Source organism: Momordica charantia, assembly GCF_013281855.1.
Source record: "Momordica charantia cultivar OHB3-1 chromosome 10 unlocalized genomic scaffold, Mcharantia_2.0 BLBB01000010.1, whole genome shotgun sequence".
NCBI lineage: Eukaryota > Viridiplantae > Streptophyta > Magnoliopsida > Cucurbitales > Cucurbitaceae > Momordica > Momordica charantia.
The window spans coordinates 21551730-21662663 of NW_028275158.1; the positions used below are offsets into that span (position 1 = coordinate 21551730).

A 110934-nucleotide genomic window follows, 5' to 3' on the forward strand; every position below is an offset into this window, starting at 1 on the left:
CAGTAAATTTTTATTTCTTTTTTCTAATCTTTTTCTAAAAAGAATTTGGTCCAAGTTAAAATGTTGCATATATGTTATATATTTCTAGCCTAGTAAAATAAAAGTAGAGCATCCAAACCGAGCATAGCTCAAGTGATTAAGACACCTATCTCTGATCATACATTAATTTGAAGGGAAAAGAAAATAAACAATAAGAAAATTGCCTATTCTTTATACCTGTCCGATGTGGGACAACTTCTAATATTTGGTGAACACACTCTCTTCGTATATCTGATGTGGGACAAACTTCAATTATAATATTTTGCTAAAACCCAATCGCGTAAACTACATGAAATAAGGTCTTACATTTATTTATATTTGAAATGCAAAATGCCAAAGTTTTTCTATGGTTCAATCTTACTTCATCATCTAGACTTTGATACATATTCCATTTTAATTAATCACTAACGAAAGTTCTGTTTTGGTAATTTTGTGTTATATTTAATATAAATCTTAAACCACTTCCAAATTGAGTCGCAGATGGTTTAATGGCAATACATATTGATATTAATTGAGTTCAATTCCTCCGTCATATCTCTAAATTTTCTATGTTATTCTACTTTGCTTCTTAAACTTCTAATTTTTTATGTTAATCCTCAGAACTTTTTAGATACTATCATTAATTTTCCATCGTTTTAAAAAAATTTGACTGGTTTTCATTACCAATAGAGTTTAAATATCTGTCGACGAAGGAATAAACAAATGACATATGTTCTCAAATTTTTTAATAAATTATTTAGAATATATTTAGGATAGAGACTAAAATAGTTTCTTATATTAACATCAAAAATAAAAATTTAAGATGAATATAGAATAAATATATCATACTAATTGGAAAAGTTGGAGAACTAAAATAAGGTTTATATGAATTAAATTAGAAGGATATGAGACCAAACCCAACTAAAATTATTCCCTTAAAATATTGAGAGAAAGCAGATTAATTTTCACAGTGGCTGATGTCGTCATTGGAAACTGCTATAGAGGGTGAAAACCAATTATCATATAATATATATTTTTTGGGAATATGAAACTCATTTGATTCCAAATTTAAAGAAAAAGAAACAGAAAAAAGAATAATACCTTTCACAACTTTCAATAATTTATAATAAAGCTCTCTAATTTTATTATTATAATCATAATTTTACATTTTCCAATCTTATTGACAGACAATGACTATAGCAAGTATCAGTGTTAAATTTCCATCAGCATGCCGACTTTTTTATTGATATTTCCATGTCTATAAACTTAGACACTAATATGAGAGGTAAATGATATTTTCATAATATCGAAAAAAATTGACAAATAAATATATATATAATAACAAAATATCAGCCATGTGTTAATTTAAATATTTGTTGTGCATTTTAAATTTTTTTCCTAGAAATATCAATCAGGATCAACATTTTATCAATATTTTTATAAAATTGAAACCTCTGCATTTCTATTCACATTGGCTGTTTAAAATCTTGATTATGCTATATATAGTTCGGTGTAATAAATAAAACATGTTACATTAATCAAAAATTTTTGTTATCATGGATTATAATTATAGCTTCTTAATGGGTTAATGACAGCCCCAAATTTTCTTTTGGGGCAATGTTATATATATAAATGGAAAAAAATTACAAAATTTGATAACCTGCCGTAGAAATAAACAATAATGTTGAAAGCCAAATTTCAAAATTTAAGAAATTGGATGGCAGAAAACAGAAACTAGAGAGACAACCTTTTTGGTTTAAATTTTAAATATAAAATTACCCAATTTATTTTTTTTCTTTTTTTTAGAGCAAAGCCCAATACTAAGAAAAAGAAGGAAAAAAAATAAAACAAAAAACAAAAAACAATCATCAGCAACCATTCATGAAATGTCCAGCGGCCCTGCCTCGACCCAAACCCGATTGAGGAAAAAACAGGATGAGCCAGTTGACGAACAACACTATTACCCTCAAGATGGGTAAAACTAAAAAAATTTTTCCTCATTTTAAATATTAAAAAGTGAGCAGATTAAGAGTTTCGAGGTGTTGTAACGTATATGTGGATTTATGTTTCAAACATGAAGCTCCCTTATGATATTTGCAAGTATTGTGAGTTAATAATGCTCGAGAACCATATGCTTTTTAGTAAAATAGATAATTAGTGAAGATGAAAATTCAAACCTTCGATTTATAGAAAAAGTTGGAGTCAAGTTAGCCCCGAACTAGTTAATTAAGCACAAAATGACATGTAATAATAATGAATATATTTGACAAATATAGTCGTATCGCATATAATTGTTTTACGATAAGAAAACTACTAGAAAAATTCATTTAGTACGCACATAAAGTACCATTTTTACATTCTAGTCCTCATTTCAAATACTGTTTCTACAGGTCTAATAGCGAGAAAGATGACGAGAATATATGATGGATGTGACCATAGTCGGTCGAGAGTTACCTGCATTTTTTATTTAATATTGCGTGTCAAACTGGATACTTTATTTGTTTTTAAATAGTTGAATATATTTTTAAAAACTTCAAGATGTCATGTTTCTAAAAGCATATACCAACAATGACCTCACTAATAGACAGATAAGGAAAAATAAAATAGGTGGCATGGCATTCCTTAGCTGTGAAATTTAGACAAAGATTATAAAATCAAACGTTGAATGAATACTAACTTTCTCCAGCCTTTCAGCAGTACAAAAGAGAGCATCTTTCAGTCAAATTAGAAAGAAACTTCAAAGTTCTTGAAGGGAGAAAAAATGGGATTTGGCCCATTTTAATGCCTCTATTTGGCATACTCTTCTACCCACTCTTTTTGTGTTTGTAATTCAGTTCTATGGGCTAACTTAACCTTAACTTCGATCAGGAGTTGAGGAAAAATCGAGATTTCATTTAGAGAGATGCAAAAAAGAAAAAATATACAAGGGCAAACAAAAACCTAACCCTACAAAGAGACCCACCTAAAGAAAGAGACTCCAATCCAAAAGGATAAGACCTAAATGATAATTACGAAAAAAAATTAGAAACTGACCCTACGAAGAAGTATTGATTAATAAGATCCCAACCCCACAGGGAAGTATTAAATCAGAGGCTCTCAAACATACTCCTTATATATCTCTACCCCTAAAGATTCTATTATTTTTCTCGATCTAGATCCCCTAATCAGTAGATTTTAAATGCCAACATGAGCTTAGAGTTCGGCAGTAATTGGCACCTGTCTTTGACCAGCAAGAGGCCGTGAGTTTGAATCCCCAACCCCCACTTGTAAAAAAAAAAAAAGAAGGAAGAAAGAAAAAAATAGATTTTAAATTTCATGGTTTGACTAAAAAAAGAAAAAAGAAACAATCTCCACAAATCAATTTGGAAGTTCACAAATAATAAACTCTCCCCAAATGCATCTATTCAAGAACTCAAATGGTGCTATAATAAATAACAAGAACTTCACTGAATTGGCCACTAATGCAAATTGTCATAGTTGACAGTGGCAAACCTTTCCCTCTTATTCCTTTTGAAACTATTTTTAGGATTTTGTATCATTGGAGAGAATTTCAGAAACATAATTTTCACAGAATCTCCAATTTCTTCGTGATAAATTCCGAAGTAATTGAACAAGCGAGCACAATATACATCTCTTGTCCTATTTTCCTCTTATTTTTCATTGCTCCCTTGAGAATGATCTCTTACAATTACAAGAGAGGGTTCAGTACCACCTAACAGAATGTTAATCAGATCGACCCGACTTCATGACCTTTCCAAACAAGAATGGTAAAGAAAGCCACAAGGGGTTAAAACTAATGGTGTGCCCACTGCCCAGGCCGGCCAGACGCTAAAAAAAAGGTTAAAACTTGGTACTGACTACGGTTTAGACGATGCATCACAAGATGCATTTGATGATTAGATTGTCCTTAATCCATGAGACAAAGAGATTGAAGATTCCCCTCTACAATAATGACATTCGAATTGATATGATTTACCAATCTTAAGAAGTTCCACATTCATGGAGAAATGTTAAAAGTAGACAATTTTAACTGACTAGAAATAAAGCTAACCAGCAGGAGCAGCTAAACGATCAATAAAGATTCTAATCTAGAAAAGTTATGATGAGGCTTCAACAATGGATGTTAGGGACAGAATCCAGAACTAACCTCTATACATCGGGATGCAAAACACTAACCACTTTGACCCCAATGTGCTACACTGTTAAGTTGGTAAAAGCATCTTCATTATTGATTTCGACTACCCCATAATTGGTACATCTGCATATTATGAATTGGTTGATTGGCATTGGTGTACATTCCAGGTCCCCGGCTTAAAGGGCTACCGCCATTGTCATCTGATGAATTATTTGAGGCACCTTCAGAGGGACAGGCTGCTGCCGCAGGTGCACTAAAGTTTAACATATTAGGTGATGTAGAAGATGGACCAGATTTCTGTATACTTGAGCCCAGTTTTTTCCCATCCACAAGGAAGCTACCCACTATAACCTGATTGGTGCAACAAAGACATGGTTTGAGGCACAAAATCCAACTTGTTTCTTCTTCACTGGTATTGTCAAATTTATATTAGAAGATAAGTTAAGCAACCAAAAAGACAGCATTCAATCCATCTAACAGAAGAAATATTACATAATATCAAGCTAACCGACATCCTGATTTGCACACAGTAGGCCATAGTACCTGAACTGTAGATGCTGCTGTTAGCATATTGGTAACTCCACCAAGAACTTGTCCATCTGCACTTGCTAGGGATACGCTTAAACCACCAGTTCGACTTCGATTACCATTACTGTCAGAAATCAAGAAGGAACCTGATAGAGAGATGATTTCGTATCGGCCCTGCATTAGATTTAAAAGCAATAGAATTGATGACACCTTGTGTACAAAGGAAAGAATATAGCTACAATAGGTTTTCATTCCTTTGCTTTTCAGGATTAACGAGTCAAGACGACCAATAGACAATTTTTTAAGGTTTTGGTTATGCACAAGAAATGTGGATTGTTAGGTATCATTTGACAGAAACAAATGCTCGCATTAATTAAAAAGAAAACAAAAAATAATTTTAGAGAAAAACAAATTGGGTTGTTAGTTTTGTGTGTGCTCTTGTTTTTTTTTTCCCTTCTCAAACATATTTCATTGATAAACAAAATGTACAAAAAGTTAAAGCCCTCACAATCAAGCCAACAGAATACAAAAAGCTTACCAATTGGCAATAATAAATAGAATAATTACAAAAAAGGTTAACGAAAATATACCAAGAACTCAAGAAGAAGCAACAAACATATCGGAGTCCCAATGCTCATCCATAGGCATCGCAATCCCATGGAACATTCTTCTGTTCCATTCATGCAGATATTCTAAAGCATATCACTAATACCATTCAACCAAAGCACCTTGGTTTTCCTTTTAAAATAATGACCGAGCATTAGTTGGACAATGCATTCTTTAATGCTGCTTATGGAAGATGCATACATTATTTTGTTCAAGTCAAGGAGAATGGTAAACAGAGTATTCTAATTCCTTCGGATAGCCCAACCAAAACTTCTTTTGTCAAACCCAAGTTAAAACATTCAGGTGATGGTATCAGTTCAGCATACGGTAACACGGTAAGAGCATCTCTGCAGCTCAATAGTTGCATTACCAATTTTCAGCGATCACTCTGACATGCAATAATCAGTTGAATCAGATTATTTGGAGGAATACAATACAATGGTGCCAACCTTATGGGAGATTTGAAAAGGATGAAGATTTTTTTAATATAGAATTTTTTTAAAAAAATAATAGTTCTGTGGCCTCTCTTCAGACCTCAGTCTAAAAGGAGCTCAGTAATATCCATTATTATTTTTGACATAGCATTTTTGTAATGCCTAGTTTCTGTCTAAGATTTAATAAGAGAACTTCTGTAGTGCCTAATTTCTGTTTCTGTCTAAAGATTTAATAAGAGAGCATTTTTGTAATGCCTAGTTTCTGTTTCTGTCTATGATTTGGTATCTAAACAAATAAACACTCTCCAAAAGAAGAAACTTGAATAACCGAGAAAGAAATTGCAGAGTAGACCTCTCTCATGGATCTCATTAGTGACCCTTGCCCTAATTCGTATATGGCTCTAAGACTCTACTGGTATAAATTCACGGGTAATCTCCTTAAAGATTTGCAAAGAATATCCATTTCCAAGTGGATTTTGAATGGCACTTGTCCTAAGAAGGTCAAGATCTCCATGACTTCATCTAAATGCTTTTCCTTGAGTAGCATACACACGACCAAGTGCAAAGAAAGATCCTCAAGAGTTACCTTTCAGATGGCATGTCTGTTTGTCCCAGTAATACCACTAACCTTTTCGACATTTGCATCAGTGGACAATCCTTTAAAGCTGAAGCTAAGTTATGATTAATATAAAGAGCTTTTGAATGGACCTTTTTTGTTAGTGAGAAATCAGACTTCTTTTTGGAGAAGTGAGTCCTTTCAAGTTTCGAGTTATGGAAGCATACATTGTGGCTTTGTTTTGGTGCAAACTTCCTAAACCATTTTTCCGAAATTGTGGGTAGCCTATTCTTTGTGCTCATTGGGAAGTTTTCTTTTCTTTCTTTTTCTTTTGTAACTTCGATAACCCCAGTTGAGACAGCCCTTCTCCCCCTCCTTTTGCAAATAGGAAAAACAGACACTCTAATAGCTAGAATAAAACATTTTGATAGTTAAAAAATTAAGGAAGGTGCGAAAGATAACAAATGAATCCCATACCTCTCTAATTACCTTCTCCTATTAACTAAAATCCTATGAGCTGATATAGGTCTTTAAGAGCCAATAATTTTCTCCACAATCGGGTTGCAGATTCCAGATCACCAAATCTTGGAAATTCTGCTCTCCTCTTGCAGCTCCATTTTCAGATCTCTCACCAAGAATTAACCTTCTCTGAATAAAGTTAAACAGTTTCAGTTAGCCATACACAGTCCTTAGAAGATCAAAGTCTTTGCTCGTTCATTCAATTAAATTACAGAATCTTTAACTATTATCAGCCTAGCTTGAAAATAATGAAGGAATCTTTAACTATTATCAGCCCCTAGTCAATGCTGTGTGCTATGCGAGAATGAGAGTGAAAATAATCATTTGTTCTTTCTCTTCCTTGCCCCAGCTTTGTAACATAGCTTGACATCTACCTTCAACCTCTCCTGGTGTGCTCCCAAAAACCTAGGGGATTTCTCAGTGCAACTACCTTTTGAAGGCTTGGAAAGAAACAGATGAAATATTTTAAAGTACATACTTAAAAACAGAAGTAATTAACACAGCCTCCTTGTAGATAAGCCGGAACTGCTGGGTCAGTGATCACCAACTCCATGCATTTACTATTACTAGAACAAACTACGTCACAGTTTTCTTATTAACAAGCTATAGTTATGCTCTATTCCCCACTTGGAAAGAATAAACTCAAAAATAAAAATTCAGGATGGGAACTGTTTAGGAGAAACATGCCTCTTCTTTGTATAGTTCATGGAAACAGCAATGTCTGTAAAAGGCAAGAGCTTTACTTATCAAGTTATCATCACCACTATACAGCGCAATCAATGGGTGACCAACTATGTTGAAATGTAAAAACAAATCTTGATTTTTAGTAAATAAAAATAAGGGTAAATTGCAGAAACCCCTAAAGTATGGTAGTTGTTACAATTACATCCCTCAAACTTTCTATTGTAAAAATTAAACCTTCAAACTTTCATAAGTAAAATAATTTGACCCCTAAATATTCAATAGAACAATTAAATGACCCTCAAACTCGAAAATAGTAAAAATAAAACCCTTAAACTTTAAAAAATTATATCTATTTACTTTATTTCTCTCCACGTTTCCTCATTTTTCTACTCTCCCTCCCTTCATCATTACGAATAATTGTATTAAAGATTTGTGGTGAGACCCTCGAGAGAAATAGAGATGGAATCAGTTGTTCCGAACAATGATCATTGATTCGTCTATCACGAACTGGTAATTCAAATAATTGGTATTCGCTTTGATTTTTGAGGTTTTCGAACAATGACCAGGAGAAGGAAGTCTTGGAGAGGGAGTCTATTATTCCCCTCATCAAAACCAGGCTTATCAGCACCTTGTCCAGCTATGGTCATTGACGTAGTAATGGAAGCAAGAAGCTACCATGTAAACCCAAAATCCATGGGCAGGCATTGTCCGGAATAACCAACTCCCGTATTTCTCTCAACTGCTACCAAAAATCTCCCCAAAAATATTCCATACAATTTTTGGTAATGTGAAGGGAAGGAGAGAGACAGTAGAGAAAGGAGAAAATGTGGAGAAAAATAGAATAAAATAAATCAAATTTTTAAAGTTTGAGGGTTTAATTTTCACAATTGAAAGTTTAAAGGTGTAATTGTAACAACTATTCTACTTCGAGGTGATTTGTACAATTTACCCTAAAAATAATAAAGAAAAAATACGATAAAATATCGAGAAGGTTAAGAGAGCAAGATAGCTAGCCTGAGTAATATTACAATCTACAAGTGTTAAAGTGGTCTCACGCTCCCAAAAAAAACAACTTCAAAGACTAAAGAGTATACGAGGGAGTACAACATCAATAAAAAAAAATATGACGTGAAGTTATACATACGCTTATGCAACACTCACATATGGATCTTTCTACGCTTTGGAAGTTGATGATTTGGCATGTACAGTTTATCAAAATCATGCCCAACATAACTCGATGGCTACAATTCTTCAAAAGTCAATAAGAGAAATTAAAAACTTGCCTCATATGTTACACTACTAGCTGTCATTGCTGGTTGGTGAAGAGTAACATTGCAGACAGCACCGTGGGCAGAGAGAATACAAACAGTTCGTGGCCCAGTCTGTGAGAATGCCATAACTTTTGATGCAATGTCCTGCACATCAATAAAAAATCATCTTAGATTGCACCCCTTTAAACCAGATATCTTCTTAATACAAGTACCAAATCCTCTACAGAAAACAATTGGTATTCATATTCAGGAAGAAGGGCGGGTGGTGTATGCAAAACACATAAGAGCAGAAAACACCAGAAAGATGATAATAATTGCTTTAAAGTGCTAAATTCATTTTTGGGAGGAAAAAAAAAGGAACTAACTAACTTGAAATAAGATTTCATCGAGAAAGCTATATTTATGACTGGTCCAATCAGTCTTAACAACAAAAAAAAACGCCATCTTATTTCATTTGATCTGTTCTTGACCGCCACTTGATAGTACATAGAATTCTTTTAAGAGGAAACCTCAAATATCATTCGTATCAGAAAAAAAAGGTACAACAAGGTAAAGGGAATAAGGAATCAGCTAATATATCGACCTTTTTTTTCTTATGAGAAACCACTATTTCATTGAGAAGAATGAAAAGAACAAGAAGGGCATACAAAAAACAGCCCAAAAAGAGGATGTCCATTAAAGAAAATGGCTCCAATCCAAAAGAACACCCTAACTGATAATTACAAAAGGCCTTAGAGATTGAACCCCACGAAGAAGTATTAAACCTTACAAGATCCCAAACCGAATCCACGGGATTTACCACCCCCCCTAAAAATTCTAATGTTCTTCTCCAACCGAATACCCCACAAAGTAGCAAGAAAGTCGGCCAGCCATAAGAAACGACCCTTATCATGGAAAGGAGGGAACAAAAGTACCTCCTCCAACATCGCTCTACAATCCCTACTAAGGGCAAACGCCACTTCAAAACACCCAAAGAAATGACGCCAAAGATTCTGAGCAAAACTGAGAAGACCACATCAAATGCTCGAGGTCTTCCGAGGCTCCTCTAACTTTGATATTGAAATAAAATATTGTTAATATTTTGAAACGTTTGAAATAGATAGATTGTTCACATAAAAGAGCACATTTTTCCAAATACCATAACTATAATGCCAAACCATATGTATGATGGATCTTTATGCTTAACAAGCTACATAGGTAACAATCATGGAGCTGCTTAAGGAAAACATGATCGACGGCTATAGCTTTCTTGCCATCCTAAAGAGAGCAATGTTTATACAGGTTTACATCTGAATTGCCTCTATAAGGAAATTTTGAATCAACCAGAAGAGTACACCAGAAGAAACTCGAATTCTAATTTTTTTTTTTCAAATGTCCTCCCAGTTTTCACTGCTATCTTAAAAAATTCTGTTTCTCCACAACTAAATCTTCAAAAGAAGAGCTTTTGTTGCACAAAATCACAATATTTTGGCTTTCTTTCTAAAAATGACACCCCTAAAGAATTTTCTCCGAGGAGTCTGCCCCCAATTCAACTAAAAGGATTTAAGAAACTTTTCCCTACATTGCATCCAAAAACCAAATGGTTAACATTCTCAGATGCATCCCATCACAAAAACAGACAAATTAGGGACAAGACAAGCGAAAGACTTTTTCAGAATTTTATCCATATTGCTTAACCCATCAAGAGTCAGAGACCATATAAAAACTTTCACTTTCTCGGGTATTTTGAATTCCAGATAGCTATTTGTATGTCCCTGGGAAGAACAGATCTCTCTGGGTAAAATGTTGGAAAAACAATTTGATGGTGGAAAACTAGATTTAATAAGAGACAAAGAAATAGAATCCAAACCAGACCGAACTAAAACGTTTCTCAAAAAGCTTTTCTTCAAGGATAATCACTCTTATATTTCCTGACTGGTCAAAATTCTCCTCCAACTAATAGAACGGCCTCCCCCACACTACACCTTCACTTCTAGTTGTAGACTTCTTCAATGTTGATAAGTCTTGCAAACACAAATTTAAGAGGCTGTTTAATAACAAAGAGTCTTCCTAAAAGCAGATTCCATCACCTTAGCCTACTTTCAACTGAAAAAGATCTCACATCAACATTCTACAGTTAATAAAAAAAGCTCCAGGCTCTCAGAATCAAGGTTTAGCAAGGTCTTTTGACTTTTTTTTCTTTTTTTTTTTTTTTATAACTACAAGTCAGAGCTTTGCTCCCCTATACCAAGGGGCATCCGCGCTCTTTTGACTATTAACATTAAAATATATACATTAGAGCTAAAAATGACAAGAAATCACAATAATGAACATTACATTTCCTCAATCCACTTCAATGCAGAACCAAAAATAGGAACATGAACTATCATTTGAAATGAGTAAAACAACAGATCTTCAAAAGAAAAAAAAAAATTCCCATCTATCTTCCGTTTCTTCCATTGGGATTCCTTCACAAAAAAAACTGCTGTTATTGTAAGAAAGGCTAGATCTAAATTGGAATCTAATGTATCAGATTCAGAAGTGAGAAAAATTTCATCTCATTTCCATTTTCTGAGACAAGTCAGTTCCCGCATAGCTATATGTATAGTTACCTAGGACCATAGAATAAGGTAAAATAACTAAGATTCTTACCTTCCTATCCAAAAAAACTAAGATTCTACCTTGGATTCAGCTTAAACCAATTTTGATCAATTATGCAAAAATAACAGTTGTAAGAATCACAGCTCACACTTTGCTAGTTACTTGGATCAATTAGCACTGAAACTCACTAGAACAATTATTTTTGTTGGATGGAGAAAACATTCAAATGTGGGCAGCTTTCATACAATTCTCCACTTAGACATGAAACAATATGTCAAATTGCAGACCGCAAACTCCAGTTGGGTTTTTTTTTTTTTTTAATGGGAAACAAGAGACATCCTCCTAAATTATGTGAAATACAAAATAAAAAGCACAAAAAAGAGTTTGAATTTGCAACAATTTTATATGAGCGTTTTCAGCATCAGAGCCCTGAAAACTATTAGTGATCAGGTCCATATATTAGTCTCATTTTCTCCTACCTTCGCTTCATTGATAGAGTTGTACATCTAAACTTAAAATTGAAGTATTCTTAGGCCTCAGAATCCAGGAAGCTTTATACTCTCAAAAGTAAGCGGAAATGTAAACCAGCAAAAAATTAAAAAAAATCGGTCTCATACCATACATGTCATCAACAAAATTAGACGAGAAGAGTAAACCAAGGAAATTACCTGTATCTGTTTTTCACAAAAGAGGTCCATAACCCTTTATGTTGTGATGTATCTTTATTATAAACCACACTCCATTGTTAGTTTTTCCTCCTATTTTTCTTTTTGTTTTCAAAAACTTACATTATGAAAGTTATACATACATTTCCTCACACATCCGCATCCACAAGGAAAAAATTTATGGTGCATCAGCCAATGTGACTGTAGAATCTTGATTTTAAATCTTAAACCATCGAGCCCCCAACTCACTTCATTTAATGAATTAATATTATTTTCAGCAAAAGAAGTTCAAAAAATTTATAAAGGAAAAAACAAGAATTAAATACCATTAACTATGAAATTAAAAAAAAGAAAGAAAGAAAAAGATTACACCAAATCAAATTCAACAGCAAAATATTTAAAAAAGAAAAAAGGGAACTTCTTGCTTTACCTCCCCTGGTTTCACCAGAATGACATGAGGAGTAAAGCCAACACCGCCGGTACCTGCCCACCGGAAAAATAACTCAAGTCACAAAAAACAAGCGTAAAGAAAAGAAACGAAGCAGCAGGTAAGGAAAGCAAAGATTACCCAGAGCATCCATCTGCTTCTTCCCAGTGCCAGGCGGCCTTCCCCTGTTCTTCTTGGGGCGAGGCTCCGGCGAATGCATGCCGCCGGAATCGCCCGGAACGGCAGAAGAAGCCATGGGAGTGGGCGCTAAGCCCAAAGCGATGTTCCCATCTGGGGAATACTTCCTGGGGCGGCCTCTCTTCTTCTTCCCGGAATCAATGTTAAAGCCACCAGTCCTCAATTCAGACTGCGATCCATCATAAGAACCCGCATTCGGCGACTCGGACGGCTTGGACGCAGACGGCATCATAGAGTTGAAAGGGAATCGCGATGCGGAGGACATCATCTGGGCAGCAGCCGAATTGGGATTCATCAATGGCGAAGAATTGTTGGCGTTGGGTAAATTCGAGGAATACGAAGCGTTGGGCATCATCCTGTTGGGGGGCGTGGATTGTGGCTGGGGTTGATGTACAGAAGGAAGCGGCCTCTCCCGTGAATCCATTGTCGCAAAATCAGATGGGGATTGAGGAAGAACAGAAACGAAACGACTCTTCGTTGGGATTGTGGAGGAACAAGGAAATGCAAAATCTTTAATGTCGATTCACTGAATCGTGTTCCTAATTTCGCTTTGCTTCTTCGATCACTGATGAGTGACGAGTGAACAGACACGGGAAGCGAGCGAAGAGAACCGCGAAATGGGTTTTATTTTTTTAGGGTTTTAGTTCTTTTTTCTTTTTCTTTTTTTTCCCCTCATTTTGTTCATCTATATTTATATTATTATGCTCAAAAATATTTTGTTCAACTATCAAATTAATTTTTTATATATAGGCTAAATTAATTTTTTATATATAGTCTAAATTCATGTTTTAGAAGTTTGTATTTTTTTTCTTTAATTTAGGTTTTTTATATTTTCATTTTTTTAATTCTACTTTTACTGTGAGTTAATATTAAAGTTGGTTGAACTTATATGTGATGATAATTGGTATATTTTCATTTAAGGACAGTTTGTTTTAAAAATCTTGATGTCCGAAAATTTGTATGTAAGAAAATATAAATGTTTGATATTTTTAGATATGCATGTTTGTTTGGAAGGATTTTGTATATGGGATATGATAGTCTCCAAATTTTGATCAAACATATTACCTCGAGCCTTGGCTTTTAGATTTATATTATGTATTAGACATTATTTTTTACCAACAATATAATATCGGATCTCGGAATTTTTTTTTAATAGCAATTTAAATTTTACTACTCAATTTTGACAAGTTGTATTAATTTTTACCATAAATTTTGAATTTAATCAAGTTCAACCTTAAACTTTGATATTCATTTTATTCTTTATATTAAATTTAATTAAATGTTATCATTTTTACCTTATGATAGACTTCCATAAGTTTTTCATTTTAAAATTTGTTAGTTTTGAGAGGTTTATTTAATAGTCTATATTGAGCATGAATTATGCCAAAATAATATAATAATAATAAAATTAATTTAACTAAATTAAAAATTTGGAGTAAAAATTGACACACATGTCAAGTGCTACGAGAGATACGAGAGTAAAATTTGATAAGGCTCTTATTATTTTTCTTTCTTTTTTCTTTAGCAACGTAACATGTAAAACATGGATTCATATTGACTTTTTGGTCGAGAGTATATGGCTTGACCCGTTCAAATGGACTTGTATACTAATCTTTATTATTACTAATAATTGCTTATAGTAATTATTACGTCTTTGACACTTTGTGGACATCAATATATTGAATTATACATTTGGAAAAGTCCCACACCTTAGAAACTATTATTTGAGAGGAAAGAAAAAAGTTTGACATTCAAAATTATCTCTATGTTTAACATTCTGATAACAAAATGTCAACGTAGATTCTATTTTGTAGATATATTTTTAAGTATTGCTTTACTTCTGATGTTGATATCGAATTAATGGACATAAATATCAATATGTCAATAAAAATTTAATACTCCGAGAGAGACTATGCCCCACAAGGACTATACCCTACCTTATTTTAAATTATTGAGACAGGAACATAGAATTTTTTTTTATATTTTAATTCTAGGTCAGATGGAGACGGGAAATACATTCCTCTCCTACTCATCCCATAATCCTTAATTCATGTTATGTACATTTATATTTGGCCAAAAAAAAAAAATAAAGAAAGATTCAACTAGCAAAAGTACTTCAAAACTAAACGAGGAAAGGGCACCCTCGACTCTCATGACTTTCTTGTGTGGAATTCGTACCTTCTCCATCTTATCATACTTACAAGGAATCGAAATAGAGAGGATCAAAATGAAAATAAATTCGAATATGAATGTTAGGAATCAGAATCCTTTAGGATGTTTTTTACTAAAATATCTTTTCAAGTAAAGTTTGAAAATAAATGTAAGCATCGACAAGATCTAAATGAACAATATCGTATAAATTAATATACAACCAGCCAACTAAAATCATTATCATTATGTCAAAACGAGCATAGCTCAACGATAATTAATATATATATTTCCAATCAAGAGATTGTGAGTTCAATCCCCCACACTCATGTACTAAAAATAAAAAAAAAATCATTATCATTATAGTTTGTTAGTTAAATTTTGCTCTAAATAAACTTGAAATGTTTTAATAGGTATCATAGCTTGTTGAGAAGTTTGAGTTGTATTTTTTTGATTTAATTTTCCAATTAAAGTCTATAATGTATCAAAGTAACTCTCGATTTGGTGGTTTGATCTTTTTGAAATTCTTAAATTCGCGCTTAATGTATTGAAAAATCAATCTCTATTAAATTCTTTTATTGTCGATAAAAAAAACTTGTATCATATCCAATATGTTTACTAGCATTTTTCTAATAGTCCCACAAAGTTCAAATTTTACCTTACCCTAAATGTTTCAGAAACTTGTAAATGTTTTGAATGACATATATTGTTTAATGAAATTTATATTATTATCCAAACAATTTGATTATTTGAACTTTTTAAATTTAGCAATGAATTTTGAGGTTGATTCAAAGTTGTGTGGAAATTCAGATTTGCAAATAAGGAAAATTAAAATGAAAAAAATTAAAAATTAAAACATTTAAAACGAAATAATTAAAATAAAAACAATAAAAATAATAAAAAAATGACGAAATAACATTTTCGTTGCAAAGCCAAAAGGCGACCAACATGCTATTTCGTCGCTAATAAAAATATGCGACGAAATCTATTTTCGTCGCAAAAATTGGACGAAAACGCGCGGTTGTCGCCAAAAGCCTTCAACGACTCACTTTCAGCGACAAAATTTGCTACGAAAGACTTTTCGTTGCTGATAACCTTACGACGCATTTTTCTTTTCAGCGACGAAAATATTTCGTCTCTGAAAGTCCTATTTTTTGTAGTGCCTAAGACGATCAAAGAAGAGTGGGAACCTCTTGCTGGTTTTTGGACATCAATATTTAATTATATGTTTGGGAGTGGAAAGAAAAAAAGTTTGAAATTCTCTCTTTTTTTCAATATGGATAAGCATCTCGACCCCGTCTCCGATATATATATCGAATTTTAACAAAATATTAGAAGTGAAGTTTGTCCCACATCGGAAAGATATAATAAGAGGGTGTGCTCCAACTACAATAAAACAGCTCATGACCTTAATTTTATTTATCTCAAAATACTTTAACCTTAGTATACCAACTTAGTTAACCGAGTCACTTTGTTTTGAGAGAATATTTTGTATAATTGAGGTCGGGAAGAGAAATCTATATGATTGTAATAATTTTCGAATAGTAGATTTTTCTTTGTGGGTCAATGTTTTTTTTTCTCCAATCTGGAGCTTTCCATGTTAATTCTCATGGTTTTTTTATTCTATTGATTTTTTTTAATTTTTTAGTTATTTTCTACCTATTCCTCCCATAGAAGTATGCAGTTTTTCCATCAATATACGACCGATCGGCAAATGATTCACAAACCCAAATAAACTAGATTTTTTTGTAACCTAATCGAGACAGTATAGAAACACACATTATATATAGATTTCTAGAGTAAACATAAGTGAAAAGGAAGAAAATGATTCTCCTGGACGACAAATATTTCCCCCTGGTCCTCCAAAGGTGAAGCAATAGAACATGTCACTGCGGCCACATTCCATATCATTACGGTCCAAATTATAACAGCCGCACCTACTCACATATTTCACTGTGTTTCTCCAATCGGGTGATACTTTTTCCAATCCTTGTGCTATGAATTTTATGTTTCTGAAGTATGAAGCTTTGTCGATTTTACCATTTGGCATGTGGCCGTTTCCCAATGGAGGGCTCACTCCTGTTGGTGAAGGCTTTGCGATGCCTCCCTATGCCACTTGATCTGCCCCATTCGTTAGATGTGGAAACAACTCGTTTGGCCAATATGCTATTGTTTTATTTACTTTCTCACTCACTTGAAGGAACCAATTCCTTAGATTGTGGATCCTACAACACATATATAATACCAACCATGTTAACTAATGGTGTAATATGAATACCGGAGATTATCCATTCACTTCAAAACCAATTAGCAATGAAAGAAGTGGGTCATTAATTAGCTCATTTGATCTTTTGATCTTTTTGACGTGTGGGATCTTTAACCTGTCCCTCACTACAGAAAAAAGACTTTTTCCAACGCGAAAAAAATCACTTCGACGCACTTAAAAGGTTGGGAAAAGTCAAATTAGCCTCGAAGTTTTATAAAAATCGTTGGAAAAAGTCAATTTATCGCAACGTTTAAAACCGTCGGAAAAAGACATTTTTGTGCAAAATCGTTGGGATCGCAATCTGGCGGAGATCAGACCTAGAACCCAACAACGAGATCTGACGACGGTCATTATTTTGACTTCTCCGATGAAGAAAGGCCAAAGATTTTTCTGACGAGAAAATTTTCATTCGGAGAAATCATTCTCGACGTTTTATGGACTTTAACTGACGTTTTTTGGTGTTGGGAAAAAACTTTTTTCTTTTAATAAGATAATGGATCCCATTTTTGGATTGGATGTTTTTTTTTGAGCTTGTTGGATTCTCATACGACCATATCTAATATTCATGGAGTTTCGTCTCAAAACTAATTTGTAATGAGATGATGGAGTAAATCAGGATTGTTAAGTTCCTTGACTTTTTCGACGTGAGATCCTTAATAGAAATGATTCAATTGATTAACAAAATTATTACCTGACGAACAGAGAACTGATAGTCAATATTGTAGTCCTTGATAGGTGGAGGCTGGGTAAAGAGGAAAGTCTGGAGTAATCGTTGGATCTAATTGTACAAAGCCCTGACAAAGTAGATTGTAACATCCTGTAGTAGCACCTCCATCAGACACTTCAAATATTAAGATCAAGTCAATTTTGTAGAAGATTGATAATAAAAACGACAAAAATTAACGGTTGTGTTAAAACATAAATAAATGATTAAATTTACCTTAATCCACCCGCTTAAATTATTGGGTTGATTGGTGATTTAATATGTTTAAAATGGTATTGGAGCACGTTTTAGGTTAATTGGTGATTTAACATGTTAAAAGGCGGTAAAGAAAAGGAAAAGTTTTAGTTCTCTTACCGTCCAATACACGAAGAATCTAGTGCCACTGTCACCATCCGTTGGATTCACCTAATAAACCAAGCAATATATCCAAAAAATTCAATAATCTAAAGTCCAAGTGTTGAAGAGTTATATAAGAAATTAAGTATCACTTAATATACAAATGCTCACAAGAATAATATAGTAAAGAAAAAACAAAAATGAAAAATAATCTTAAAAAATAGTTAGCCCCAACGTACTAATTTCACTAAATTTTTTTCTTTAAAAAGATCAATATACTTTCTTTGAAATTTTAAATATTCTAAACAAGTAGCTTGTAATGGTTAATGTAATTGTACAACAAATTGTGGGCTTTGAAGAATATCCAATAGAACATATTAAGAAAAAACAGAGTAGACCCTACTTTAAAACAATAGTTTATAAAATTATAAAATTAGATTCACTAACATTTTAACAAATAAGCCATAATATATAGTTCAAAAATGATAAACGTAACTTGATACTATGAGAAATATAGTTTTTCTTTTACCAGCTACCAGCTTGCCGGTATTACATTAAGAGTGTTAGCTGGGCCCCCAGTTATCCATATGTTAGTAGAAGACGATTGATCATTAACCACCGCCACGCTCAAATTGTATAAGCTGCATATGTATCAACTCCATAATATTTCATGGTTCTCTACATAGAAAGAGAAACCACCTAATCTCCAACGAAAACAACATATAAAAAAAAAAAAGGTTAGGAACTATGAAAGTCGTACGTCTTTTCTTTCGTTAAAAAATTATTTCATGCAAGAAATTAAGAGAGACTTACATTTTGATCGTAAGGGAAGGTGACACCACCCATCGTAACATTTCTTATATATTCATTTGTTTGCTTATTCGACATCGATGATAGAGATCTTAACCTAATCAGATCTTCCTTTAGAGTTCTTCGAATGGGAACAAATCCATGAGGACATGGTTCTCTATCGTTATTACTTATGAGCGAGTCATGTTTTGATTGAGATGAATCTTCTAGCGCATCAAATAGAGATCTACTCGGCCGAGTCTATAAGATAAAGGAAGAAGAAACGGGAAAAAAGGAATATTATATATATGAATGAAAATTAGATATAGTCAAACAAATTTCTAGTTTATGAATTTTAAAAATTAAATTTATTATTAGCGGTGAATAATTTTTGTGAATCAATATCTTATTTGTATGTTTATACTTTTTTATTTCCCAATGATTTAAAGCGTCCATCAAAATAACATACTTTAAGATTTATGTATAGGTATTGTTATATTTTTAAATATGTAGGGACTAAATCATTGTCAAAACAAATCAAAATGTATTATTGAAGATAATATTTGAAAAAATAGATGAGATCATAGATTATGAACTTTATGATTTTCCAATAAAGGATGATCAAGGGGCGGTTGTTTGTTGATGTCGACACAATCAATGATATCTCCCTCCTTTGTCTGAATCCACAAAATATTATATTCAATAAAGTTGCTACCTTACTCTACACCATGTATTAAAAGGAAATAAAAAGTGCAATTTTTTTTCCTTTTAAAAGACATATAATGTGATAGGAGATCTAATTTGAATCTCAAATAACATGGTTCAAATCACTGATTTTTATTTTTATTTTTATTTTGGTTAAAACCATCGATTCATTTAACTCATGCAAATTTAGGTAAATAAACAACAATTTTAAACTTCAAATACAAATTTAAAAGTGTTTAACAAGATTAGTGCTCTAATCTTCTCATGAGATAAAGTTTCTAATCTCCTCCAAAATTTTTTTTTGCAAATCTAAATAAGACTGTTGTTGGGCCATCCTGAACTTGAATGGAACCAGAAAGTATGTAGGAACCATGTAATTAAAAATTTTAACGCCTAGATCTAAAAATAAAACGAATATCTTAAATCTGAAAAATAAATATATGTAAATTTGGACCTAAAATAAACAATATAATATAAATCAATGATATATGACTAGCCAACTAAAATCGATAGTTTAATCGTTAAACTTTACTCGAAAAAAACCTGATATGTTTTGATAGAGGGCTTGTTTGAGAAGTTTGAGTTGTCTTTCTAACTCCAATTATTCTTCTCTGGAGAGGTTTGAATCAGAAGTTTGATTGCATTTGCATTTGCAATTGAAGCAAACAAATAGCACAATCATCCACCATATTGCTTTTGGGAGCCATCAAAAATTGATTTGCTTCTTCAACAAAATCAATTCATCTTTTTATATCCTTTTCTATGCAAATTGCTGGAATTTAAACTCCACAAAAATCTTAACTTATAATAATAAATACTAAATTTGTGCTTATAAGTAAGAAATATTTTCCTTATTAAAAATGCGTGACGATTTTTTTCGAAGCTACCTAATCCAGAACTTTATGTTAAGAGCGACAAATTTGTATAAAGATAATTGGTCCCTAATTTTTTAGGCATTTCTCAATTTGGTTCTTAACATTTTAACCTTCTCAATTTTATTCTTAATATATTTAAAATTTCTCAATTAAGTCTTACCAAAGAATCTATTAAAATTTGTCAATAAAAAACTATTATGTCATTATTTAGACATATGTGGGCATACCACTTAGATTGACATACCACTTTAATAGTACAATATGTACTCACAACTTTTTAGACATATGGATCTTAACCTGAGTTATATTCATGTTAGTATTATTATCCTCTTATAAATTAACTAAATAACTTACTTTTATTAAGAAAAATAATAACAACATTAGAGTCAATAAAAATTTAAGAAAAATATATACATAAATTACAAAAAGGGAAAACAGAGAACAATAATAGCTATTGCAAAACAGCCCCTTTTTTCAGTTATAAAAGCCAGCACAAAGTATCTGTATTGAACAAATATTTGGCTTTTGCCAGCCAAAGACTAATATACTAAAATTGTTTAGAGTTGAATGCAAGATTTAAACTTAAAAAAAATATACTAAAATTGGTGGGATGAAATTAGACCTTATTCACAAATTAAACCTCATAAAATATACTAGGGGATGAGAATATTAGCAATACTCTTCCAACAAAAAAAATACTCAAAGTTATGTATATTTCGTTGTTAGAAAAATTTCTTTGTTTTTTTTTTTTGGTCCACAAGGGATAGTTTGGGTGGCTTGAGGTTTCAAGAAATATTCTTGAACGTAACTCTACCAAGCAATAATCCCTTGCGTATATCGGATATGGGAACAGTGCGCATACCCCAAGTATAGGGGCACAAAGGCGATAGGACAACCGACTCTTGGGTTATCAAAAAAATCCAAAAAAGAAAAAAAGATTCCGTGGCTTTTTAGGTCTTTTAGAATTTCAAATTTGATATAATAATATATGAAGTTTATCTATTCAAAATTAATTAAAAAACATAAATAACTATTTACAAATATAGCAATAAAACACGTATGCCAGTGATCATATTTAATTAATATATAGTATAAATTATTACAATCTCACTGTGCGGATGACGCAGCTGAGGCCTATTACTAACAATTAGGTTTTAGATATCAAGTCACTAAATGTTGTAATACCCGCACCTCTGATGTTTCAAGAGAGGTTTTAAATGTCAATATTGATGGAAATATACATGAAAATATCAACAAAATATCAACAAAATAACGATGTTGATGAGTATTTCTGAAAAATTATAAAAATAGAAATCATGACAAATATTCATTAACTAATAAATATTTCACCGTTTTTAAATAATTTAAAATTTATTAATATTATGTCTACACTACCGATATTTTGTTGATTTTTTTGCGATTAGAAATGTCTATATATATACTCATATACTCAGGGTCAGGTGACAACAATACTCCAAGTACCTCAAGTATCTCTTTAATGGTACGATATTGTCTGCTTTGAGCTAATCCTCACGGTTTACTTTTGATTTCACTAAAAAGATCTCATATCATAATTGTTTTCATCTCTATACCATTAATCAATTCATTCTGTGAAACTTTGTTTACAGTCGTTGCAACCTTAATAATAGTGTAAATACTTTTAAAATAATGTAAATATCTCGATGGAAGACATTTTGAGCCAACATGAACTTAGTTCAGTGGTAATTGACACCTGTTTCTAACCAAGAGATCTAGAGTTTGAATCTTCTTAGCCCCCACCGAGAACTCTGACAGTTCAACCCGACCACTGCGTATTCCGGCTCGAACCCATCGCTTCTCGACTCTAGATTTCCTAAATGTATCAGAGCTCGACTTCTGTAAATCCTGTAAATCCTAAGGATTAGGATTCGACTTCTATAAATAAGAGGTGAACCAAATCCTAGAGATACGCCAAAATACACTACTCTTCATACTCGACTACTCCGATTATGACTTAAGCATCGAAGTCTGTGTGGCAAGATCCACATCGATCTTCAGTGCTCTTCTGTTTTGCAAGTCTTATCGATCCCATTAATTATAGAAGATTGGTGCGAATTTGACAAGATTCACAGAGACCAAATTTCTACCTTAATAGTATATATAATAAATTTTAAATGAATAAAAAATTATAGTTAATAATAATAATACAAATAAATAAATAAAAGAGGGTAGAAAATTGATTATTTTATTTTCAATAAAAAAGAAAGTTGATTTTTTAAAATATATATATATAAAGCGAAATCTAGAAAGTTGATTATTTTTTCTTTTTTTGGCTTTTTAATTTTATAATGAATTATGCTTTGTAAATAAATAAAATAATAATAATAATAAGTAAAAAATTAATTAACCACCAAAAAAAAATTAAAAAGTTAATTAATAAAAAAAAGAAGCCTCATGCTGACTCAAACCCGATTGTGTGCCCGAGCATGTAAAGAACACAGTGGACTGAAAATCCATCACACCAACGGACACTTTGTTAATCAATTGCTACGGTAAATGTTAATAATTACTTTAATTTCATTTTAAAAATCTACGTAGCACTTATACAAGTGGGTCGTCTCTTCAAGAAACAACCTACTTACGTACGTGCGTGCTTTGATGGTCGTCAGACCACAATGTAAAACTTTTTAAAAAACTTAGACATGGTGCTCCGTCATTGGATCGTCTCTTGTGCTCATGTGTTTCTTCATAATAGTTTGACTAATGATATATTTTTGGAATAAGTTTTGAAAAAAACATTATTAAAAAAAAGTCCGAGACAAACAGAGTATAGCACATCAATTACAAGAAATAAATATGTATATTTTAAATCAATTACAAATTAATTTTGTATTAAACTTGTAATTAATATTGTATCTCCCACCATTTCTTTAAATTAAATTGGAGTGCTTTCGTTTAGTTTTTCTTTTTTCTTTTTCCGTATTTTTCACATACATTTTGAATGAATGATAATTGTTGTTAAAAAAAAAAAGAAAAAATAGTAAACTAATTGGAAAAAATACAAGAAGAGAACTTATTTTAATTATTATTCTTACTATTTTGTTTTTTCCTTGAATTATTATTATCTTTACATTTCAATGTGAAACTTTTCTATTTAGGAAGATATTAGAAAGTACTTCTTGGTATGGATGTTTTTATTTTCTATGGAACTCATTTTTAATGAAATATTTAGATTTTTTTGAAATTAATTCTTTTTTACTTTTGTAATTTTTACAGTAAATATATAGTTAATTGAAGTTCATGATTCAAATTAATTATATATTTATTGCTAGAATATGTATTAATTTTTTCCATATGTAATTTTTTCTTGAAATTGATTCTTCTTTTCTCGTGCACATGTATGACAGAATAAATATAATTATGTTGTAAGTTTAATTCCTCTATTTAAAATTTGTGTAGAATAGATTTATAAACTTTAAAAAGTATCGAATAAAATCTTAAACTTTCAATCACGTGTAATAAGTCAATGACAATTTACAACAAATTAGACTAAACTCTTGCTTTGATTCCTTAATTAATGAGAGATTCTCAAAGATGATGTTACATAAATTTAAGTTTTAAAAAGTGGGAGGTGCCACTGTGGATTAAAGCAGGATGACCAATGAGAAATTGGAACTTTTTACTTAAACTAGAAACAATAAGATTAAACTCAATTTATTTTTTATGTGTAAATAATGTTGCACAAATATATTTCACAATTTTATGTATAAAAATCATCTTGTCATTTGTAAATAATCTTAGGGGACAAATTTGAAAGAAGATTATACAAGACGTTGAAAAAGAAGACATTTTTTCTCTTCAAATAAATATGGTAAATAAATAAACAACCAGTTGTGAATGTGTATCATTATTAAGAGGTAAAAATATTAAAATTTCTGAGATTTATCAGTTCACTGATAACATTTTCTCGTCTCATGAAAATAGAAAAAAGTACTTTTTTTTTTCTTTTCTGATCATCAATACTCAAATAAATATAACTTATTCTTTTGAAAATGAGACAAATAATTATAGAAAAAAAAAATTAGAGGCATATTAATTATATATAAATTACAAGCGGAGAATTAAGAAGTTAAATCGAAACAACTCATTAATTAACACCCACTTTGCATTTTCCGTAAAAGTGCATACTACTAAAACTGTCAATATATTTTTCTTGATTTACAGTGTTTACGGTTTTGATTTTGATTCTCCTACCCCAAAAATTGTACTCTAAGAATAATGATAGGAAATCAGAATGAGAAATGGAAAATCCATTGTGAAGGAGACATGATTATGTTAATAAACTCATATTGTTTACTGATAATTCGTCCTCACGGGATAGTTTGGGTGGCTTGGGGTCTCAAGAAATATCCTTGAAGTTTTGGTAGGTACGAAGCCTCAAAAAGCAAAAACGTGAGGACTAGGGCTATACCCAAAGCGACAATCCTGGAGATACGAGGAAACAGTGAGATTAAACACCACCACAATTTATTTACAGAAGAATCAAATAAATTAATGAGATTATTGGACTTTTCTTAACCCAAACAATATCAAAATTCCAAAATTGGGAAGCCTAACCTATTTATGGGGTTTCTTGATTTACTGTACAAGAAGGGTGTGATGCCCTAATTAGAATCAAACCCTAATTTTCAACCTTTGAACAGAAAAGAATAATTTCCAAGAAAATCTCATGGTTCCACATATTGATATATTTTAATTAATTATGACATCATATATAAAAAAATAAAAAAGACAATTAATATTTCTAAACTATTATAAAAACGACACAAATATTGTAAATGTTACATTATTAGCTCTCTCTCTTCTCTTCTTTCTCTTCTCTCTCTTCTCTCCCGCAGTAAGCAGCTGTTTGGATTCGATAAGAATTAAGGTAGTTTTCCCTCCCCTGCAATTTTTAATATTTGGGTCTACTTTGAAACATTTAATTCTTGAATTTTATTATTATTATTTTGATTTATTCTTGAATTTATCGACACTGCGTTTACTTCTAAAATGTGATTAATTAAACATTGGTAAGCATGATTAGATTGAAGATCATCAACATCACATCATGGCCATGGAAGCCACTACTAATTCCTCCATTCAACCTCAAGGTACCAACTTCTATTTTCACAGTCTGTTTAGAACTATGATCTTCCTAACAAAAATTAAAAGCAAATTGCTCAAAATTGGTGTATATTTTTCATTTTTAAAACCATGATTTGGATAGTAGTAGATCTTTGTAAAATGACTAAATAAAGTTTAATAGTAGTGTGATTGTGACATTTATTATTTTAGAAATTTTATAACAAAGTATAAACATATTTGTTTGTTGTTATAAGATCAAAGTTGATGGAATCATAAACATTTTATTTAACATCTTTTCTGTTGAGTTTGAAAGGTGATTGCAAACAAAGTCCCACGTTGGCTAGGGAAGGGACTGGATCATGGTATATAAAAGAGGACAATTATCTCTATTGGTATGAGGCGCAAAGTTGTGAGGGCTATGCCAAAAGCAGGAAGAACCAAATTCGAATTCCGCATGGATATCTCTTGCAGTGGGTGTTTCTTCGTTTTTCTATGGATATGTTTTGGTTTCTGTCTATGCAAACGGAGAGAAGAGTTGCTGAACCTCACAACATAGAGTTGCAACGACTGTAGAAGCCATTATAAAGTGTGGAAACTTCTATATTTATGAACATATAATTACAGAGTATCTCAAAACATGGATGTAAATTTTATCTTATGGAACTAATTTTTAGTGAAATATTGAGATTTTCTTGAAATTTAATTTATTTTTCACTTTGTATACTTTCATGAAATTTGAAAAAAGATAATGTAACTTTTGATTTTGAATAATAGTTATCTTGAAAGTATATAATATACAATATACTATAGCTTTTATTGTTTACCTTGTATGATCATAATACAAATAGCTTTTATTTTTAGTTCACACCCTTATTAAAAATTTGTTTCATAGTTGTTGAGAATAGACAATAGGTTGAAATATAAATCATTCGTAGAATTTTAAGGTGGGGCATTTTAATTATTTAATCTTTACCCTTTAATTCTTTAACAAAAAATTTGACTGGGCTCGTTATAAAACCATCTTATCTCCTTGAAAATCTTAAATCTGAAATCTTAATTACTTCTTGCCGTCTTCAATTCTCCTAAAAAAAAGAAAAAAAAAGTAAAACTTATCTTCGTTTTGTTCTATGGCTTCTCCATTAACTGTATGGTTCTGCTTTAATAATTCTATTATGCAACATGAGAATTAGGCTTACCCTTCATATATATATATAATTCATGGCAATAAGACTTGTTAATAATAATAATGGATATATTCTCTTACTTGTGGATGAGAACCAGGATTGTACTTGGATTTTTATATTCTAATTTTCATAGTAATTAACATTTGTAGTTTTTTTTCTTGTTTTTGTGGTATTTAATTTTCTTTATGTTTTAAACAAGGAATGATTGTAAAGTTGATCATTTAAATACAACCAATAATATCTAAAATCAAACCTAGTCTACCTCGTGTGCTTTTTTTTCTTTTTCTTTTTTAATATGCATGTTAAATATTTTCAAATGTTGATATTGTTTTTGTTTGTAGATTAAAAAAAAGTATACACAAAATGGGAGTACAATATGTTTGATTTTAGATATTACTGTTTTTATTTAAATGATTAACTTTATAATCATTCTTTTGGACAAAAGTTGTTTCTTAAACTTTTTAAATTTATATGAATATATTTTCTTTGTATAAAAAGTTTAGTTATTAAATTTTTAAATAGAGGGGATAAAGATGAGTCATAAGAAAGATATATCAATATAATGGTGATAGGATAATTAATTATAGGTTTAATTATAAATTTGGTACTTTGGTTGATTATAAATTTTATTCCTATCCATTTTAAGGATTCCGTGCTCTCTACTGGGTTATCTTGGTTTGTTCTCTCAATTTCGATGAAAGTCTATTATGCAAAGATCTTTCTAGCAAATACTATATGTACCACAATTTCTCCACTCACGTCGCTGCCATATTAGCTTCCGCAAAATCATTGATGGATATTGACAAGGACGAACACTCCATCCTAGGATCAATTCAAGAAATTAGTAAAAATTGTGTGGGTTGAAATCTCAATTGACTAAATTGTCTCGCTAGAGTCGTTATGCGGTGGTGGATGAGAGCGATTTGGTGGATGAGAAGAGGATGAGAGGGATTGGGACGAGTAGGATATGAATGGTTGGTTGGTGGGTTAATTCTTGACCAGTGTTAAAAATTAAAAAAAATAACAACTTATTTCTATTGTTTTTCTTTTTATTCTATATTTTTCAAAATTAAAAATATTATAATTTTATATATTATAATTTTATCTTTTTCAATTCAATCATAGTCCAAGGATACCAAATAAGGTAGGTAGGTAAAAGTTGGAGTGAAAAATACATTTTTTTTAATGTCCTTCCTAATGGTATTATATTATATTATTTCAATGATATATTTAATAATTTATTTATTTATAATTGAATTTAAATTATATTATAATAGATGAAGTTTTTGTTTTGTTTTTTTTTTCTTTTCGAAAAGGTGATTTATTATGTAACAAAAAATATATATATGAAATTACACATAGCATGCTATGAAATCACAAAAGAAATATAATGTATAATTTAACATCCAAATCACATAGTATGTGTTGAATTAAATGGTATGAAAAATTCCTTCCTACAATGTAAAATTAATTTTTGAAAAGATAAAGTAAATAAGAAAAAAATATATGTCTTCCACTTTTAAAAACAAATTAAATTATAGTTTTTACTAATTTATTATTTTCTGATATTTTCTTTTTTACTTTAAGATAAAACTACAAACCTCACGTGTCGATGTCGATGGATATTTCAAGAAAAATTACGAAAATGGATATTGAAAGAAATTGTTTAAATTAGTAAATAATATTTTAGTTGTAGCTTAATTAGCCTATAACTAATCACTTCTAACCATCATATCTAGTCATAAGTAATATATTTATCAAAATATCGTCATGGTGAAAATGTTGAAACAAAATCATGTATATATATATGAAAATTATTTGATTCGGTAAATTAAAGTTTAATGTTGCTTTTTTATTGATAATTTTTAATTCAATCTAGTTACATATTTATAATTGAACAAAATAGGTAAAATATAGATATATATAATGTATGAAATAATTTTTAAAAATTTAGATTGAGTTTAAAATTGAAATGTTTAATAATAATTAGTTAAATTGATTTTTTTATTGGTTTGTTTTAAGATTTGGTTAGTTAAATTTAATTTAAAATTTGTTTTTCTTTTTTACTTGAAGATTTTGTTAGAGTTTTTAGTTAAATTTAATTTTTTTTAAATCGATTATATGTTTGTTTAAGATTTTGTTAGATTTTTTCTAGTTAAATTAATTTAACGTTTGTTTGTTTTTCTTTTTTGAACCAAAAGATAATAATTAAACTTTTCTAAAATTTAAATGTTTGATAATAATTAGTTAAATTGATTTTAATTATTTATTTGTTTAAATTTAAATGTTTATAATAATTAGTTAAATTGATTTTAATTATTTATTTGTTTAAATTTAAATGTTTATAATAATTAGTTAAATTGATTTTAATTATTTATTTGTTTGTTAAATTTAATTTAAAATTTGTTTTTCTTTTAAATCAATAAGTTGTTAGATTTTTTTAGTTAAATTTAATTTAAATTAAGTTTTTTTATAAATCTATGGTTTATAAACTATTTCTTTAAGATTGTGTTAGATTTTTATAGTTAAATTTAATTTGACGTTTGTTTGTTTTTTCCCTTTTTTGAACCAAAATGATAAGAATTTAACTTTAATTTCTTTAAAAGAAAAATAGAAAACGTCCGTATAATTTTGTACTATTATTTTCGACTTTTCTATTTGCTCCCCCACAAGCTTTGAATTTACATAAAACTGAAAAATGTTTTGAATGGAAATCCTTCTATTTTCAAGGGTTGGATTCCAAATTTTCGATCTAGATTTTTTCTTGAAAAATAGGGAATCTTCCTCTAAATCTCAACTAACTAGAACGCCACCATAGATCCAAATTTTCTCAATCCTTTAAATCCTTTAGGAATTCAATGCAAAAAAAAAAAAAAAAATTCAATATTTGGTTAACATGTTCACATGTCGACGATATTGGGGAAACACAATTTCCTCTCCCCATATCAATGTCGAGACCGTCGAGCCAAATTTTGAACCGTGATTGCACGTTCTCTTACTAATATATATATAAAAGACATGGTAGGGACAAACTTTTATCTCCCTATTTTAACATTTATTTTTAATGTTTTTCTCTACTATTTTGATGACAAATTTTATCATTTAACTCCCTCTCTCCAATTCCACCCACTTCTCTCCAACAAATGTCTTCAAATTCCCATTCATTCTCTCTCCTTCCCTGTCCCATGACACCATTTTTTTGTCTGTAACTTTTCCTCATCCCCATTCATGAATTATTAAATCATAAAAATAAGGTGTTAATTATTGAGTAAAAATGAAGGATTAATTAGTTACTGTGTACCACAAAAATTATTTTCATTATTTAATAAGCCAAAAGTTAGAATATAAGGAGTTGGAATATATAAAAGTTTTTCCCTTTATTTCTATAAATTAAATAAGAAAAGTTATAGTTATTTTTAATTATAATGAATAAAAAAAATAGTAATGAATATAGACATTTTATAACTACCTTTGTTTCTTGTTTGTAACTTTTTGGGAAGTATAGAAATTTTGGAAATAATCAAAACAAGTTCCTCATTTTCAGCCTTTTCTCTACACAAACTCTGATACCATAAACAGAATTGAGCTTGGATTAGAACAAAAAGTGATAAAATTGAAATGAGATTCTCATGTATTCTTCTGTATAATTGCAGAAAATCAAATTGTGAGAAATTACAAGCTACTGTTTCTGTTTTAAAGAAAAATGTAGAGAGGTTGAATATGTTCAATCAAGATCCAAGAATCTTGGTCTAATTGGAACATATAACATAATTAGTACAATCCATAATTATACATGGAAAGATTATAAAGTGAAATCAAGGTAATTGTTACAATTAGGGATAAAACCAAATATTCATAGCCGATGGGAGTATTCATTCTACAACATCATTCAAGGCATTTATGGTATATGGAATCTTGAATGAATGTTGTGATTGCTGTTCTCCCTGAGAATAATGTTGTTGTCTGTGAGCTGTAAATTGTGCTATCTTTGTTCAGCTGTTTGACTGATATGGCTTCCATTGTTGGACTATGTGGCAGTATTTTTTTACACCTAACACATGTAGCTTAGATCGTTATTCCATGAATAACATTAATTATTAGTAACAATCTCATACATGGCATAAAACAAAAGCTTCAACATTATTACCTAGGTTGCCCTACCATTGTTTCCACCGGGTCCTCCAAAAGTGAAGCAAAAATACATGTTATCAACCGCACATGTACCGACGGCAGCATACAAACCATAACAATCAGAGTTACCTACATAACTCACTCTGTTCTCATAAGCAGGATCTACGCCATTGTTGTTACCATCTATGTAGTTTATGGATTTGAAGTAGCAAGCTTCGTTGTATTTACCATTTGGCTTGTGGCCATTCCCCAATGGAGGGTTCATTCCATTTGGTGAAGGCTTTGCAATGCCTCCCCATGCCACTTGCTCTGCTCCATTATTCAGATGTCCAAACAGCTCCTTTGGCCAATATCCTATTGTTGTTTGGCTATTGCCTACGGCAAGCCACCAATTTCCTATTGATCGATCCTATACAATAATTCAACTGTTCTTACTTAGCTTGTAACATAAAGTAACAGAGAAGAGAATTAGTATCAAGAATGGAATTTTGCTTGTAGGTAGTTATTGGGAATGTGAACATAATCTTACCATGGTCAGAATTTGGTAAGATCTAGTTGATGGAGACACGAAACTTGAAACTTGAACTATCGTAAAGCTAAGGCTTAAAGTTGACAATATATCATACAATTGTGAAAATATATGTTTGAGTAAAAAATATATTAGAAGGACTCGGATTTGGTAGCACAACATTAGTCTTAGTTTATTTAGATATTATATATGCATGTCATGTATGTGTATGATGAGAAATTAAGGTATTGTTTTATGACAATTTTGTTACTTGAAAAACAACAAATGTGTAGTCATATTGTTGCCCTTGATATGTAGACGATGGGTAAAGAGGGATATTAGGAGGAGTACTCGGATTTGTTTGTATAAAACCTTGACAAAACACCGTTTGAGCACCTCTATCAGCCTGTTAAAATTTTGAGAAATAATAGTCGAAATCAATATTAAAAATTAAAAAATAAATATAAAAAATCTATTAGAAAAGAATAAAATTTATATTAAAAGCAAGGAGAATTTATAATGTCTCACTTTAAAAGTCATATTGTGGACTTTCAAGTTGGCCAACAATTTGGTTAGTGGCAAATTTATAATACAGATAATACCAGAATAAACTTATAAAAAAGTGAAAGAACAGTAAGAATTACTGTCCAATATACAAACATTCTAATGCTACTATCACCATTGATCTTTGGATTCACCTAATAAACCAAACAATACAAAAAATTAATAAATATGTCTGAGTTTTACAAATCATAAGAAAGAATTATTCGATATATAAATTGTTATGCAAACCACAAATTAAAAGTTCCCCTACAAACTATCAAATTTAAAAGTATACTTAATTAAAATTATTAACAAGCAAGAGAGAGCAAGGACAACTATATATATATATATATTTTTATTGTGCATGGTAAATGGTTGTCATATATGGTCCTTATTCTTGGAACTTTCAAGCTTACTACTGTTTTCTCTTAATGTATTGATAATTTCATCCACGACAGCCAAAAGGCCATCAAACAGTGGCTTATCTTATGGAGTAATGCAATTGTATCTACTCTTTGACATGTTTAGTTAGAGCGAAACCATCGCACTTTTGTGAACTTATGAAAAGTAAATTACATCAGTCTTTATGAGGATATCAAGATCGCTTCTATATGATCTTCAAAATCCTCCCTTTTATAATTACGTTATTCCCACAATTTTTCTCAATTGGAGTACTTTTTTATAGGTCTCCTATTTAATTTTTGTAGGTTACTCCCATACCTCTCAATGAAATGACACTCCTTTTCCAAAAAAAATTATGTTTTTGAGAACATTTATATCACCTATAAACTATGAAGATAAAAAATAAATGTTTTACCTGTCAGCCTGCCATTATTACATTGAGAGCTCCAAGAAGTCCACCAACTATCCATATATTAGACGAAGAAGATTGATCTTGAGCCACGCTCAAATTGTATACTGACGTTCTCCCACTAGCTCCATAATAAAAAATTTTCTTCAAAGCAAGAGAAACCACCTTATCCAACAAAAAGAAAAAAAAACATATAATAAGAATGTATTTAGTAACTTAGATAAAAATGTTTTTTAATCATTTTTCTTCTCTAAGAAATTAACTCAAGCAAGAGAGAGACTTACATTTTGATTGTATGGGAAGTTGATTGCACCAGGTGTACTCTCTTTGATACCAGTTGGTTGCATTGATGTCAGAGATCTTATTCTAATCAAATCTTTATTTAGTGTTCTCTTTATAGGAACATATCCAATAGGACAAGCTCTACCGTTGTTATTTATGAGTGAGTTGTTTTTGATGGTCGAATCTTTTGACAAGCCAAATGGATATGCACTTGGTCGAGTCTATTACACACAACATGAAAAAGAAAGAAACAATATATAATTGTATACTGATTATTTATTGATGTCAACACAGTAACTAGAGGCATAAAATAAAGATTCAAATACCTGAATTAGAGGAAGAAGAAGAAGGAGAAGAAGAAGCAGCAGCAGCTAACTAATAGAGTATAATTATTTTTAATTATAACAATGTGTCTACTTTAAAAAAATATGTAAAGGTGGGGATTCAAATTCACGACCTTGTGATCGGAGATAGGTGGCTTAACTAGTTGAGCTAAACACGTGTCTACTCCTTTTGATTCAAGTATTCACTTATTTGCTACTGAAATTGAAAGTTAATTAATTTAATGAATGAAAAGGAGTATGCTAGCCTACGCGATTGGTGTAGCCTACAGATGGATATGTGTGGTAGGAGTTCTTAGCTGGATATACATTATCTACTTCTTTCATAGTCAATTAGTTTTTAGATAAGACCTTAGTCAATTAATTTTTAGATAAGACCTATTAATATTATAATAGAATCAATGATTTATGGAGTAACGTTGAGGCCGGGATAATGTGCATAGAAAAGAAAAATAATAAATTGTGAAGTATCTCTACGTTGTAATTGTAGTTGCAGTGTACTGGAGATTTACATTGAAGGTTGGAAGTCACTCTAATTTTAGGTTGGTCTGAGTTATAGTTTGGGGAAGGAAGAAGAAATAAAAAGTTGTTCAACCGAAGTTAGTAAAGTTAAATGAAAAAGAAGGTTTGTAAATTTAGGGCTCGTTTGGTAACGTTCCCATTTCTTCTTTCCCATTTTCAAATTTGTTCTACAACATAAATAAAAAGATTGTTTTATTATACTTGAATTCATGAATGATGGAGCCATGCCATTTCTTTTTTCTTTAGAAGAAACAACAGAAACAAGAAATAAGAATGTTACCAAACGAGCCCTTAGTGTACAGTAATATTTGAAGTTTTCTCATCTTTCTCCTTCGACCTTTTATGTCCAACTATTTATTTACTTAACTTAGTAGATGTCCATATATATGTAGGCAAAGTATTTAAAAGTAGAATTTCAAAGCAAAGGAAACATTTGGAATTGAGGATAAAAGATGTGCATTACACATGCAGCTTCAGATCATTATTCCATGAATAACATTATTAGTAACAATCCCATACATAGCATAAAACAAAAGCTTCAACATTATTATTTAGGTTGCCCTACAATTGTATCCGCCGGGTCCTCCAAAAGTGAAGCAATAATACATGTTATCGACCCCACATGTCGAGCCATGGTACAAATTATAACAATTAGAGTTACTTACATAACTCACTGTGTTCTCATAAGCAGGATCTACGCCACTGTTATTGTCATCTATGTAGTTTATGGATTTGAAGTAGCAAGCTTCGTCGTATTTACCATTTGGCTTGTGGCCATTCCCCAATGGAGGGCTCATTCCATTTGGTGAAGGCTTTGCCATGCCTCCCCATGCAACTTGTTCTGCCCCATCATTTAGATGCCCAAACAACTCCTTTGGCCAATACCCTATTGTTGCATGACTATTGCTTACTGCAAGCCAATACCCTATTGTTGCATGACTATTGCTTACTGCAAGCCACCAATTTCCTGATGATCGATCCTATACAATAATTCCACTCATAAGATATATTATTGATAGCGTTGTTTTTACTTAGTTTGTAACATAAAATATAGAGAAGAGAATTAGTATTAAAGAATGAAATTTTGTTTGTATGTAGTTATTGGGGATGTGAAAATAATCTTACGTTTGTCAGAATTTGCGAAGATTATTCATGATAAACAAGTAAAGGACAACAGTATTATTGTTAGTAGAGGCTATTTGATGGAGACACAAAATCATATAATATATCATATAATTGTGAAAATACAGTGACATGTATTATAGAGCAATATTATTGGCGCTATTTTATGGAAAATTTGGCTAGCGCAACAATAGAATTTTTGTTGATTCATCAACATTGCTCCTCGGTCTTTGGGAGGATATAAAGATCTGTGTATCTCTTTGGTCTTCAAAATCCCCCCACTTTTGTAATTATGATATTGTCACCGTTTCTCTTAATTGGATTGCTTTTCTTTTAATCGTCCTCTTTTTTGTATTTGTTTCTCACATACTCTAATGAATGATACATCTTTTCCAAAACAAATTGTGAAAATATGTGCTGGAGCAAAAAATATATTAGAAGGCCGACTTGGTATCAGAACATTAGTCTTGTATTTTGGATTCCAAGAGGAAAAATGTATTTAGATATTATATATGCATGTCATATATATATGTGTGTATGTGATGAGAAATTAAGGTTTTGTTTTGATGACAATTTTGTTACCTGAAAAATAACAAATGAATAGTCATATTGTTGCCCACGATATGTAGACGATGGGTAAAGAGGGATATTAGGAGGAGTACTTGGATTTGTTTGTACAAAACCTCGACAAAGCATATTATAGCATCCCGTTTGAGCACCTCCATCAGCTTGTTAAATTTTTCAGAGATAATAATTGAAATCAATATTTAAAATTACAAAAATAAGTATAAAAATTCTATTAGAAAAGCATAAATTTACATTAAAAACTAAATTAAGACACTAGAGGAGAATAATTCACTAGGTCACAATATCTCACTCTAAATGTCATATTGTGGATTTTCAAGTTGGCCAATAATTTGGACGATCACAAATTTATAATACAATTATGCAATATATTACAAGAATAAACTTATATAAAGAGTCGAAGGATTGTAGTTCTCTTACCGTCCAATACACAAACATTCTAGTGCGACTATCACCATTGATCTTTGGATTCACCTGATAAACCAAACAATATAAAAAAGTATATCAACATGTCCAGTTTTACAAGTTATAGGAAAGAATTATTTGATATATGAATGACTCTGTAGACCACCACTTTAAAGTTGTCCAATGAACCACCAAATTAAAAATACAAAATTTTCTTATGGTGCATTATATTCTTCATCGGGCTCTAAACATATAGGAAAAGCACCAATTTTAGCTTCTCTTCCTATTCTATCAACCCAAATTGGCGTGTCCTATGCAATTCTGCCGATGAATCACTAGATCACTTGTTTCTCCATTGCCCTTTTCCTGCTGTGATAGGTCTTTTATTCTTGAAATTTTTAGGCTCACTATCGTTTTCCCTTATTATATTGATAGGTTCATCCATGAGAGCCTCTCAAGAAGGCCATCAAACAGGCAGTTTATCTTATGGAGTAATGGAATTGCATCTACTCGTTGATATGTTTGGTTGGAGCGAAACAATCGCATATTTGCGAATATATCAAAAGTTTATACGAGTCTTTGGGAGGATATCAAGATTATCGCTTCTACATGGTCTCCTCTTTAATTTTTGCATGTTCCTTACATACCTCTCAATAAAATGGTACCTCTTTTCCAAAAAAATTACTTTTTTAAGAACACTTATAATCACCTGGAAATCATGAAGATAAAATATATATATATATAGGTTTACCTGCCAGCCTGCCAATATTACATTGAGAGCTCCAGGTGGTCCACCAACTATCCATATATTAGAAGAAGAAGATTGATCTTGAGCCACACTCAAATTGTATACAGACACACCTCCAGTACTAGCTCCATAATATTTAACGCCTCTCTTCAAAGCAAGAGAAACCACCTTATCCAACAAAAAGAAAAAAAAAACATACAATAAAAATGTATTAGTAACTTAGATAAAGATGTCTTTTCTCAGGGGCATCATTCTATTTGGTTTGCACACCCCAAAAAATATTCAAGAGAAGCTTACATTTTGATTGTATGGGAAGTTGACTGCACCAAGTGTACTTGCTTTGATACCAGTTGGTTGCTTGCTTACATTTTGATTGTATGGGAAGTTGACTGCATCAAGTGTACTTGCTTTGATACCAATTGGTTGCTTTGATGGTAGCGATCTTCTTATTCTAATCAAATCTTTCTTTAATGTTCTTCTTATAGGAACATATCCAATAGGACAAGCTCTATTATTGTTATTTATGAGTGAGTTATCGTTTGATGAAGATGAATCTTTTGACAAGCCAAATGGATATGTACTTGGTCGAGTCTGATACAAAAAAAAAAAAAAGATGAACGAGTACGTGGGTTATTTATCGATATTGACATAGTAGGCTAGATACATAAACTAAAGATTCAAATACCTGAATTAGATGCATAAAATAAAGATACAAATACCTGGACTTTGTGATTTTTTAGTGAAGGATGGTCGAGCGCCGGTTGTTTATTGATATCAACACAATCAATGATATCTCCTTCCTTAGTCTAACCAAAAAATTAGAGAGTGAATAAACCTACTAACTTATTCAATCTCATGTCTTAAATCAATTAAAAGGGTAAACGTTTCTCTTTTACAAAATATATAATCAGACAATCTCTCCATGAATGAAAGAACCTGAAACGTTGTGATGGGTGGCTTGTTGAGAAGTTTGAGTTGCTCTTCTAACTCCGATTCTTCTTCTCTTGAGAAGTCAAAATGAGATGCTTGACTACAGTTGTAGCTTAAGCTTAAACAAACAAACAGTAGTATCACCAACCACGCTCTTGCTTTAGAACCCATCTCTCAGATGGAGAATTGACCTTCTTCCTCAGTAAAATCAAAGAATTTGAACCAATGCTCTGTGAACTGATATTTTTGATTGAGGACTTAAGAGGTACAGTATTCTAATTTATAAAAGAAAAGCAAAACAATGCATGGTGCATAAAGACAAGCTAAATATGGCAAAAAAAAACCTAAATAAAGAAAAAAAATTAATTTTATTATTATTATTTGTTTTTAGTACATGAAGAAAAAAAGTGTTTCCAATGGTCTATTGGTTACTTTGGATTAAGACGAGCAGAGAGTTAATTTCCTTACGGAGAATATTACTTTCTTTTTTTTTTTTTTTTTGAGTGTGAGAATATTCCATGGTTAGAATATATAGGAGATTTTCTTTTTATCAGTGAGCAATTAAAGGTATGTGGTTAAGTAAAAAGGGTGTAATTGTGTTATATAAAGTATAAGATCCAAATCCCATAATGTGGTTGGGTTTTTCATTTTATTTTATTTTATTATATATATATATATTTTATTTTATCACAATAGAATATAAATAATTTGTTTGGCTTTAATTTATTACTTTTCTTTGCTTTTTTCTTTTCTAAAAAATTTATTTTCATTGGATTGAGATATGGTTGGTTTTTTCCCTAGTTTGTTCAACTTTGATTTATTACATTTTTAACTTTTTTTTTCCAAAAAAAAAAATTGTTTTCATTAGACTCGGATATACGTTTTTAGTACAAAATATATATATATATATATTATGCAAACGTTATTTTTTCCTATATAATAGTTATTCGACTTTATTTTATTACATTTTTGTTTCTTCTCCTAACAATTTATTTCCATTGGGTTGAGATAAGTTTGTTCAGTCCTATAAAATAGTTTGTTCGACCTTTCTAAGCTTTTTTATTTTCTAAAAAATGTATTTACATTGGATTGAGATATAGTTGGTTTTATTTTCCTATAAAATTAGTTTCTAGGACTTTAATTTCTTACCTTTCCTCACTTTCTTTTTTTAAATACTATTTTTTAGTTTTGATTCATTTTAGTCTCTGTATTTTAAAAATATTCTTGATAATGATATTTTAAACTTTAGTTCATTTTAGTTCTTATACTTTCAAAATATTTCTTTTAATCTCTATACTGTTAAAAAGTGATCATTTTGATCTCTATTTTCAAAATTTTAACGCATTCTACACATAACGTAATCCCACTTAAATAAAATCATGATTACGTTTATTGAATGTAATGTCGTGTGAAAATTGTGATAGAAAAGTTAGACTAAAAATATAATTGAGAGACCAAAATGGTTCCTAAATTCTCCAACGTAGTTTTTTTTTTAATCTCAACTAGAACGAAATAAATAACTCATATTTGTTTAAAAATATTATAGTTTTTAAAATAATATTTAAGAAATCTGGAAGAAAAAATGAAATAAAATATAATTTTTTAAAACAATAATATTTGAAAAAAATATAATATATATGAATTTAGAAAAATAAATAAAAATTTAATGTTGTAAGCAAAATATATATATATATATTTAAAAACTACAATACGGTCTCGACGACAATCAGAATTCGCCATATGGTTGTCTCTTAAAAAATGACCACGATCAAGTGACAGAAACATTTCAAATGCATTATTTTTTAAATAAGTTTCAAACCAAACATTTTTATTTAATAGGTTATTTCGAAAATAAATTTAAGAAAAAGTAATATTTAAAAAAAGAAAAAAAAACAGAAAACGTGTTTTAAAAAAGGAAAAAAGAATCATTTTTTACCTAAATTTCAACCGTGAAGGATATATAAAACAAATTTACCATTCTTTAAAAGTTTTTAACTTTTTTCGTGTGTAAACAGAATCACAATTTGATTTTTCTCCCTCTAATAGAAGGAAGCAACAAAATTATAGGCGATGGCCATATGAGGAGAGACAGAGTATTAGGGTTAGTCTCTCTCTCTCTCTCTCTCTCCTCAGATTTTGGTGACAAATCAATTTTTATTAGGTGGGTTAATTTTTACATAAACTCTAAATTTTATAAAATTTGACCTTAGGCTTGAATAAGAATTGCAATATTTACCTTAAAATTGTACCATCATTGTAAGCTTTACCTTCCAATATATTTTAAAATGAATATATCTATTTTAAAATGTATTAGATTGTTTAAAACTCAAGAAAGGGTTTCGTGCTCATGCCCTAATGTTGAAAAATGGGTCTTTTTTTGTTTTTCTTTCTTCTAATACATGATGGAAATGAGTTGGACAGAGTAAAATTGTTATCAAATTGATATATTTTATGACATCATATAAAAATAAAAATTAAAGAGAATTAATATTAATTCTCAATTAAATTGTTATCTACTTGCAACATTTTCAATTTTCTTGAACTTAATTCGGTTTCCATTTTCTGGGTGTCACTGAAATTTGGTTACTCATCCCGAAGAAGTGTAAATTTTGTCTGTGGTGTATTCTTCATCGAGCTCTAAACACACAGAACAAACTTCAGAATCGTCTTCCACATATATACATCAGTCCCAGTTGGTGTCCACTATGCAAATCGGCATCTGAAACTTTGGACCATATTTTCCTTCATTACGTTTTACTGCAAGTTTATGGCCTCGTCTCTTCTACATTTTTCAGGTCCAAAGTGTGATTCCTTGCCAAGTTGATTTATTCATCACAGAAAACCTTAGTATTCCTCTCTCTAACTAGAAATCTGTATTATGGAGCAATGCTATAAGTGCTATTCTTTGGCATACTTGGTTAGAAAGAAATCTTCTGAAGACTACGACCAACATTTGGGAGGACATTATGCTTCTTTTTGGTCTACAAAATCCAATCTTTTTTGTACTTTCGATTCATCTACTATATCTCTTAATTGGAGTACTTTATAGGCTTTTTTTTTTTTTTTTAAGGTTTCTCACATACATCAATGAAGTCTCTTTTTCAAAAAAAAAAAAAAAACCCAAAGGTACCAAGTTTTATTTTCACAATGTGTTTCTTATTATTTTTTCTTTTTCTAACACTTATATCCATGGTGGTAACTCAATATATAAAATAAAATTAATGTATAATATATGCAGGAGGAGTACCAAAACTGACGTCTCTTGGGGGTGTTCCAAAAATATTTTATATAATGCCACTTTTTCCAGCAATAATTATTGCTATATCTTTTTTTATATGGTTATTTTTTAAGATTTCTAAAGTAAGGAAGGATTGTAAAGTTCAAAATGTGGATCGAGAAATTAATTCATTTCCTTAGCCCTTTATGTAGCTATAATTAATAAGATTTGGGTAATTGATTCAACAATTTCAGCTCAGAATTTTGTTTGATCAAGAAATGATCAAGTCTCCAAACTTAGGATCGGTTAGGACGAGCTGGACAGAGAGCTCGGGGGCACATGTGAATGTGTCCGAAGTGATGGGACTTATGGTTTATTGCTTGCCACGTGTAAGCGTGAAAATTCACCTCCAACAAACTTAATTTAGTTTTCTTGTAGCCTCCCCTTTATTATAAAGAACCATAAATGCTATGGAAATGTGAATACATTAAGTCATTTTTAGTGTGAAATATTTGGATTTTCTTGAATTTAATTCTTTTTTACTTTTGAAAAAAAAGATAATGTGATATTGTACCTATTGAAATCACTGAATTCGTAATTTTGAAAACTATAACAGTTCCATATTTCAAAATGTTGTACATTTAAAAAAAAAAAAGTAAGTGTTAATTCATTCTCTTAAATAGTATATTACACTCTCATCTCAGGAAACTATTAAATTATACACTGATACATTAAGTGACAATTATTAGATCATGTCTTTCTTTTCTTTTAATTTTTATTCAAATTTTAACCACAATGATTGAATTTTTCTAAAAAATAAAATAAAATAAAGATTGAATTTATGATATCATAGAACTTTGTAAACTTAAAACCAAAATAAACCGAGTAGATTCATTATATGGACCAAAAATATATTTTTAATTATTAGAATAAAGTAAACCGATGATTCAGTAATTACTTTTTAGAAGTTTTATTTTATTTTTTTTTTATTCTTACAGCCTTTTTTTTTCTTTTCTAAAATCGATTACAAATCTATAAATTATAATGGGAGTGGCACATTAATATAGACTTAGCTTCTTCCCACTGGAAAATTAGGAAGCCTACTAATCAAGGTATCTTTTCCAAAAAAAGAAAAGGAAAAAGAAAAAAAGGAAAAAAATTAACTACTAATCAGTCTTATCATACACATTTAAAAAATAATAATAATAAGAGTAGAATAATTGGAAGTTAAAGGAACCAAAACCCTCTTAATAGAGTTCTTCAATTTAACCAATTAAATGTTATCAATTAATCCACCATTACTAAATTGTAATAAATAATAATTAAACTGATATGTGAAAAAAAAAATTGTGAAGGATATAATATTTAACAAAATATGTGATTTTTTAATATGAGAACCCATTATTTCAACCCTTCAAACAAATTAATTAAGAAAAAAAAATGATTGCTTTCCTTCTTTAGTGCCTTTTATTTTTATGGTATCCATTATAATTTATAAATGCACTTCATATGCTCTCATTAATGAACCTTCTTTTTTAATGCTATTTTCAGTATAATTAATGAAACAAACATTTCTTTTTTTGGTTACCTGGTTATCAAAATACAAATAGCTTTTATTTTAGTTCACACCATTAAAAATTTGTTTCATGGTTGTTGAGAATAGACAATAGGTTGAAATATAAATCATTCTTAGAATTTTAAGGTGGGGAATTTTAATTATTTAATATTTACCCTTTAATTAGAGCTTTTAACAAAAATTTGACTTGGCTCCATCGATTACAATATATATACATATATATTTTCTTTATCTCTTTTATGTATATATATATCATCTTAAATAATGCTCAAACCTTTTCAGCAAAATTTACTTTAATCTTTACCAGTTTGAGTTTGGTGTCTATAATTTTAAAAGTTGATTTTTTTTTAATGTAGTTTAATAAAACTTGTTAGCATATTAATATGAGAAAAATGCATTTAACTCTGTCCTCCTCACTAATTTTCTTTCCTAGATAAAGCTGTGGATCCCAACTTTTAAAAACAGACCACCAAAATTAATTAACAAATTAATTAACAAGCTGTGGATATGTTATGTTTTTTTGAAAGAGGAACTAATTCCATTTCATTGATGTATGTGAGGAAGTACACACAAATATGGATATGTTATTGCATGTAGATTAAAGAAAAAATACACAAAATGGGAGTAGAATATGTTTGGTTTTAGATATTACTGTTTGTAAATATAAATGATGAACTTTATAATCATTCTTTTGTTTTTCAAAAGTTGTTTCTTAAACTTTTAAAATTTATATGAATAGATATATTTTCTTTGAAAATTGTACAAAAAGTTAATTATTGAATTTAAAAAGAGGCGATAAAGAGATGATTCATGAGAAACATATCAATATAATGGTGGACCGTGGTAGGATAATTAACGATCATTTAAGGTTAAAACACTAATTTGGTCCCTGTACTTTCAGCCTTGGTTTATTTTGGTCCTCGTATTTTGAAACTGTTCGTTTTGGTCCCTGTACTTTAAACTTTTGTTATTTTAGTCCCCGTACTTTCAAAATGTACATTTTTGCCCCTCTACTTTTAAAAAGTGACCATTTTAGTCCCTTAATTTTATTCGTAATCTCATTTTTTTATCACAATTTCAACCCGACACTAAAATCAATATATTTCTTCAAATATAAACATTACTTTATACTAAAAAGTTGTCGTTATGCGTAAAATATGTGTTAAAATTTTATAAAGAGAGACTAAAATGATAACTTTTTAAAAGTATAGGGACTAAAATGAACATTTTCAAAATACATGGACTAAACTGAACCAAAATTTAAAGTACAGGGACCAAAATGAACACTTTCAAAGTACGGGGACCAAAATGAACCAAGGCTGAAAGTACAGAGATCAAACTAGTATTTTAACCATGATTTAATTATAAATTTGGTATTTTGGGTTGGTTATAAATTTTGTTCCTACCCATTTTAAAGAGTTTTAATTTGGTACCCTCCTCCTACCATTTAGGCTTAATTTCAATTTGGTCCATGTGGGTTTAAATCAAATGATGCAATTTTTCACAAAGAAAGTTTTCTTTCAATTCCAAAAATAGTGGGGTCAACGTGATGGGCGAACTTCTGTTAAGTTTGGATCCTCTGCTCCCAGTCATAATAATAAATACAATTCTTCTTAGTAGAATTGAGAACAAGTAAAAGAGCTAGAATTGTGAAAGATATTTTCGTCCTAATTTTTATATTTGTAATGGGTAAGAAACACCACTTTCTTTGCAATAAGCTTAATCAGACATGTTTCCTTGTAATAAACTTTATCATCTCCGGATGCAATTTTTTAGAAATAGGCTATGAATGATAAAATAGAAATCACTCATTTATAAATAAAACTTAGAAATTAATTGATTTACAACAAGGTTGTAAATACCATAAAAGGTGTAAAGGGGAGAAAAAAGCCTAAACCGAATGGTAATATAGACAATTACAAAACTAGACTTATCGAGAAATGTTTCAAACAAAAAGAAGATGTAGACTTTTTTTATACATTTTCCCGGTTACGAGAATCACATCAATTAGATTGCTAATAGCAATCGCTGCAATTTTTTATTTGAGTAGATCAACAAATAGATGTGAAGACAAGTTTTGATTTAGAATAACAAATTTATATAGACCAACTGAAGGTTTTATAGAGTCTGAGCGTGAGAGCAAACAGGGTAGGCTTACTAAATCCCTATATGGCTTAAAACAATTCCCAAAGTATGCTATTTAATGATTTATAAACGAAATGAATGTGATAAATGCATCGGAGAGATTCACATATTATTATTAGCCTATGTGTTAGACAATCAACTAATTTTTTGCTCAAATATTTTTACCATAAATGAAACAAAAAATTTATTAACAAAGATATTTTGGCACGAAAATCTTAGTGAGGCTAATTTTACTCCGAGTATGAGAATATTTTTAATTATTGAAAGTATCTGTAATATTTCTCCAAAGAGAGGATTCTCTGTCAAAAAAGAGGCCAACCAGATGAACCACAGGCTTCAAAGATGGCACATTGATTTTGTAGAGGGAGAGAGCCACTTATAATCTTCTGGGAGGAAGAAGATATAAAAAGTTGTTCAACCGAACTTAATAAGTTGATGAAAAACAAGGTTGGTAAATTTAATGTGTCAAATATACATATGTAATATGTAATAAGTGTAGTGGTATGAATTAAATTTTTTTTTTTAATATGTTAAGGACAACGATACCTTGAGTATCTTCACAAATGGCTCACGCCTTTGCTTTTGGTTCCCCAATACTAATGAAAATAATTGTCATCTCTTATATACCATGAATCACCCCTTCCCTAACCAATGTGAGACTTTGTTTGCACTCTTCTTACGAACCCAACAGAATCGTCGTGACTAAACTAGTTTTATGCATGAGTATATCACTGAAAAAGAACCTAAAATTTAAAGACTGACAAGATCAGAAACAATTGGCCCTAACTGCTGAACTTCTGGAACTTCTTGAATTATTTGGTCATGGGGAATAACGTTAGTAACAATCTCATACATAGCATAAAACAAAAAGTTCAACATTATTATCTAGGTTGCCCTACAATTGTTTCCACCGGGTCCTCCAAAAGTGAAGCAAAAATACATGTTATCAGCCGCACATGTACCGGCGCCATCAAACAAACCATAACAATCAGAGTTACTTACATGACTCACTATGTTCTCATAAGCAGGATCTACGCCATTGTTATTGCCATCTATGTAGTTTATGGATTTGAAGTAGCAAGCTTCATTGTATTTACCATTATTTGGCTTGTGGCCATTCCCCAATGGAGGGCTCATTCCATTTGGTGAAGGCTTTGCAATGCCTCCCCATGCCACTTGTTCTGCCCCATCATTCAGATGTCCAAACAGCTCCTTTGGCCAATACCCTATTGTTGTTTGGCTATCACTCACTGCAAGCCACCAATCCCCCGTTGATCGATCCTAGAATCGGGGAAGATCCATGATATACACGTGTGAGAACAAGAATATCGATGGAGACACCGAAATAAAAAATATTGTGATTTTAGGCTTAGAGTGGATAATATATCATACGATTAGTAAGATAGACATGATTTATTTAGATATTATATATGTCATATATGAGTGATGAAAATTTTGTTACCTGAAAAACCGTAAATGAATAGTCATATTGTTTCCCTTGATATGTAGACGAAGGGTAAAGAGGGATATTAGGAGGAGTACTTGGATTTGTTTGTACAAAACCTCGACAAAGCCTGTTAAATTTTTCAGAGATAATAATTGAAATCAATATTTAAAATTACAAAAATAAGTATAAAAATAACTGACTATGATTAAAAAAGTAGATAATATATATCTCCCTTTAAAACTCATATTGTGGACTTTCAAGTTTAGACGGTCACAAATTTATAATGCAATACATTACAAGAATAAACTAATAAAAAGTGGAAGAATATGGCAGTTCTCTTACTGTCCAATACACAAACATTCTAGTGAGACTATCACCGTTGATCGTTGGATTCACCTGATAAACCAAATAATATAAAGGAATTAATATGCTATAAACAAGTTCTAAGAAAGAATTATTGGATATATAAATTACTAATGCAGACCACCACTTTAAAGTTGTCCCACAAACCACCAAATTAAAAAGCATACTTAATTAATATCATAAACAAGGGAGGGAGAAGAATTACACCTTTGCAACAATATCAAAAGTTTACATGACCAGTATTTGGGAGAATATCAAGATCACCGCTTCTATATGGTCTTGATCAAAATCCCCCCTTTATAATTATGCTATTCCCACCATTTCCCTCAAATATTAAAGCGGCACTTTTTTATAGGTCTCTTCTTTCATTTTTGGATGTTCCTTACCTACCTCTCAATTAAATGTTACCTCTTTTCTAAAAAAATCACTTTTTTTTAACACTTATAATCGCCTTAAAGTCAGGATGATAAAAAAAGAATTAAAAAAAATTTTACTTGCCAACCTGTCACTATTACATTGAGAGTTTCGGGAGGTCCACCAACTATCCATATATTAGAAGAAGAAGATTGATCTTGAGCCACACTCAAATTGTATACAGACGTATACCCACCAACTCCATAATATTGAATGCCTCTCTTCAAACCAAGAGAAACCACCTTATCCAACAAAAAGAAAAGAGATATACAATAAGAATGTATTAGTAACTTAATTAGAAAGATGTTTTTCTAATCTTTTTTCTTCTCTAAGAAATTGACTCAAGCAAGAGAGAGGCTTACATTTTGATTGTATGGAAAGTTGACTGCCCCTGGTGTACTTGCTTTAATACCAGTTGGTTGCATTGATGGTAGAGACCCTCATTCTAATCAAATCTTTCTTTAGTGTTCTTCTTATAGGAACATATCCAATAGGACAATCTACTTTTGTCATTTAAGAGTACGTTGTTTTTTGATGAAGTCGAATCTTTTGACAAGCCAAATGGATATGTACTTGGTCGAATCTATCATACACACAACAAGAAAAAAAAAAGGATGATCGAGCGCTGGTTGTGTATTGATGTCAACACAATAACTAGACGCATAAAATAAAGATTTAAATACCTAAATTAGATGTATCAAATAAATATACAATTACCTGAACTTTGTGATTTTTTAGTGAAGGATGGTCGAGCGCTGGTTGTTTATGAATGTCGACACAATCAATGATTTCTCCTTCCTTAGTCTAACCCAAACAACGAGAGAGAGAGAGAGTAAATAAACCTCCTAACCTATTTTATCTGTCTTAAATCAACTAAAAGTGTAAATTTTTCTCCTTTACAAAATATATAACGAACAATGTCTCAATCAATGAAAGAACCTCAAATGTTGTGATGGACGGTCTGTTGAGAAGTTTGAGTTGCTCTTCTAACTCCAGTTCTTCTTCTCTTGAGAGGTTAGAATGAGATGCCTGACTACAGTGGTAGCTTAAACAAACAACAAACAGTAGTATCGCGAACCACGTTCTTGCTTTGGAATCCATCTCTCAGATGGAAAATTGATTTTCTTCGATATAAAATCAAAGAATTTGAGCCAATAATGTTCTGTAGTGAACTGATACTTTTGGTACAGTATTCTAACCTATAAAAGAAAAGCAAAAGAATGTATGATGCATAGAAGACAGCAAAAAAAATATGGCAAAAAACTAAATAAAGGAAAAATAATTATTACCAACGGTCCATTGGTTAATTTGAATTAAGGTTGGCAGAGACTTATTTCCTTGTAGAGAATATTACATAGAAAGCTGGAATATTAGGAGATTTTCTTTTAGGAAGATTTTTATTTTTATTAATAAGCAATTAAAGGAATGTAATTAAGTTGTATATGTTACAAAAGGGTGTAATTAATGTGTTATATAAAGTGTAAGATTCAAATCCCATAATATGGTTGGTTCTTTTATCACAATAAAATATAAATAATTTGTTCGACTTTAATTTATTACTTTTCTTCGTTTTTTCTTTTCTAAAAAAATTATCTTTCATTTATTACCTTTTTGACTTTTTTTTTTCAAAAAAAAATTGTTTTCATTACTCAGAAATAAAAAAAAGATAAGTTTGTTCGACCTTTTTAGCTTTTTTTCTTACGATTTTAATTTATTTCCATCCTTTGCTTTTTTTCCCCTCTTTAAATACTATTTTTCAATTTTGGTTCATTTTCATCCATGTATTTTTAAAATTTTCATTTTGATCGTTGTATTTATGGACAATGAATTTTGATGTGTTGGGGTTATCCGTCTTTATAGAAGCTTTAATTTTCATGTTTATCTTAATTGTCACAACAAAACGCTCCACAATACTCTTTTTAGATAGCACAACAATGGTCGCCTAACTTCTAAGCAATACAATAACACAAGAGCTACTTAAGGATACATAACGGAAGTCGACGATGCTCTACGTACCAAATTCTCTTTTCTTTCTCATTTGTTGAACAACACTGCCGCCACCTTTTAATTTTTCTCGTGCAGATTTTAATCTCACCAACAAGACCTAAAAAACTTTACATGAATATGAATGGTGGCAGACATTGGAGAATATTAAGAACAATTAAAGTCAAAGCGAGCATAACTTCATGCTAATTGGTAGATATCTCCAACCATGAGTTTGTGAGTTCGATCCCCCTCCCAAAAATGTACTATTTAGGAGCAATTAAAAAAAAGTTTGGGCTTCTTCTACTTTATTTTAGGCCCATTTGTGGTTTTGGCTCTACGTTATCTCAACAATTCTAATTTAGTTCTTTCCATACCTTTTTAAACCCTTCATTTGGAGAAGAAAATTTAAATTTTAGACTAAAGTTTTAGTCCAATTCATACTGGTCAATTGAAGGGTTGTTAGTAAAATTTTTCATATGTTGGTAGTTTTTCTTCAATATGTATCATTTAAATCCTTTTTATGCAATACATATATTTATATATTTAAAAACAACTTCATATATTAATCAAAATTTTAGCTATTTTGAGGCTCTAGAGAATGATTTATAGTATATAAGGAAGGACAATTATGTTCATTGTACGAGCCTTTTGAGGTGAAACCAAAAGTAAAGTTATACGAGATGGAATTGCAATTTTCACACTTCACCTCGTAGCATATCTTTTTAACTCTCTAACTTTTAAACAATCGAAAAAAAAACTCATTTTCGCATATATATAATTTTAAGAATACTCATAAAAAGACGACATGCATTAATAAGAGATTTTTAACAACACCTACCAAATGGATTATAAACCTTTGTTAGCTTTTAATCATGATGGTACGATATTAATATTCATGGAATTCAAATCATGATAGTACGATATTAATATTCATGAAATTACATCTCAAAATCAATTGGCAATGATAAGAGCAGTCCACTTATACAATAAACTTTTGTTAGGTCAATTATTTTTTCAACGTGGGATTCTTAACAATAGGTTTAGATGCTTAAAATTATAACGTACACATTAAAATAACTACTTTAATTGTCATTTTCTAATAAGGGAACGGTTTCATATTGATAGGCACAAATTTATTTTCTTTCTAAATTAAGGGAAAATAATAGGTCAAGGACGAATTGGTTTCCAATGATTTCATTTTGAAGTATAAATATATTGATATGAATCGATTTTATTGAAGAAGCAAATTCAGTTGTATTTGGAAGAATGGCTTCCAAAGCAATAATGTGGTTGATGATAGTATTGTTACTCCACTTAAACTGCAAAGGCAGCTTGGCTTTTGATTCAAACCTCTCAATGGAAGAAGAATTGGAATTCGAAATGCAACTCAAACTTCTCAACAAGCCATCCATTACAACGTTTCAGGTTTTTTTTTTTTAAACCAAAATTCCAATGAGCAAACTATAACGAGATTGATTTTTACATAATTGTATATTATAACTATTGATTTGATATGTGTCTCAACTCTTGAACTGTCTTTTGGGATTGTTGGTATTTGGTTTTCAAAAGTATAAAACTCATTCCAATGAAAAAATTTATGAACTTGATTTGGATGATTGTTTTAATTACATAAAATTGCATTAAATGTAGGACAAATTAGACAATATGTTTACTCTCTAACCTTCTGTGGTTAGACCGAAGAGGGAGATATCATTGATTGTGTCGACATCAATAAACAACCGGCACTCGATCATCCTTTACTAAAAAATCACAAAGTTCAGGTATTTATATCTTTATTTTACGCCTCTCTTTTTTTTTAAAACTCTCTCTTTTTTTTAAACTCTTATAAAGTTTTGATCATATTTTTTTTTCTTTTTCTAGTGATTTACTCTCTGTAAGTGACGTTTAAAAGGAAGATGGTAAGTCTAGGGATTTGTTGTTTTGATGGATGCTTTTGTTAAGGAAATACAAAATATATACCTACAATGGAAAAAAAAAAGAATGAATGGAAAGTATTGTTCAAATATGCCAGTTAGAAAAATAGTTATGGATGAATTGGGTCGTCAGAGAACATCTTCTCAAAATACAAAAATTATAAATGTATTTTCTTTTTTTGCGCATATATAATATTCTTTTCCTTTCATTATTTTTCTTATTTTTACATGTAATAGACTCGACGAATACCTATCCATTTGGCTTCTCAAATGATTCATCTTCATCAAAAGATAACTCACTCATAAATAACAAGAGAGCTTGTCCAGATGGATATGTTCCTATCCGAAGAACATTAAAGAAAGATTTGATTAGAATGAGATCTCTATCATCAAAGCAACCAACCGATGTCAAAACAAGTATAAATGGTGGAGTCAACTTCCGATACAATCAAAATGTAAGCCTCTCTGCCCGAGTCAATTAAAATATATATATATATCTTTCTAAGTTACTAATGTGATTTCTATTATATGTATTTTTCTGTGTCGAATTAGGTGGCTTCTGTTGCTATGAAGAGAGGTAAGAAATATTATGGAGATGCTAGAAGTGTGTCGGTATACAATTTGAGTGTGGCTCAAGATCAATCTTCTTCTTCTAACATATGGATAATTGGTGGACCTCCTGAAGCTCCCAATGTAATACTGACCGGCTGGCAGGTAAAATAAAATCATTTTATTACTCCTATGATGGATGTCTAGATGATAATTTTGTCAAGCTTGACTTATTTATTTATTTTTATATTGTTTGGTTTATTAGGTAAATCCAATGATCAACGGTGATAGTCGCACTAGAATGTTTGTGTATTGGACGGTAAGGAACTGCCATTCTTCCCCTTTAATTTTTATGATTTTTCTTTGATTATTTGCGTTATAAATTTATGATCCAAAATTATAGGCCGAATTTGGAAGTCCACAATACAACTTTAAAAGTGAGATATTATGCGAATTATTCTCCTCTATATGTATGTAGTGTTTTCTTGTTGAGGACTTTTAATGTAAATTTGTTTTTCTAATAGAATTATTTTACTTATTTTTGTAATTTTTACATTTCAATTTCAACTATTTACTTGATCTTATTGATCTTAAAATTTCAACAGGCTGATGGAGGTATTCACACCGGATACTACAACATGTTTTGTCGATGTTTTATACAAACAAATCCAAGTACTCCTCCTAATATCCCCCTTTACCCATCGTCTACCTATCAAGGGAAACAATATGACTATACATTTACGGTTTTTCAGGTAACAAAATTGTCCTCGCTCATATATGACATATTTAATATCTAAATATAAATCATGCTTTTTAGAATCCAAAAAAAGACCAGTAGGTGGGCTACCAAGTCCAGTGCCTTGATCTAAGCATATTTTTACAATTTTATGATATATATTGTCCACTCTAAGCCTAAAATCACAATTTTTTTTTGTTTCGTGTCTCCACCAAATGATCTCATACTAATCAGATTGATATTCTTGTTCTCACACGTGTATCATGGATCTTCCCAGATTCTAACCACCGTGAGACGATGATGTACAAACAACATTCAATTAAAGATCGACGTCTTTGATATCCATGATACTAATTCTCTTCTTCATGATATGTTATGTGTGAAATTATTTTAGGATCGACCAACGGGGGATTGGTGGCTTGCAGTGAGTGATAGCCAAACAACAATAGGGTATTGGCCAAAGGAACTGTTTGGACATCTGAATGATGGGGCCGAGCAAGTGGCATGGGGAGGCATTGCAAAGCCTTCACCAAATGGAATGAGCCCTCCATTGGGCAATGGCCACAAGCCAAATTATGGTAAGCACGACGACGCTTGCTATTTCAGAACGTTGAACTACATAAATGAAAACAACGAAAGCGAAGTTTCTGCTATTGAGAATACAGCGAGTTATGTAAGTAACAATAATTGTTATGCTTTGAACAATAGTGAGAGATGTGGGGGGCAGTTTTATTATTGCATCACTTTTGGAGGACCCGGTGGAAATAATTGTACTGCCTAATTATTAATTATAATTAGTTGCAGATATGTCAAAACGAGCCTAGCTTAGCGATAATTAACAAATACTCGAATATATATATATATATATAGCTACAGATGTTGAAGCTTAATTAGCTTTTGGCTTTATGCTATGTATGCGATTGAAGGAATAATTTGAAGGTGTGTTAATCCAAATCTACTACTGAATTTTCATATTTATTTTTGTTCCATCTCTCACCTTTTAAATGTTGAATAATATATTTTCTTTTACCCTAAACTCTCCGTAAGTTGTTTCAATTTTTAAAATTTTTTACAAGTTTTAGACAAGTGTTGAACTTTTAAAAATTTTTAAAAATATATTCTTTCAACTATTTATATCAAAAACAAAATAACTTTTACCAAATATTTAAAATTTTATTATATTTTTATGAATGGTGATCTTTTTTTCAAAAAAAAAAAAAGAAAAGAAATTTATTATATTGTTTCTACATTTAGGCGGATAATTCAATATAAGTTTATTTTGAACAAACTATCAAATTATGTATATATAAAATTATAATTTTTAGTATTGTGTAGAAGAAATTTTAATATTTATATTAAACAAACTAATGATTTATTATGCTTTTAGTTTTACATATCGATATTACTTAATTTGAATGTTTATAATAAATAAGGATTAGTACACTGATAACCTATTTAAGAATCGTAATTACATAAAATATTGAAATGTATTAAATTTACACTTTTGTCCTGAAACAACACTAATAAAGATGGTACCCATCACATACAAATTACTATAGGATCTACCTCAATATTAAATAACTTTTTAAATCTAGAAAAGGTAAATTGGGAGATTACAATTTAAAACATTGTGCTTAATTATACTTTCCAAAATAAAATAAAAAATCTCAAAACCTCAAAAATCCATCCATTTTTGAAATCCCTTTCTTCTTCCTCCGACCATCCGTTTTTCTTTTCTTCCTCCGGCCGTCCGGTTTTCTTCCTTCGATTGTCCATTCTTCTTCTCTGACCGTTCGTCTATGTCTGCCTTCCTCTCCGGCCGGCTCTGTTTTTCTCTGTCGCCCGTCTCTATTTATCCTGTTTGAAAGAAGATTTTTGTCCTTCCTTCTTCTCCGGTCGTTTCTACCTGCATTCGTCTCCGGCTGACATCTCCGGCTACCTTCATCTCCGGCCGCCTCCGTTTTTCTCCGTCGTCACAGCAGTTCGTCTCCGTTTATCCCGATTGAAAGGTTTGCATTCCAACAGTTGTTTTCGATTTTTGATTTCATGTGAACTATTTTGTATGTATGAGGATATATATTATAGTAAGTTTGATTATGATATATCATATAACTCAACTTGTATATATGCTGATATGCGAATATATTATAGTGATTTTGAATTTATATATGCGGATATATAGGTGGATATATACTGTGATTTTGAATATATTTTTTGAATATTGGGATATTTGTTTATTGAGACCTCAAAAGATGTTTTTGTGATTTTTAATTGTCCTTAAAGATTGAGCAACAGAGTGAATTAAGGGAAAATCAATCTTTTTGAAGGAGTAAAGTAAGGTTTTGAATGAGTGAATTAAGGGAAACCTTTTATATTTAAAAAAAACAAATACCTATAATAAATGTAAAAGGGTAAAATCGGAATTAAAATAAAATCCTACCGACAGAAATCTAAAAATTTTTGGCTCATCGATCCGAATCCCACTTTTGGATCAATTGTTCGTTTGAGCGTTTTGGACTCTGATAAACCATTGTATGATCCCTTTTCTTTTCAATGTGGGATCCTCGTCAACAACCACTACGTCATCCACAAAGGACAATTACTTTGCTTTATGGCTTAAGGTTTAAGGTCTAGGGTTTACGATTCAAGATGTAGGAGTTTTATTTCTTATTAAAAAGATAAGTTTTCTTCGAGTGAGTCTAGGATTTAAGGTCTACCAATTTTTTTTTCTTTTTATAAAGGAGAAATTATATCTAGTGGGTCTATGATTTAGGGTTTATTTCTTTATTAAACATGGTTGTGGGTCTAGAGTTTAGGATTTGGGATTTTATTTCTTTATTAAAATAAGAAATTGTACGGATGGATTATTTGATGAACAAATCAAGATGCATAAATCTCTGCATTTGCTTCAAATGATTTTTTTTCCTTTTGCAAGCAAAGCTAATAATAAAATAGCTAACAAAAGTTCATTAGTTTTGAGTTTTAATGAGTCTATTTCAACTTCATTTATTTGTTATATTTAGTTTCAAATATGTAATTTAATTGATTTATTGTATCATCATATTTATTTGTTATATTTGTTATATTTTTATTATCAACACCTTAAAGGATGTATTAAGTATTATTATTACTATAAAACAAAAATATTGAGTGTAAACATAAATCAACTTGTATAATGGTCCCATTCGGTTGCATCTAATTAGCCACTAATTGGGTTCTTCCGTAAGTTAGAATCAAATATCATGTGATGATGTTGGTGCAATAATATCCCTTTTTTACTTCTTTTAAATGGTTTTTTTTTTTTGAAATAAAAGAGAAAAAAAAAAGGGGGTTTGTTTTGGTTGTTTTAAGTTGGAAAACAAGTGGCTGGAGGGGAGATTGGGTTTTGTTAAATTCCTTCTTTTGGAAATTAAATTGACTGATTATGGTCTGAAACCAAGGAAACTATATTGGAAATGCTTTTACTACTAATTAAATGTATTTTAATTGATTAAAAAAAAGGTATTTTAATCGAAGGAAGGGTTTTGAATTTGTCACGGTACTCTAAATCTAATATCTTTTGTGATTATGATATTGCTACTATTTCTTTCGATTGGACTGTTTGTTTAACGTTCTCCTATGTTTCTCACATATCTTTTGAGATCGAACAATCAACCTTAACGATGGTAATAGATATCTTTATCTATTTGAGTTAGATTTCGAATTGACAAGCAAATTTTTATTTATAATGCATATGTATCTATCTTTTCAAAATGAATTTTTTTTTTGAGATTTTCTTGATCAGAGATATTTTCCTAAACCCTAATTGATTTGGAAATAAGAAACCTGAGGGAAAATTATATTGGAAAATGAAAACAATGAACTACTCACTATACTTAAATGGAAGAATCGGTTGAATTTTAACTTGTTTAAGCAAACAAGTTTACTTACCACACATCTCTTTAATTGCTTATTCCTTTCAATTATTTCTACCCAAACAAAATTTAAAAGCAAAATGAAAATGAAAGACAATTAATATTATGATCTCGAGTATTATAAATCACAAGTCTCTCTCTTTCTTTCTTGTTCTCTCTCTCTCTCGTCTCTAGCTATGTCGTCACATGTTGGTGGAGCCAAGACTAAGACAACAAGCTGGTACTTCTCATGAATCTCTCTCCTGTTTTTTTTCAAAATCGATTTTGTCGTGTGACCGACGCTGTGGATCCCTGTAACCACAACTCGGTTTCGGGACGTGCAGAGCTCGACCCAAACCTAAGCCGAGCAATAACACTGCAAGCAATTACACTATCTCTCTTTTTTTTTTTTTTTTTTAATGTCCTAATACCCTCTCCAAAATGTAGGTGGGTGCTGCCCAAAATATCACTAACTACAATGTTGTTGGTGATTAGTATCACATTTGGGATCATCAACATCATCACAGCCATGGAAGGCAGTCCTATTTCCTCCATCCAACCTGAAGGTACCAAGTTTTAATTATTTTCACAATGTGTTTCTTATTATTTTTTCCAATAATTATATCATGGTCGGTAAGTTATTAGATATCCAATATATGAATTAAATTTATCCAATCCATCAGCTTAAGTTTTTAGGTTAAGTGGTGATTTACAACGACGCAGCGGTTTGAACGCAAGACCTTCCACTTTAGATACCATAATAAAGATGAATAAACTATCAACTAGGTTGAGTTGGTGGATGGAGTAAATTTAATTTATATATTGGATATCTAATACAATAATAATTAATGAATATTATTGTTGTATCATATCGCAGGAGGAGTACCAGAACTGACTTCAGTCGGAGGTATTCCAAAAATAGTGTATATGATGCCCTTTTCGCATCAATAATTGTGGCTATATGTTTTTTTATATGGTTGTTTTTTAAGATTGTACAGCTAAGGAAGGATTCTAGGCATCACATTGTGGATGCAAACAATAATCCATAAAATAAAATAGTCCTTCATATGAAGCAGTAATTAGGAAGAACTTAAATTTCCTTCCTTTATCCTCCAATTTGTTATAAAGTACTAAATTGTTGAGATAATAATATATTTCTTTAAACTTTATTAATCGTTGTCTTATTACATTTTAATGTGAAACTTTTCTATTTGTGAATATATTAGAAAATATTAAACCAGCCAATCTTAGAAAATATTTCTACGTATGGAGGTTCTTATTCTATGTAACTTGTTTTTTTATGAAATATTTAGATTTTTAAATTGATTATTTTTTAAATTTGTACTTTTTATTTATGATAAATGGGAATGGAATGATTTAGAGATAACGTGTGATGAAATTTTATTATTCAGCATTTTTTAGCGAGATTTTTGTTATTTCCAATGTTGTTTCCTCGCGTGCATTTTAGAGACCGTCGTCAAAAATAAAATTTGTGGTAGTATGTTACATGATTTTAAATATTCATTGACACGTCGACATTTCCATCGATATATCCATATTTTCATAGATTCGATATCGATATGAGGGATAAATCACATTTCCATCATAGTAAAAATAAATTAGCAAAATATGAAAATATCAAGAAAATGTAACTAATATATACATAATATTAAGACTAATTATTTTTAACTCATTTAGAAATAGAAAATTATTTATTTGCTTATTTAAATATTTTTTACGATTTTTTTATTTTTTCTAACTTTTACATAAAATCCATTGATATTTCCATGAAATTGATACCTCGACATTTTCATCCACATCAACATTTAAAACCTTGGTGTGTTATAGTGCGCGTATTGAAGTCACTCCATTTGTAACTTTAAAAACAATAACGATTTCATTAGCCAAATTGAGCATGGATCAAGTGGTTAAGGCACTTATCTCTAACTAAAAGGTCATGCATTCAAACCTCCAACCTCACATGATATTTTTGAGTTATGAATCGGGAATAGAACCAATGGGCGATGCTTGAGAGCAATTTAGAATTCGTTATTATATTGTTTGTTCTAGTTTTTGTTGTTTTTTATGTTGAAACGGTTTTAGAAGCTTTAATTTTCGTGCTTATCCTATTTGTCGGTTTAGTTTATACATGACGAAAATGAGCATTGGAATGGTCTTAGTTTTTGTACTAAAGAAAATAATGATTCCATTATTTTTTTAAAAAACAAAAAAACAAAGAAAAAACTTGGTAACCTATGAGTTGACAATATAAAAAATAAATAAATTAAACACTTTAGCAAATAATAGTTATCTTTAAAAAATATATTTACAATATTTCTGTGAAGACATCAGTTTACAAATAATTTAAAAAATAAAAAAAATAGAAATCTATATAAAGAATGGCCCAATTTAATTTTTTAAATAATTAATATATAATGTATTAACTACTTTACTAAATTATGAACAAAAAAATTAAATACTTTTTAAAAGCTAACTATTTATACTAGAAAATAATAATTTCTCAATAAAATCTCTCTCTCTATATACTTTTTATGTTTTTAAATTCTAAAAAAAAATTAAAATTAATTACTAAATCAGTACTTTTCCCTTGCAAAAATTCTCGTCCCTCCAAATAAGGATTCTTCGACCTAGATCTTGATTTTCATAATCGAAGAACATAGGGTGAAGACGAGGTCTAAGAATTTCTGCAAGGACAAGAATGGGAAGGAAATCCAACTCTTGCCTTACCTTATTGTGATCCTTACTCTACATTGATTTTTCTTTCTAGCATATCTCTTCAATTACCTAACCTAAAACAAATCGAAAAATAAAATAGTTATCAAAGATATTTGATTTTCTATTATTTAAAATCAATAAACGACGGTTATCAAACATATATAATTTTTGTTTTTCATTTTAAATTGAAAGTCTTTAGAAAAATGTTTCTTGATAGATGCTGTTTTATTTTATTTTTTTTGAAATAAATGGACATAGACCTTCCTAAAGAGTATATATATTTATAACATTTGATCCAATATACCTCAAAAATGTTTAAGTGAGTGGACTAATTCTTTAAGGCCACCCTAATTGATTTTCGCCACATACATATCATTTTAGAATACTCATAAAAACAAGAAATGCATTAATGAGAGATAGGGTGGGAGTAGACACCGTATTTGCTCCAACTCATTTTTATTATTTTTATTTATTCATTTATTCAATTATTATTATTATTTTATTTTACTTGAAAGTTGAAGAACAAAAAAATATATTTTTTACTTTTTAAATTAAAAAAACTGTATTTTCATTTAATTAAATTAAAAATTTTGAAAATATATTCTTTCAACTATTTATATCAAAAACAAATCATGTTTACCAAATATTTCTTATTTTATTATATCTTTTCTACGTTAATTCAATGTAAGTTTATTTTGAACAAACTATCAAATTTATGTATATATAAAATCATAATTTTTAATATTTATATTAAACAAACTAATGATTTATTATACTTTTAGTTTTACATATTACTTAATTTTAATGTTTATAATAAATACATCTAAAATAATTTTTCGGGATAAAACTTTTATCCCTAAACTCTCCATAGGTTGTTTCAATTTTTACCAAACTTTTAATTTGTACAATCTAAACCCTAAACTTTATATAAGTATTGCAATTTTACTCTTTATTTCATATGTTTGCTAATTTACCTATTAATTTAAACAAATAAAAAGTTAGAAACTTTAAAAAGAAATACTTTTTTTAGTACAACATGTGGGTTGAGGATCAAACTCATAACCTCTCGATTAGATATATATCAATTATCATTGAACTATGCTTTCTTTAGCCTTTAAAAAACGATACTAATTTCACAAAAATCACACTTTTCTTCAATTAAATTGGATTAATGTACAAAATTGAAACTTACAAAATTCAATACAAACAAAACCTGCTTTAATATGGCTTTTATCTGAGTTGTATCAGTTTCCTACGGAATATGTCTTTTATTAATTATGTGACACGTATGATAATATTTTTTCTAACAAGTTTTCTAATGAAAATCTATCAAGTCAAAATCGCAATACTTTTTAAAGTCTAAGATGACGACCCAACAAATTTATTCAAATTTAAGATGAAATTTGATGAAATTGAAAGTTTTGGTAAAAATTGATAGACAAGTGCAGAGTTAAATTCTATATGTTTGCATCCAGTGTATGTAAATTTGTAACCCGACATCAAATTCTAGATCGGCCGTTACTGCCTATTATATTTATACGTAGTTGTATGCGGCATTAAATCCTGGATCCGCCGTGGGTTGGAATTTTTTTCGCAAACAGAAACTACTTATTTGTAATCAAAATTTTATTTTATTTTTTTTGTTCTTTGACTTTATGTTCATGTGATATCAAGCTATATCCCACCTACCAAATGGGTTTAGGTGATTAATTAAAATTCTAATATACACATCAGTCGTAATAACATTACTTTAGCTGTCATTTCCTTATAAGGGAACTGTTCCATATTGATAAGCACAAATTTATTTTATTTTTAAATGAAGGGAAAATAATAGGTCTAAGGACGAATTGGTTCCAATCATTTCATTTTGATATATAAATATATTGATATGAATTGATTTTATTGAAGAAGCAAATTCAGTTGTATTTGGAAGAATGGCTTCCAAAGCAATAATGTGGTTGATGATAGTATTGTTACTTCACTTAAATTGCAAAGGCAGCTTGGCTTTTGACTCAAACCTCTCGAGGGAAGAAGAACTGGAACTCGAAATGCAACTCAAACTTCTCAACAGGCCATTCATTACAACGTTTCAGGTTTTTTTTTTTTAAGCCAAAATGCCAATGAGTAAACTATAACGGGAATGATTTTACATAGTTGTATATTTATTTGATATGATATGTGTCGTAACGCATACCTATTGAACCATATTTCGATTGGCTAGTATTTGATGTTTAAAATTGTAAAACTCATTCGAATGAGACAATGAACTTCATTTGGATGATTGTTTTACTTGCATAAAATTGCATTAAATCCCGTTGATTTTAATTTGGTTGAATCATCCTTCATGGATTGGACAATTTCTTTACTCTCTGATTTTTCGTTGTTTAGACGGAAGAGGGAGATATCATTGATTGTGTGGACATCAATAAACAACCGGCACTAGATCATCCTTCACTAAAAAGTCACAAAATTCAGGTATTTATATCTTTATTTTACACACTTTTTTTTATTCTAACTCTTGTAAAATTTTGATCACATTTTTTCCTTTTTTCTTTAAGTGATTTAGTCTCTATCCTTCTATCCTTCGATCATATATGTAAGTGATGTTTAAAAAGGTAGATGGTAAATCTAGGGATTTGTTAGTTTGATGGATGCTTTCGATGTGTTAAGGAAATACAAAATATAAAAATAAATAAATAAAAAGGATCGGAAGTATTATTTCTACTATGTTAGAACAATACTTATGGATAAATTGGGTGGTGAGAACATCTTCTTAATGCAAGGGGGTTTAATTGTTACATTAATCATTAAAAAGAAGTTCAAATTGTTAAAGAGTACATAAGAATACAAAAATTATAAATGTGTTTTCTTTTTTATGCATATATAATCTTCTACCTTTGTTTTTTCTTTTCATTTTTGTTGCATGTAATAGACTCGACCGAGTACATATCCCTTTGGCTTGTCAAAAGATTCGTCTTCATCAAGAGATAAATCATTCATAAACAACAACAATAGAGCTTGTCCAGCTGGATATGTTCCTATCCGAAGAACAATAAAGAAAGATTTGATTAGAATAAGATCTCTATCATCAAAGGAACCAACCGGTATCAAAACAAGTATAAAAGGTGGAGTGGACTTCCCATACAATCAAGATGTAAGCATCTCTCTTGCCGAGTCAATTAAAATTAAAACATATATCTTTCTAAGTTACTAATATGATTCATGTTATATTTATTTTTCTTTGTCGAATAAGGTGGTTTCTGTTGCTATGAAGAAAGGCATTAAATATTATGGAGCTAGTGGTAGTGTGTCAGTATACAATTTGAGTGTGGCTCAAGATCAATCTTCTTCTTCTAACATATGGATAATTGGTGGACCTCCCCAAGCTCCTAATGTAATACTAGCAGGCTGGCAGGTAAAATAAAATCATTTTATTACTCCTTAGATATTTAAGTGATAATTTTGTCCGGCTTGACTTATTTATTTATTTTTATATTATTTGATTTCTTAGGTGAATCCAATGATCAATGGTGATAGTCTTACTAGAATGTTTGTGTATTGGACGGTAAGGAACTACCATTCTTGCCCTTTAATTTTTATGATTTTTCTTTGCATTATTTGTGTGATAAATTTATGATCCAAAATTACTGGTTGAACTTGAAAGTCCACAATAGGACTTTTAAGTGAGATATTATGCACTTTTTTAATCCCAGTGAATTATTCTCCTCTATAGTGTTTTGTTGTGGAGGACTTTTAATGTAAATTTTATGTTTTCGTAATAGAATTCTTTTACTTATTTTTGAGATTTTACTATTGAATTTCAACTATTTATTAAATTTTAACAGGCTGATGGAGGTATTCATACGGGATGCTACAATATGTTCAGTCGAGGTTTTGTACAAACAAATCCAAGTACTCCTCCTAATATCCCCATCCAACCATCATCAACCTATCATGGGAAACAATATGATTATCTATGGGAAACAATATGATTATCTATTTACTGTTTTTCAGGTAACAAAATTGTTACCACTCATACATGGCATATACATATAATATCTAAATTATATAAACTATGCCTTTTGGAATCCAAAACAAGACTAGTATGTGGACTAGTCCAGTGCCTTGATCTAAGCCTAAAATCCCAATATTTTATTTCATGTCTCTGCCAAACGATCGACCTCATACTAACCAACATGTTCTCGCTTGTGTATCATAGATCTTTCCCAAATTCTTCAACGAAATTCTCATTAAGATCGACTTTGATACCCGTGATACTAATTCTCTTCTTCATAATATGTTATGCGTGAAATTATTTTAGGATCGACCAACCGGGAATTGGTGGCTTGCAGTAGGTGAGAGCCATAAAACAATAGGGTATTGGCCAAAGGAACTGTTTGGACATCTGAACGACGGGACAGAGCAAGTGGCATGGGGAGGCATCGCAAAGCCTTCACCAAATGGAATGAGCCCTCCATTGGGGAATGGCCACAAGCCAAATTATAGTAAATACGACGATGCTTGCTATTTCAGATATATGAACTACGTTGATGAAAACAACAAAGGCCAATTTCCAGCCAATGAGAACACAGCGAATTATTTAAGTAACAACTCTTGCTATGCTTTGGATAACAGAGAGACGTGTGGAGGAGAGTTTTTTTATTATTGCATCACTTTTGGAGGACCTGGTGGAAATAATTGCAGTCCCTAATTACCTAATTAGCTACAGATAATGTTGAAGCTTAGCTTTTGGCTTTATGCTATGTATGGGATTGAAGGAATAATTTGAAGGTGTGTTAATCCAAATGTACTGTCCTTTGGTTTTAAATTCTACTTCAAACTTATGAATTTTCATATTTATTTTTGTTCATCTCTCAACTTTTAAATGTCGTATATATTTTCTTCTTGAGAGGGACCCTTGGATTTAGTGGTGTCTTTCTATTTTGGTTTCGCTTTATTTGTATTTATCAATATTCGTGGGTTCCATCTAAAAATTAATTGGCAATGAAAGGAGTTGTCCATGTCTAGTACAAACCTTTATTAGGTTCCTTTTATTTTCAATGTGAGATCCTTAACATGTCCGTTCAAGATCGTGGCTCTTTTGGCTCATCGATCTTGATCGGATCCCATTTTTGGATCAAATGCTCATTTGAACGTTTTGGACTCTGATACCATTTTAAGGATGAATAAAACATCATTCAACTCAAATCTTAAGCTGATGGATTGGATAAATTTAATTTATTTATGAGTATCTTAATAGTATTATTTGTACAAATAGGAAATTTATAAATGATGCGGACAGGAAAAGGTGTTCCCTTTTCTGCTTTTAAAATTTTAATAAATAAAATAGACATTTTGAAAGTTTGATACAAAAGTGAAATAAACTTGAACGTGGAAGAAAAAAATATATTTTGTACTTTTTAAATAATAAAAAAACTATATTTTTCGTTTAATTAAATTAGAAATTTTTAAAAATATATTTTGTCAACTATTTATATGAAACACAAATATTTAAAATTTTACTATATCTTTTCTACATTTAGGACAATATAAGTTATTATGAACAAATAAAATTATAATTTTTAGTATTGTGTAGAAGAAATTTTAATATTTATATTAAACAAACTAATGATTTATTACTTTTAGTTTTACATATTACTTAATTTGAATGTTTATAATAAATACATCTAAAATAATTGTTGAGGATAAATCATCTTTTATCCATAAACTATCTGTAAGTTGTTTCAATTTTTACCAAGCTTTTAATTTCTATAATTTAAACCCTAAACGTTAGACAAGTGTTGCCATTAAAATACTAATTTAACAAAAATCACATTTTTCTTTCGATTAATGTACAAAGTTGAAACTTACAAAATTCAATAACAAAAAAACCAGCTTTAATATCCATTTTTCTGAATTTTTTTATTAATTATTTGACACATATCATAATAGTTTTTTCAACAAGTTTTTTAATGAGAATTATCCGATAAAAATCGCAATACTTTTTAAAGTCTAGATGAAACTTCAACATAGTAAAAATTTTTATTTTTATTTTTTTAGTACAACACGTAGGATGAAGAATCGAACTCACAACTTTATGGTTTGAGATATGTCAATTACTGCTATGCTATGTTCGCTTTGACAGAATTAATTAGATAAAAATTGATAGGCAAGTTCAGAGTTAAATTCGATATTTTTGCATCATGTGATCTGAATTGTACCCCGACATCAAATTCTGATTCCGCTATTTGCCTATATATTTATATGTACCCGGCATTAAATCTTGATCCGCCGCTGATTTGAATTTGTTTTGCAAACAGAAACTACTCATTTGTAATCAAACTTTTTCTTTCTTTGTTTGTTGACTTTATGTTCGTGTGATATCAAGCTATATCCCACCAACCAAATGGGTTTAGGTGATTAATTAAAATTGTAACATACACATCAGTCATAATAACATTACTTTAGCTGTCATTTCCTTATAAGGGAACTGTTCCATATTGATAAGCACAAATTTATTTTATTTCTAAATGAAGGGAAAATAATAGGTCAAGGACGAATTTGTTCCAATCATTTCATTTTGATATATAAATATATTGATATGAATTGATTTTATTGAAGAATGCAAATTCAGTTGTATTTGGAAGAATGGCTTCCAAAGCAATAATGTGGTTGATGATAGTATTGTTACTTCACTTAAACTGCAAAGGCAGCTTGGCTTTTGACTCAAATCTCTCGAGGGAAAGAAGAATTGGAACTCATAAATGCAACTCAAACTTCTCAACAAGTCGTTATGATGAGCAAAACCATATCGAGAATGATTTTACATAGTTGTATATCGATTTGATATGATATATGTGTCTTAACTCATATATGCGTCTTTTTGATTGTTTAGTATTCCAACAACGAGATGAACTTCATTTAGATTGTTTTAATTACATAAAATTGCAGAAGGATGATTCAGCCCAATTAAAATCAGGTGGATTTAACATTTTTTTTAAGATTTAAATGCATTTTTTATCTATTTAAATACATATATAATATAATATAGGACTTAGAGAATTTGTTCTCTCTCTAATTTTTTGTGTCTAGACGAGAGATATGATTGATTGTGTCGATATCAATAAACAACCAGCACACGATCATCCTTCACTAAGAAATCACAAAGTTCAGGTATTTATATCTTTAATTTATGCTAATTTTTTCTCAACTCTTATAAAATTTTGATCATATTTTCTCTTTTTAATGGTTTAGTCTCTATCCTTGAATTACATATATGTCATTTACATTTAAAGGTAGATGGTAAGTCTAGGGATTTTTATGGAATGGGTTAAGGAAGTACAAAATTATACACCTACAATAAAAACAATCAAAATAAAAATAAAAATTGGATCGAAAGTATTATTCTACTATGCGAATTAGAAAAATACTTATGGATAAATTGTGCCGTCTGGTTAATGCAGGAGTACATCAAGATACAAAAATTATAAATGTGACTTCTTTTTCTATACATATATAATATTCTTTTCATTCCTTTTTTTTTCCCTGTGCATGTAACAGATTCAACCAAGTACGTATCCATTTGGCTTGTCAAAAGATTTGTCGTCTTTATTAAGAGATAATTCACTCATAAATAACAAAAATAAACCAGCTTGTGGGTTGGATATGTTCCTATCCCAAGAACACAAATGAAAGATTTGATTAAAATAAGATCTCTATCATCAAAGCAATCGGCCAGTATCAAAACAAATATAAACGGTGGAATCGACTTCCCATACATTCAAAATGTAAGCCTCTCTCTTCCTTTTAGTTGATTTCTTAGAGAAGAAAAGTATTGAAAAAATATATCTTTCTAAGTTACTAATTGAATCCTAATATGTATTTTTCTTTGTCAAATAAGGTGGTTTTTCTTGCTTATGGAGCTATTGGGGTGTCTCTATATACGATTTGAGTGTCGCTCAAGATCAATCCTCTTCTTCTAATATATGGATAATTGATGGACCTCTCGAAATTCTCAATGTAGTACTGACAAGATGGCACTTAAAATAAAATCATTTTATCATTTGTCATGATGTCAAGTGATGATTATAAATGTTTTTGAAACAACTAATTTTATTACAAATAACACATTTGAAAAGATGTATTTTCAACTGCACATTAGTATAGCTTAATAATTTAAGATGTACACTATATATATATATATATTGTCTTTATATTATTAAGTGTGCTTTTTGGGTTTATTGGACAACTTTAAAGTGATGACGTTGTTTGAATAGTAATTTGTAACGCTTGACTTATTAATTATTATTTTTTAATGTTGTTTGGATTATTATTTTAGGTGAATCCAATGATCAATGATGATAGTCTCACTAGAATGTTTGTGTATTAGACGATAAGACAAGTACACATTTTATAATTTTTCTAGTAATATATTACATTATTTGTGTTATAAATTTATGATCCAAAATTATTGGCCGAACTTGAAAATCCACGATACGACTTTTAAAGAGATATTATGCACTTTTTAAATCCCAGTGAATTATTCTCCTCTATATGTAGTGTTTTCTCATTGAGAACTTTTAATGTAAATTTTATGTTTTTCTAATAGAATCCTTTCTTACTTTTACAATTTTTACTATTGAATTTCAACTATTGTACTTGATCTTAAACTACCAATAGACCGATGGAGGTGCTAAAATGGGATGTTACAATATGCTCTGTCGGGGTTTTGTACAAGTTAATCCTAAGTATTACTCCAGACTTTCCTCTTTCCCCAGCCTCCATGGATCGAGGTGCACAATATGACTATCAATATGTCATATAATAGTAAATATGACGAAGCTAACGAGTTATGTAACTAACAATAATTGTTATACTTTGGACAATAGCGGGAGCAGTTTTATTATTGCTTCACTTTTGGAGGACCTGGTGGAAATAATTGTAGTCCTTAATTACTAATTAGCTAGAGATGTTGAAGCTTAGCTTTTCGTTTTATGCTATGAACGAGATTGTTTTCCCAATTGATTCATGGAGTAATTTGAAGGCGTGTTGCCAAAGCGAGCATTGTTTAAAGGTAATTAACATATATCTCCAATAAAAATGTTGTAAGTTCGATGCTCCACCCCACATGTTATATTTAAAAAAAAAAAATTCGAAGGCCCAAAGGTATTGTCTTTTGTTTAAAATTCTACATTAACTTATGAATTTTCATATTTATTTTTGTTCCATCTCTAAACTCTTAAATGTTGTATATATTTTCTTTTTCAGAGGATTTGATGGTGTCTTTCTACTTTGGTTTTGTTTTATTTGTATTGTTTGTTTGTTTTCTCCATAAAAAAATTGGATATTTTTCCTCTATCTTTTGAATTTTAATGAAACAAAGATCATGAAAATTTATAGATAATGTGGATAAGCAAAAGGTGTTCTCTTTTTCTTGTTAACATAATTAAATTACCAATGAATTCAAGGGGTAAATTTAAACATTTATGGGATATCTAACTTTTTTTTTCATTCTATTTTGGAAATGAGGAAAGATTTGAAGTGATTCTTCTTGTTGCGATTGATTTTTTTTTTAATGTAATTAGTTCATTTTATTTTCGAACTCTCATTTTGAGAAAGTCTCACGTTTCAATTTTCACAAATTCTTAGAAGATATGTGTTTGTTGGATTCTTCTCATTTTTACTTCGATTTTCTTTTAGTTCCGGGATCAAATCATATTGAGGGACAATAGGTGTCTTGTCCTGCTTGAACTATATTTGGTGATAAGATGTAAAATATACACGAGTTACAGACCTCTTGCTCTTTTGCTCTGACATCATTTTAAACATCTATATCTATACTATATATAAATGGGGTTATGGAGTAGAATTTTTCTCTACCAGTTTTGCCCTCAATTTTGTAATATATACCAATTTTGCTCTTTAAACTTCGAGGGGATACGATTGGTCGAGGTATCTATTGATCCAATAGGCATGTTTTACACATGTCTATTTTGCCTTTCAGATTTTTTTGAGATGCGATTATTTGGATCAAGGTGTCTATTGAGAGAATCGGTGTGATCAAGACCGAAGAGTTTGCCTATTCGCATATTGGTGTGATGGAGATTAGAAAATTGTGTCGCACATTCTTTCACACATTAAAATGAGAAGTTAAAACAATAGAAGTTCAACTCTTCAACAAAGTGATGTGTCTATTCACATATAGGTGCAATTGCAAACCATCTATGAAGTGAAAGAAAACTAAAATGGTCATACATAAAAATTGTGTCTGTTCTTTTTCCTTTCGTCAAGAATGTATATGAAAGTTTTTTACTTTAATTAAATGATTCATTGATATTTAGTTTGAATATTTGTATCTATTATAAATGTGGCTTTCTTAATTGATGTTGGTTTTAACTACTCTTGGAATCTGTTTATTTATTGTTTACGTCTCTTTCATTATTTTTTAGAATAATTTTTTTTTATTAATTAACTTGAGTTTCTAAACTGATGTGATAGTTTTGATTAATAATTTGTGTACTGTGATCACATTTAGGTGTAATTGGTCCTAAAACCACCAAAACTAGAGAAGATCCAACCATCTCCTAGAAGAAAAATCAATCAAAGTCCGAGATCTTATCAACAAAATTTGGAGGTACTACCAATTTCGTGAAAAAAAAAATCAACAAGAACACGAGATTATATGAAAAGTAAGTTTTCAATCATCTGTATTCTTTAATTTCTTTTTATGAAATTTTATGATTTATCTTTTTAATTCATTTTTTTTCCTTTTATCTTCAACAACCTCCTCATTTTTCATACGAACAAGTTTCGATTTTTTTTTATTTCAGACTAACTTATTATTGATCTATATTGAACCTTTTTTTTCGTTTTAAATCATATGTATATTTCTAGATTTTAAAAGATATTAATTCTGCAACAATCTCATTGTGTCAAACATTTTTTAGAAAATTTTCATTCATATGATTTATTTTTCCTAAAATTTGTAATGATAAAATTTTATAGTATCATTATTTTTTTCTAAATTTGTTTAATATCTTATTTTCTTTGACTAGATAAAATATTACTAACAATTTTAAAATATAATAGACAATAATTTTTTAAAACAAGCCGTCATAAAAAAATTTAAAAAAATAAGAGGTAGATTTTTTTTTTTCAAAAACTAAAAATTTAACAGAGATTTAAAAATTAGGTTTAAAGTAATTATTTTCTTGCCTAAAAGTGTTATAAGTGAAATATATTTTATAATTTTAAAATGTAATCCAATATCTCTTTTATGAAAATACAACATTTTTGTAAAAATAATAATCATAAGCATTTAAAAGAAAAAACTAAAGAATTTACATTTTTTTTAATAAAAATCTCCCACAAAAAATATATCTCGAATAAATAAAAGAAATTACCTACTTCACTCTTTTAATACAATAATTACCTACTTATCCTTACATTTAATAGCTATTCTACGATTCCCATATTTCACATTTTTTTTTAATTTTTAACTTTTTTTATGTCAATCATACATTATATTACTATTTTAAAATGAAGATTAATTCGAATTTTAGTATCGAACTATTAACATAAAAAAATTTCTTCGAAGAGAGGTATGACGTTATACATATATATGAATTTATATTTTAATTATCTATGATGTTTTTTATTATTTTATCGCTTTCATTATTTTAAAAATTTATATCAAATATTTAATAGTTAAACATTAATAAAAGGTATATTCATTCAAATATGAAATCACCATAAAAAATTGTATTCTAAAAATATAAACTCACGTGCAATGCACGTGAATCTAAATAGTATTATTAAATGACCAAATCAAATACAAAAACTTTAAGTTGACGGATAGGGATAAATTTAACTATGTATATACATCATAACATATGCAATTTGACTCTTCGTCTTGGAGACCTTAGATCCGATTTTTTTTTTTTTTTTTTGAAATGGCCTTAGATCAGATTCGATATGCAATCTAATTCTTCGTTTTGAGACCTTAAACTTGACTCTTACTATCCTCACGTACCTCGCTTCGCATAGCTCATTCCTATCTGATCTACTCAAAGAGTTTAAAGCAGTTTTAAATGTCGATGTCTCAATTTCATGGAAATTTCGTAAAAATTGGGTGGGGGGTTCAAACTCATGACCTCTTGGTCAAAGATAGATGACTTAACCATTTGAGTTATGTTCGGTTTGGCAAGTTGAAAATGGTTAATATTAGTATTTTGTCTATATTAGTAACATTTTGTTGATATTTGTTCATATTTTATCTATTTTTTGTAATATTATGGGAATATCAATTTTTACTCTTAGTCTCCGTTTGTTTTGTGGGAATCCAAGATTCCCGTGAAATGGGCATCTGGTTTCCCACATTTGTTTTGCAGTAATGTAAGATACTCGGATATCCCGAGATGCTCGAGTATCCCAAGATGCCCATACGGGAGGGATGTTGCGAGTTTAGATGCCCTTTTGAAACACGGGTTTCCAATATTCTCATATTGAGGCATCCACTTTTTACATTTTTGCCCTCCATTTTTTTCTCCATATATTTTCTTTCATCAATTCTTTTTAATTTTTCCTAAAAAAAGCTTTATTTTTATTTTAAATTTATAATTAAAATAAATTAATATTCTCATTGTCTAATAAATAACTTTATGTTATTAAGTATATTTGTACATTAGATTTACATGTAAAGTAAACTACAATTAAACTATATAATATCTCCATTTATTTTTAATATTTTGAAGGAATTACATTATTAAAAATATTTATTATCATAAATATATAATTGTAAAGCAACATTTTTTATAGCCAACATACTCGTGATATTTTTCCTCTTAAAAAAATATAATGTGGTAATATGATAAATAAATTTCACCGAAAATAACATAAATTATATAATTGTTCTATTAGAAACTATTAAAGTTAAAAATGAAACTTATATTAAATTAATAATAAATTAATCTGTTCTACCAAATAATATAAAAAAAATAAAAATATCAAATTAATTCAAATAAATCTATTTATTATATGAATTTATAAATTATATAAATATTTGTGAGGGTATTTTTGAAACATTCTATAAATTTAACACATTCCTAAAATAAACATTCTATAAATGTGATTATCAAAATATTCTCAGATATCCTTAAAAATCCACCTACCAAACAAACAGGTTATCTTTGATCATCTACATCCCAAAAAACAAACGACACCTCATGTTAATATCAAACTCACGAATATATAAAAATGTGGGAAATGTAAACCTCTCAACAGATATTTATGGTTTAGAGACCAAAATAGACTCATTTGAAAGTCAAAAAATAGAATTTAAAGCTAATATTCCCTTAATTAAAGTAAAACTACATTCACGAGAAACGGAAAGGAAAAAACAATGTTTTCTTCCTCAAATATCCAATCCCTGATTCTGAACATGATCAGGAGCTAAGAATCGCAAATTTGCAGTCTCTCGCTTCTCTCTCTCTCTCTCCGCCGCCGTAATCATGCGCTGAATTCAACCGGTGGAGGAGGCGAAAGAAAGGCTGAGATAACAACAAAGGTATTCTGATTCTGATTCTGATTGTAATTCTAATTCTAATTCTAATTCTGCTGCTGCAGATTTCAGAAATTGTCTTCTTCTTTGGGCTTCTCTCAGCCACATTTCCCTCTCCTTCATTTTGTGAAGCCCATATTCACTCCCATAAATCTGGGTTTTCTGCCTTTCTCACCCATCTTTCTGTTTGTGGCTCCAATTTTTAACTTCGTTCATATCTCTTCTTTACTTGCACAATCTTCCTCGCCATCCAAAACCCATCACTAATCGCCCTCTAGCTTTTAGCATTCTCATGTTAGTACACGATTCCTCTTCTTCTGTGGGCTGACTTTGATCTTTCGATCTGTTTTTTGGGTCTGATTGCTTTTGTTTATCAGATTGGATAATCTGGGAAATACACTATCTACTTGCAACATTGAATTTTCTTGAATTTGGGTGTCCATTTTCAAATTCTAAATCTGGGTGTTCTGAAATTTGGTTCTGATAGTTCAGATGCGAAATGGAGACGGTGATTTGATTAACTTATTTCTAACCAAATTATTCTATTTTAGCTGTTCCTGATATCTGTGTTCAATGAATCAGATTTTAAAACCATCTAGTAGTTGTATAATGGGTGAAACAGAGAGTTTTGTTGGCTAGTTTACTATCTTCTCTATGCTTCCTTTTATATTCATAAAAATTCTGTTATATTTATTAAAGTATGGACCAACAGTTATCTCATTTGCATTTTGAAGTTACTTGATACTTCTTTTCCCTCCCCCAAATGTCTATGTGACTCAATAAGCAAACTACTTAGCTTCACAGGAAATTTTCTGGTTGTCCTGTTTTGAAGAAATAGCAATTAGTGAAACCAACTTACTTCATTGAACATAATTGTGTGGTTATTTGCAAAATGGTGCTTCTTCTTCTTCTTCTTCTTCTTCTTCTTCTTCTTCTTCTTCTTCTTCTTCTTCTTCTTCTTCTTCTTCTTGGGATGACTTGCTAAGGTTTCTTCTGTCAAACAAATCCGATTGTTTATGGAGATCTATGGAATAATTGAAAAGGCTATGCATCAATTTTTTTTCTAGGATTATACTTCGTCTTTTCTTTCCTTCTTTACGTTCGTTTTCTGCATAGCACTCATGCTTGAGTCTGTTTGTTTACACTTATCTACTGATTTAGAATATTATAAATTTTGACTGAATGTTATCAAATTTATATGTGGAATTGTAGAAAATGTGTCTGCATTTTCAGTCAATACCCAATCGCTGTTACATTCAGATGGGAAATTTCTAGGCGTTCTAGATAAATGGAATTACGTATAGCCTATAGGAAGTAGTCAGCATAATCTATCTTCTACTGGCAATGGGTAGCATTTGCCGAAGCATAGTCTGATCTACACTAAGCTCGAACACATATCTACAATATTGCTACAATACCTTATTACCACTGGCTTCATATTGACATGTCCTTTCTGCCATTTTAAGGACTCTTAGAGTTGATGTGCTATAAGAAATTTTGCTTCTTCTGATTTGATCTAGTTTCACTACCGTCTTTGAGTATAATTATTGTTACTAGACTTGCACCAGTTATTTTTAACTCGTTCATACTTCGATTAACCCTTTTTCCTTGTTTGGAATGGGGGATGCCTTACTGATACCATTCGACATATCAAGAAGATAACCCTCGAACCATAGGTCCATAGTTTTGGTGCCAAAAAAACACTAATATGTTACTAACCATTTGCATAAAAATCGACTCAATATGTTTTGATCTTACTAATGCACTTTAGCAATGAGTTGTCAGCTGTGCAATCCGTTATCTTATACTGAAGTAAACACTAGCTTATATCTTACACATACTCTCTTTGTCTTCTTAGAAGTTATACTTGAAATTCATTTTTATACAACAAAAGCCACTCCGAGCATACTTTCCTAGGGGTGGCCATGGTGGTAGTATTGAAAACCCTATATATCTCTCGATTCTGACTTGGCACAGAAGTACAAGTATATAGATGGAAAACACATAAAGATCCCAAGGGTATTAGTAGTTACTTTTGAGAGAAATATTTTTGCAATTACAGTAAGTAGTAATATAAATAAAAACCAACGGGAAGTGGAAAACGTCGAAGGGACACATAATGTAATTTTTAACTCACAACTGAAGATTTATAGTAGTTGGTCGTTCTTTGTTTAGAATTCTATATTTTTGGATCAGGGTGCTGTGTGATTGAAGCATGTATTGGTGAAGTGTTGTCATTTGGGTCCATCTGTTGATGAAATATCTTTTTCTTGCATTGCTCATTTGTTTTCATCTCTCTCACATTCCTTTTGTTTCAGATTCATCATTTCGAAAGACTCAGAAAGACTCCATTGTTTTCTTTAAGCTGACTGGTGTCGTTAGATACGTTTATTCTCCCAACATTTCGCCCCCTTTTTATATTGAATCCAAAGATGGGAGATGTGGCCAAGGACCTCACCGCTGGGACTGTCGGAGGGGCAGCACAGTTGATATGTGGGCACCCGTTTGATACCATAAAGGTCAAGCTGCAAAGCCAGCCTGCTCCACTTCCTGGCCAACCTCCCAAGTTTTCTGGTGCCATGGATGCTGTCAAGCAAACTATAGCAGCCGAAGGCCCTCGAGGGTTGTACAAGGGTATGGGAGCTCCGCTCGCAACTGTGGCAGCCTTCAATGCCGTTCTCTTTTCAGTAAGAGGCCAAATGGAAGCACTGTTGAGATCTGAACCTGGTGTACCCCTAACTGTCAATCAGCAGGTAGTATGTGGAGCTGGGGCTGGAGTTGCTGTGTCTTTTCTCGCTTGCCCCACCGAATTAATCAAGTGCAGGTTCGTTTTTCCAGTCCCACTCGAATCATTTTACCACCGTCTTCCATATTCTTGATAATTCACAAAGCTAATCAGATAGTACTGATATCAACATGACCATTAATATGTCTGTTCTAATTGTAATTGCAGATTGCAAGCCCAAAGTGCATTGGCACAATCCAGTTCAGCTAGCCTCACGGTGAAGTATGGAGGGCCAATGGATGTTGCCCGGCACGTCCTGAAGTCGGAAGGCGGTGTAAGGGGACTCTTCAAGGGATTGGTTCCAACCATGGCCCGAGAAATACCCGGAAATGCGGCCATGTTTGGGGTGTATGAGTTGCTGAAGCAGCGCTTTGCAGGAGGCCCAGACACTTCAAAACTCGGAAGAGGCTCCCTGATTGTGGCTGGAGGACTAGCTGGAGCTACGTTCTGGGGCTCCGTCTACCCAACCGATGTCGTCAAAAGTGTAATTCAAGTAGACGATTACAAAAACCCGAAGTACTCGGGTTCAGTTGATGCAATTAGAAAGATCTTGGCCTCAGAAGGAGTTAAAGGACTGTACAAAGGTTTCGGTCCTGCCATGGCCAGGAGTGTACCTGCAAATGCTGCTTGTTTTCTGGCTTATGAGATCACCAGATCTAGCTTGGGATGACTATGAATCCCTCTGAGTCATATTTGCTTTTCATTTGATTGAACAAATTAACATTCTTCTTCATTTCCTTCCTCTAAGAAAACAAAAAAAGGGGGAAGAAATCCATTCTCAATTTATAAAAGCTATTAAACTACGAAACCTGATTCTTTTTCCATAGTAGAATACATCTTAACGATTGAACTGAATCGTTACTAGAAGTGTCAACAGGATGAGATAAGGTTAGCTAAGAAGCTCGGACACTTCATTTTGGGTAACGTGCTCGTGTTGGATACTTGAACACTCCAACACTTGTCGGGCACTCAATAGCTTAAAATACACGTGTGTCACACACTAGTTGTAATAAGTGAATATAGATTCGACACTTGTTAGGCATATATCGTACACTTGTTAAGCATAAGAAATAGACATAAATAGTAGTATAGGACAAAATAATAAACTTTGAGAGTAAAATACATCAACTCGCTCTTTTACACATAAACATGCATAAAGCTTTGACCTTGAATTTTCTTCCTAAAAAATTGTATGTTTTAATAAACATGTCATTGAGGTGTTCGTGTCTTAGATTTTTAGAAAATAACGTATCATCGTGTCAATTCTTTTTTCTTTTTTGAGTTCGGAGATTCAAATTTTTGATTTTTTAATGGAAGATAATACTACAATTTTTTTTTCCAATATCAAAATTTTTAGGAAGTTGTATGCTCAATAAAGCAAATGAAGAGGGGAGGAAAAATGATGGTGATGATGATTGATATTATATATAATTATATAAAAAAAAAAAAAGGAGGAATGAGGAGATGTTGGTGATGGCTGCTGGCCAATCACATTCTTCAGTTGGATGCTTCATGTCCAAATGAAAACAAAAAGTTTTCTTTTTTCCTTTTTTCTAAATATTTGTGATTTTAAAGAGGAAAAAAATATCTTTTTGACTTTAAAACTAAAAAAAAAAAAAGGATAAGGAAAGAATTAAAGGATTGATCATACACAAAACTCAACAGTAAAGCTTAGCTGGATCAGCTCTGGCATGCTGCTACTGCTTTTTCCCTTTATTATTGAAAATAATTTTTTTTTAATTCAAAAAGCTATAGGAATATTCTCAATTTTCTAAAAGCAAAACAAATTTTTTTTATTTTTTTTTTTATTATGTTAGAACTTAGAACTGATAAATTTATTAAAAGATTGTTTATTGTAACCCTTGGCGTTTATCTTTATTATCTCTCCAATTATTGTTAAGTTCGAGTTCAATGTTGGGGTACCAATATAGTTTAGATCACAAGTGATAAAAAAAATTTAAATATATAAACAACGACGGCTATGCAACTTTTATGAGTAGAATTTAAAAAAAAAATCATAAAATTTAAGCTCAAAATAGAGTTAGCTGTCCGATAATTGACGTCAGAGTCGGTTGTTAGACAAGCTATGTTGATAAAATTCTCAAAGGTAGAAGAAAAAGTGTTCGAGTTTTAGAAGTCTAATCAAGTGGATGAAATATGGTAGTGACCCTTCCGATGCTCCAATAGAAAAGATCGTTGAAAGAAGATGATTGTTAAACATGCACATCAAAGCACACTAGCATCGGTTATCTCACCAATATGTGATCTATATGAATCTTAATATGGTAGAGAACGGATAGATGGATGATTTTTTTTTTTTTTTTAACAGAGAGGAAAAGAAACATCTGAGATATTTTCAAAGGTCGTTCTTCAAGTTGGATAAATATTTCTTCATTCATCACCAAGTCTATCTTTGCAAGTATATTCGCCACTCTGTTGCCGTCTCTTATAGTGAAATTATACAAAAAGCGACTCAATGGTCCTTTGTATCATATAATTCTCCTTTCTTTTTCTTCTCCGTGTTCTATCATTTCAATATTATGTAGGGAGTAAAAATCGATTAAATTTCAACGTGTCACCCTTATCCGATGAAGTAGCATTAAATGTTGTTTATTTTTTTTTTATTGTATGTTAATTCACAGTCATGTGTCCTTACATTAGAATAGGGTTAATAATAAGCAATAATAGATACGTTTTGGCAATTTACAAGGCCACATTAATAATTAATATACCAATGAATTACAAATAATCATAGTTAATCCAACAAGCAAAGCAACCCAATAAATTCACAATATATACCAATTTTACAAGTTATTAGTTTCAATCAATTTCACTTCAAATTAAATCCAAGAATAAAGAAACTTAATTTTAACTCAACAAAATATGCTAAACGCAAACCTAAAGCTAAATGTTTCAAACAAAACAATTAATCACAAAGAGTAAATGATTTTCTAATCAATTTTAATAATAAATATGCATATTAAACTCGAGCATTAAATATATATATATATATAACAAAAACTTAGACGCAAGAATTAAATTTAAATGGGTAAAAGAAAATAGGTTTATCACATCCAGGAAATTCTAATCAAAAGTATTGCTCAAAGCATTCCAACCTATGCTAAATTGTTCTATGCTTCTTAAAATATCTCATCCAGGAAATTAATGCTAACTGTAGCCAAATTTGTGTGGGGTTCTATAAAAGAACGTAGAAATATCCACTGGATTAGATGAGAGCATATGTGGTAAATGGTCTAAACTTTAGAGGTTTCGAAGATTTTAACCAAGTTTTGTTAGCTAAACAAGTTTGGTAGATTTTAAATAACCCAAATTTCTAGAAGGGAAATAGTTTCCCGTCATGTGTACTAGAAGCGAGAGACGAACACTAACTCTTCGTTTTTCTAAAAAAAAACTTTATGGAATGACAAAAATGCAAATGTAAAAATCATCTGATTCTAAGTGTGAAAGACATTAGTAATTGAGTTTGATATAAGGACATTTGAGTCCATTACTCTAGCTACGTAGTGAGAAATCAGAATCAAGTTGTTCATCTTAGACTATGATACCATAAGTTCAATCTCAAAATTAATTGACGATAAGAGAAAAATAACTTATGTCTATTATAGATTCTTGTTAATTCTCTTATCTTTTCAATGTAAGATCGTTAATATGCTACAAAAGCACTGCCCTTTTTCCTTGGGCAGATGAATTCCCATTGCACGACTATTTTCTTGATTGAAATTTTATTAAAAACAAGAAAAAGGACGAAAACTAAGTCCAATGATCTATTAAAAATTTTGATTTTGAAAGTGGTTGAAACTTGAAAGAACAAATTTATAATTTTACAAAACGTATGAATTTACCATTTCACCCTCACCACTAAAACAGACAAATAATGAAACAAAGCAGAGGGGTGGGGGTGCGGGGCCCACTGCCCTCCTTCTTCCTCTGAGTTGTCTTTATATTCCCACTGCGGAAAAAAAAATTAAAAACAGACGAGACGCAGATTTGGGGGAAGACGAAAAAATATGGAGGAGGGCGATGGCGAGGGCTCGGCGGCGGAGCGTCAACCGAACTCCGGCGAGGCTCCTCTCACCACCATTCACCACCTCGCCGCGCCGCCGTCTGGCCTCACTCAGGACGAGTTCGACGAGTTGAAGGACTCCGTCGCCGAGTTCCACACCTACAAACTCACCCGCGGCCGCTGCTCCTCCTTGCTCGCGCAGCGCGTGCACGCCCCGCCGGACGCCGTCTGGTCCGTCGTCCGCCGGTTCGACAAGCCGCAGAGTTACAAGCACTTCATCAAGAGCTGTACGGTGAGCGATGGATTCACAATGACCTTAGGTTCCACAAGAGAGGTCAATGTAATCTCCGGCCTGCCGGCGGATACCAGTACGGAGAGGCTCGATATTCACGACGACGACCGGCGCGTCATCGGATTCAGCATCATCGGCGGCCAGCACCGCCTCCGGAACTACCGATCGGTGACGTCCGTGCACGAGGTGGAGCGGGAGGGCCAGATCTGGAGCGTCGTATTGGAATCGTACGCCGTGGATGTTCCGGCAGGGAATACGGAGGAGGATGCGCGTCTGTTCGCCGATACGGTGGTGAAATTGAATCTGCAGAAATTGGCGTCCGTCGCCGAAGGGATCAATCGACGAGGAAACGGTAATCTTCCGGCGATCTAATGGATTAGGATTTGGATTGTGAAAACCGAAACGAATTGAAACTCAAATCCGAATTTTCTCGATGCTTTTCTGATCCTTTTTTTTTTTTTTTTTTGGGAAAATTTTGTGGATTTCTATTTCTGGTCTTTTTCTTTTTTCGTTTGTGAAAATACCGAAATATCCTTGCTTTCAACAGACGAGCCAGGGGCACAGAGTGACTAGTGGTGTCGGATGTGGAGTGCATTTCGGTCATTGCATTGCAAGTGTACAGAACTGCTGAAACGCTGTCGTTTCGTCCATTTCTTTCGTTTTATTTCTTTTGTTGTGTAAAATATTTGATCGTATTTGATTCTATATGAAATTATTGTGGAATGAAAATCATCATAATAATCAAGAAATATATGTATTACATTTGGTAAAATTTAACCTGTTACAATTAAAAATTAACTTTTTTATTGTTATAAAGTTAAAATATATATATTTTTTTTATTTTCTTTCTTTAACATTAAATTGTGGTATTGTCTTTGGCAAAAATCTTAAGCCACTTATTTTGGACACATCAACTTTGATGTGTCAAACTTAATATATGTGGTTTAAAACACAAGCTTGCGAGTCCTATTAAATGCAATATTCAGATTTTACGATAATTTTCAAAATAAATTCTTGTACTAACAAAAACATTTGAAAGTACAAAAACACGTAATTCTATAAATATTAGTTTTGTAAATGAAAGTATTGTTAGAATGTTGATAATCTTAATTGAGATTAGGTATGTATGCAAAATGTCAAATTGTTTCAATAATTTGTAATTGAAATATTAATAAATAGTCATTTTAATATTCTAGAGAGAGACAGAATCCATTTTGGGTGAAAAATAATAAATATGTCCTTGCAAATTGGAACCTACTCCCACTTCTATCAAAAGCAAAAAAGAATCCATATGATATAGACTTACCCTTTCAATTTTCCCAATAACCCAATTTAAATTAATATTTTTCACTTCATATTTATTCTTTTTTTACAAATACAATTTTATTACCTTTTAAGATTATATATAAAAAAAAATAAATGTGTTTTTAAATAATAATAAGTGTTTTATCCCATTAGGCAAGTGATTTTTAACTTGGTCGTTAAAATTTCTTTATCGAGTTAAGACTTTTTTTTTTCCATTTGAATATTTTTTCATTCTTTTTTTATTCTTAACACAAATTTTCATACCTTATTTAAATCTCTCTATATATATAGCATGTCAAAAATTATTTTTCAAGTAAGATTCTCTTTTTGTCATTTTTAGTTTTTTAAACCCATAATCCTTCTTTATTTCTTTTTTCTCATTCTTAACTCCATAAAAGTAAAAAATAAATAAGTAAAAATAAAATCCATAAAAGTCTACAAATTTTGGAAACAAAAGAGAAAAATTATACCTCCATCTTACCTTTCTCTTCAACATATCAATTTCTTCTCTCTCTAAGTTATTCCTCTTTCAATTTTTTCTTTTATTTCTATAATTTTTACTTTCGCTTTCTCCAACTTTTCTCTTTCTTTATCTCTCTAAAATTTTTCTATTTAAATTATATATTTTCCCTACCTCTCTATTATTTATTTAAATTTTTCTTTCTTTCTGACAATTTTCATCTCTTTATAACTTCTCTCTCACACTCCTTCTCTCTTACATATTGTTCACTCTAAAATTTCCCTCTAAATTTCCTCTCTCTATAATTTTTCTCTTCCTCTTTTAACTATTTTCTCTCTATAATTTTTCTCGGTTTAAAAAATAAAAACAACATAATAACTTAAAATATTTATTTGTAAAATAATTTTAAAAGGTCTTTTTTAAATAATCTTAAAAGGTTTTGTAAATTATTATTATTATTATATATATGTTGGAGGTAGAATTTCAACTTACACGTGGCAAGAGATAATTGGATCTTAAACGTAACACGTAGCTTGTGAATACGAACAATCCAAGTATCATCACCTCGGCCATAAGATGTTTCAAGCCGATCACTTTGGAGGCTGAGCCAACCAAGCTCACTGATAATCTCGTTTCCATGTAACTCGTTGAACCGATTGTTTTACACGCCGCATTTCACGGCAACCTTAAAGAGCGGTTGATGCCTTGTCGGTAACATTGTTGGAGATTTTATCTATAAATAGAACCATTACGCTCCACTTTAAGCTACGCGAACACTAAATTCTCTCTCGAGTTTAGTTCGACCGGTTATTGACTTTGACATTGAAGTGTGTGTTCTGTTTTGTAGGTTCTTAGCTCACTGTCTAAGTCATCTTTGCCCGAACCGACGTTCGCATAGTCGGTCAATTTCTTTGCTTCATGCATCAAAGGGGGTGGGAGGAGGACTCTGAAAAGTGAAAAATCAGATTTTAGAAAAGATGACAAATTCAGCAAAAGTTTCACTTTTGCAGTTCAATGCTACTTTCTTGTTTTCATATGCTTTCCAAATTTAACCACTTTTCTGATAAATCAATCTTCCCCTTTGAACTCCAAACTTTTGAAATCAATGCAATTACCCAAAACAAAAAGAAAAAAATCCATTAATTTCTCTTTACAAGATCAAAGTCAAAGGATCCACAAATTCAATTTTACAATGTTAAGTTTATTTTTTAATTTTAAAATTAAATTTTATACGTTATAATACTTTTAGAGAAGCATAAATTTTGGTTACGTAGATTTATAATAATATGATGGTAATATTATACAACAAGGAATCTCTAATTAAAGTTTGTCTCAAATTAATTAAGAATCCAAGAGGTACGTACGTTTTCCTCTCACCAAAGAAAAAATGTTGGGGAGTATTTGATTGTACACAGAAAATGTGTTCGGTTTTTAAATGCATAGGCTAAGAGTTAGAAAAGTCTTACCTATAGTATTAAAAGAGATGAGTTTAATTAGAAATTTGAATTTATAGTTGTTGGGAAAATTACTTATCAACAATATTTTTTCCTTTTCTTAAGTGAAAATTAAGTAAGGTATGCGTAGTGTCTCCATACTCATACATACGCAATGGGTTTGGTGGGGTTGCGTTCCTTGTGGCTTGAATCCAATACATGAAGGATATTCCTTGAAACCCTAAACCACCCAAACTATCCTTGAGAACAAAGTATTATCTAACATATTTCAAGAGATGAGTTTTAGAAGTTTGAATTTATAATTTTATAAAAGTCGGTCTATAGCTAGAAGTAGCATTTTAGAAGTCTAATTTTATGTATAGTCTTAGATAAGTAAATCCGTGTATCAAAATTAAGCTCGACTTTCTCAACTTCAAACTATACGAATCGAATTCACAAGTGAAATCTCTAATAACATTGAAGATCACCCTCTTTTTTCCCCCTCTCGAATGAATATTGGCTTAAAATGGTAACTAGATAGTGAAAAAAGTGATGATGGAGAGGGAGAGAAGAACTTTAGGGTTTGTGTGTTAAGCATGTGGGCCACTAGGGATTTTGCTTTGAGGGGTTTTGCAAGTTGAGTTTGTGAAAGGGAAGAAGAAAGATATGAGTTAGATGCAATGGAAAGACATGATGATGATGATGATCACTTTTGACCTTAAACCCTTCAAACAATTCATAATATACCAACCATTCAATTTCATTTTGTTTAGATTTTTGGAAATGGAAATGACAAACACCAAACATGGATATTTAATATAATAACATCATAGGCAGAATACGTGATTTTAACAACTCCATAAAATGTGTCCATCTCTTTGTCTATACTCATATGATCTTGTTCTAATGGTCCCTCAGGAATTGGAGGAAAAAAATGAACTTGCCATGTGGATGGCTAGATTCTTCAGAATTTTGGAGAATCAACATGGCCAACCACCTCAAAACTCGACCAAAAGGTAACTAGTAAGCTCTACCAAACTTCATTTGGTTGAAGGTAATGTCATACTCCGACTTTTAGGAGCCAAGAGACTTACATTATGCAACAGATTTTTCGACAATACAATTGAATGGTCGAACGCGTTGCGTTGTCACCTGACTCCCTATAAATAGAAGCTTCATTCTGTTTCTAGGTATGCAATCTAATCTTGACTTGAGACCTTAAATCGACGTTTACTGACTTGAGCGTTAGAGTGTTTTGTTTTTTTATACAGGTCTTCCTGACCAAGCTCATTCAGCAAGCTCAGCCTTACCAATCTTCTCACTTCTCAAGCCCATTTAGAATTCACCATGAACGGTATTGCTTTCCTATCGTCCTCTGCCAAAGTGAAGGTGATATGAGTGAAAGTGATGTTACTTTAAATTATGATCTCAAATTTGGAGAGAAAAAAAAAGTGTTTTTCTCCATTGGTTGTAAGCCTTCTCCTTCTTCTTTTAAGTGCTGCACTTAAATGGAATTACATAATTTTAATTGGAACTTTAATTGGAATATTGGATATAGTTGGTTTATGTAGGACCCATCTTTAGACTTCTTGCAATTGCAACTTGCCAACTTGCCTAATAAATAATACATCTTCTTTCAAACTACTATACTCCAATGTTTTGAGAGAGAGAGAGCTTCAATATTATCTTAACTCTAAAGTCAGCATTTGTTATGGTGGAGAGAGATGGAGTGTTCAACTCCGACGTAAAATGATGTATATCACTAATATATATATTTGATATATCAATAATTAAGAAACAAATAATGTTACTTAAATCACTCGAAGAAGATTTAACAGTAATATATCTAATATGAAGCATATTATTCATATATTTAGTTTGAATATATGAATAATATACTTCATATAAGATATATCAGTTATATAACAGGGATATACCTTCATCAATATGTATCAATAATATACTTAGTATTTGGTACATCAATTATATAAATGATACCACGAATATCATGTGAGTATCTAGTTCATATTAGGCATATCGATTTGTGGAAATAATGAGGACAAAATCGAAATAACAAAGAAAATACAAAAATCTGATTTTTAAACATTTTGTCATATTAAAGCCTTTAGAAATATTTGATTGGATAGTTGGGTCAATTTAATGAATCATAATTACTTGTTTACTTTAAAGTCGAAAGAAGAAGCATGCAATAAATATAATATATATTTTATATCAATATGGGTAAATTGGTCATTATATTTATATATGATTGGATTTTTTCTTTCTATAGCTAATTTGATATAATGGAAAAGATTGGTTGTTTATATATATATATATATATATATATACACACTAACTAATTAATTCAATTTATAATTTAAAGCCATGAAATCAAAGTTCAGATCAAATTAGTTGGATTTTTTTTTCCTCCTTTTCTTGGGACAAAAGGAGAATTTTGTGTGGATAAATATTGACATGGAAAGTGAAGAGAGAGAGAGAAATTTAATATGAGAGAGAAGAATATAAAAGACAAATTAATTTGATGTAGCTCTTGTGCAGAGATATACAAAAAAGGAAAAACATTTTCCTTCAAGTTCATGAACCTATTTTTGGAACCCTCATATCTCATAATTCCCTTTATATTTATCAAATAACATTTTTTCTCTTTTTTGTCCCCTTCAATTTCTTCAAAATACCAAAAAAAAAAAAAAAACAAAACCTCGTATCATAAATACACACAATTTTTAAAAGTAAAAATTATTTTATTTTGACCTTAGAGGACACTTTTAGTAACATTCTCACTTGTTTCTAATTTTTCAGAACATTTGATAATTGTTCTTTTTCCTCGTTGAAATTTTGAAAACAATAAAATAACATTTCTTGTTCTTGTTTCTATTTCTTTTCAAAAAATAGATAAAAATAATTATTTTATCTTTTTTATTCTCTAAATGCATAAATAAATAACATAAATTTTTTTTTGAATATTTAGTTTAATTTTAAATTTCATATAAAACTTTTACCTTTTTTTAATCTAAAATGTTAGAGAACAAAGAACAATAGATAATTACCAAACATATTTTCATTTCTTTTTTCAATTAAAAAAACAATGATCGATCGTAATTCTATTTTTCTCAAAACAATAAATAAGAAATGAAAAAACAAGAAACACGAATGTTACCAAACATATCATAACCATCTATATTTCCTTCCTTTCAACTTTTACAAGTCATCGCAACTCAACCAATCTCAAACCTTTTTTCCCGATCGAAGGAGAAATGACCCGATTTGGCTAACACCTTTATGATCGCTAGATGCATTAAAGAGAAACTGAAAGATACTTTTTAACCATGCATCTCCATAACCTCTAATAATTTCTCCAACCAGAAAGCAAAAAGTATAACAGGGTAGGAATGAACAAGGCATAATAAAAGCAAGCAGCTATAAATGAAATAATAACAACAAAAGAGCAAGTCTTCATAAGCACAAATATGAAGGCATGAAATGCTATGCTTAATTTGGAAAGAATCATCAAAAAAAAAAGTCCACTACTACATTTCCTTCTATAAACCAACCAAAAGGACTTGGATACCAAATAATATTATTCCATCATCTTACAGAATTGGACTATTATCCAACTAGACCGACCGACCGACCAATCTGAACAAGCTACCAACTTGACATCTATCATCCTATGTCTAAGGTTACAGGCTACATATCTGTTCGTCTTGTTACATATAGTGGTGGGGAACATTACAGAAGTTACAGAATTAGATTTCCCAGACCGAAAATGAGAAGCAAAAAGATTTTACAAATTGAAGTGTTAAAAAAAATCAAACTAATAGAAAGCTATAAAACAGCAAAAGGGCAGGCTAGCTTACACCATGAGTTTAGTAACCATCTTCACAAGTAGATGAAAATGTCAGCATAAGGAGCATCGAGCTCTTAAACACGAAAACTCTCTGAGGGAGGGCTATTGATCTCTCCATCTTGGACTTGAAATGGGAAAAATCCCTGAAGGAGATAATGGAAACAATACCCCTGGGGAAGGTGGCGGATGAGGCCCTGGACCTAAAATCCCTGATTGGGGCATGGATGGAAATCCAAAATTAGGAGTCAGCGGCGGAGAGAACTGTATCCCGGGTGAGAGTAAAGGATACGGTGATTTGGGGGACAACAAATTGTAGTAACCAGTGGGAGAAGGCAAGAGAAACTGGGAAGTTGGGGAGGGTAAAAGGGCGGGACCGTTCCAATGCGGCGAAGGCAAGTTCGGGACAGCGGGTGGAGGACCATTTATTCTTGGGGGTGGAAGAGCAGGAACAGGTGGATTGGGGTTGGGCAATAAACCAGATGGAGGTGCTTGAGGGTGCATTTGAGCGGGAATCTGCGGTTGTGGTGCAAGTAGAGCCGGGTTTGCTACTGGAGATGGATTCAACATTGAGTTTTGAAGGTAACGCATGTAGGCTGAAATAGGAGACTCAGCTGGGTTCGGCCAATGTGAGTCTCCTCCCTGTGCCAATGGTGGAAATTGTCTTGGAGGTGGCTGAGAAAATTGTGCAGGCCTAGGCATATTACTATTGACTATACCCTGCGGAGGAGCCACAGGAACAGGGCCAGGGATAGGAGCGGGAACATTCGGTCGATTGATCGGTGTCAACGGGGGAGGTCTAATTCTCTGCAACCGCATACTTTGGGGTTTTGGAGGATTTTGTGGAGGTCTAGGAGGCTGAGGATCCTGAGAAGGTGAGCCTGTAAGCTGCTGAACAATGTTGCGAAAATCGTTCTTACTTATGTTGTAAATTTGAGGTTGAGGTTGTGGCCTAGCAGCATTATTGCTACCAAAATTTGGCTGGTGTATAGGACTCTTCCTAATATTCTTCCCCATTTTGTTCACACCCAAATTCTCATTCTGCCGGTTCCTAGAACTATCCATCTCCACAACAACGTATCCCAAAAACAATCTAGAAAAAACACCAACCAAACCAAAATCCACTTCTATTTGAAGTCCCACCAATTCAGTAGCACAGATTTAAGGGCAAAACCAGAAACCTTTATTCCTTTCTAAATCCAATCTCAGCAGAGCTTCAAAATTCAGGGTGAACCCAACAGCAAGACAAATTTAAGCATAAAGGTGAAGAAGGAAGCAAAAAATATCATACCCTTGACTTGATCCTCCGAAATTTAAAAATCCCAGAAGCAATCAGCTGCGTAGGCATTCTGAGAAACGAAGTGCTCCCTGTCCCTAGTCCGAATTAATAGCCTCCCCACCAAACAGAGAAATCCGACGTCTCGAACACTGTCAAGAAACGAGTAAACGCGAAGAAAACGGAAGATAATGGAAAACCGAGGCGGTGGGAACTGGGAAGTGGGAAGTGGAAAGAAATTACGCGGTGAATTGAGGATCTGGGACGACGAAGAAAAGGTCCACTAAGAACCCTAGAGGGAAGGAAGATCAAAGATGTGAAGAAAAACCTAACTACAGATCAAAACCCAAATCGTGGAATTGGAAGTCAACGGGAAAATTGAAGGAAAATGAACGAAAGGAGTGATGATGGATCGAGAGAGATTAAGAAATTGAGAATTCAGAAATTTCTTCTTCAAATCAATCGCCGATCGATCGATCGATCGAGAGAGAGAGGGCCCGGCTCGTAGTATTTTGGGCTTTGAGCGCCAGCCCAGTCAAAATTGTACCAACTTGGTACAAACATGGTCAAAATTATGAATTAAGTTTCAATTTCATCCCCCATGCTTTAGTCCAACTTTATAATAGTGTATCATGTGAGCAACATTTCATAAGGTTTTTATTGGAGGTAATTATAAATTCTCATATACTCATGATAGATAGATTTACGTACATAAATCATATTTTACAAAAATGAGTAATTGAGAGAGAACAGGATGCATTTTTTTTAGTACAATATGTGGAGGTGGGGAATCGAACTCACAACTTCATAGTTGGAGATATATTCCAATTACCGCTGAGCTATGCTCGGGACGCATTTGGATCAAAGTAAGAGAAAAAAATCATAGCCCGGAGAAGAAAAGGAGGATATCCCTTTACGAATCGCTTTCTAGATTTATCATGAATCGTAATGCAATTAAATACCATAACGTAACAATGAATTGATGTTTTCTATGTGACTTACTATATGCTAGTTGATTATATCATGGTTTTAAGAATGGATAAATTAATTATGGGAAAATGAATGGATTTTTTAAATGGACAAAACGATGGGTGAAGTTTAATCATACCATAGGAATCAAATTAAAACTTCTAAAATCGTATGGGTTAAACTAAAACTAAGCTTGGATTATAAGGATTAAACGGTAGGTTTTAAAATTATAAAAATTAAATTGAAATTAAGCTACAATCCTAAGGACCAAATTCGTAATGTAATCCACAAATATCTATTAGTGCTCATTTATATTGTTTTATTTTCAAAATTACCTCTTCTATACAAAATCTTTCATATTTGTATTGTTTTAATAAATATTAGATTTCAACGTGAACATAACTCAACTGGTTAAAGCATCTATCTCTATTCAAAAAGTCGTCAATTTCAATCTCCACCCCACGTGTACCGAAAAAAACCATAAATATTAGACTAAACAAGTTATTAATCTATGTTCATCAATATGAACCCAAAATGCAATGAGAAATGATCTCTTAATTAAGTTTCTAGTAAATATGGTTGAATTTTTATTGTCTACTAAAACCATTTTATTTGTCGAAGCGAGCATAGCTCAACACTAATTAACATATATCTCCAACTAAGAGGTTGTAAGTTCGATCTCCACCCCATATGTTTCTCTGAGGTGAGATTTAAATTTTGTGGTAACACAACTATTCTCCATGCAAAATAAGAGGAAAAGAAATATCCCATTAAACTTATTTGGTCGTAGTCACCAGAAAGTTTTAATTTTTTTTCTTTTTTTAATATGTTGTTGGGAAAAGAAAAAAAGTGCATTGAATGGCCAAATTTGAAATAAATAATATAATGGGACAAAAGATTATATAAAACAAAAGGGTGTGGTAAATTTGCAAACTTTATTATCTTTAGAGTAAAATAAGTAAAGTGTGTAATTTTTAGAAAAGATATTAAATCGCACCTATATTTTTAAAGTTAATATATTATGGTAAATTTAATGCGGTTAATAGCATACGCCTAATACTCTCTTTATTTGTAGGCTCAAGAATTACCATGCGATTTGTTAAATGTATTAGGACATTAATTAGTTTAAACCAGACATATTATAGTAAATTTAATATTTTCATAATATATAATATAATATGTGTAGTCATAAACTTGTTTTTTAATTCATATGAATATGTCACCCCTTGCTAAAAATTTAATTGCATTTGGTAACTATTTTTTATTTTTCATTTTTTTACTAAAAAAAGAAAGAAGGAAACTTGATTTGGTTGGAAACCGGTACTACAAAGGAGAGATTTTTTTTCTTAATTTCCAAAATTTCTATATAATTTTGGAAATGTTTCTAAAATAGACCAAAAATGCAAATATTTTCCAAATACTTAAATTTCGGAATAAAACTAGAAATGATGAACAAGAAACTATAACATTTACCAAACGAGTTTTTTGTAACTATTTATTGTTTCTCGTTCTCTAAAAAGTCTAAATGAATGGGCGGCAAAGCTATTGATTTGATCAAGGCAAGTAAATTGTGCTTAGATGCTTCGTAAAACCGCACCGATCTATGAGAGGAGCTGATGGATGAGTACGCTTCCCCTTTTGATTCACGGAATGTGATTTGGGACACGATAGGAATTTGCGTGCCATGATAGGAAAGAGATTATTGAAGTATAGCATAAGTCACATTTTCTTGTTGTATATGAAAAATATTTTTTAATTAAATATTCAAATTTTAATACTTATTTTGTATTTATAAGTCAATAATAATAAATAATATTTATATTTATATTCCGTATACAAATAATAAACAATAAATTTATTATTGTTTTCCAAAATTCTAAGCAATTTTGTTAACAAAACTTAAAAATAGAATCGAAAAACGTTAACATATATCAAATGCTTTATGTACTAAAAAACAATAAACATAGAAGGTAAGCAAACTAGTCCTTAAACTATTTTAATTATGCTAAGTTGGAGATTGGTAATTACGAAAAGGGAATTTGAATATTTCACTAATAACTAAAATAATTATGAAAAATAAATAAAAATAAAACATATAAAGTAAAGATTGAAATGTTATATGAAATATAGCCGGTATATAGTCTGACTCAACCATAAGTATCTTCCTTCTATTCATAGAAAGAAAACCTAAAGTTAAATTAATAGAAAATATGAATTCTTCTCATCCATAACCTATATTTTTTTCTATAAACGTGGAAGTCAGAATTCGAGTCTCTAACTTTTTTATCAAGATTATAAATTTATAATATCCTAACTCATTTAATTATATTAGGGCACTGATTTTAAATTTATTTATATTGATATCGAGATTTTTTTTATATAATTATTTTTTAAAAACAAATGACAAAGGTAGGATAGGTTTCAAAGTAATTCCAAAAGTAGGGTAGGTAAATCGCAACCTTTGGCTGCGTTTTCAGTGAAGTCGCAGCCATCAACTGTGATTTCAAGCGAAATTGCAGTCGTCGCCTGCGATTTAGTACGATCGCAGTCATGGACCCTGAAGTTCAAATGGAAGTCGCGTCCATTATACACGACTTCCGCATCAGCAGCCACCTCAACCGCCACGTCGATAATACACGTTGCTCGGAAGTAGCGTCAATTGTAGGCGAGTTTTGACCTCTCCTTTGACATAACCTAATCTAACTCACATTTGTATTTATTTATTTAAATTACATTTATTTAGTTATTATTTTTAAACTAACATTATTTTTGTAATTTATTTTTAAAATTTGATTATTTTAAAACTTCCATTGATATCGTCTTGTTAGTTTTTTTTTTTTTTTTTAATCTTTTTTTCAATCATACATTTGCTTAGATGACAAATTTATACATCTCAAATGTTCCAAAAATGGCCCCTCTTTTACCATTGACTGTCCATTTCCAACTTTTTTCTCTCTTCTATTTGTTCATTCATTTAAAAATGATTAAATAAGATTTGAAACCACATTCGATCTCTCTATTTTTACAAACTAAGGTAACAATTTAATCTATGAATTAGTCTCTATAGTTTAAAATCGGTAAGACTTTAGTCCCGCAAAAAATCTCATCAAAATTAACTGTCAATTTTTAAAATTTTGTGATTTGTAAAAATTTTCACTACAGAGACTAAATCGTTACAAACTAAATTATTTTCGAAAGATTCTGATTGAGAATTTTCTAACATCAAAAGTAAAATTAAAAAGTTCGAAAACATTAAACATGAGATTTCAATCCTACTCGTTGCATGGTATTATATTTCATGAAATTGAGATTAAAAAAAAAATAGAAATAGAGAGGAAAAAAAGGAAAAAAAAAAAAAGAAAAAGAAAAAAGAGGTGGTCAGGAATTGGCGGAGGGTTGGGGTTGGTTTTGGGTTCGCTGTTGAGCGATGGATCTAAGATCCTCGAAGCTCCAATCCCTCCTCATGCCGGAGCTTCTGACGAGCCTGGGCTCCTTGCCGAAGGAGACGGCGCCGGTGGTGTGGAGGCGGCGGTGTCCCTTGGCGGCCGCCGTCGGAAGCGGAACACCGGGGCGGTCCTCGCAGGGCGGCCTGAGGGAGAGGTTGCCGGACCAGCTGCGCTCCGACGAGGATAAGCCGTCGGAGTAACATCTCTGTTCTCTCTCCGAGTCCGATCTCTGCAGCAGCTGGCACGAGAGGCAGTTCAGACTCATCGCTGCGACGCCCAACAGAGAACAGAGATATTTGGGGATTTTGGGGCACCAATTTGGGAGAGAGCGGCCATCGATTGAGGGTTTAAATTCCGAATTGGAATTCCCTTCGTAATTTGGGCGTCCGCAAACCATGCGTAACCAAGCCCTAATTTTGGGGCTTCCTCAACCAGCGCACCCTCTAATTTTAGGGTTCCGTTTAAATTCTAACATTATCCCTTAGAAGTTGTATTTCGTTGTAGCTGAGTTAAGATACCTATGTCTGGTTATCCGCTCATGTTGTATTGAAAAGACAAAAAAAGTTTAACCCTTGACTTTTAGAATTTATGTTTAATAAGTTACTCAAGATCTGCTGTTTTGTAATTTTACCGTTCTTTTGAAAAACATTAGCGTATTTGTGTTCATGTTTCTTGTCTTTAAGAAATGTTTTCAAAACTTTATTGAAATTTTGGAATCAAGTTCGTTGTATAATTTATGGTTTTTTTCCTTCAAATTATAGATAAAAGTATTTGCGTCTTTTTTCTAATGCATAATAAATATTAATAAATAGAAAAAATTACATGTTTAATTTGAGAAATGAAATATTATATGAACCTTTTACTTTTATAAGATAATGGTTAGTAAACCTGTTTTCGTTTCTTTATTAAAAAAAAAAAAAATTGTTAAACGTAATTCTATATTTCTTTACTGAAAAGGAAAATTCAACGTCGCCTCAACTTTCACTTTTGTATCTAATTGGTCTTTGACCTGTAAAAGTGTTTAATACCTCCATAATTTTTAAATTTTGTATATAATAGATCTCTAATTTATTATATCTTATGAGTAGTTTTCAAATAGGACACGTGTTCGCCCCACGGGCATGGGCCTACTGAGAACCGATTCTCAGTGAGGATGTCATCGAGCAGAAGGCATGTATGCTCACGACGGGACGCACACCACGAACGGTTACGACCTGTACATATCTACAGTTGGCAGCACCTGCTGTCGGCAGGACGGACGCATCCAACGGCCCTAGGCGACATGCCCAGGCGTCGTAGGTAGCGAGGCTACCTTGCACTGTCAGGAACGCGCCCCTCTTTGTCCCAACGTACAACATGCAACGCCCCTGCCACTTCCAATCATTTTTCTTCTTGGTCGGTCCTCTAGAGTTATAAAGAGAAGGACGATCTTTCATACCAAGTAAGCGAAGAACCTGTCACTGAATTCTCCGATGTCTTATTTCATCTTTACTCTGATTACTAACTTGAGCGTCGGAGTATATTAGGCGGGACATCGTATCGGTGTCGAGTTCTTTGGTTTCAAGTCAAGTGGATCCGCGGTTGGACTGCTCGTCCGGACGCCACGTGGCTCTCAGCCAAAATTGGCCATCAACATTTTATATTCATAATCTTATTAGACAGAAAATCAAAAGTTCAAGATCTGAAATTTAATTTTGTGTATAGTTAGTCCATGAAAATTTATACAAAAAATTTTTAAATAGATAAATGACTTATTAGACACGTAATTGGAGAACTATGAATCTATTTGAATGTTAAATTTAATAAATTAACCAATATTTTAAGAGTCCTAACATTTTTGTTTATGTTGCACGTTCTCTGTTTATTAAATATCATGTCAATTAAGTTTGAATAAAAAAATTTTTTTTTTTTAACAAGGGAAAGGATTTGAATCTCTCAGGTAATGGTATTCAGACATTAATAAAAAAAATTAATGTACGGTATTAAATTATTGTTTTATTAACATATTCGAACATGTGGATACATGACACTCGTATGCTACTTGAACGTTAAACTCAACTCGTCCATCAACCAAATCTATTTTTTTAATTATTCAAATGATATATCCATATATCCACAATATGTTAATAAAATAATAATATATATCCATCAAATTTCTATTTTTTATGGAATGAGTTGAGTGAGAATTTTATGACATATTTTTCAATATTCTATGAAAATGACGTTCTGTGTAAGGTCATCTTCACTTGTTTCCATTACCATCAATTGCACAAGAAATCCATTTTTACATTCCACTGCCAACCACACATCAAATTGAAATTATATTATTTGTTAAATTATAATTTTATTTTGTATATATTAAAGGGTTAACATCATGAATAAAATACTTACATGACATATCTATAGAATCAATTGGTAAATAACTAGACAAGTTAGCTAAAGTACATGCAACATTAATATTTCTTTAAATTGTGTTAATAGCAACAACTAAACAAAATCTAAAATTGAGATACTTGATTGATTAAAACTTTTTAAAGTTGGGAAGGATGAAATATTTAAAAAAAAAAACTACATGAAATGAGAGCCATGCAGTCGATTTGAATGATCATTATCAACTTAATTTCAATTCCTTCAATATGACATCGAAAAATAATCATTTTTTTACCGTTATATGATGTCGGCTCAATTGGTAAAGTTTATTGATGTTGAATTTTGTCAAACTAGATAGATCTACCTACATCAAAATAGACCAAGCTATGGAGGAGCGAGCTGCACAAGGAGTGACTTGCACAGAGGGAACAAACACTCCAATACTCAAGTCAGTGAGGATTTGAGCTATAGTAGGTCATGCACAGAATCGTATACATGAGTCTAAGGAGCTAGTCCCTTTCTCTAGGCAGAGAGGGGGATAAGTTCGTTGGAACCACTCCAATAAGAGGTTGAGGCTATTATGAGTTGTTGAGCCTAAGGCCGGCTATCCGACCTCAGTTTGAAATCCTCAAGTCGGTTGAATAGAACTTGGGTAGTTCTCCAGTTGGTCTGATCTTCAGCTCGATTCCCCGGGTAAGTTGATCTTCTCATTTTAGTCTGTTGAGAATAGATTTGGTCTAATCAAGTTGAGCTATTGGTCCACGTGTGGTATTGAATTTTACCCTCCTCAAGTCTTAAAAATATTGATTTACCTTAAAATCTTTCACTCCTCCTTATGACTTTAGGGAGAAAAATCATATAAAGATATACTAGGACCACAAATTTATTGTCTTGTTTTGATACTTCGCATGTATTTATTCGGCTTCTCAATTTTTATGTGAATTCATAAAGTTTTGCCTATCATGTCCTTTGCTTAGTGCTATTAATTTAACCTAACAAAAAAGTAGAGTGGTACTAAAAAAAACAAAAATGTAGAGTGAAACAAAAATAAGATTAAGTCAAGGTTCAAAATGTCGATGTTGATCACGATGGATATTTCGAAAAAAAATTACGAAAATAGTAGATATTGATGAAAAATTTTTAGATTAGTAAATAATACTTTAATCGTAGCTTAATTAACCTATAACTAATCACTTCTAACCATCATATCTAACCATATAAGTAATATAATTCTAAAAATATCGTGACGATGAAAATGTTGAAATAAAATTATGTATACATATATGAAAATTATTTGAATCAGGAAATTAAAGTTTAATGTTGTTTTTATATTGATAATTTCTAATTCAATCTAGTCATATAATTGAACAAAATATGTGAAATATAGATATATATAAAGTATGAAATAATTTTTAAAAAATTAGATTTAGTTCGTTAAATTTTTAATAATAATTAGTTAAATTGATTTTCTTTTATTAGTTTGTTTTAAGATTTGGTTAGTTAAATTTAATTTAAAATTTGTTTTTAAGATTTGGTTAGTTAAATTTAATTTAAAATTTGTTTTTCTTTTAAATCAATTATTGAAGATTTTGTTAGACTTTTTAGTTAAACTTAATTTAAATTTAATTTTTTTAAAATTGTTACTGTTAGATTTTTTATAGTTAAATTTCGTTTAACAGTTGTTTGATTTTTTTTAATTAAAAAATAAGAATTAAAATTTTATAAAATTTAAATGTTTAATAATAATTAGTTAAATTGAACTTATTTGTTTGTTTTAAAACTTCGTCAGATAAATTTAATTTAAAATTTGTTTTTCTTTTAAATCAATTACTTTAAGTTTTTGTTAGATTTTTTAGTTAAATTTAATTTAAATTAAGTTTTGTATAAATCGATCTATTTTTTTAAGATTTTGTTTGATTTTTTAGTTAAATTTAATTTAAATTAAGTTTTATATATCGATTTATTATAATCTATTTCTTTAAGATTTTGTTAGATTTTTATAGTTAAATTTAATTTGACGTTTGTTTTTTTTTTCTTTTTTGAACCAAAATGATAAGAAATTTAATTTAATTTCTTTAAAAGAAAAATAAAAAACGTCCAATGTCGTATAATTTTTTGTTATTATTTTCGACTTTTCTATTTATTCTTTCACAAGCTTTAAATTTACAAAAAAAAAAACATTTTGAACAGAAATCATCCTTTTTTTTTTAAGTTTGGATTCAGAATTTTCGATCTATATTTAAAAAAAAAAACAATGGATCTCAACTAACTAGAAGACCACCATGGATTTATATTTTCTCGATTATTTAAGATTGAATGAAAAGAAAAAAACAAACCAAACAAACCAACAAAACAAAAATCGACATTTCCTCGACATTTGGTCAACATGTCGACCACATTGAGAAAAAACGATTTTCTCCTTCCATATCTCGTGGACGTATCGAGTGAAATTTTGAACCTTGGATTAAGCATTGATGCATTGATAATAGTACGAGATTTAATAGGTGGACTACTATAAAATTAGATATAAACTAGGTATAACATATTGATAATAATTAATGTCATTCATGTTGAATGGTTAAGATAAGATTTTTTATAACGAGACTCTTAACCTCAAGTTTGATGAAAAATCAAAAGATTAAAATTAAGTTTTAAAAATAAAGTCAAGTAAATGAATCAATATTGAAATTCTAGGTTTAAAAAAAACATTTAGAAAGTCTACACAACATTTGTGAGATTTTTTAAGAATTAGTGCAAACCTGTGTTGGTTTATTTTTTAATGTTCTGATATTTTTAGGAATTATGTTTGGTGGTTAATTTAATGGTTGATGTTAATTAAGCGGTGGATAAGTTGATGTGTAAGTTCGTGAGTTTAAAGATTAGTGAATTTGTTGAGTTATAGTGTTCGTTTAGAGAGAATTTGAAAGGTAGTGGCCTAAGTAATGAGTTAGTGGTCGGTTATTTATTTTTACTATAAATACTTGTAACAATTCTTAATTCAATGAATAGAAGTTATTATTTCGTAAGGTTTCTCTCTTGCTTTCATTTTGATGTTCTCTTCGTTTTCTCGTTACAAGATTAAAGTAAACAAGAGTTTTGAAAAAGGAAAAAAATGAACGAACGAAAATATTGTGTTCACTCATTGACATTTCCATGTTTCAATGAGTTCGACATCGACATTTCCATCATATTACAAAAATAATCGAAAAAATATGAGAATATCAACCAATGTCACTAATATATACATAATATTAATATTAATTATTTTTAACTTATTTAAAAATAGAAAACATTTTATCAATATTTTCATAAAATTAAGACCTCGATGTTTTCATTGATATTGACGACTAAAACACGCTGATTTGGTAACATTTTTTTTAATTGTTTACTGAGAATTTTAAGCATTTAACAACTATTTATGTTTCTTATTTTTTATTTCCTTAAAACATTTTCAAAATTGTATAGAAATTATTTCTTGTTTTCGTTTTGAGCAAAATCAAATTTTCCTTCTTTTTTTCTTTACTAGAATAGAGAAAACAAGAAAAAACATTATGGAACCAGTCATTAGTATACTTGTGTGCGACACATTGTTGGTTTCCCAAGAAAATAATATCTGAAATCTAACATCCATCTATCTCCTCAATTGGGTGGATGTGATTTAGATGAGAAGTGTGACCACACTTCCAATCCTGTGAATATATACCACAAGAAAAATATTATTAATCCGTGAGTGTTCGGTACAGTTTACACGCCTCCCTTCCCTCCCCTTCCCATCCCATGGTTGCACCCACCACCAACACTCTCCTCTTTCTTTCCCTCCGTTAGAACACAACACATCCCCTCAAGAAACAGCCATCACTGCATTTTTCAGACATCAATCAAATCAAACACAATAAAATGAATTGAAAGTTGGAAGTTGGAAGGTTTTCTCTTTATCAATTAGATTGCATATTTAGCATCATCATAATCACTACACAGACTCTAAAAACAAACCTATCAGTAATCACTACCAACAACAACAACAAGATCAAGATCAAGAACAAGAAACAGTTATCTTACACACATCAGGTTCTCTTACTCTTTCTCTACTGGGAGCCTTAAAAATGTCCCCCCTCTTCCCCATTTCCCTAATTACACAACCCCTTTTCTTCCTACATGAATCCATGGCCCCCGCCGCCGCCGACTCTGGCGATGAGCGCCATTTTGAGCTGCTCCTGCGTGTAAAATCTGCTCCCCATCTTCACCGCCGCCTGCTGGATCATCAGATCGTTCACCACCGACACGCTCGCGTGGAGCATGTCGAGATCTAGATCCTTAAGCGCCGTCATCAGTCTCGCCGCCGGGTGATTCTTCTTGCTGCACTGAATTCTGATCATGGCGTCCCATCCCATAATCTTCACCTCGATCTCCATCTCCATCCCCACCTCCATCTCCATCGCCTTCCTCTTCCTCCCCCCCACCATTTTCAGATCCTCATCTTCGAAACTCTTCAATTCCCTGCTTCCCATCTCCTTCTTCGCCATTTCCAATTGCTTCAACGCCTCTGTTTTCTCCGACTCTGCCATCTGAACCTTCGATTTCAGCTCGTTGATGTACGAAACCGCGTCCCCCAGAAGAGAGGCTTTGTCCATTTTCGAGACGTTCGGAACCACCGCTCGTAGTGCGTAGAATTTCTGGTTCAATTTCTCCCTCCGTTGTCTCTCTGCTTCCACGTGATTCAATGGCTCTTCTCTCCCGTTCGCCGGCTTTCGCCCTCTTTTTCTTGGGCGTTTTTCCGGCTCTGCTACTTTGACGCAGCTGTCGACCTCGCGGATTACTGAAGCTTCCAGATCTGAGTGGTCGGAGTCGCCGGATTTTACCTTCCCGGAGGAGGGGAGGATCACGCCGGAGGTGAACGAGAGGATTCCTTCGTCGTTGCTGCTCCGGGAAGCAGGGGATCTCTTCTTCTCATTTTGTTCCTCTGTTGTGTACTGGGAGTGGCCGGAGAAGAGGCTTCCGATCCGATTACTGTCTCCGAAATTCAACATCCCGCCGGATTCCGGCTTGAACGATGGGGTGTTGTTGTTCTTCGAGGGGTTTGCTTCGAAGGCGTAATCGGAGAAGTTTAAGAAGCTCTGGCTCTGGCTCTGTTTCGGCTGCGTTGTTAGATTTTCCGTTAGGCTGCTGGAACTGGGATTTTCCGAGTGGATTTGCTTCGCCGGAATCGAGACGGAAGGGGCGGTGGTTATGGAATCTTTCATCTCGATTGTGCTCGACGGCTCGCTGATCCAGAGCGAGGAGGGGTCGTTTTCGCCTTCGTCGGCGGCGGCGCTTCCCGATTGCCACGAACCGATTTCCAGATTGTTGAAATTGAACAGAATCTTAACCTTGTTCATCAAAATCCGACGTCCGGTGGATTAATTCCGTCGACCCCATTTCCACCACGCCGTTCGCCGACGGAATACAGACCATCGTCTGCAGCCCGAAAACCCTCCCCTGCCGCGCCCGTTCACAGGCCGACGCCGCCAGCCGCTCGCCGCCGGAGACCCAAATCGGCGCGGAACTGAAAAACGCCTGACTCGGAAGCCCCACGCCGTTAACGAAAGACTGAGTCATCGAAACCAAAAAGAACCATTCCGTATCCGTAACCTCCTCGTCCACCGCATCGTCCGGCCCGCCGGCGGACCCGGAAATCAACGAATTCAGCTCCCGGAGAACCTTTTTCCGGTGAGCCTGCTCCGCGGCGGAGGCCACCATTTTCGCCTTCCCCTTCCCCTTATCCTCCTCCCCCTTGTAATACCCATCCCCCCACCCGAGAACCGACCCGCCGCCGGAGTAATCGTACGACGACTGCCAGAAGATGGCGTAGGTCCAGCTCTCGCGGGCGCCGTCGATCAGCGCCTGGAGGCGCTGCTGCAACGTCTCCTGGTTGAAGACCGCCACGGAAGAGGGCTGAGATTTGGCCGGCTCCGGCGCCGGCGTGGAGGTGGAAGCGGAGGATTGCGGCTGCTGGTGAAGCGGCTGCGAGGACGCCGACGGCGCCCAGTAAGACGACAGATCGGAATTCATGAAGGCATCCATCACCGACGCGTTCTCGTCGGTCCACAGATTCATCGTCGACTGTAAACGATACTCCGTCATGCGATTGAAATCAGAAATCAGAAATCAGAAAATTAAATATATAAATCGGAGAAATTGTCCGACGAGGCGGCCGGAGAAAAGAGAGATTGTGGAGTGAGAGAAAATGGTGGGGCGATGGGATTTATTTGGGGGAAAAAGTTTCAGAGAAAAGGGAATTGGGGAAGGGACGAGGACGCTTCTGAAGATTAGATCGCCGATTAAATCGCGACTCAAGCCGGCGTCTTTTTTTTACTCACTCTGATCAAAAACTCGGCTCTTGGCTTCCACCACTCGGGGAGCACTTCTTCGCACGTGAGTCGCACGTGTGAAATCATTGCGGCAACCGTTTTGACTGGCCACTTTGCCACCTGTTAATGAACGACCAATTGGAGATTGACACGTCGACGATTTGTTTAACGAATTCGGAATATTTCTTTTTCTCCCAAAATGAAAGATCTTGGACAAATATTAAGCCACGTAAAATATCTGGAGTTTTAATATTTTTTTTTAGTTTCTAAATTTGTGCTTACAAAATTGTTTCGAGTCTTTTGTCACTGGTTTATTGTAAATTATATGTAAAGACGATATCACATTTGATTAAATTAAAATAATAGCTAAAAGACAAAAGTAATATATACAAATTTAGAGACGGAAACTTCATAAGAATTGTTTTAAAATTTTGAAATTCTATAACCAAAATAAAAATTTATGGGCAGTTTGGTAATATTTTTGTTTTTTAGTTTTTGGTATTTTTAGGCTGGTTCAAAATGTAAATAGGAATAAGAGATAAAAAAAATTCACCTTTGTTGTTTTCGAAATTCAAAATATTGTTGAATATGCTCAGAGAGAAACAAATTTTATGTAGGGTAGAGGGATGACACTTAGAGTAGAGTGTGAGTTGGGAGGCCTTCCCCGTTATCTCAATTGCAAAAGAATTTATCTTTCTTGAGTTATAGTAAAGAAGGTCTGGGTCAAGGTATATTCATTCATGGACAGAAATGTTTACTGAAAAGATTGTCCGTTTAATAATTAATTTTAAATATTCGTAGAATTTGAAGATAAAAAAAGAGCAATAAATACATGTAAATTATATCTATTTTACTAAAAAAAATATATTTTTTACTAGTATAAATATTCACTTTTAAAAAATTATTTAATATTTTATTCCTACCTTGGTAAATTATTTAATAAAATATATAGTATTATTCTAAAAAATGGAATTGGGGTGGTGTTGGTGTATTGTGGGAAATGTATTTTTTATTCGCCTAGAGTAAATTTTTATCATTCTTAATGCAGAGATAAAAATATAAGTTTAGAAAAATAAAATTTTAGTGAAAGGAAAGTTAAAAGACAAAAAAGAGAAATTTTAGAAAAACATAATAGAGTTGAGAGCAAAAAGACATATTAGTAGAAAGATAGAAAAATTAGACTGATAAAAAATTTAAACATAAAAAGTTCAATATATATTTGTTAGAAAAAATAAATAAATGTGAAATATAAGTTATTGTAAAAGAAAATCAAAAGAGAAAATTTTAGATAAATAAAATTTGAGATATATTTGCTAGAAACAAAATACATTACTAAATATTCGAGAGATGATAATTTTAGAGAGAGATAAATGTAGGATGGACAAACTTTAGAAAGTGAAAGAAATTTGTTAGAAAAAAAATGAACATTAAAAATGAGACTTTTAAAATCAATGTTCGAAATGTTGATGTTGATAGAAATATCGAGGTTGCGATTTTATAGACATATTGATGTCGATCGATATTTTAAGAAAAAACACAGAAATTGTAATTATTGATGCAAATTTTGTTGAGTTAGTAAATAAGACTTTAATTGTAGCTTAATTAGTTCATAATTGTTGAATTTTGACCATCATATTTAAACATATCAATAATATACTTATGAAATATGTATGATAATGTCAGCACAAAATCATGTATACACTTACATGTAAATCATTTGAATTTATCTAAAAAAAATCATTTGAATTAGTAAATTAAAGTTATTTAATTGATTATGTTTTATCCATAATTTCTAAATCAAATCTAATCTTTAGTAACATAATTAAACAAGATAGATGAAATAGGTATAAAATTTGAAAAATAAAATTTATTATATACAAATAGCGGTGATATAATTTAACAAATACTAAAGATGATTTTTTATTTTAATTCAAATAAACCTATAATGTTCAGCGAAATTTGAATGGGGCAAACCTCCTTAATTTATTTTAGAAAAGATTTGATTTTCTTTCCTCAGATTATATTTGCCTTTTTATAAGAGAATAAAGAGATGAGAACAAAATTTGGTTAAAAAAATCCACTTCAAATTATTTAGGAAAAAATCAATTCATATCGATATTTTCAAATTATTTAATCGAAATAATATTGATCGCCAGAGTATATATTTTCAAATTATTAAAAAAAATCAATTTATAAATTATAAGTAAAAAAATGTCATTTTTTGACATTTTCTCGATATGTCGTCGTCATTTGGGAAAAACGACATTCTTTTTGTATTGATGTCGAGGTATTTGACATGTCTGACACTCGAAATTTTTTTGATTTTAGTTTTTCAAATACAAAACATATAAAATAAAATAGTTATGCAGTTAAATTATATATATATTACAATTTTTTTTTTTTTTGGGTATAATATTGAAACAAAGTATATATGATTAAATCTTCTATTTTAAACAACACCAAAATAGATTATGATTTAATCTTCTAGTTGGAATTAAATCAGACAAAAAAAAAGAAAAGAAAAAGAAAGTCACGTGAGAGGGCGGTGGAACCAAAGCTACACACTTAATCGCTTCACTGCCGCGGCTTTCCACGAAGCAGCTGCCACGCGTTCCTTTAAAAACTCGGCGCGTACACTAAAAAATCGTCTCCACGCTGACCGCCACGTGGGCCCCAATACTTTATTATCAAATTATAATTGGGACACGCTTTCTCCTCTCACCATAATTCACCATAATTCAATTGATTAAGATATATATAGTCTGTGAATTTGTATCCATACCGACCTTAAATTTATTTATTTATTTTTGTCTTTATAATTCTAATTTGATTCAGATCTTAATATTTATTTGAGTCTATTTTAATTTTTTTATTTCAATAATTTAATTGTAATTCCATCTCAATACCATGTTAAATAAAATTTTGTAGTCACTTTGTATTAAAAATATATGGTTAGAATTTTGTAAATAGAGATTATATTTTGAGTAAGAAAAAATAGATATCTTTAAAAGGGATATACCATAAGAAAATAGAATTTAAAAATAGAGAGAATATGTTTAAAAAGGAATAAAAAAATATTGAGTTTGGTGGGAGGAGAGTGGACGGTGGCCGTTGGATTTGCAAGCGAGAGTGGGGGCCAGTGGTTATGTGAAACGAAAGGCTGAGATTTAGAGATTAGTTTAGTTAATGCCTGTTTAATTAAATTACATATTGAGCACGTTTTTTTTTCCTAAACGTGGCGTGAAAATGACGTTTTGTTTTTTTTTATTATTATTATTTCTTATTCTATTTATTTTAAATTTATTTTTCCTTTATGTCACGTCATGGGTATTTCCCTCTTTCCCACGTGAAAAAACCAACACCACTCTTTTTTCTTTATTTATTTATATTTTTTTCAGAGTCTTCCTCAAATTTTATTTTGCATTTTGCGAATTTGGTCGGTTTTTATCTAGAGTTTTTTGTTTGTTGTTCACAGTTTTTTATGATAGTAATTGTTCATGCTGCTTATCAAAATTTCTAAAATTGTGTAAAAATTTCAAAAAAAGTAAAATTTAAGTTGATTGTTCACCGTTCTAATTTTCAAAAAAAAAAATATTTTTTACTTGTAAAATGCATATTATAAATCCCAAAAACTCAATATAATATTAGATATTTAAATATATAATTTAAAAAATTAATTTTTATATAAAATTTTTATTTTTTGTTTAAATCTTAGAGAACCATAAATAATAATTTATTACTTTACATTCATTTTTAAATTAAAAAATAATAATTATCAAGTGTAATTATATTTTTTTTTGATTGAAAGAAAAAAAAAAGAATCTAGAAATAAAAAATAAAAAACAATTCATTCAGATATTCAAAATTCTTAAAAAATAATTGTTTAAGTATAATGACCTACTAAACACATTTTAAAAGTTCATAAATTAATTAGACTTGACATTAAAAATTTAAGGGTGTATTAAATACTTTTTAAAGTTTAAGGAGCTATTAGACCCAACTCTCCTCATACGATTTAACTTATAATTATATCACGAAATTATTAGTATTTTATTTAAAATTAAATCACTTGTTAATATCTTTTCAAAAAAATTTAAGCTGTAATAGTGTTGTAGTTTTCATGCATATTTATAATTCACATGCAATGTCATGACATACTGTTTATTTCATTTGGAGGAAATGAATAAATACAATAAATAAAACCAAATTGTATCGAAACATTCATTGTACAATGTATTTGAATCAAAGTTTGAAATAATTAATTAGGAGCAATATTCATCCTCTTTCTTTTGAACCTTAAATTGAATGCCGAAATATATTCTTCTTTTTTTTAGTACAACATGTGGAGATGGGGGATCGAACTCACAATCTCTTGATTTGAAAGGTATGTTAATTACCACTGAACTATACTCGTTTTAATCCTCAGACTTCTTCTAATCTTACGATATCATTACAATTAATTATAAAAATTTGTAAGTTTTGAACCATAGTTGCCGTGATTAATTTTAGCACACATAGTAGTTTAAGAAACTAATTCTATAAACTTTTATAGCCATTGACCTTTTCAATCTAAACTTAAAGGTTTGGCAGTGTCAATAACAAACCACATAGTTCAATTATGACTTTTTTTTATTTTTTATTTTTCCATTAATTCTTTTTAAAAAATATGCCCCCTTCAACTTTTAGATTATTTCAAAATTACCCATTAAAAATCTTGACGGAGGCTAAATTAAACATCCAACACAATCATATATATGAAAGCTACAATTTCTTTTTAAATTATATATAAGATTTCAATTTGGTCCCTTTGTTAAATAAAATTACTATAAAGGGTGATTTTGAAACGACAAAAAAAAATTGAAAAATGTATATTGAAAACTTTTAAGAATTTCAAGGACATAATTAAAAGATAGTCATAAGATAATTTAATAAAGTTAAAATGAATTTATTGGTGTACCTAATATATATATATATATATATATATATATATATATACACACACCATCAAACCTTATATTATATTATGTGTACAGAAAAAGGTGGCATAAAGTTTGATTAACATGTCGGTTGCTCAAAAATAGTATAAAGTTTTTTTTTTCTTTTTCCAAATTCGATACTAAAAATGTAAACTAATTAAAGTGACTCAAAATTTTGACTTAGCCACACTTATTGAAACATAATGCTTGCGGTTGTAACAATGTTTCAAGTTTAGCCTTATTTGTCTTTGATGGGTGAGTTTCAATTTAGTTGTAATAAAGGCTTCACTTAATCTAATTCAACTTATTACAATATTAAAAAAAATTATAAAAGCATCCGATATTTTTAATGTAATAATTAAAAATTATGAAAAAAATTATTTTATTTAAATTTAGGAATAGAGAAAGTTTTCCCCAGGTTCGTAAAATTTGTATAATTTACGTGGATCTAGAGGTAGCTGAAGCAATGGTCATTCGAGAGAACACACGAATTGAGACTGTTGAATTATGGTCCCTGAAGCAATGGTCATTCGAGAGAACACACGAATTGAGACTGTTGAATTAGGGTCCTTTAATTCGGAGATGGAATCGTTACGATAGAGAACACAGTACAATTCAAAGATGGGGATGACAGTGGAAAATTTGTGACTATCGATCAATCTACTTTTCAACCAAAATATATAATATCATCTCAAATTTCATATTTTGATTAATGCGGATCACTCGACCAACATTCTTTTCAATAATGAGAAGAAATATAAATTTAATAGTAAAATTATTAGTCTAACTCTTCATTTCTTATTTTCAACTAAAATTAAATCCACCAAATATTCATATTTTCTAATTGAATTGTCAGAATAAAACGTAAGACAGTCATGAAAATGACACATCTTATCGTAGCATCATATTTCTATTACCTATTATAATAAAAAAACCTTTTTAAAAAAAAAAGATAAAAATAATGAAAGAACTTTTCGAAATATAGAAATTAAATTATGATAAATGCAAAAAAGCATAATCTTACACAGGAATAGTGATTAATAATCATTGATAATTGATATTGTGATTTTATTTTATTTCACATTAATGTTTTTTTATTTGAATTCTTTTTGATATTTACATGTATCACATGCGTTACAGCTTGGTTGAAATAGTGTTTCTTGGCTGTAGCAAATAAATTCAAATTATATTAATTATTGTCCTCTATAATGAGCTAATTAGAGAAATAAATGATTAAGTACTGTCTAATCGTAAATTTAATGAAGAAATATCGTAAAAAAAAAAAGAATTTTTACTTGAAATATCGTTGAAATATTATCAATGCAGCTGGAAGGATAAAGAAAAATGTACTCAAAAAAAGAAAAATGTGATATTACGAAATGAGAAATTTTTTATCTTGAGTTGGCAATTTTGACCCAATGTATAAAGTGACAAAACTATATATGAGCTAAAATATTAGCTACTAATTTAATTATTCGAGGAAAAGGAAAAAAGGGATCAACAATATTTTTTTACTCAAAAAGTTTAAAGAAAAAAGGACATATTGGACCATGAAAGATTTGCACGACTCACATTTTTATTGTTAAAATCTTTTTTTTGCTTTAATTAGCCAAGAGAATTTTGCTCCCTGCTGAATTTCTTTAGACAAAAATTAATTAATTGAGTATTTAAATTGACTAACTAAATTATTGCTTAATGAAATAAGTAATAACTATTTTTTTTTTAATTTTAAATTAGAATTCAAACCACCGTGCTTGAACTCAAGATCTCACGGTAGGTTATTCAATATATTATGAATAGAAACAACCTAGATCTTACCTGAAATCTTTAAATTTTATTACAGTACCACGTTTTAATTATCGCTAGATCGAAAATTCCAAACTATCAAATTAAATAAATAGATAATTTAATATAGGTTAAAAATATTATGTTTAATTTTGATTGATTTTAGTTTATGTATTTTCAAAATGTTAGTTTTGGATCATATACTTTTAGAAAAGTAGTCATTTTTATCCCTTAATTTTATTCGTAATCTATTTTTTTTCTAGCACGAGATGTTGCGTTCAATATAATTCCTTTAAATGTAACTATGGTTCTATATTAAAATATTTTCGTTATGTGTAGAGTGTGCTAAAATTTTGTAAATTACAGAAATCAAAATAGTCACGGTTTAAAATAGAACAAAAGCAAACATTTTAAAAGTACATAGATTAAAATAAATAAAAATTAAAAATACATAGGTCAAAATAAATAAAACTAAAAGTACGAGATTAAAATATTATTTTAACATTTAATATACCAAGAATATAAACAAACACAAAATGTTCTAGAAGAGTCGTATGGTAATAACATATTTTATATATTATAAAAAAAAGAAATAGAATTAAAAAAAATAACAATAATGGAGTGTGATATTGACTTTATTCAACCAAGCTTATCCATATTTCATTGAATTTGAACGAAAGGTGAGAAGTTTAAAGATATTATAAATTTTTGTACTAAAAAAAGGAAAGAAAAAGAGATATTATAAATTTTAAAATAATAAAAGGAAAAAAAAAAGTGGACCACAAGAGTTCAGTAATAGTAGAGCAGAAAGAAAAACGTGGGAGGGAGTGGTGGGCCCGGGTTTCTTAAATTGCCCAATCACGCCACTTGTAATCGGTGTGAGTGGAGCACCGGATCCCACCGCCCTATAGCTTGTCCACGTCACTCCACACTCTCCACCTCAGCCACTATGGAGGGCTCTCTTTGGCTGTGCTGGCGAATGTTTATCCCCTAGGAGAGCCGTCCATTTTAATCCATAGTTTAACTCACGAGTTAAGTTTGTATCACGAAAAATCTAAAGTCGAGTTAGATTTCCGTCTCAAAACCAATCAATCTTGGCCGGATCCTATTTTTGAACCGGTTGCTTGTTTGAGCATCTTGGACTTTGATATCATATAAATATTCATGAGATTCCATCTCAAAACCAATTAAGAAGAGTTAGACATATGTAAAGTCATTTCTTTGATCAATATGGGATCCTTAACAAGGCAAAAGGGACGAGAATGAATTATTTGTTCCGCCTCCAATTTCATTATCTTCATTGCGAAATTCTCAAATTTTGCACGGAGCGTGGAGGAATCGAGTTTTCCATAAAAATTATTCTCTATTTATTTTTATCTTTTAGAAAGTTCTCAATTAAATGCTAATTCTTTTGCTAGAGAATCTATATTTAAATGGTTACAGCCTCTCACAATCTCCACTAAGAAGGGAGATTTTCTTAAATTTTTTAATAATGTTTTAGAATTCATTAGACAACCCATTCTAAAATTTAAATTCACAATTCAAATGATCAAAAAGTAAACCTAACAAATAATTTTTAGTACCAAACATTTTTCCCTTTGAACATATTTCTATTAGTCGAAGATATTATATATATATATATATATATATATATATATATATATATATATATATATGTGTGTGTGTGTGTTGGTTGTTGTGGGGTGGGGGATCGAACTAACAACCTTTTGATTGAAGGTATATGTCATTATCGTTGAACTATGCTCGATTTGGCAATGTGTTTTCAATACATGTTCACGTTAATACATTAGTACACATCCTCAAAGTCGTATTATTAATTTGTTAAAATCAAAATAAAACTAAGAACCAAGATGTTCACGTTTTAAAATTCCAATAAATAAAATAGACATTTTGAAAGGTACGCTTGAGACAAAAGTGAAATAAGCTTGAAAGTTGAAGGAAAAAAGACAATTTAAAAGACCAAAATAGAATGATTTTTAAAAATGTAGAGTCCCAAATTATGTTTAAACTAAATAATTTTTTTCCGATCAAAATATTGTATTTGATTGAATCGGTTGAATCTTACAAATTTCATAAATTGGTTATCATAGACCTTATTTCTGAAGAATACAAATTTTAATAAACCATAAATACATAAATGAAACAAGCTATAACTGTAATATATTCAAAAGAATATTCCATGACAAAAATAAATTCGAAAAAGAAAAGGAAATAACCTGCATATTAGAGACTGAATTATATGACTAACTTTAGAAGTTAAAAGGGTAATTTTTAGGTTATCAAATTCGTCTTATGATTTTAAATTCGTTTGAATTTGATTCACATAGTTTTACAAGTTTTAATTTAATTAAATTTGGGTGAAAACCCGGTTTAATCACCTAAAAGTTTATGGTTTTTATCATATTTTTTACTCAGTCTAACACAATTCAATATATTAACATAAATGGAAGACATGACATGTATTCAGTATGACAACAACGTGCAATAAATAAAAATGATTTGTGAGATTGAGTCTGACTATAAGTAGCGAATCTGTGTCATAGGGGTGTACACTGGTTCAGTCGGCGCTGATTTTGGGCTCAATTGACACAGACAACTAACAAATTGGTTTTCATCCATCGAAGCATGATGGTTTTGGAAGACTCTACAATATCGATTGACCGATTTTTGCTCAACCTTGTGACATAGAAAGAGAAAACAAAAGCTTAACCTTGAACCAAAAAAAGTAATTAAGTTCAAATGATGAGAATCAAAATCGGTAATTTAAGTTTTTTCTCTCTTTTTTTTTACTGATTAACAAAAGAAAGAACAAGATAAACACTACAACAATTGCATTAGAATTAGGATGAACTAAAAAAACAAAACAAAAGAAAACCTTGGAATTAGTACTTTTGTTTGACCATGGCTGCGATTAGAAAGTCGTGCAAGTTATATAATTAAACTAATATTTATCACCTTATGATCACACGATAATCACAATTTAGATTTTTCTTATATTAAAAAAATATAATTTGTAGCTATCACTAGCTATTTTTTTATATCAAGAAAGAAATATACCTATTGGAACCAAAGATTCTATTCTTAGATTTATGGACAAGCGTCACATAAGTGTCACGTACGCTTTTGTTTCCAAACTCTTAGTTACCTCACAGAAATCTACTATCGGTATGGTGCTCTGTCAAATGCACTCAGATGATTAAGTTAAAACTCGAATTGGGAGCAAACAGGTATGGAACAAATAGGTTAGAAAGAGTAGTAATCTCGAGCGTGAGAGCCTACTTGAGAGTGTGTGTCGAATTCTCATAAAGAGATGTGTAGGAAAAATCAGCTTACCTCACTTAGAG

The 110934-nt window shown here is 30.9% G+C and overlaps 10 protein-coding genes, 2 long non-coding RNA genes and 1 pseudogene across 14 annotated transcripts; 6 read left to right on the forward strand and 7 right to left on the reverse strand.

Annotated features, from left to right (window-relative positions):
• Nucleotides 1-3961: 3961 nt before the first annotated feature.
• Nucleotides 3962-13260, reverse strand: LOC111014887 (AT-hook motif nuclear-localized protein 8). The gene is made up of 5 exons (XM_022289749.2): nucleotides 12565-13260; nucleotides 12427-12479; nucleotides 8764-8895; nucleotides 4697-4855; nucleotides 3962-4504 (listed from the first exon to the last, which is right to left on the reverse strand). Exons 1-5 carry the CDS (start codon nucleotides 13043-13045, stop codon nucleotides 4244-4246), a joined length of 1086 nt encoding a protein of 361 aa, XP_022145441.1. The 5' UTR covers nucleotides 13046-13260; the 3' UTR covers nucleotides 3962-4243.
• Nucleotides 13261-16549: 3289 nt separating this feature from the next.
• Nucleotides 16550-22491, reverse strand: LOC148208776 (uncharacterized). Its single transcript, XM_088119182.1, has 8 exons — nucleotides 22438-22491; nucleotides 22208-22348; nucleotides 20133-20180; nucleotides 19481-19561; nucleotides 18909-19145; nucleotides 18114-18164; nucleotides 17727-17777; nucleotides 16550-16876 (listed from the first exon to the last, which is right to left on the reverse strand). Exons 1-8 carry the CDS (start codon nucleotides 22489-22491, stop codon nucleotides 16550-16552), a joined length of 990 nt encoding a protein of 329 aa, XP_087975308.1.
• A 2811-nt stretch (nucleotides 22492-25302) lies between these two features.
• LOC148208777 (uncharacterized) lies at nucleotides 25303-26223 on the forward strand. The gene is made up of 3 exons (XR_015788543.1): nucleotides 25303-25373; nucleotides 25530-25596; nucleotides 25884-26223. It is a non-coding gene; the product is annotated as an uncharacterized LOC148208777 (long non-coding RNA).
• Nucleotides 26224-30901: 4678 nt separating this feature from the next.
• LOC148208778 (uncharacterized) lies at nucleotides 30902-37853 on the reverse strand. The gene is made up of 11 exons (XM_088119183.1): nucleotides 37689-37853; nucleotides 37438-37558; nucleotides 37050-37306; nucleotides 36756-36920; nucleotides 36020-36073; nucleotides 34567-34872; nucleotides 33032-33250; nucleotides 32775-32912; nucleotides 32038-32091; nucleotides 31665-31799; nucleotides 30902-31294 (listed from the first exon to the last, which is right to left on the reverse strand). The coding sequence occupies exons 1-11, from the start codon at nucleotides 37851-37853 to the stop codon at nucleotides 30902-30904; spliced, it is 2007 nt and encodes a 668-aa protein (XP_087975309.1).
• A 7652-nt stretch (nucleotides 37854-45505) lies between these two features.
• On the reverse strand, nucleotides 45506-47945 carry LOC111014774 (protein neprosin-like). Its single transcript, XM_088119184.1, has 5 exons — nucleotides 47784-47945; nucleotides 47562-47648; nucleotides 46946-47086; nucleotides 46410-46463; nucleotides 45506-45901 (listed from the first exon to the last, which is right to left on the reverse strand). The coding sequence occupies exons 1-5, from the start codon at nucleotides 47943-47945 to the stop codon at nucleotides 45506-45508; spliced, it is 840 nt and encodes a 279-aa protein (XP_087975310.1).
• Nucleotides 47946-50096: 2151 nt separating this feature from the next.
• Nucleotides 50097-52830, forward strand: LOC111014775 (protein neprosin-like). The gene is made up of 6 exons (XM_022289595.2): nucleotides 50097-50255; nucleotides 50525-50611; nucleotides 51317-51478; nucleotides 51579-51632; nucleotides 51919-52065; nucleotides 52444-52830. Exons 1-6 carry the CDS (start codon nucleotides 50097-50099, stop codon nucleotides 52828-52830), a joined length of 996 nt encoding a protein of 331 aa, XP_022145287.2.
• Nucleotides 52831-56024: 3194 nt separating this feature from the next.
• LOC111014870 (uncharacterized) lies at nucleotides 56025-57115 on the forward strand. Its single transcript, XR_015788418.1, has 3 exons — nucleotides 56025-56183; nucleotides 56390-56508; nucleotides 56820-57115. It is a non-coding gene; the product is annotated as an uncharacterized LOC111014870 (long non-coding RNA).
• A 3497-nt stretch (nucleotides 57116-60612) lies between these two features.
• LOC111014777 (protein neprosin-like) lies at nucleotides 60613-63393 on the forward strand. The gene is made up of 6 exons (XM_022289596.2): nucleotides 60613-60771; nucleotides 61067-61153; nucleotides 61611-61832; nucleotides 61932-62093; nucleotides 62190-62243; nucleotides 63000-63393. Exons 1-6 carry the CDS (start codon nucleotides 60613-60615, stop codon nucleotides 63387-63389), a joined length of 1074 nt encoding a protein of 357 aa, XP_022145288.1. The 3' UTR covers nucleotides 63390-63393.
• Nucleotides 63394-72063: 8670 nt separating this feature from the next.
• On the forward strand, nucleotides 72064-75829 carry LOC111014859 (mitochondrial carnitine/acylcarnitine carrier-like protein). Of its 3 annotated transcripts, none has more exons than XM_022289713.2 (3): nucleotides 72064-72242; nucleotides 74555-75060; nucleotides 75190-75829. In XM_022289713.2, exons 2-3 carry the CDS (start codon nucleotides 74669-74671, stop codon nucleotides 75689-75691), a joined length of 894 nt encoding a protein of 297 aa, XP_022145405.1. In that variant the 5' UTR covers nucleotides 72064-72242; nucleotides 74555-74668; the 3' UTR covers nucleotides 75692-75829. The 3 variants fall into 3 exon arrangements, with proteins under 3 accessions (XP_022145405.1, XP_022145406.1, XP_087975177.1); XM_022289714.2 differs by lacking the exon at nucleotides 72064-72242 and adding an exon at nucleotides 72351-72530; XM_088119051.1 differs by lacking the exon at nucleotides 72064-72242 and adding an exon at nucleotides 72553-72744.
• Nucleotides 75830-78993: 3164 nt separating this feature from the next.
• Nucleotides 78994-80109, forward strand: LOC148208779 (abscisic acid receptor PYR1-like). Its single transcript, XM_088119271.1, has 2 exons — nucleotides 78994-79689; nucleotides 79885-80109. The coding sequence occupies exons 1-2, from the start codon at nucleotides 79050-79052 to the stop codon at nucleotides 79908-79910; spliced, it is 666 nt and encodes a 221-aa protein (XP_087975397.1). The 5' UTR covers nucleotides 78994-79049; the 3' UTR covers nucleotides 79911-80109.
• A 5956-nt stretch (nucleotides 80110-86065) lies between these two features.
• On the reverse strand, nucleotides 86066-88131 carry LOC111014915 (protein HAIKU1). The gene has a single exon (XM_022289785.2). It carries the CDS (start codon nucleotides 87463-87465, stop codon nucleotides 86506-86508), a length of 960 nt encoding a protein of 319 aa, XP_022145477.2. The 5' UTR covers nucleotides 87466-88131; the 3' UTR covers nucleotides 86066-86505.
• A 3773-nt stretch (nucleotides 88132-91904) lies between these two features.
• LOC148208780 (plant/protein) lies at nucleotides 91905-92744 on the reverse strand. The gene has a single exon (XM_088118963.1). The coding sequence runs from the start codon at nucleotides 92486-92488 to the stop codon at nucleotides 92024-92026; it is 465 nt and encodes a 154-aa protein (XP_087975089.1). The 5' UTR covers nucleotides 92489-92744; the 3' UTR covers nucleotides 91905-92023.
• Nucleotides 92745-98359: 5615 nt separating this feature from the next.
• On the reverse strand, nucleotides 98360-100747 carry LOC148208781 (transcription factor MYC2 pseudogene; annotated as a pseudogene).
• Between the last annotated feature and the right edge of the window lie 10187 nt (nucleotides 100748-110934).

Coding starts and splice junctions, on each gene's coding strand:
- LOC148208776 (XM_088119182.1), bottom strand. CDS start 22,491: ATGTGGATCTTGCCACACAGACTTCGATGCTTAAGTCATAATCGGAGT. Junction 22,349..22,437: donor GTCATAATCGGAGTAGTCGA/GTATGAAGAGTA, acceptor TAGGATTTACAG/GATTTACAGAAGTCGAGCTC. Junction 19,146..19,480: donor CTTTATTGGAAAATCATAAA/GTTCATAATCTA, acceptor TTTATCTTATAG/ACTCGGCCGAGTAGATCTCT.
- LOC111014859 (XM_022289713.2), top strand. CDS start 74,669: ATGGGAGATGTGGCCAAGGACCTCACCGCTGGGACTGTCGGAGGGGCA. Junction 75,061..75,189: donor ACCGAATTAATCAAGTGCAG/GTTCGTTTTTCC, acceptor TTGTAATTGCAG/ATTGCAAGCCCAAAGTGCAT.
- LOC111014775 (XM_022289595.2), top strand. CDS start 50,097: ATGGCTTCCAAAGCAATAATGTGGTTGATGATAGTATTGTTACTCCAC. Junction 50,612..51,316: donor TAAAAAATCACAAAGTTCAG/GTATTTATATCT, acceptor GTGTCGAATTAG/GTGGCTTCTGTTGCTATGAA. Junction 52,066..52,443: donor ATACATTTACGGTTTTTCAG/GTAACAAAATTG, acceptor AAATTATTTTAG/GATCGACCAACGGGGGATTG.
- LOC111014915 (XM_022289785.2), bottom strand. CDS start 87,465: ATGGATAGTTCTAGGAACCGGCAGAATGAGAATTTGGGTGTGAACAAA.
- LOC111014777 (XM_022289596.2), top strand. CDS start 60,613: ATGGCTTCCAAAGCAATAATGTGGTTGATGATAGTATTGTTACTTCAC. Junction 61,833..61,931: donor ACTTCCCATACAATCAAGAT/GTAAGCATCTCT, acceptor TTGTCGAATAAG/GTGGTTTCTGTTGCTATGAA. Junction 62,094..62,189: donor TAATACTAGCAGGCTGGCAG/GTAAAATAAAAT, acceptor TTGATTTCTTAG/GTGAATCCAATGATCAATGG.
- LOC111014887 (XM_022289749.2), bottom strand. CDS start 13,045: ATGGATTCACGGGAGAGGCCGCTTCCTTCTGTACATCAACCCCAGCCA. Junction 4,856..8,763: donor CTAGTAGTGTAACATATGAG/GCAAGTTTTTAA, acceptor AATCTAATGCAG/GGCCGATACGAAATCATCTC. Junction 4,505..4,696: donor CAGCAGCATCTACAGTTCAG/GTACTATGGCCT, acceptor TGCACCAATCAG/GTTATAGTGGGTAGCTTCCT.
- LOC111014774 (XM_088119184.1), bottom strand. CDS start 47,945: ATGGATTCCAAAGCAAGAACGTGGTTCGCGATACTACTGTTTGTTGTT. Junction 47,649..47,783: donor CGTCCATCACAACATTTGAG/GTTCTTTCATTG, acceptor TGTTTGGGTTAG/ACTAAGGAAGGAGAAATCAT. Junction 46,464..46,945: donor GACCTCCCGAAACTCTCAAT/GTAATAGTGACA, acceptor TTGGTTTATCAG/GTGAATCCAACGATCAACGG.
- LOC148208779 (XM_088119271.1), top strand. CDS start 79,050: ATGGAGGAGGGCGATGGCGAGGGCTCGGCGGCGGAGCGTCAACCGAAC. Junction 79,690..79,884: donor GATCAATCGACGAGGAAACG/GTAATCTTCCGG, acceptor TGCTTTCAACAG/ACGAGCCAGGGGCACAGAGT.
- LOC148208780 (XM_088118963.1), bottom strand. CDS start 92,488: ATGGTTTGCGGACGCCCAAATTACGAAGGGAATTCCAATTCGGAATTT.
- LOC148208778 (XM_088119183.1), bottom strand. CDS start 37,853: ATGGGTTCTAAAGCAAGAGCGTGGTTGGTGATACTACTGTTTGTTTGT. Junction 36,074..36,755: donor TAATATTGGCAGGCTGGCAG/GTAAACCTATAT, acceptor TTGGTTTATCAG/GTGAATCCAAAGATCAATGG. Junction 33,251..34,566: donor ATCCTGCTTATGAGAACACA/GTGAGTTATGTA, acceptor TGTGTGTAATAG/ACTCGACCAAGTGCATATCC.